Source organism: Pseudopipra pipra, chromosome 9 (assembly GCF_036250125.1).
Source record: "Pseudopipra pipra isolate bDixPip1 chromosome 9, bDixPip1.hap1, whole genome shotgun sequence".
NCBI classification, from domain to species: domain Eukaryota; kingdom Metazoa; phylum Chordata; class Aves; order Passeriformes; family Pipridae; genus Pseudopipra; species Pseudopipra pipra.
In genome coordinates this window covers 13600261-13725363 of record NC_087557.1, presented here as the reverse complement: position 1 = coordinate 13725363, position 125103 = coordinate 13600261, and the positions used below count along the sequence as shown (strand labels likewise).

Genomic DNA, 125103 nt, shown 5'->3' with positions numbered 1-125103 from the left:
CTTTTGCTGCAGTTTGAAACCTCTGGTTCAGACCTGAAGAATGGCTTCTTTGCTTGTGTATTTACCCCCAACTCTAGTAGTTGGTCTCATCGAAGATATTACTTCTCCTAATAAACCTTGACTCTCTTGTGTTCCTTGCAGCAATTGAGATAACCTCCTCAAACCCGGAGTTTCCTTGTAGCAAAAAATTGTAGCCATTGAATTATAGTTTTAATCATTAAACTACTTCTCTGACCCCGTTCCACCCAATTTGTCTTAAGACAAATTGGTCTTAAGAAGGCAAACAGAAGGATTCCCAAAACTTTCCAGCCTGATGCTGGTCTGAGTGACTATGTCCTTCCTATAGATCCAGAAGTCCCAGCAGGAAAGTACTTGAAAGCTTTGGGCATATTTTAGTGAGAGGCTATGAGGGACATAAGAGCCCTCTTCAGAAACAGAGAACCCAACACCAGCTGGGGCAGGGGTCCCGTTGTGGTGGTGCCAGCGATGTCCCATAGAGGCCAAAGGCATACAGGGTGGCCAGGGACAGTCCACGCAGTGCTTGTGCCCAGCCCTTACCTTAGTGTGTCACCTGCAGGCAGATGAGGACAGAAAGGTCACCGTTTATGAGAAGTATGGCTTTGCCTTATATATGTGTTTTTGCATTTGGATGTATTGCAGAGCACAGAGTACCTTCCATATCTGTGTTCGTGGGCATGATTTGCTCATGGGAAATTGACTGTGGGATTATTTCCACAACTTTTAGCCCTTTGGGTGGAAATACTCAGTAGAGTAGATTTCCCATTACATAAGTTGGACAGACCATTTCTAGCTAGTCAACCTTACTAGATGAAAAATCCCTAAGCTGTTTCTTAAACCAGACAATAACACATGATACAGGAAACTACGAGTGGGTCTGACTCCACAATGGGGCAACCTTTTGGGTCATTCAAATCAGTAGGACCTTATCATACTGAAACTGATGGTTTGGAATGTGCTTAATCCATCCATATTTTTTGAAGTGACTTTATCAATTGGTTGCCTTTAACTTCTGACAAGAGATATTGATGTAAGAGATTGGTAAAGTTTATGACTCATGAAGGTACTTGCTTCGCTCACTTGTAATTTCTAGTGCAAATGTGTAGTCAGCCTGCACTCAGCTGAGAAAGAAATGGCAATCTATGGAGTAAGTAGAGCAGATTAATTAAATTGGCTGTTGTTGTTAACTCTTTCTGGTAATATAAAAGCTAGTAACTTTATGTAAGATTAAAAGATGACAAGATAATGCATCATTATCTCTCATTGTCCCCATATGTTATTATGGGACAGTTAACTCAAAATATAATTAAACATTTAGTTACATAAGTGTTCATTATGTTCTTGCAACAAACGTGGGTAGAGCCCTTCCCAAATCTTCGTTCGCGAAGCCTAGCCATGATGATGATGATGACGATGTTCATTATGTTAAGAAGTATTAAAACATGGTTATAAACACTCTTTAAGTAACTGACCAGCCACACAAAAAGTGTTTGGAGTGTTATTCTTTGTTAGACGGTTTTCTTTTTGGGTTTTCTAGCAATATCTTTGGAGTGTGTGGTGCTGTGTGATGTGAGGTGGTGAGCAGAGAACCCCCAGCAGTGCAGCGCAGTCCCCACCTGCCTGTGCAAGGAGCAATCTTGACATCTAGCTCTGCTGATGCTGCTTAACATCTCCCCATATTCATGTTGTTCACGAGTATGTCCCTAATTCCTCAAATTTGCTGATTCACACTTCTCACAGAAATGCTTCTTGTCACCTGAAGCTGGTGAGAAGAGATGATTTAAGGTTCTGGGGAAAACATGTCCTCACTCCTAGCTGCAGTGAGGATGTTTTGCTTTCAGCTGGCACTGTGGAGGGTATGAAAGGGCTGAATTTCACACCTACTGATACCAGGGAAATAGAAAAAAAATGTAAAAGAAGGTGTTATTAGAACAAGGTGACTTCCTGCTTGGAGCTAGGTGGTTTTGCTGTCTCAACCTCTTGCTATGGAGCCCTGAGCTATTTGATGTTTGTAGGGTACCTCTGGGCTACCAGTCCTCTGTGTGTCAATATTAAAACTTGGCATTTTCCAGACTTCTTCCTCCTTCCAGGGTTTGCATGGCAGCTCCCTGTCCCACTTTTGCACTGCTGGGGCCATGAGGGTGGAGTGGGTCCAGTGCCAGATCTGTGTGCCACTGGCAGGGGCAGGGATGCAGGGCCAGGCCCCTGCCCCAGTCCAGCTGAACTGGGGTCTGGGGCCTTGCATCTGGTGTATTGCGATTTTACTGGGCTGCTGGAGTTCCCATTTCTGCTCTGAGAGGCAGCTTGCTCTCCTCCCTGAGCCCTGCCACCCTACCACTGCCCTCCCAGGGACTGCCACAAGATCCTGGTTCCTTCATTGCTTTATTGATGGCTTTGCCCACTTGCAGGAGGTGTTATGATGTAGTACAGGATGTGACTAAAAGCTCAGAAATAAATTTTTTAAAAAGCTGTATTTTCGCCATTGCCCAGGTAGTGGCCACTGTAGCACAGGTGCTGCCACATACGGGCATGTGCTCCTGAGGCGTCATGCTTGTTTTCATCTGCTTGAGGAATGGCCTACCAACCTGAAATACAGGAAACCTCTCCAGTGAAGAAAGACTTTATGATGACAGAAGCCCTAGGAGGGTTGAGGAGGCGAGGGAAGCCGTGCTGCGGGATCAGGCTGGTGTTAATAACTGGTGGCTGGCAGGTGGCAGTCACTGGTAGGGATAGCCACAGAGCCAGGAAGGAGATCATGTATGGAGCAGGAATGGCAACAGGGATCAATACATCACATGTTTTTGTCAGCAGCACCGGCCAAAGGAAGCCAGTGTTTAAGTCATAATGGACAAACAGCAGGGCTGGAGACAAAGGGAGGAGCAGGAAAGCGTGGTGAGGCGGTGAGTGGGAGGCAGCAGCAGAGAGCAGCATGGAGCTGCGCTGGCGTGGCCGTGTGCCTGATGCAGGGCCAGGCCTGCGGTGGCAACTGATCACAGCATGGTTTGTCTGTGCTGGGAGCTCTGCTGAGCGTATGGGCACGTTTCATCGCTTGGCAGTGTGTTAGTGAGGATCCTTGGTTAGACTTGGCATGTGCAAGGTGGCATTTCAGTTCTGTGACGCGCACGTTAGTCGCTGCGCTGTGAACTTGCCATCCCTGCCGTGCAGTGCGAGGGCAGCGCGTGTGCTGCAAGGGCTGTGCTACAGCTGCCTCGTGCCTCTTTGATGTCTGCGTTCATTTAGATGCATCGCGCTTTGCTACTTTGTTGGGTTTTAACCTAACCGAAGAAAAGCCTTCAAGTGCTGCTTAAAAGGAATAAAATTATAGTTGTACTTTAGGGAGCAAAAATGAACTCTTTTGGCATTGTGCTGTTATTGCAAATGTGTGCGTGTGATTTATCCTAATTAAAAAAAATATGACAGACATAAGCCACAGAAATGTCTGTAAATGACACAATCTGGTCCTGTCTTTGTTTATCACTATTATAATGCATTGCTGGCCTCCTAAAATTATTAGCCTCTGTGACTTGCTATCAGCCACTGACTCTTGCTTGTGAAATGAAAAGGTATGCAATAGTAAAGCAGAATGTGAGTATTTCAGTGTGGGATTAGTGTTTCATTGGTTATCTCGATCCTTCTTTGTTGCTTTTTAAAAAAAAATTATTTATTTTCTGCTTGTTCAGTGGGCAGGACACAGTTTTTCTAGCTTTTAATTGAAATACAGAAATCTGGAGTGGTGTTTAGAATTTTCCCTTTCTTGGAGTGAATTGAATGGTTATCAATTACATAAGGCTGCCTCTGTCAAATTAACACCAGTCATTTTCCTATGTGTGTTGAGTGAGTTTTCAGATCAAACCAGACCTCTGAAGGGATACACACTGCTGCATTAAAGAAAGATGCTGTGATATTCTGTATCAAAAAGGTTAAACTCATCGAATTCTATGTAAACACTCATTTTACCCCAGCTAACCTGTAAAGATTTCATTTTGCTTCATTTATCTTCTCCCTTACCCTATGCTAAACCATCCCCAGCTTCGATGAAAGAATCATGTCTCCATTCATTTCCTATCTTGCTGAATTGCCTTCGCATTTCCTATCATCTGCACATAATCCTATTCTCTCCATTATTGTCTTAATACCAAGTACAGCACAAGATAATGGATAGGCACTGTAATAACAGTGTGGCCTGTAGGAGCCCCTCGAGGGAAATATCTTTGACGCCGGTAGAATATTAATGCATCCTAGGTCCCTGATCTTCCTCTTTCACTTCATCTCCTGTTTTCTAAACTACATAATGACTTTCATATACATGACAAAAGCATTAGAACAGAAAAAGACTCATTGATGAGCAGCAGGGCTGTGTGATATTAAGAAGCACTATTCTCAGTTCTTTGTACAATTTTTGACCACCATCAGAGACAGTGTATGCAGGTAATTTCTGATTTGAATAGATACAGGCATAAAGAAGCATTATTGTACTCTCTTAATCCAAATACCCATCACAGGCACTGCGTGAAAATGAATTAAAATGTAATTCTTCAATAATGCATCTGTCTACAGGATGATTTTCAGCAGATTAAAAACAAACAACTTGATATCACTTAGAAAGGCTAGTGGATTGGTTTTGAGAAGCTTAATCATCACCAGATTATGAATGGAACAGTAAATCAAAGCAGGGTATGTTAAACAATGTAGATTGTGTTGTAGCGGCAATTTACTGTACATAATTTTTTAATAAAAGGGAAAAATTGATTTTTGTGAGCATAAACATTGAATCCTGTGAGAATTTAGCTGCTGTTATTGAAAAGGGGAATGTAAAAAATACCATTCTTGTCATGTAGGAGCAATAACCTTTCATTCCTCTTACAAAAAACAGAAGTTTACTCCCTTTAGGTCTGCCTTTAAGCACAACTCCTTTTCTCATTTTTCTTTCTTAATGTGACAAACTCTGTCTTTTGCTATCATATTTTTCAAATGTATTCTGGATTCACACCCCCCTTCCCTGGCCCCTACCAACCAGGGTGTGCACCCTGGTGAAGGAGGGAACCCCTAAACTTTCCTTTTGCCCCAGAGGGAGCTCACCAAACTCACACTGTGGACTTTTGCTTTTAGATGGATATCTGCCAACAGATGGCCCCTGCTGCTTGTCTTCAAGGTCTGGCCTTCACTGCTCCTGGTGCTGGGTTTCAGGTGAAACGTCAGGTTGAGTGCTCTGCAGCAGCCCCGTCTCCCCCTGCTTGCTGCCAGCTGCTGTAGGAGAAAAGCAACTACTGACCATCAATCATTACAGATAATATCTGAGGAGAAAGGGAGAAATTATCTCAAATCAAGGGAACTGAGTTAGGAGCAGGAGCCAAGCAGCAGTTTGGGACAGGCAGTGTGCTGGAGACGAGAAAGATTAAAGTCTGGAAGAATCAAGGGTGAGGACTAATATATAAAAGTCCTGATGGAATGTGGTTTTGAGATTAAAACAATTTGAAAAGTACTTGAAAACTAGTTACATATTAAATTAAAGATTAAGCCAATTCACACAAAAGGTACAGATATCCTGTGCTTTAAAAGGGTTGCTTCCTGCTAAATAAATGCTAAGAAGCATCTTCTAACTTCGGTGCTCAATCCTGACCCAGGCTTGCAAGGGGCTCTGGGGAGTCTGAGGAAATGTCAGGGTGAGTGACTGAAGCCATACTAAAAGAAATCTGTCCCAAGAGGAAAAGAGGAGACAGTCTGTCTGTTCCTGGGCCTACCATTGTTTTATGCTCTAATTTTATTTTCAGATAAATCGTTTGATTGATTTCACTGCTTTTAACATTATTTCTTATGTTTTGAACTCATCTGGTACTGTGAAATAGTCTAATATGGAATTATGCTGCTTCTGCATTTTAAACTGTGCTCAGCAGGGTGGAAAAATACATGCAAATCTAAAAGACATTGCACTGTACATCAGAAACCTGAAGTTGTCCCTTTGAAACCTGGTAAAAACTATGTTAGCAAGTTCTGTTGCTATCATTATAAATGCAATGCCTTTTCTTTCACATGTGTTTACTTGCCAAGAGAAAAAATGACATCCTGTGTGACACTGGTAGTGTGGTATCCCAGTTTATCAGACTGTAAACAAGAAGAGGTGAGAAAGAACTCAGTTAATTTCTCTTAGTATTCACTTAAAAATTGTTGTGGTCTAAATTTAGGTCTGGAATCGAAATATTAAGCTTTTTTTTCACTCGGTCTTCTAAAATGAGTTAGGTATATGGCTTTTGTTACTCTTTCATAGCTGTCCTAAAATGAGGAAAGTACTATAAGATCATACCCTAAAAACAATACCTCTCAAAGTCTTCTGCAGCCTTATCAAGAGCATTTGGGGCACTGCAGCCTTGGGCAACCATACTCTCAATGCTCTGGGAAGGTCCTTGTGAGCCTGATAAAGCAAAGTCCACTTTACATGCGGAGACCCTTTACAGCTTTCCCTGTATTTCTTGCCTTTACTGTGTCTGTCACACTCCTATGGTGTTTGGTGTAGTATAGTAAGGTAGGAATTGTTACTAACGTGATGAATACAGGAAAATCAATGACCCCTAGCAAAGGCTGGAGACGCAGTGTTGTTTTTGCACGGGCTTAGAGAAGGAGGCAAGAAGCTATCCTTCCTCAGAGACAAAAACACGGGCCTGAAAAAAAGGAAATAATGGTTTTGGGTTTGGTTTGTCTTCTTTTTCCCCCCCTCGATCCTGTAAACCTGAGGACATCATGTTCCCAGTCCTCAAAAGAGCTGTACCTTGTAGCTCGGATCGACTTTATCAAATGAAAAAAGACATTGAAGGTATTGAGACTGCTCTGTATGAAAGATAAAAATTGAGCTCTTTGTTTTCAGCCTTAGTTGTAGGTAAAGCCAGGCCAGGCAGGCCAGGAGCCTGCAACAGTCAAGAATTCGTCCAGGTCACGAGAGCTTTTTGGAAGAGAGAGTGGGTCTTCCTAAGGACTTTGAGCTGGCTGGTCATGATTTGGGAGATTGTTGAATTCTGTTTAAAGAAAACTGCATGCTAGCTTCCATATGTGCCTTTCAGATCCCCCCCCATTCACTTAGTGCCTGTTTGTTGTTTCTGACTTCTGGCTTACTAAATGCTGCTAGTTGTGCCTAGTTTTTTCCTCTTACTTATAATCACCTTCAGGATTTTGACCAGTGAAAAAGTGCTGTCTTTGTAGGGTTGAAGTACAACTTCGATGTCTTTCATATACTGTGTTCTTCTCATGACATAAAATAGAGTCGTCCCTGGCATACCACAAAGTTATCTTTGAAATTGACTTCTAACAATTAAGCTCAGGTCTATCATTAAAAATCAGTTTTATGAAACAGGAAAAACTATGTTTATGACCCTTTTAGTCTTCTTTGGGTTTTTTTTGGTTTTTTTTTTTTTTTTTTTGGTTAAAAAAATTCTGAATTCAAAAATTGAACTTTGCGGTTTAATTTAACTATTATACCCAGGCTTATAGCCTGTTATGCCTCTTCTTTTAAAATGTATATTGCTAGCAAGAAATCTAAATAAATTATCATAAACCATTTTCTCTATTCTCTATATCTGTATTTCTCCTTTTAAGAAAAAAATGCCCTCCATTAGAGTGTCTTTGATACTATGAATTTTCATATTTTAAGAGGTACTGCGTGTGCTCTGTGGGAAATACACTTGAAAGGATTTTATTTGTGATAGCAGTCTGTGTTGTTTTTAATCTTAATCCAGGCATCACTAATTTTGTGTTTGCAAGTAAACATGATAATGAATGAGAATCCTCCTAGCATTGTAATTGATGTCACTCTTTTGTATTCTGGGTTTCAAATCTGTGTGTAATTGTCAGTGCCCTATAGAAATGTTAATTATGTTGAATAATCCTGTTTGCCTTGATCAGGCTGGAGCAGTCCTAATCAGTGAGAAGGTATCATCCAAGAAAGTTAAAAAGAAACATGACATTAAAATGATGCAAAAAAATGGAGCTGAATAGTTGCAGCCAGGATAGGGAATGCTATGGGACTGGAGAAAAAATGAGCATAGGCTGGAAAAAGTGGCATGGGATTTGTTTGGTAGAAATGGAGGAGATTACCTAAAAGAGCGTAATTTGAAGCAGCTGCAATACGGAGAGCTGGGGCTGTAGAATAACATCTCCTTCCCACCCTGGGGCTTGAAGGGGTTATTGTCTATTCCTCCACACGTGCACGAGCATTTTGTGATGGTGCAGAAAGGAAGAAATATGACTGACTGTGCTTTTGGCATGATTGCTCCTTGAGCACTGTGTACACTTCTCGGTGCTGCGATAACTAGGAGGCAGTGGTGTGTGGATAAGGAGGGTGCAGCAAGCAGAGACTGGAGGGGTGAGGAGCTACACTGACTCGGGTGGTGCTGCTAGAAAACTGCATTTGCTACCAGGTGCATTGCTGTTTGACTATGTAGCTTCCTTGGGCTTATTCCTGTTGTTTTCAGTAGAAAGAGAAGGTGCTGCAGTATCTCCCGTGGTATTTGTAAATAATAATCAGACTTCTTTTAGAGATGGTGATTGCAAGTAAGAGTAGGGTTGCTGCAGTGCAGTTGAGTCAGCACATTCAGTTTATCTGGAATATGTTGGTTCCCCAAGGTCTGCTACCTGTAGGACATCTGAGCATGTGTTACTGACTAGGATATGCAATCAGGTTTGGTGTAGGCTCCAAATCAAAATGTCAGTTCTTAAATTGCAAATTTGAAGTCAATGTTTAGAAGCCAAAAATTAACCTTGTCATAGCAGTAAAAAAGAGTAGTCTGGATAATCATACTCATGTTTGCAGAGGGATAGGGGGACTAGACAATGTGTTATCTCAATTATAGATTCCTCTAAGCTTCCTCGGTGTGGAGGGGGCAGTCAGTGAATTTGGGGAATAATAAAATCTGAATGTTATAATCCTCTGAAATCGTACAGATCAAGATGCTTGCTTGAAGTTTGAATCAACATTTGTAAAACTTTGAATCAGTGTATTCATGATAACAGACAGCAAACATGCTGTGCTGAGAAAAGAAAAATTACTACTCTAGAGCACAAAAATGGCTCTGGTTTGTAACTACTTGTTTATGTATTTTTTTTGCCAGTGGATGCATTACTAGAATGCTTCAAATTTGGACTGCAAAGGCAAACATTTTTGTAGGAAGACCTTATGTAATTAAATTTAGGAAACTGTTGAATAATTTGTAATGATTACTCTGTGGTTTATCAGGCATGCTTACCAGCTACTATTTTTGCTCTTTGTTATTTGTTGAGCCTAGGTTTCAGAGTTTTGTTTCTTTGGGATTTCTGTGTTATTTTCTATAATATGGTTATCGTTACTATATCCTGTATGGCACAGATTACATACTAGTTTACAACCTCTTTACTGTGGTATCATCTTCTTAATCATCCATGTTACTTTCTGGAGACAGTGTCCTGCATAGCAAAGTGCAGGCAGAGCTGTTTCTGGTGAATGCAAGCAAACTGAAACTCTGCTGTGTAGCAGCTCTGGGCACATTTCAAGGACTTCAGCAGGTATCTGCCAGATGCTCTACTTCACTCGTTTTTGTTGTTGCTCTATCAGCATCCTGTTTTTTCAGAAATGTGGGACTACTGCAAGCTGCCCCTCAGACACTGGTGAAGGAACATTAGTTACTGCGGTGCCTTCTAATTTCAAAACTGGAATACTGTAGTTTTCTCCTTAATGGACTTCTAGACTCTACTTTGTGGAGATTAAAGTGAATTAAAAAAGCTCTGCAAGAAATCTTTTATGGACACCAAATTTTGCACTCGCATTAAACCTGTTCTCAAATCACTCCCCTGACTCCCTGCTGATATTTTTTTCAGAACGATTGATCTTATTAAAAGGCATTAACACTTTTTTAATCCTATCATCAAATTAATCCTGTTGATATCAGTATCTTTGTAATGAAATACTGAAAAAAATAAAACCGTAATTTGGCCTTTTCAGATTTTCAGTGCAGCTAAACTGACATGCTGAATTGTACCAGCCCTCATGCTGTCAAGAGATGCCCTGGAAAAGCTCTTAGCCCTGATTATCCATTGGAACAATGGCTGTGTCTCTAATTTTAGACAGCTGCAAGCAGGGTGACTCTCTGTGAAGAAGCAGGACATTTTGTGCTGCATTCCCTTCTCAGGAACATGAACTCTTCTCCGCCTGCTTAAAGCCCTGCTGTTTACAAGCCTGAGATCTTCCTGTAAACATGTGCTTCTGCATCGTGAATGGCTTCAGCCTGTAGCACTGTCCTATTCACAAGCACCAGTACTGTATCACCTCTCTCAGCACTCAGTGCCCTGCTGTTCGCACCTCTTAAATTCTTTTATGTAAAAGCTGTGGTGTCTGACTGTAAGTCCTGTACTGCTGCCCTCTCCCAGAGAATGCTTCATGCTAGCATATACATTTTTTCTGGATAACATTTTTTTTTTCTCAGAAATTTAGAATATAAATGCTCACTGAGAGCACAACTCCTAAATCAATGGTGTATTATCGATGGGAGTTAAGTATTCATAAAAATACTGTTGTCAGACAAGATTTTGTACAGCAGCTGCTAACTAGATGGGAAAAAATTGAAACTGTGAATAATTTGTTATCTACATATCCCTTATGACTGAACTGCACACCTGTAACTGAGGACACTTCTTGTAATACTGCTTTTAAGTGGAAAAGTTACTGAATATAGGAAAAAAAATCCTGAAGTACCTTAATCATAAAAGAAGCTGAGTATAGTTTGGAAGAGGGGATATGTAAAATACTTATTTAAAAAAAAAAAAAAGAAGAGAAAACTCCTGTGCTGAAGTTTCAAAACCCAAATGAGCATTGTGTGTGGAGGTAAAGCATTCCCAGAGGCAAATGCTGCAAGAATATTATTCTTGTCATTTTCTATTCATTTCCATTACCTTGATTTTAAAATTGGCTCTTGTAAAATCTATACCTTTCAAGCTGTATCTGCAGTGTGCTGCTATGTGTAGTGTTGCATCATACCAGGGCAGGCTGTGCTTTGCTCTCTTCCAGGTGGAAGATAGGCCATTCCTGGCACTGTTTTAAATTGCTCTGTCCACCTAATGGAAGTAGATGTTCGTGTCTCTTAGCGACCCACTCATTGTCTTCTGTTGTGATTCTTCAATTTCTAGAGCATATTTTGGGCATTGCTGTTACGCAACCATCTGGTAGCTCTTGAATTTATGGAATCTGCCAGGGGGACATGTGCTGACATTCAAAAAGAGAGTAAAAGACTGTTAACCAAAATAGTATCCCTCTTGTTTAATAGTTAATAGTTGGCTTGTAGTTCTCGCATCAGGAAGTTCATTTTTAGAAGTAAAAACCAAACTCAAAAATGTCATAAAATCTTCTGTACTTCATCAAGCTTTGCTCCATCTGCTGGTTGACCTGCTTTCCTATGGATATTCCTACCATCAAACAGACACACACTAATCTTTTTATGCAGTAAAACCTCTCTTCTACAAATTGGTGGTGCAAACCCTTGGACTGTGCATAAATGAAGCTACACATATTATCTATTTGCCTTTTGATACAAAGGTTTTAAACATATCCCATTAGGGTTTCCATCAGATGGAGTCTTGCAGCTGGTGCTTCCACCCCCTGTGCCAGATGCAGCATCTCCATCTCCCCACATGCAGGTGTTGTGGCAGATCTTTTCTCTTTCCTTGTTGACAGCAACCCCCAGTCACCACAAAATACTCATCTCACTTATTTCCAGCCTTTGGAAGGAAGGTGAAAAGGAGGGAGAAGAAAGCGGCATTACAGAAAACAGCAGAAGAAATAACTTCATGAAAATGATACCAAGAGATCTATAAAACTGGAAAGACCTAAAGGTCCTGTTCCTAATCAATAACACCCTCAAGATAAATACAATGCAAAAGACAGGGGAATTATACAGCATCTGAGATGGAGAGAAGAATGAGAGCCTGAGGCAAATGCAGAAAAAGTTTAGTATAAATATTAGGCCAAGTTCTCAATAGTATGGTGATTTGTGAAAAATCATTTGTGAAATTGTGTCTGTGATGTGCAATGTTTTGGTAAAAACACAAAATTCACTCTTGAATGCATTTAGAAAAAGGATCATGTCACAGCAAAACGCTGGGGTTCTCCATCATCCTGTGCTCAAACTCATAGCCTTAATATGCAGGATAATGTTTCTCCTTACAGGGTATAGAGGAAAGCTGCTTTTTCCAGCAAAGAGCAGGATAAGTTTTGGGAGATGCAGTTGAATATAGCATATTAAATACACAACTGAAGCTTGGAATAATGTGTTTTTTGATACAAAGTTTGGGAATGCTCCTGCTGCGGTGATGGGCTTTGTGAAGAGTGTGATGCACCTGGTGGAAGCTGCAGTTCTCCTACTGAAATACACTGGAAAGCCACAGTGTTGTGTTAGTCAAACAGGTTAAGTATAGCCTGGAATTTTCAGGCTTAAGAGATAGACAAAATGAAAAAGAAAAATGTTAATTTCAGTGTTTTCAATGAAAACCTTTCCTGTTCTTAGGTCATTCAACCTGTTTCATCCATACAAAAATCACTGTGCATGGTATGCAGAATGGAAGACATATATAAAAATAAAAAAATAATTTTTTTGGCTAATATTAACAGATGTTAGCCCACATCATGTGACTTTCTGTAGCCTGATGTAATGCTCTGTGTTTAGGGTCAAGGAACAATTTGTGGAGGGATTGCTCTTTTTTCCCCAATGAACACAGTGAAGAAGCAGGGAAAATACTGGGGACTACTGGTAGAGTAATTTTCTGTTCCTCTCTTATATATTGTCCATTGAGGATGGAAATCCCTGTGCTGCATTTCTGTGGTGGTATGTGGGGGAGAGCAGGCAGGTGAGAGGGAGGCGTCTGCTGTGCAGAAGGCTTTCATCCCATAGAGTGTCAGCATCTGCAGTGGCTTTACCTGGGCTCTGCTTTCTGTTGCAGTCTAGGGAGTTGCCAGGAGAGGGGGGGAGAATGGGGAAAAACAAAGTTAGGTTTATAAAGCAGATTTGTCTCGTGAGTGAGGAGCAACGGTGATGTATCAGTGAAAGTACCAGGCCTTGGCTATAGGGCTGTACATCCTCAACTGCATGTTAAAGATTAAGGGAAGTCTCCAATAGCCCAAACTGCCAGTCTCCCTGCATGTATTTCTGTGAACACTGGCTTATGCCACAGGTTCGGGTGATGCTGTTTCTTGTTTACACAACCACTGGCTTCTTGGAGCATCTGCCTTTTACTCTCACCATGATTAAATTGTACAGGAAGAACATGTGTTTCTCAAATCTCCCTGCAGCCCTTTGGATATGACTGTTTTGACAGGGGGAGGAGAGGGTGCACATGAAAGTGTGCAGTTCTGAGTTTGTTCTTTTTGGTGCTTTCATATTGCAAAGATCAATAATTTACCTCCTGTCAGGTGAAACCAGTAGATTAGTTGCATTAATTTTTGAATGCTTTCATAGTGTGTGTAAATTGATCTTACCTTGCCGAAGTCATGTTTGCAGCCCTGCCGTACTTTGGTGGCAGGAGAGCTGAGCTGTGCTGGCTAAATGTACGACTTAAAAAGCACTATATGTGAATAAACATAGCTGTTATAACAGGAGGCAGGGAATCATCAACAAACTGGTGGTTTGATGGGGCTGGGCACTGTTTTAGTTTAGGTTGCTTATTGGATTTTTCACCCAAGGTAATGTTTCATAGTCATTTGTTGTTTTCTTCTCAAATAGACCTTCTGCTCTTGGTTTTAGCTCATCATCTATACATACACCACAGAGCTTTAGAATTATTTCCAGTGCTCTCAAAATGGCCAGTCAGCCCTTACCCAGCTTTGTATGATTGCCAGTGCTTCTTGTATATGACAGGGGTGCAGAAATGCTGTGCTAATGTTCGGGGGGGTATGTTTTCAGCTGAACCCAGAGCAAGTGGTGCTGCTTGTCCTGGGCATCTTGGTGCAGTGGCACTGTGGTGGCTGAGGTACTGTGTGTGTTTGACCTGGTGGGCACTCAGTGGGTCTCAGTCTCCTCCTGCTTCTGCCTTGCTGCCCAGTGCAGGGAAATGGTTTCAAGTGCCTCTGACTCCTCCCAGCTGGCTATCTGGCTCTCTGCATGTAGGTTTGGGCTCATCCAGTGGGCTCCTGGCACTGAGGAGCAGTCACTGTAGGAGGGGAGTGATGCCTGCCCAGCAGTATCTTTGTGTGGAGCAGAAGTCCTTCACAAAGGCATTTTTGCTCCATTATCCCTCTGCAAATGCTATGCTTGGTAGATATTATAGTGCCACCTAAAATGTTGCTTACTTACATTACCCTGAAAAAATGCTGGTGATAATCACCTACCAGCAGGCAGTGGTTCCCTCTGTGTTGAGAGGCATCAATTGCCTGCTGCAGCACTGCTCCCCTCGACAGCACAGGAACTGCCCTTGGCCCACGGCACTGCTCTCTGTGCTACTGTGAATAGATGTAATTCTCTGATCACATCTCTCATTTGTGCATTGATTTTGAACTAATGATGTGTTTGTGTGTGCATACCTGGGGGGGTGGGGGGGGGAAAGGAAGTACTAGAACTCCTCCTTCATTTTGGACTGTATAGCTCAGAGCTGCTGTGGAGGTACTGCATGTAGCACTGCTGCTGTGCTTGGGTTTTTATGAAGTCTTTGGAAAGATTTAATTAAAACTGTTTTCTCGATTTCATCTTCTGCAGAAATGGTCTTTTAAAGGTTCTACCCATGGGCTATTGTTTATCCAATTTAAGGTATTTAAATGCAGAATATTATTCTGGTGTATTTATTCTGTAGAAATCTAGGCTTAATTTTTTGCCTAAACAGTTCGGTGTTATGTGGAGGAGATGCAGTCCACGTTCTGCAACTGCTATGAGAGGTGAGATTGAAATGAGTTTGACTGTCTTCTGCATTTTATCTAAAGCCTGCAGGTAACTTGGCCTTGTTGTGTCTGAACATCATAAGTATATATTATTTTTCTATTAAAACATTTTCATACATATCACTGTCATTTATATTGTTCTGTATTTAACTAAAATATGTTTTCCTCCTTGATATTTTCTCTAGTTGTGGTCACTGTGCTTCTATTCAGTTTTTCTATACAAGCTATTCACTCAATCTCTAGTGCTTGCTTTCAGGGTTTGTTTATGAATTGAATATTGTGATGTTTCTAGGTGTTCCCACAAGTGCAACATGAAGGCTTACCTGTTGCATTTCCATTTCACCAGCACTCAGATTCCCCAAGTTTCTCAAATCACAGCTGACGATTCAGCCAAACCATGAAGTTACCTGTGCTGGTGCTGTAATGAAAACACCCACTGCTCTCCTGTGCTGGAAATCCCATTGACAGACTCGGTTACCCACAGCTCTTTTCCCCATACATCATCCTGGTTTCACAGACTCCTCTGCTTCAGGGAATTTCTCACCACAAACACAACTGACTTTCCCTACTGAAAATTGAGCCCCAGCAAATATCTTACATGGTCAATTCTGTTCACCCACAAAATATGACTGGACCTTTTCCTCAGATCCCAGTCAATGCCTTCTCCTTTTAATTTGCTCTACTTTCTACCTTACACTTATTTATTTCTGCAGCCATATTCCCAGGTCATTCCCTAGCCCTGTTTAAAGGGATCGGGTTTGCATCTCCCCTGTGCAGGATGTCTCCAAAGTCAGCAGCTCGTTCTTTGGATAAAATGCAGTCCTTATATCTCTGCAGACCTTTTCCCTTGCCAGAAGATCATCCCGCTCAGACACTGTTGGCCTGGTCCAGCCTGCTCCCATCTCCCTGAGACCCTCTGTTCTTGCCAAACTCCAGCCCTTGGTGGGGTCCATCTCCCCTGAATGCAGCCCTCTCAGCCAGGTGGACAGGTCCCAGGCAGACCCAGCTGCAACACAGCTCCCTGACCAGCTCTGCACACCCTGCAGGGAACTGACCAGAGCAACTCCTGGTATGTATCTGATTTTAAACTTGTATGCTTTTGAGTTACAATGCACAAGACCATACAATAGCTCCTATGCTTACAGTATAATTTCCCCCTATTAGTTTTACTTTCCTCCTATGGCGCCAGTCCTGTATTGTTATTCATTTTATGTATCCTTTATCATATTTGTCAGTAAGTCTCCAGCAGACACAAAGCAGCAGGGTTTGTTTGCAGCAGTACAGCTACCAGGGCTTGGCAAAATAGCAGTGTAAAATCATTTGCATTAGAGCTAATAAAGATAGCTGGAATGGGCCCCAAAATATGTTCAATAAACCAATAAGAGTGACTGCTGTTTATACTCCTACTTTAGTAAAACTAACTGGTTTTCATTCAATGTTTATAGTACTGTAATTGTGTGGTGTAGTATTTTACTGCAATTTAAATCTAATATAATGGTCAATGCCTGCCTTTAAATGCCGACAGTTTGCTAACTATTTCCGGTCTCATGCATCATGCATTTTATTTCCTCCATATAAGGGTAGGGTGAATGTCTCACCATGCAGTTCACTGTACCTCCTGGTAAATGCTGTTTCTTTTATTGTGGCCATTATGACTTTCACTTTGGAGAATAAAAGCATGTTGGGGTTTTTTTTGACCCCAATTATTGTTTTCCAGAAATCTTCTGGAGGATTAGAGAGATCATACTTTAGGAAAAGAAATATATGAATTAACCAATTAGTAGAATTACTTGGAAGTCTAGATGCTAACATGCTGCTGTAGCTTCCCTCTGCATTCCCCTCTAGCAAGTTCAGCTTATCTATCCCATGGAAATGATTTATTTAAAATAGAAGTGTCAGACCTTGAGACAATAATATCCTACCAAATCTAAATGTCTTGAAAATATGTGCTTATTCTGAAACATGCACATATTGGCTTCCATAAAAGAACATGCCTATTTTTTAGCTTGTTTGATGCACGCCAGCAATTTTTTACAAAGAGGATAACTGAGAGACATTCTTAATAATAATGACAAATAAATAACATCCCTTTCCCACAACACTTGACAATGCAAGGATGCTGTACAGTATCATTATAGGCAAAAATAACAGGCAGAATTTGCCTCTACCCTGTGCCATACATGAAACAACAAATCAGTCCATACTAAGTTCATTTAGCCATATTTTACATCTTCTAGAACTGGAATTGTGTAGCCTACAAAACAATTTATATTTTATCTGTACCATCTAATTAATTAAATGGCCCCAGAGTACCAGACTCACAAATCTCGTTAATAGCTGAATACTGAAATAAAGGCTGTTCACCCCTACTAGAATAATATTTGCATATCTCCACCTGCGATGGGTAATAAGTACCTGCCACAAATCAGAATTATGAATTTTGCACGCCTAACAAAACCGCAGGGGAAATTATACCTCAGACATTCCATAATAATTGCAGCTAAGCTGTTTAGTGCCATCCACTTATTCTGCCTGAAGTGTTTAAAGCAGCAACAGTTGTAAATGAATTCAGGCACACATTCAAGAGAAAATGTTTTAAAAAGTTTTTCTGTCTTGCCATATGTAATTATCTTTATAGAAATGTTCATCTACAAGTTATAACATGCTCATATTTAAAATTGCAAATTAAAAAGTAAGCTCCTCCAATTTAAGTACCTTTTATAAAAGCATCTTTTAAAGTTTATTCTGATGATACAGGAAACAGTTTGGGCCGTGTTTATCCTATTGGTCTCCCAGAATTGGTGTTCTGGTCTATAAAGAACCGCAGCGAGGGGCCTGATTTTCCAGTGCTTCTTTCCCCAATAACTAGCAATTCCTGGGGGAGAGTTAACTATTAAAGCTTGGACAGAAATATACAGCAATGGAGATAGTCTTTCACTGGCCAGGGAATTGGGGCATTAAAGCAGGCAGCATGAGTTGCCTGTGATTTCTTTATTTTCATGACAGGAATGGAAACTGCATATGGAGCAGAGCTGGGAAGGAAGAGACGTGAGATGCTGGTGGTCCCAGCTTCTGGATGGGAGTGTAATGGAATGATAATGCCCATAATGTAGTGGTTTGACTTCGTGAGAGGCCAAAAGCTCTTTATAAGCACAGGTACTGCTCAGTTACCCTCACTAGGACAAGTCTAGGAAATGGACCATGCTTTCCTTCGGGAACACAGGTTGGTTTGTGGATATGGTATCAATCCATCCTCTGTGTGTGTATCTGCTACTTGTGGCACTGTGTGACAATTCTCACTTTATCAACAGAAGCACAGAGACCAGGGCACAGGCAGTGTTTTGAACCCTTAGCAGCACATGGTGCATGTTCCACCTGTCTCCAGGTGAAGATACGGAGACACGGGACAGCACCTGTCCCTGGTCCCAGACTGCCTCTCTGCAGGAGCTGACGGGGGACAGGTCTTTGCTACTGCAAACATGAGGGATTAGGCAGCAGACTGGTGGTGACAGCCCTGCTGTCTCTCGTGATATGCATGCATGAATCGTTATATTACAGACTTTAGAGAAGGCAACAGACCAACAAAAATAACTCCTCCTTCACTCTGGTTCTCACTCAACACTTGGTGTTTTATAAAGGGCTACGCTTTCCCTTTCTGCAGCAGAAGTAAACAGAGCCAAAACTGCAGTCTGAACTGTCTTTGTGATCACTGAAATCAGCTTATAATTTTAAAGCTAGTCTTCTGATTTTGGGGTCTTTTCTCTCAGTAATGCACAGCATGGGCAAGCCTGGGTATGCCCAGGCTGAAGGTGGCAGTACCCTGGAGGAAAGGGAGACACAGGGGAACTCCATTTGTATCAGATGAGTAGGGCAGATACAGCCCAAAAGAAGGCACTAGATGGCAGGTGCAGAACAAAATGTCCCTAAGGAAACCATGTCCTGGAAATGGGCTGGCAGTGTGGGTAAGCATTCAAATGCACACATTTGTAAACAACCAAACTCACCTGAAGGTCGGGTTTAAGTTATTTTAATACCAGTCACTGTAGCCTTACAACATGCAAATATAACATCGTTAAAATGCTTGCTGTCCCTCCAGAGGAGGAGCAGGAGAAGCTAGGAGAGTATTGCTCCTGCAGAGGCAATGGTACCCTATGCCAAGACCTGCCAGTGGCACACAGACCCTAGGGCACTGCAGTTCCTGTGCCTATAAACATCCCCATCTGTATGCCACAAGGGTAGCAGTCATTTTGCCAATGTTTTTAGTAAAGGATTAAAAAAAAATTAGGATCTATATATATTCAAAAGGAAGGGGCACAGTGCAGCAAGTCACAAGACGATGATTAAGTCAGGTTGTCTGATTCTGCCTAGAATGACAGCAGTGAGTCTAAGAGTTTAGGAAAATAGCTGAGAGCCTATTACCATGATGAAGTGTAGCTTAAAACTTCATTTCATATTTTAGCGGACTAATAGATGAGGTCACTGTGGATTTTTTTTCATATTACATAAAATGGCTATAGAAACTGAACCATAATCTCTTACTAACTTACACATTAGCCCAGGGCAATAAAGATGTTTTTGTTGGAGGCAGATTTCATGAAAATTTGTTCAGTTTTATCTCTGAATACTGAACTATGCTGAAGGCATTTAAGTATCCTGTTGGGACACTGTCCTGGAAAGCAGTTACTCTCAAAAGGACGGTGAGGTCATTGGAAAAGCTCTATTTTCTGCCAGAGGATCCTGCCCTTTCTCCTCTGTTCATCTGCCATTCTTTTGCCTGAGCTACGAACAGAGGCCAAATCACACTCTCAGACTGCAATCCCTGCTTGCTCTCTGATGGATTCAGATCTGGAACCAGCCAAACATGTCTGAAAGGGAGGCCCTGGTCCTCCTGCCTGTTTTTTTAAGTTTTGCTAAGTCTTTCTTCCTCTCTTTCTGCCAGCAGTGCAGGATCCTCTGTCTCTCCAGCAAGGTTGCAGGTTTGCTCTTCAGTTCACATCTCTTATCTGCACCGTTCCCAAAACCAGCAGGTTGGTCCCCTGCTGTAAATTGCCACTTTTCCCATCTTGTCCGGAAACAATTAAAATGTTTACCCCAACTTCCTCCATCTTATCTTGTCTTTTCACAGAATCCTTTTTTCTAACCCTGACAAATGTAGATCCAGTTCCTGCTATCCATCCAGAGCATTGTGACAGCCATCCCTTCCCCAACAGCTTGTGCTGTCCAGGCTGCCTCCCTCTGTGCAATACCTCCTTGCTAATTCCCTTGATTTCACAGATAACGTAATCTGCTTGTCATCTTCCACCCATCATCCGTCACTTGGTATCAACCTGTGACTGTCTCTTGGCTCTTACTGTCATTACAGGAGGGTTACATTTTCTATCAAGCACTTCATGTCTTTTCCTCCTATTCCTGCACTTTCTGTCCCTTTAGTTGGCAGCAATACCTCATAAGCCTGGCTTCTAGCTGTGATTCATCACTGCGTGTTTGTCTCTGTAGTTTGTATGTTTGGAGGACTGTTGGCAGTTCAGGGGTTCTCTCTTCCCCACAGGTGATCCCTGCTTTCTCACAGACACTCACCTCTCTTCTGGACTTTGTTTTCCTGTTCCATTCTTGTAGAAGCTCAAATACATACAGAAAGTGGAAGAGTATCCCTTCACTAGAGCCAAAGGCTTTATAATCTATGCTAGTAGCTAATAACCTCAGAAAATGCTAATTTACTGCTATGTAAATGCAGCAGTGTATGGTCTTAGCAGCAGTGTTACTTGGGCTTAGCCCCTTTCCAGCTGTATTCGTATCAGCTGGCCTCTGTCTGAAAGGCAGATGAGGAGTTGGCATTAGTGGTTTCTTTCCAGAAACTATTATGCAGAGAATAATCTCTGATTGATGAGGTCGTGCCCCACTACCTTACAAAGAAACACATGTGTCTCTCCTAGATTTAAACCTAAGGCCATACTTGGCAATCAGTCAGCAGTTTCTCATTGATTATGACTGGCAGGGATTTTTATTATGCTTATTTTTTGTTTTATTTCCTTCATTTATCTTAATCTACCAAATATTTCTGTTTAATCTTTCAATCTATAAAAAGTATAGATTTCATCTTATGTGATACTTTAAGTATGTATGATAAAAAAATGGTTTTTTCTTGCATTTTCCATTCATATTGTAATTTTTTGTTCAAGCTTAAGCAGTCCACGTTTCATTAAAAAAACCCACACTATTCATATTTCTTTCATCCCTTATAAGATGGTAAAAGCAATGTTGCTTTGATGAAATTTGGCAGGTAAGAGGATGTAGTTGAATCATCTCAAACCCCTGGAGTTTTGGGCCTCCAGCTATTATGGTAGAGAAGCTATGAGTATTCAAAAATTGGTCCTTTGTTTGCACTGCATTTCCAAGCCATCTGTAGCACACAAAAGCCACAGCTCTCTTTATAGTTCAGAATGAATATTTAAAAGTTCAGTTTTAGATTTTATTTGTAGCACTTCAAATCTCTCTATCCCATCTGTCTTGTGTCTCAGAGCAGTTACATACGACCATACTAGGCAATGTCAGTACTTGGTCTTACAACTGGAAGTAAACCCTAGTTCCCTTCCCTTTGGTATCATAGAGTATGTACATGTATGATCAGGGTCTGCATAGAGGACTGATAGCATATGGTTTTATGCACTAAATTATTATGTAAGTATTAACAAACAGCTGCAAATATCGAGTCGTCCAGTCTGAAACTTGCTGTATGCTTCTGTAGGGTGGCAGAAAATACCAGCAACTGCGTAAGTGCTGCTGGCTCTGGATAGTGTAGCATGGCACCCTGGAGTGGCCAGCAGCATCCATCCCAAACTGGGCTGGCCCTACATTATGAAGCTGTCCTTGGACCCACACGCTGAGCCTCGGCTTTCATAACATGGCTGAGAAGTGACAAACACTCTGAAGAAAAGAAAAGGCACAAGGATATGTTTCAGGATGAGGATACTCATGTCAGCTGGTGTGGAGGAGGCCATAGGGAAAGGGGTTGGAACTGCTCACTTCAACTGGTGTTGGCGTATGCATTCATATAGATTCCTATATATATGCCTCTTTATTTCATGGAAAATTTAGTAAGAAGCACAGAGCTTCCTTAAATTACAGGAAAATAACTCCTCATCGTCTGCTTGTATCAGATTCAGTATTTTGTATCTAAACCTCAGCTGCATCTGACAACAACATGCAATTTTTTTCTCTTCTATGTTTAACCAGATACCTGAAGTCACCTTTTCTGAATCAGTGGTGTGAAAAGAGAAGCAACGTATCTTTCAGAAAAAAGTGAAAATCATCTACCTCTCATTAAGGCATTCTTCAGTTCTGGTAAATTGTTCATTCTTTCTTTTTATTCTGTGCCCTTTCCTGAGTTTTAGTGGGATGTTTGTTAGACTCTTTAGGTGTAAATGAATCATTTCCCTTAATGGAGTTCTTCTCTTTAATATTATATTAGTATAGAACTATATAAGTTTATATATATATATGTATGTATATATTTGTGTATTGCCATCTTTTTCTGGAAAAATGAGCAAAATATGTATGTTAACACGTATCACTATGAAAAACTTCTCTGTCTCAACAAGATCTTAAATACAGCAAGCATGTTGCAATTCACCATGAAAAATCTGTCCTAAGGGTTATGTTGTCTTCATATGAAACGAAATGAGTAAATGAATGAAGACTATGGTATCCTGAAGTGAGGTCCGGGGAATAACTGAAAGAGTGGAGCTTGTAAAGCCAACAGTTTATGTTCTTAAGGGTATATTATATATCATCATCTCATCAAATATACTTAGGGTAAGAATTTTTCAGGTTAGTATATTGTTACTATTTAATAAAATTAAAAATATTTATTTTAGAATACAGGCAATTCTGACATATTTGGTAGCATCACAGAATATTCTGAGTTGGAAGGGACCCACATGAACCATAGATTCTTACAGTTATTTAGATAGATCGTTAAAGAAAGCTGTGTGCAAGTCTAGTAGGCACGTTTTCATTCTTACTCAGGTTGTCCATGAGGCCAGATTCTTGCTTTTCCAAAGATAAGCACTTTGTATAGTATCTTAATTAAATTTCTCACTGATCTGTGAAGATTTATACCACTTTAAAGAACAAATGGAGCAATGAAGAAAGTAATACATTTTTTCTGAACTGAATAAATCAGAGGGAATAAACTGTTGCTTCTGGTAGCACTGCCTCTGACACAGAGCTCTGAACCTCACTGGGAGTTGTAGGTGTGCTTCATGGCTGCATTCACATGAAAATAAGGGGTGTTTTTGCAGTGGTGGGTTGTGTCTTTTCCTAATGAAAGGCAGCCCTACCTTCTGGCTTTGCATTTACTTGAGTTTTTTCTTAGGCTTTAAAATAACGAACTTCTCTTTTGCACAGACCTCTGTCATCTCCTGCTAGTGCTCCCTGGAGAATAGATGGTCACAAAAGTGAACTGTGTTTCTGGCTGCATATAACGTCCGACTCTTGAGTCTGTGAACTGCCCATACAACCATTCCTGTTGCTTCAAACAAGTAGTCCAAAGTAAGTATGAGAATTTGACTTTAAATGTTGTTTTGGATATTTTTTATTTGGGCAGCTTTTGTCTGGTATCGCTTAATGAGAGGCCAAAAAACATAGAGAAGTAAAGTCATATAATGTGCCTAAAGCACTTTTTACTGAGATCAGTTCAGCTTACATGGCTGCAGTAGTGTCATGGGCGTGAGCAGGTGACACATGCTTAGAACTTCTTGGGGCTGGAGAGGATTCTGCTGGAGTTAAGAAAGGCATGATAAAGGCATTTATTGACGGTAAATTCTTTCTTGTCAATAGTTATCTAAATGTTCCACCTCACTGTACTTTTGTACGGAAATGGGAAGTAAGCTTTGATCTTCAGATTTTAAAATCTAAACTATAAAGAATTTTGAGGAAAGGTGAAAAAAAATAATTCATCTGCTAGTTTCCTTTACTTTGGGAAATGAGTGGGAAAAAAGAAAGAATTTATGGAAGATAGGAATCAAGGCTCCTCTGGCTGATGCCCTGAGTTACTTTGCTAAAGACAAAGCTTGCAGAGTGTTGTTTGCTAACACGGGCTACCCACAGTTAACTGGATATCAGGGTTTTGCAAAACTCTTCAAGTGAGGCAAATAGTCAAAAGAAAGAAAAAATGTCACCAATTTCCCTGTAATAAAATCTCTAAGTAGATAACATAATGGAACCTCAGACCATGTCTTATGAAGGAAAAATATTTAAAACCAAAGACAACAAAAAAGTCTTTCTCTGGGGAGCTCTGTACCCTTTAGTCTCCAGCTGACCTATCTTGCCCTGTTGGAAAGGCCCGAGCTCCCCAGCGAGCTGCCAGAGCTCTGGAAGCATCTGGCAGCCTTTGGTCTGACTAATACTTAGAAGTCTCTAGGGCTGTCTATAGTCTCAAGAAATATATAATTTTTTCATTTATTCTTTTATAAAGCCTTTGTTCCTTCTACAGAGATGTGTGGCTGATCCATTGTAAATCTTTGTTCTACATGGTGGTTTTAATCCTTTTGCTTTGTGTATATAAAAAGCTACAACTTTCCTGTGCTTTGCTCATCTTTATCCTCAGCAGTGAAGTTCTTTCCACAACAGAAAGTCAGTAGGGTGGAATGGCTGCTCCTGCCCAGCTGCTGTCTGCCCATTTGTGCAGCTGTCCAGACCTGTTCACCTTTTCTGCTCCATAGTGCATTTAAATATCAAGGTGGGGTTGGTTCTAATCCAGGATTTCTTAAAATGGGAACCTGGAGTTAGTGTGCTGAAGCTTTGACTGGTCTCAAAAAAGCTTCCTCACAGTCTGAATTTCACAAGAGGTTGTTTTTTGGGCATCTCAAGCATTGATTTAGGAAGTTTTAGACATCCAGATTTTGGATCTGGCCCCGCCATCCTGCAGGTACACAGTGGGACTACAAGCTGTAATCTCTCTAAGCAGAAAGATGTTGGAATAGGGTTCATCTCATCCAAGTGTATGTGTGCTCCCCTCTCCTGCCTTGCACACCAGGAACAAGCAGACAATAGCAGTGTTTTGCACTGAGTTCATGCTGTCTGATTGCATAATCCAGCTGCTTCAGTGTAAATCAAAAAAGATTTTGAAAATGTGCAGATGTCAAGTGCTGACAGAAAAGGCATTTAAAAATACAGGAACTCTAAGATTCTAAGAGAACATATAACCTGAATTTTTCAATTAATTCCACCTGTTTTGTCCTCCCCTTCAAAAAGTGAGATCTGGGGCTGCAGTGTGGCTGGGCTAAAAAAGCCAGCACACGTCTCCAAGGGCTTACTGAAGTAATGTTTCTTTTAACATGAACTAGTGTGACCTAGGGACCACTTTCTTTAGGACAACTAATTCTGAAATATTCAGCAAACTTTCGCTGTCAAATATGTTGCATTTAGTGCCATTTAATATCAAGGAGTGAGACCAGTTAGAGTGAGAGGAGAAAGATGGCTGTCTGTTAAATCCCAAACCGTATGAGGCAGCTGCTTTTCCTGCCCAGCCATCAGCACTGCAGTGCTTCAGGGAGGAGGAGAGCTGTGGAGAATGAGGCAGAACATATTTTGGCTCTTCCTCCAGCCTGGCCCAGAGCATCCCTGCTCCCAGCTTGAGAAATGTGCTCCTCAGGAAGAGGATGGGCAGGAGTTTGGGTCTGGCTGGGCCATAGCTACAGAATAGGGTTGAACTCGGCATTCTGTCAGGCTGGCACGTGCTCACTCTGAGTGTGCAATTGCACTTCAAACCTGGTGTGGTTTGTGCTAAAGGCTGGAAGAGGAGAAGCTGAAATAGAGACACCAAGGGCAAGGATGAAAGTCCTCATTCCAGAGTACTTGTGTATTTATTTTTTTACCCACTATAATTTGTGAATGGCCAGGTCAGGTCAGAAATGCCCTTCTGTGCAGCACAGCTGGAGCAACAGTCTGGGTCCAGCCCTCTCTGGTGTTGCCAGCCTACCTCTTATCCTCCATTGGGAAGTTCTATAGGTCATCTCAAAATGAAGAGGATAAAAGAGGTACATTTGAAGTCACAGCATTAAGGTGCAAAATAACTAGAGGATTTTATATATTTTTATTTTTTATTAAATTTTTCCTTTCATAGGATGATGACCATTTGGTGCCCTGTAGCTGAAGTTTAAATAAAGCCAGTGGGGGGTTGGTTGGTAGTGATGATGATGATTAATGCTGAAAACAAGAACATGCGCTCAAACCACATGTGTGATTTTCGTAGGTCAGTTTAGGAAGTTGCAGAGAAGGAGGATATTCAAATATTCACTTGTTTTTGTAAACCCAAAGAGATTTTAGATCACATATTCACTGAACTTCCAGAATTCTATCAGGCTGCATGTATGCACTTGTTAGTCCTTAAACTAGTGAGATGCCATTAAAACATTCATTGACACAGCCACTGTCTACGTTAGCTAGACCTTCAATATTACTAATTCAGGTCTTCCTGCATTTGCATGCAGCACCTCAACTACAAGGCTTTAATGCTGTTCTCTGTTTTGTTCTGCTGTCAGGTATTCAGCTCTAGTGTCTTCTCCACTGAAGAATTTCTGTATTACTGCTCTGAATGCAATCTGTTTTGTATGCTTGTGAACTAGCTCTAGGACTTGAAAAAAACTATTTTATATTCTGCACTGGTTAATTTTTCATTTCTCTGGCACCTTGGTGAAAAGTAGTCAACACAGTTAACAATATACATTGTGCAACAATAAATATTTTATTGGATATATAATCTACACAATTTACAAGTTTGATTTTTCTCTGGGAGTTTGAATAAATCCATAATTTTGAATACTTGGTGGAACCTCATTTTTTATAGTATACTACTCTATAATCACTGTAAAATGTATGATTTGGTTTTTAATGGGAACTATAGACATTACCTTCGTTTTTTCCTAACATTGCTAAACTCTAATAAAGCTATTTTATAGGGAGAGTAGTCTGGAAAAAGAAATATGGAGGTTTCATCCTGGGAACTTTATATAGTTTATATGCTAGTAAATTATAGTGTATTCCTTACACAAGATAACATTAAGGAGTTCCTTTTTAAAATACATCTAAATACTTGTATATCTAGTTAATCTATGAATTTGTTGTGCGGTTGTTTGGTTTTGTTGTGTTTTTTCATTTATTCTGGTGGAATGAACAGATTTCTTTATATATGTCTAGCTTGTGCTTTCTATCCTTGTCTTAAGCCCATTGTAATTAAGGAAAAAATTCTGTTCTTTTCTGCTCTAGCATTTCCACTCTACACTTACAGGTTTATGTTTCTGTTCATGGTTTCATATACAGGAATGCAGCGATGGAGATTATTTGGTTTCTTTATATATTAATAGATTAGGCTTTTACTGTTGCACACACGTGGAAACTATACTTGATCCAGGAGACAAAAAGATAAATTACTCTGTATGCAGGGTATTGAATTCCTATCACTATATTGTGATATATTAATTCTTCTTTAATGCATTTATCCTCACTGTGTGCCTGTGAGATAGGGAGTCTAAGTCATAGTTGTCTCAAAGATTGGGGATTAAGCCACAAAAAGACCCAAAGCAACTCAACTGAGGCTGCACAGGATGTTTGTAGCAGAATAGTGAGAGATCACAGCTCTGAGTGGCAATGTTAAGTACAGGATCACCCCCCCTCTGTTCCAAGGCTTCAGTTCTTGCCTCAGAAGCTATGCTTTCATTTTGTTTAAATAAAATTCCATTTGAAATAAGCCAGCAGTTCTAAATGCAAGTATCATAGTCTGCAAGACAACTAAGGGATTTTAAATATGATGTTATTGAGAATGTGATTCCCCACCGTTTTCCCCTGTTACTTTTATCTTTCTGGAACTATTGACCAAGTCTCTTGATGGAGCACAACAACATTAGTGCCTATTTGAATATAAAAAAGATTATGAAAAGAAGATGTAGCAGCTGATGATTGTGGATGGGTTTCAAGTACATAGGAAGAAAAATATTTTCATGTCCTCCAAAGGAGGACAGCAAAGAAAGGAGAAAATAAACAATGCCTACCAGAGCAAAGTTACCCAGCATAGCTGGCTACATTTAGGATGGTGAATACTTTCCAGAGAGGGAAAATGGAAGCTCAGGTGCTCAAACAGTTTGAAATGAGACTGGCAAATGTGTTCAGAAAACAATTTGTGATTAAAGCGTGTCTGTTCTGATTCTAATGTTTGTTTCTGTGAAAGAAACTCATTTTTGGTAATGCATTTGTTCCAAAACCAGTAGCCTAAATATTGATGCATGTTTGCAAAATTGTGCAGTAGGTGCACAGATTAGCTCAAGGTTCAGAATTCCCTTGGGTAACAGGAACTATCAGTTGTGTCTCCCAGATGAAGATAAATGTGTTTTCTGTTGACAAAACAGTCATCTTTATTCTTGTAATGGAGGACTTTAATATTGCTTTTTTTAAAATGTCATCCACCTTCCCAATATCTTTCTTTTCCACCTTATCTGCTCTCAAAAACTCAAGATGAAGTAACCTTACTGCACATAAACACTTCTTGAAGTTTCATTAACCTCCTCTAGCCTCTTTGTGTGCACTTAGTGACTAGAAGATCTTTACAACCACTTTAAAAGTGATTATTGTTCTGGCAGTACCCTCCACAAGGCTTGCTGTCTTGCCATTGAACTGAATGGGCTGTGCACAGGACAGTATCTTGTGTTTTAGCTGGGGAACAGTAAGCCACAGATAAAGGAATTCAATCATCTTGCTGTGCTAAGTGTAGCAATTTCTTTGATTTTAGACCTATGGATCTTTGTGTAAAACTCCTTCTGTATTTTCTTCTTCCTTTAATATCTACCTTTTTTGTTTCTAATCATCCTTATCCAGTTCTTCCTTTTCCTTGTCAAAGATATAGCTGTCACTGGGCTGCCCCTTGCTTATCATCAGCAAACCCACCTTTCAGAAGGATCTACCTTTTTTCCATGTCTGAAGTCAGTAAGATTTAGCCTTGTCATCCTTTATGAGAGTCCCATCATTGACTATAACCCCGTGGTTGACTGCTGTGTTATGCAGAACTAGGCAGGCTGCAAGGATGTCAGATGTGGTATTGAGTCTGTGCTTTGACAATTGGAAAAGACACTGAGAATGAGATTTCACAATCCCAGAAGACCTTTGAGTGATCAATGAATTCTGAGTAAGTGAACTAGTAAGTGAACTTCTGCTGGTATGAGGGCAAAATCAAATTAGATCCATTAGCTGTTTCTGTCCTGGATAGCCACTGTTGCCTAGAAATTATACAATAAAAAAGTAACTAAATCGGATGTATGAGACAGGGGATCAATGATGTGTTAGAATAAATGAAATGTAGCAGTAAATCAAGCACCTAAAGTATAAACCATATTGTAAAAATCTTGACAATAAAGAGACAGTTTTCTATTTACAATATTCACAAAAATTAGGACTCAGCAGAGTGAGTAATAAATCTTGTTCAAAGTTTGTTTAGTAAACTACTAATGTTATAAGACTGAGCTTTGATACATTCATAAGATACAGGCTCATCATGTTACAAGGCAGCATTCTGATGTGAAAATGCTTGTCTCATTATTAATAATTGACAGAGCACATGATGTTATTCACTACAGGAGCCTATTAACTGAGCACTGGTAGCAGGATATAGTTGCTATATATATTCCTGCTACAGCAGGAATAGTCTGTCCCTAAGCGTAAAATAAAAGGCATTAACTAATCTATGTAGTTTCCATTCAGTTCTTTGGACAGTGTCCACCTGCCACAGAGTAGATTAGTGTGGTCAATGTGGAGAACAACTTCTCAAAGTCTGTACCATACCTTGAAGCTTCTCAACTGTCCAAAATTTTGCATTTAAGAAGGGAATTGCTGCTGAAGTGGGGCCACTGACTACAACTAGTGTTTATTAATTTTTATGAATATTAAAGAGAACATCCACCAGGGATCAAAGCTGCTTGTGATTGGCCATGTGCCTGTGTTCTGTGATGTTCACCACTTTCTTCCCCCTCTGCCTGACATGCCAATGAACATGGGTCATTGAAAGAGGCAGCTGAGTAGGATCTGGTGATAGCTATGACTTGAGAAAGTGGAAGTCATAATTCATCACTCAAATCTGAATTAACAGCTTCACCCACATCCTAAGTTATTATGTAGAGAGGTAAGAACCAGAAAATTCTTTTTTTGTTTGTTTTGTTTTCTTCCTTTAAGAGAAAGAAATTATATTCACAACTTATAACTCTAAGGTCCTTAATGGGTTTGCAATTAGTCTGCAATTGTTCTTGTTTCTGCAGGGACAAGAAAGCCTAAAATATCCTAGTTTGTCATTAAAATTATCAGATTTATAGAACCAGTATTTTGTAGTCAGTATAGCCTGTTCTCCCAAGTGGCAGGCAATATTGATGACATGTCTGGAAAAGGTGGGTTAGATGGTCCAAACTGCTGAACAGTAGCAAGGGTACTGATGTCAGTGAAACGGAGCGTTCTGTGCTAGAGCAGTGCTTGGAAAGGGATGTGATCTTTTCACCTTGGGAGAGGAAGCAGAATGTTGTTTTCTCATTCAGGTTAATCTTATTTATAAAATGTTAACTTTATGTCAGTTAAGTTGTAAGATGAAATTTTTTCCTAATAATAAATCAGCAAGTGACTTGTAGATATACTGAGTTACAGCATCTATGGCATGTCATTAGGATGTAGCAAATGGTCCCTAGATGCTGTATTATATTCAGACCAAACCTATTCTTCTTCTCTTCTTAATTAGCAACTAAAAGATAAATAATTTTGCTGTCATTGCAGCACAGTAACAACCAGGGCAAGGCAATGACCAGTAAGCTTTGCCCTAAATCCTGTAGCAATAAATGTTCAAACAAAAAAAATCTCCCCACCCCCACTTCTTACTTTGATTTATTAACTTCAGATGAATGATTTTGCTGTCAAAGTCTGTCAGTGCCATGCAATGAAAATAAAATCGGTGGCAGTGCCTCGTGTATGAAGCCACTCATAGTATCTAGCCTTAAATATTAGCACTGAAGCTCCAACTCTAGCCTGCTCCCCACCCCCATTCATTAGCTTTCTAAATCCTCCTGTCTTTGTGGAATCACTGCAGCAAGTTGAAAATGATATATGTAATGAAAACCCCTGTCTGCCTAGTGCAGAGAGGGTGGAGAAAAAGACTTTGCTTAGCAGTCACTGCTGTGCTGATTCCAGCAATGATTAGTGCAGACTTTGTTAGAGAAGCTCAAGAGCAGAATATTAAGGCACAAAAGAGAAACTCATTGTTTCTAAAGATTTGTATCTGCCGGGCTGGTTTTGTTTCCTTTTTGGGCACTATGACAAAATGCACTTAGATAATTTAGTGGCAAAGAAATGCATATGTCTTTGAGGCTTTGTTATAATTTGGGTCTATTTTCAATCTCGTGCTATAAATACATTATCTTTTCAGTATGGGTACCTGATGAGCAAGAAACCATACAGTTTCTGCTTCAAGTGCAGACAGAGGCAAAGGGAATGACACTGCATCATATTGCAGTCCAGTTCAACTCAGTAAATTGTGGGTATGGGCGAAAATATCAACAGATAAATATTTCTGAGTTTTTGTTAACTATGTACACACAACAAGATGTTGGCTATTTAAAAAAATATTTCATACTTTTCTGCATGACACACAAAAGATTTGATTTCTCAGAAGCACTGGATTTCACAGTGCTGATGTAAGTCAATGACAGTGTGGGTGTTCGGCATCTCTGATGCCAAGCTATAGTTGTACCTGATAAGTCAGGGTAAGGAACCTGGATATTTAATAATCCTATGCATAATAGAGGACTGAAGCACATTCTGCCTCATAACGTGAAACAAAATCTGTCTCATAACTATACAACAGTGGTTATTTTCTTGATGGGAATGTAAATTTATTATAGTCCAGATGTAGCATAACCTAAAAGACCAGCAATGCAACTTTAGGGCTTGAAGCTCTATGGCCATCCCTTTGCTTTCAATGAATCTATATACAAGCTGTTGTTGCTCAGGCACAGAAGGTTTGAGATGTTTGCATTCATGCATACACCACCACATTCTTCCTTCAGGTGTCTGGACAAAATTTCATCTGTTTCTGGAGCTCTTTTATGTCACTGGACTGTAGAATATGTCTTGGAGACAGATGTTGTTCTTAACTGCTGGACTTTATAGTCAGATTGTGTTGTTAAAGATGCTTTTTAATTGACTTGGTATTTATCCCACGTACAGCATATAATTCAACTGTTGTTTGTATCCTGGTATACCTTGAGGTGCCCATGGAGATAAAAGCTTGTTTAATACCCAACATGCTGGAAATTTGTATTATGAAAAAGTCCTTGCCCTGAAGAGTTCTATAATTTTCGACTAACATGATGTGAAAAACAGGAGGAAGGAAAATGGAAAGCATGGGGAAGTGAAATGAGTTGCCCAAGTTCTTTCAGCTGGTTTCCAGCTTGTAATCCAGTCCCTGAGCAATGAATCACACTGCTTACCAAAGGCCAATTTGTGAAGGAATGAGCTCCTACTGCGAAGCAACAGGCTAGTACATGCCTATTGACTTCCCTGCCAGATCTTCCCAGTCTTGGCTCTATGCTGTGCTTTGCTACTCAGCACAATGTCCAAAAACGTTCACAGCATAGCTCAGAGGCAGCAACAGACTTGGAGAAAGCCACAGATTATGCTTTTGTGTGTGTGTGTGTTCTGGATGCATGTATACAAACTCCTCAGGATGGCAGAATATTACAAACAGCTACAACTACATTTGATTAATGTCTTTCTCAAAATCCACTTCGAAAAACAGCCTCAGGTATTAAAATGATTGACATGTAGTGCTAATCAGAATGATGCATATTTTTAGGATACGAGAACTCTGGGCTAACAGTTCTGAGTCTAGAAGTGCTTACTTTTTCTCATAATCAAAGATACACTTTTCCTTCTGCAATCTTAGCATCAGACTTCCTGAACCCACTGGGCTCCCGTCGGGGTTTATGGTCATATATTACTGAAGAACAGTGGTCTTCTCCTTTTAAATTGAGCAAATATGGAGATATTCTTACTTTCAAGTTCTGTGCCTTTTAAGCTATTGTGATGCTTAGTAGAGATTCCTTTAAAAAGATTCATTCTTGTTGAAGTTTGCTTTCTTTCCTATTATGATTCCTTCATTGCATATATTAGATACTGAATTTGAGTGAAAACATCAAAAATGTGTTTATGCCAAATGCTCTCAAGTTCTGAATCCTATATTCTGTGGATCGTAGGATGTGCTGCTCTGTTGTCTTTTACTTTTCTCCCCTGACAATTTTATTTAAAAATAGCCAGAGAGAAACAGACAGCGTAACAAAAGGTCCACACTGTACCATATCCCCTCCTCCAGCCCTAAGTCCCTTGTTCTAACAGAACTCCTTTCCTTTCCCCTTTGATTTGCACAAATCTACCTTCAGAATTTTTCAAACATTGCAGTGCATTAAACACTACAGCAGATGGTGCTTTTTGACGATGCCTTTCTACATGAAGCAACATTTTGTAGTGTATGCTGCATTATCAAAAAATCAAACATGTAATTATGCAAATATGTATGCCTTTATAATAATCAAGTTTTATTGTAAATGGTTGATGCACATCAATTTGATCCTGTAGTGCTGCTTTAAGTGCAGTTTAAGTGGCTTTTCAGTGTACCCAGAGGCAACACAAATGCATCTCTGGAATATTAATAAAATCCTGAATCTTTGAGACACCAACTGGTACAGCATTGCTTATACTGATTGAAACTAAATGCTAATCCTTTCCTTTATTTAAAAAAAAGTACCCTTTGTTATTTAAAACACTGATATTAGTGCAGTATAAAGGGCCATTTTATTTTAAATTGTATTGTAGTGTAGTTGTTAAAATAATGCCTAATCATACTGTATTCAGATTCTACAATGTAAATTTGATGAGACAAGAATCTAATAATTTTACAGGCATGAATACAGAGATGTAGATTAATATGTCCAGTTTTTATATTTCTGTAAATTTATTAAGGAAATATCTGTTTTTATATTTCAATCCTGAATGTTGCAGCTTCCAAGTAACCAATTCCTGAATGTTGGCTAGAGATGGTTTTGCTTGTGAAATTCAGTGAGCTAGATACTCGTGGGAAAAAAAAAAATCAGCAAGGATTTTGACATCCATAATGAAGTGTAAACTTTATTACTGATCTGATCCTGGCTTTTATACATCGGTTAACTTCATTGGTCTAATGACAGCCGTCTCTCTGAATGCACACATACAAATTCTGCTGTGGTTCGAGTCAGCAGATGGGCTGTGGATACAGATAAACCAAGACTGTAAATTATGTTTTGCCTGTTTGTTCCTCCTGTTCCGAAAGCAGGGCATGAAAGGAGGAGATTGCGCTGCTCACTGAGAGAAAGCAGTAGATATGCCATGTCCCCCTTACCCGTTCCAATAGGCTGGGTGTTTATTTTTGGGGGTTGCTATGAACAGAAGCTCTGTCAACCTGGACTTTCCCCAAAACTAATTTCCTGTAAACTTTGTGAAGCTTTATAAGTTGAGATTTCACTCTGTAAAATTTTTGCCTTCCTTTTGGATCTCTGTTTACAATTTACCTTCCTCACCATCTCTTTGTCTTGCAATTTTTTTTTCAGGGTGCTGGTTGTTGTCTCTCTGCCCTTTGTCCTTCCCCTGCCTCTTTCAAAGCTATTTTTTGATTCCTCTCTGTGCTTGTCTGTTACTCCCCTTTGCTTTTTCCCCCTCACAGATTTTGCCTCCTCTGTCAGCCTTCTGCTCCTCAGATTTTTTTCCAAATGTTTCTCTCAGTTTCCCCATTTGGTTCCTTAGTCCTTCCACACGTGTGTATTTCCTAGCTCCCATTCTGCTTTCCACATTCCCCTTCCAGGTTTTACTCTGTCTGATTTCTGTGTTTATCTTTTTTATTTTCTCCCCGCTTTTCTCAATTGAGATTGGTTTAAAATATTGCAGGAAAAGCTGCTCTTGTGAAATTTCATCCAGATTGCTCTCAGAGCAGCTGCTGTCCTGGCACTTCCAATACCGAATCAAACCTGAGCCTAGGGGATAGGAGGTCCTTAAAGGATCAAAGCTCAGCTTCAGAATACTACCCAAAACATTGGCAAGCAGAATATGAATATAAAACCACAGGTGATAGCAACTGAAACCTCTTCCCACAGTTTTGACATGATCTGGTATTTTAAGAGGGGGTGGATGGTTTGGGGTTTTGGTTGTGTTTTTTTTTCTTTCCTGAAATAAGGGATTTCCGTCTCCTCTCATTTAGCATTCTTGTGACTCCGAAGCAGGGAACAGACATCATGCATTTAGAGAAGGCCCTAGGGCCCCTAAAATTTTCAGTACATTTTCACTTTTTTTCTTAACATATAAGCTCACATAAATACTAAGTTTTGAAAAGCTATCACAAGAAAATTCTGTGTTAATTAACTTTCTGCTCTTACTGAGGCAGCAGATTACTTAAAGTAATCAGAGATGCTGAAAAACAACTGAGGGAATTTTCTAACCTGAAAAAAGCTCTTCAGGATCTTCAAATTAATAGAAACATTTTCATAAAATTATAAAGTTGAAATACTTAAAGGAACAAATTTGTAAAATAAATTACTCCTGCCCTTAACTTAATTCTCATGTATGCAAATGTGAGAGCAAAATTTATTACCAACGCAATGAAAATTGCTGAGTTACCGTTTTTATCAGCTATGAACGCTGAGAACTCTTCTTTTTAGCACTATATTTTTTCTCATTATCTTAAATGACATTTATGGTAAAGCTACTCGCTTTTGAAAAAGTAGGCCTTTATATATAAATCCTGTATGTCTGTAGCACTGAATCAGAGAAGCTGCCTGAGTTAACTTATTTGATTATTCACAGAAGAAACCACCCAGGCTCCTGAAGTTCAATGAGCAAATGGTTTTTCCATAAATCTGTTTGTATGTGAAAAATCTGTAAGTACTATTACCTTTGGATTGCATTTAATATTCAGAAACCTAACAATACCCTGCTCTGCTTCTGATTTTGATTTCAGTTGCATGGCATTTCAATCTTAATTTAAACACAATAATAATGAAATCTACATCCAATATCTTGATTTCATTTGTAAAGCCATCTAGATGGCCACACAATTTGGTAGGTTTTTTTCTTAAAGGTTCTGTATTGGGAATGCTTCAGACATGCTTTGCCTGGGTCTTCTGTGGGGCAAACTCTTAATTAAAAGAGCATAGAATTTGAATGTGATTTTGCACTGCTGAAAAAAAAATAGATAAAACTATAATTTCATAAATGGCAGTTTGAAATATTTTATTAAAGATCTGTGGACTTACCAGACAAATTACAAAAGATCTGAAAAAATATTTTTAATGGAGTAAGGCTTGATATATATACTTTATGAAATGATAGGCAACATTCTGTCTTCAAAGAGAAGTTTGAAACTCATGGTCAGTTAATACAGTATTTCATAAGATATTTGTCTTTCCAGGCTGCATCAGTTACATAACAGTGAATAAACCATGACTAAAATAACAGCTCAGCAATTGCCTGGTGTTTTGTTCTAGATATGCAAACATCTGATTACTGGTGTGGCTAGCAATCCTATAGAAATCCTTATGCAAGCAAAGAAGTTTGGTTCAGGCACAAGGGATTTTACTTCTAGCTTATATCCAGTGGTGTATAGGTTGTCCATATCTCTTGGTTTACTTTCAAATGTGTTTCCAGACTTTATCCTCTATTCTACCTTCTCTGGTGTTCTATATTAGACTGCAATTACATCTTAAGTTACAGATCTTGAAAGGAGTGTGAACAGGGTCTTAATGTGGTTAGAGATTGCAGAACCAAAACACTTAAAGGCTTCAAAACCCTTATGAGCTCCCATTCCCTGCTTTGCACAGTGAAAATCAGCTCATCACTTTGCGGTGAAGGTATTTGGTACCTTCCCAGGAAATACTCCTCAATGTTTCAGTTGCTGAATTCCTCACAAGACCTTCAAATGAACACTCATTCTCATTATGATTTCTTCTGGTTGGCTGAAATGCTTTAGCTGAAATGCTTTAGCTCTGACCATTTATGATTCTGTTTACTCTTTTAGGGATAGCTTATCTGAATGCAAAACCTAAGATGTGTCAGTGCAGGTGTTTTTACATGAAGGTAGCTGGCTTAATGATTGCATTGAAAATAAATATATCATCATGATACTCTGTAGAGAAAAAAAGGTAAATACAGACTGTTTGTGTTTTATTTTTTAATGAATCCTACTAAAAACCCCTGAGATTAGCTCAGTTGGTTAGAGCATGGTGCTAACAACACCGAGGTTGTGGCTTTGATCCCCATATGGACCATTCACTTAAGAGTTGTACTCGATGATCCTTGTGGGTCCCTTCCAACTCAGAATATTCTGTGATATAAATCCCACCCTTTACCATTTCAGTCTTTTAAATTTCTCTGCAGAGAAATCTGTCTTAAATTTAACAGAGATTAAAATTAAGAATTTTTTTTCCCATGGAGAAACTGAAGGGAACTAATATATTGTTTTGTACTGATTAATTTTATTCTAAAATTTTTTATACATTGCTTATAGGTGCAGCAAAAAAAAAGAATTTTGTCAGTAGAATGACAAAATGATTTCATCTCTATGAAATCATGAGTAAAACCATATTTTCCCCAATCAGCTTTCTGGTATACTTGTCTACCAGGGTAAGCCCAGGTGCCATCACTGCAGCACGGTGTAAAGGTTTGGAGCCTTGGTGTAAGTCCCAGGTGTGAAAGCTGTCCCTGCAAGGCAGACACAGGCTCAGTGCGCATCCCTGTCTAATTCCAGAGGCTCCATCTTGGCTCAGCCACCTGCAGTGTGGGCAGAAGGACTTCTCCTTTTCCTGGGCTTTAGAAGACAGTCAGTAACTGTCAGGTGATGCGACAAAGGCAATGGCACTCCATGGGTTGGTAAAAAGGTACAGAGAAAGGCTTTTGTGAACATTTTAACTACGTTGTTGGGTTTTCCCCTCCTTTCCTCCTCTGGAGGTGATAGAGGGCTGTATCTTCTTATGGGTTTAAGAGAGCAGTTTCAGCCATTCCCCATACCTTAACTATCTGAAGAAATAAGTAAACCAAAGTTATAGGAACTAGTTAAATAGTCCTGAAATAACACCTGCTACAGGCTGTGTTCAAGAATAGGTGTGCTTGGTTAGTAGGATATTAATCCTGCAATTCCTTGTCTGAGTGAACTTCTGAGACCTGTGAAATTCTGCTGAGAGCCCTGGAACTTGCCATGACATTCTGCCCACATGGAGGGGGCAAACATTTCCCAGAAATGCCAGCTGCCTGGTGACCTGTGTATTGGCTAATGGTGTAACTCAGACACGGTCACTCCATTCATAGATGGATGTCTCTGCAGTTGGATTCCTGGCTATGAGGGACAGGTCTGTCTCACTTCTGGCGGAAAGCTTCAAAAAGTTGAGTTTTCTTCTCAATATATCTCTGAAAATACTGAAATTCCTTATTGAACTGTATCTCTTGCTGTTTTCAGACTAGTCCTGTGTTTTACATCTAGATTTTCTTTTGAATCTGAAATTCAGATACAATTTCTAAACTTGTTTGTTGCTATGTTCTTAAAAAAACCTGTAGGCTGAATTTCAGGGACATTTCCACTGATACTTTGTTCAAGAACTATTTATAGTTCTGAGAAGTCTTCTTACAACAGTTCTTTGGCAGACTCTCTCTTGGCATCTTTGGGTTTTAACTTTGAAAAGGAGAGGGGTTTTTTGTCCCATTTCCAAGCAAAATGAGACCCCCATAGCTGGGCTGCTTTTCTTTGCTTCCCTTTTTCAGTGCCTTCCCTCAAATAATTGCTGAGCCAGTTGATCAATTTCAATCAAATACGACAGAAAGAGAGAGCTGTGAGACATGAAGTTTAGGAAGAAAACAGGTACTTCAGTATGTCCGAGAGTCCCAGATAAGTGCTTTTATCAGGGAACAGTGATCCAAAAGCCAGGAGCCAGCTCACCAGTCATCTCCTAGACTTTGCACCAGTCTCAGCAGGGGCTGTTACCTGCCCCAGTGGAGAGGTTCATGAGAGGTGCTTTGGGAACTAGCACCTCAAGGACACTGGAGGCCCCAAGGGACAACGGCACAGTGAGGTGTTTGTCAGGGGATGTACAGTGAGATATTGCTCAGGAGCAGCCTGTTACCTTGTGCTTAGGTCTCTGTGGTGTGATGGCAGCCGTGTAATATACTTTACAAGAGGACCAAAGAATATACCTACCTTGGGGTGGCTAAGTTATCCAGAACTGTCAATGAAATGTTAAATAATTAAATTGTTTTAGCTATTACTTGTAAGTGAATGCTGGTTTTAATTGCACTTTAATAATGCCATGCCCTTTATAACCAAAATTAATGTTTTCTGTCTCTCTGTTTTTGAAGTACATGTCAGTTTAATTAAACTATTAATGGTAGACGGATTTTTAAGTACTTTATATTCTTCATTAAATTGTATCTGTTCAACAAGCATAAACAGGAAAATAGACTCAGTTAGAAGCAGATTCACGTTCTGCCTGATAAATCATTCATCATCAGATAAGATGATGAGGCATGCTTGTTTTTTTGTAGGCTCACAATGATAAACAAATCCACTTTTATATTGTAATATTTATTGAGTTCATAGAAAAATAAACAAGACTGTTCACTTTTCATATCAACAACAGCCCTGAAAGCTGCTGTTTGCATTTATGACTGGTCAGTCAAGCAATATCTTGATGCTCTGAGGGTCAATCTTAGTTCATTTTGTCTGAGGTGCTTGTTAGCAGAGCATTTCTCTGGTCTAAGATATAGTTCTTTCAGGGCCATTCAAATACAGTAATAATGAATATTTCTACTGTTCCTGCTGTGTTACCCAATTGTGTCTGGAAAGAATTAAAATATCTTTTGATTTGGCAGAAATGATATATTTATAATGCAAATGTTGAGTAAGTCTCAGTCCTTGTAGGATCCATTGCAGAATCCATTGCAGGAAGGCTGATGAAAACAATTTTTTTAAGATTGTACAAGACAAAATTATGGCAAAGTCATTTCTTGTCCTTTGGTAAAGTCTGCAAGTGCTAGTGGGCTGTTAATGGGCTAACAGGCTGAAATTAGGAAACACTGCAGCAACTGCTTGTGATACATTCCTGTACATATTATACAGGCAGACAAAGATGTAACTGGTTATAATAGAGACAACAAATGTCCTTCCTTTGTGTGGCAGATCAATCAATAGCCAGGCATGTGATCTTGTTCACTATTATGTTAGTAATGAAACCTTCTTGTGATGTGACAACTGTGGAATAACATTTGGTCACAAAGCTGGTGTTAACAAGCACAACTGGCACTCTGGTAATTAGACTGATTTCTGGTCTACTTTCACAGATTGTCGATAAATGCAGTAAACAACAGGCTGCTTTCTTTCAGAAGAAGTTATATGAAGTTGTCATCCATTTGATGGTATGTACTGTACTCTCCATCTTTTATCAGATTCTGGCAAGGTGGAGATGTGCAATATCTTTCTCGATAAAATAATGTTTCACAGCAGAAACTTTATGTGCATTGTTCAACAATCACCTAATTAACCTCAACCTTTTTTTCCCTTGGGAAGGGCGTTTATTTCTCAGTTACAGGTATAGGCAGTTAGATGGAGATGTTCTCCCTCAAATTTTCAATGTTCTCCCCTCTGATAAAGCTGTGTCTGCTGTGTACAGCCATTAATATTGTTTAAGAATAAACTGAAATATTAAAAGCCATTGGCTTGATTTAAAGGCCAAGAATACAGATCTCATACAATTGTAGTATAATTTGTTACATTAAACAAAATAACTAAATTCAGCCACAAATGTGCTAGCCAGCTTTTCCGTCGCCAGTTTAGGACTGTTATGTCAAATCTCAGTTGCTGTGGTTTGCTCTTTCTGTAGACCTGCAGTAGTGGAAAGCTGAACTGTTGTTTGTTATTTTCACCTTCATGGCAGAGTAAGAGGGAGTGAGACCTCCTTCCCTAGACCGTGTACCTCCTCCAAGCCTACAGGCTGGCTCTGCACATAGGAAAATGAGTGAGTGCTGTGATTCTGCCTCCTCTACTTCCAAAGCAGAAGAATTGAGTCAACTGAGATGTGTCTGGGGAGCTGCTCAGCTAATTTTGCATTGGCTGCATGGCAAAGCTTAAGCTGGAGGTACAGTAACATGGGCACTATAAACCAGAAAGAGTTTCTATGCTTGCTCTCCTTTTACAAGGTACATTCAGAAACAGTGGGAAGGGGATGGCCAATAGGGACAGTGCCGTGGCATGACTGGGCACTGGTGCTACCTGGCACTTTGCCCAGATCTGCTAAGACCAGATCCATGCTGATTTCAAGAATCCTTACTGGTATGATTTGACTGAGAAGGGTTTTTTCTTGTGCTGAGCCATGCTTTGACCACTTATTGTAACCAAATTCACTTTGAAAGATTGAGAGAGCAGTGAGCATTTCTTCATGGCCATTATCAATATTTGCCAGATCCTAATACCCTTTACAACCGATGAAAAGCAGTAGGAGCGTTTTACAGTGGGTACCTAATTTTATGCAGGATTAAAGCAGGAAGATGCCTCATTAGTAGTCAGTGAACATAAAAACTAAATTCACACTCATAAACCAGGGAGAGGTTTTGGACAAGTTCACTGAGCCATAGGTATCAAGAAGTTAGAGGATATAAATAGCAGTGAATGCAGAATGCTAATCTGAATTGCTGGAAACAAATATCAGAGGTGTCTGCTGCTACTCCCTTCAGAGCATTCTCTGTTCTGACAGACCTGAGCTCTGCCTACCTGGAAAACCAGTAGAGAGCAATAATCAGTGGGCAACACCAGGCTGGGAATTTTCTTGGTGATGTTTCTTGCACAGGTCCTGGGGAGGCAACACAACTCCTTATGGGTTGGGTCCAGTTGGTGTATCAGACCTTCCATTCCTCTCAAAGGGGAGTTGCCAGTGACCACTACCTTTCTTTTTTTCTTAATTGAGGAGGTTGTGATGTAGGAGGTAGGCTACCTTGCCCTAGGTGATGCCTCCATCTTGGAAGAACCTTCATCTGTATTCTCATTTCACTGGTCCTCAGGTTCCAGGGCCTCATATGTGTTGTATAAGGAGAGGTAAGTCGGGGCTCCAAGCAGAAACCCATTTCCACTCCACACAGTCCTAGCTTGGCTGGGAAGGGACTACAGGAGGGCTAGGTCTGACCTCCTAGTGAAAGCAAGATCAGCCATGAGGCCAGACCAGGTTGCTCAGAATTTCATCTGGTCTGCTCCTGTGAACCTCCAAGAATGGAGATGACACAGCCTGCCTGGGATGCTGCTTCACAGCTCTTCCCCTGCCCAGAAATCACACTGAAAGTATAAATGTGTATTTTCAACAGTTTCTTCAGTTCCAACATGATATAGTTTGGAATCAGTGCTTCTCAGAGCTTCATGTAGATTTCTATGGCTAAGCCTCACATCTATTCATAAAAGACTCAAATCTGCTGCTGAGGCAACACCAAGATTGCATTCACCTGTCAATGGGAGTCCATAAGCAATGAATATTTTTTTGCTGCAGGAAGTGAGAAAATAAAATCTTAGCTGATAGGAGGGATGGGGTTCCAGCACCACTAGCTGCATTAGGTAACAAGAGAGTTAATGTGATTTTAAAAAGAGGTGGTTGGTCGAAGCATGTGTGAAACCATCACGTGTTTGGAGAAAGAACCTCTGCACTTGGAAGGTAAGTGAAGAAAAAAGACAGAGATGTTTTGCCATTTGTATAATTTAAGCTCTGTTGTTTTGAGGAGGTTTTACCACACAGATTACTTTGTCTGAGGATGACAATGCAGAGTGTTTCCAGCACGTGGCTGGAAAATCTTAGCCACAGCTGCATGTATTTAGACCTTTTCAGTGCACTGTCTGTACAAAAGGTTTTTGTCAGGAAGAAGCACAGTGTTCTCCCTTCTTAAGTGTGTATTTCACATTCAAAAGTGATTTCTTTGGTAAGATTAAATAAATTCTAGTTTACTAGCTTTGATTTTAAAGAAATGTAAGGAAGAGAGTACAAGTTGCCTTGGCATTTTGTGTTTATTTGTCATCAGTTACTTCTATATTAAATTGTTCCACTTACAAGCTAGTATAATTTTTTTCCTAAGTGCCTGCTGCTCCGTCTAGTTGTGGAAAATGAAGCTAAGTTGTTTATGACCTGAACTGTACTTCATCACTAACCTTCAGCAAATGTACAAGTTCTGGAATGAGAATAAAGCTTCACTGGTGGTAGCACAGCATGAGGCAAAGTATAATGCATATTACTGTGGTGCACCTGTGCTGGCTTTCCCTTGCTTATTGGGATAAAAAGTGCGCTTTATTAGCAGGCAAATAGGTAAAGCTTAAGAGGCCAATCTTCTCTGCCTGGCATATGGGGTTCCCATTAACATTAGTGAGTAAAATGGATATATTTTGACAAGAGAGCAGACACTTGAGGGAGCAGATAAGTGCAGAAACAAGGTGACATTTTCATAGTCACTTTTCAGACCAAAACTGAACTTTTAGAGTCTCTAAATGTAAAGATTGCATAATGTGTTTGTATTACTTAATAACTGTCAAAATTCTAGTGAGGAAAGCCAGGTCTGGTCTCGACCTTTAAGAGAACAAAGTGCCAGTTTCTCCCCAGCCCATGCTTAGGCCTGTCCTCAGTAAAACACCTCTTTGATACCTTTCCCACACCCTTAATAGTTATCTTCTAGTTTTCATCTTCCCTATGGAAATGACTAATTAAACATTCTTTAAGAAGGAAGCTTTGTCACTATGTAGAGATCTCAAAATTTTTTTTGCACCTTTTCACTCTGGTTTTGAAGGCTGTAGTTGCACGCAAGAAGGTTATAAAAGGATGACCACAGATTTTCTTCTGTCGATGGACGGAGGCTCTTCAACCTCCTTTGGTGTTGCAGCCGATGCAGTCCAGACCTGTCGTCAGGGGAGGTGCACTGTGATGGCCAGAGGGAAAGGATCAGCCTCTCACTGAAATGATACAGATGGCAAGTGTTTTCCCAGTGTTTAGTTTAGGTAAAGACAATTCTCTTCATGTCTTTCTTCACAGGTACAACATATGTGTCTTTCCAATTTCTCACTGAAAGTTAGATCCCGAATTTCTAACTTGACTGGATAAGGCAACTTGCCAGAAGAGATGAGAGATCAGCTGAGCAGGTTTCTAAACTCGGTTTACTGGGGAGCCTCAGGCTTATTCTGGCTTTTCAGGCTGCAACAGTAGCCAAGAACATTTATTCCCATTTCCACTTGGCGAAGAAGATTTTTTTTTTCTTCTCTTTTCTTTCAGCTATGTGCTTCATTTCAGTTACTTCTGTCTTTCCAAAATCCAATTACTGAAGAGCTACTTTTTGGATGCCTTTAGCCAATACCCTGTGTGTCCATTTAAAACAGCTAGACACAGATGATGTATAACAGCTTTTTAGTTAAGTGGCAAAACTGAACCCAACCCAGCTAAATCTGAATCAGATGGTTTAAGAAGTTTTTTACTAAATTAACTAAAAGTTATTTATATTCTACATCCAAAGAAAAAAAGCTCAAATATTTGATGATACCCCCCCATTTTTAGTAGGTATTTTTTTCCAATCATAATGCATTTTCATTTCAGAGTGTAAAGTTATTTTTAGAAAAAAATCACTGTGGAATCTCACTTTCAAAATGCTAAAAACCATTTCAACATTTAAAAAAAAAAATCCCTTCTGCTTTTTCAGCCAAAGCTCTGTCCTGAACTGAGCTCAATAACAGGAATTGTCCCCATTCCCCTTTGCCTCAGTTTGTGAGTGAAGGTAGCCCTGTGGGGTGGAGTGGCTGTGTGGCCCTGCCTGGAGTTGTGGTCAGTGCCAGACACTGCTTAAGTGCTGTCAGTGATCTGCTCTGTCCTACATGTGTTACTGCTGTGCTCTGCAGACTCAGTCAATTGATTCCAATAATTTTCCAGGCTCACCTTGAAGTGCTGCATTTGTACCTATGAAGCTCCTATGATCACAGTGTAGGCAGGGCATGATTAAAGAAGAAGAGCCCACCTTTCTGCTGCCCAGCCAAGTTTCATGAACTTCTTGGTAAATTCAAAACCTGGTTACTTTTACAGTGTTTTGGCTGGGGAGATGGTTTCCTGACACATTTGAGGTCTCTTGTCACTTGGAAACATTGAGCCAATTTAGCTAATGTTTTAATTTTTGTTGGATTTATAATTGTGGTCATGTGTCAAGAGGTCAGTTTAGAAAGCTTGGTAAGCTGGAAAAGCTAGCAACAAATCGAATCAAGTGAATATCCTTTCATTTCAACACCTTTTCCTCTCCTTGTTTCAAGCCCAGAAGGAGGCCTTAAAGTTGATGAGAAGATAAATTCAATTATAGTTAAAGCTAACTTTGGCTCTTAGCTCTCATACTACCTTTCCCCATCTTTGCCATCCATCCTATTGCAATTGTTTAGATTTGCCCCAATAGTAGTTTGCCTATTAGCTTTGCTAATGAATTTACTAGTACAGAAGACCACTTTCAAGACTGTCCTAAACATAATGAATGTAATTATTTAGCACAAAACCAGGGCAGCATCTTTTTCTCTCTTGACAAGAATAATTCTTTATTCTCTCATTAGCTATGTGCCTTGGTCTCAGTAAACTAGTTATTGACCTGCTCATTTAAGGAGCTTCACTCTAAATGCTTCTTCCCTTATTTAACTCAGACAAGTTCCTCTAATTTCCCCTCACCATGCAGTGCTAGCCGGTAAAATGTAACCATTGTTCATTTGTTGTGAAGAGAGCTGGAAGACAGGAAGCTATTCTTAGATGGATGCTCAGCCTCCTGAGCCCTGCTTGCTTGTCCCTGGTTATAATGGATACAAAACTGTATGGGGCTTAGTAGACATCGTGTAAACTCTATAGGAAATCTGAGCCAATGAATCATGGAGACAGACCCCCACTGAGCATTGTGTGTCTGAATAGACTACAAATAGATAGAAAAGCAGCTTAAGCAAGTGGCTTTCATATGACAAGAATGCATAAATTAGAAATGAATTGAGAGTGTCTGTTGTTTTAAAGCAGTTGGATTTTTACTTTCTTTACCATTTCCCTGTTGTAAGAAACCAGTAATTACTCAGACTACACTGCAGGCTGATGCAGAGTTTTTGCATGTGTGTGGTTTTTGTTGCTCTTTAAGCGTTCTCCATTGGACTGTGCTGGCTCAGCCCAGTGGTGCCATCCCACGCTGCCTCCCTACAGCTACCCTGTCCCGTCTGTCGGTGCCTGTTGGGACATCCTTGGAGTCTCCTACCTGGTGCATGACATAGATCCCTGGGGAAAACAGATCTCCAACGGTGCCAGGGCTCTACAGGTGCAGGTCCCCAGCCCCAGCCAGAAGCACAGCACCAGCTGAACTGGGCTTATCCCATGGCAGAAGGGGCAGTCTCTCATCTCACCCTTGCACTACTCAGTGCTGAGCAGCGGTTGGTTGCCTCCTGTTCTCCTTGGGCCATGAAGTGTGTAGGACTGCCATCAGGTAGGGCCTGACCATCAGAGAGTGGAAGGGCATGGCACTTCCAGGCAGCCTTCTCCTGAAATCAGCCATTGCCTGACCAACAGGGACATCACAGGGATACCAAGGAGGAGTGCCTGCTTGGTCTGGATCCAAGCTGTCCTGCATCAAAGGGTGGGATGTGGGTGTAGAAACTCAGATACAAGATGATGGCCATGTGATGATAGCAAGTATGAGGAAAGCGCAAAATCCCAAGATCTAGCCTTTCCCCAGCCTCATGGTAAAAGCATCACTCCAGAAGGAATTTTTTTGCATAGAAATTCAGTAGGCTCCTACAAGAGAGGGATACTCACTCACTACATCTGTGGTCTGGAAGTAGGAAACAGTCCACACTCACAAACCCCATCTCCTGCTGATCATGTTGCCAGTCCCTGCTCAGTGACAGCAAGCCAACCACCTAAGGAGCAGCTGCCATCTACCCAGCTTTCTCTGCAGCAGCACCGCAGATCAAAGGCCAGCAGTGGTAAGGGTATGTCCTTCCCTACTGCCTCTCTGGCTGGGGCCCAGCAGATCATCGGTGCTATGTCTCTGGAGACTCTGCCTCCCGCTGCAGCCTTGTGCAGCCCTGTGCAGCCCCTGCAGGGCGCAGCTGGCTGGGGGTGCAGAGGGTCCTCTTCCAGCAGCAGCTCCAACATGGGAGAGGGGGCTAGAGGATGGTGATGGTGCAGGCAGAGACAGGACAGCCTGAAGAAGGGCTGGCAGTTCTGATGCAAGCTCAGCTGCTGGCTGGGAAGAGGACATTTCCCTTTGAGAGTGCCATGTGTACTATGTCTGCCCTCATGCCTCCTGCACGTGGTGAGCTGGTTTCACAGGCAGGGTTACGGTGCTCTCAGGTCTCAGAGAGCAGTGTCAGGTGCTTGTATTTGCAGAAGAGCTGCTGCTGGCGCCCACCGTGGCCTCAGCAGCAGCAGCAGAAGTCATATCCCCTCTGAAGCAGCTGATGCGGTGGTGGTGGGTCTGGGAGCTGCTGGGTTCAAGGGTTGGCAAGTGGGGCTCTGTGCAGTGGCTGACTGCCATTTTGTTACTTGTTTTTTGGTTGTTTTCTGGCTTTTTTTCTGTGCCTTTTTTGTTAATTTTGCTATTTTCTAAAATGAAATATCCTGTCTCTAATTGTTCACAGATTGCGATAATAGACTGCGGGCAGATGGCCTGTAGTTTGTAGTCCAGCAATCATATGAGAGAGACAGCAGACCTCAGTTGTGTTTATAAATACTGGTGCTGCAGCGTCGCTCTTTCTCATGGCCCATATTCCCTCCTGCTGTAATGATCTGGGTTTCTCACTGTGTCACTTGTGCCAGAGGCCCACATGAAGTCCTTGGCTCTCTATAATCTGTGTGGCCTCTGATGAGTCTCCAGATGGGCCTCGGGGGCAGCATTGCTTCGTCTCTGTCTAGTGAGGCAAAGGGGTCTGTGTCTTTCCAGGTGGGAAGAAGGAGACACCTGAGTGACTCACCTGAAAACAAAGGGCAACAGACAAGACAGCAGAGAGACCCAGCTTGGGGGGCTGATGCCCTACAGTGAGGGCAGGTTGGGAAATGAAGATGCTGTGCCTGTGGAAAACCTCTCAGACTGTGTCCCATGGACACCTCTCCTCATTCAGCTCCTCTGCTGGTGGTATTTCAAAAGCCAGTGCCATGCCTGCCATTGCCCCACCTGAAATGCAGTTCAGCTTCACATGAAGTCCTGCAGTTTCCAGCCCCTGTGGTCTGGGGAGCTGCTCCAGAAGGGCAGTCAGGAACATGAACCACCCTATGTACACATGTCTGCTGGCTGTGGTGTGACTATGTCGTGCCAACTGCAACAAATCTATAGAAATGTGGCTTGCACAGGACAGTGTAAAAACTCATCAGGTTTTGTATTAGAAATGAAAATAAATTCCAAACTTACACACTGCAGAAAGTCGGTGCAAGGTATTTTACATGGGCATGTAATGCTAGGACAAGGGGTAATTGCTTTAAACTGAAAGAGGCTAGGTTTAGATCAGATATTACGAAGAAAGTCTATACTGTGAGGGTGGTGAGAAACTGGAACAGGTTGCCCAGAGAAGCTGTGGATATGCCCTGACTCTGGAAGTGTTCAAGGCCAGGCTGAGCAACCTGGTCTAGTGGAAAGTTCCCTGCCCACGGCAGGGAGGTTGGAACCAAATGATCTTTAAGATTCTTTCCAACCAAAAACATTCAATGAATCTGTGGTTTATATTGAAGAAGGGAAAATTAGGCACTGTAGTTTAGCTGACAGGTTTTCTCAAAATTATTCTTAAAATTAAAATATTTTTAATAGTAAAGCTTTTAGGTTAAGTATTTGATATGAGGCAGCTTACTTTCAAGGTGTTTTTTCCATTTCTCACAGGTAGATTAAAAAAATAAATGCTTTATTTTAAGCTAGCATTTGTCTGTTTGAACGTAACTGTGGCACAAAAACTTAGCAATAAACACGTTCACCTGATAAGGAAAGCTGGTTAACAGTTTTGTTGCATTTTTAAGTCTGAATAATGATGCTTTAATGCATCTTTTTCTTGACTATAATTCCAGCTTTATAAGTGTAACTTGGCTTGTCAGTGCATGAATTCTAAGATAAAAATTAGACAAATTAGGAAGAAATCTACTGGCAGTGGAGAGCAGGCAGCAGGACAAGATGGCATGACTAAAAAGTATTGTTCTGAATAGTCTTCAGCCTGAAATTTGGAAGGTTGTATAACTTAATTCTGTTCAAAACTGTTTAATTACATGTTCTATGGGGCTTATTGGTGTGTGTGACTGCAGGACCAGCTCTTGGTTCCCTAGTCATGACTCACAGAGCTGCCCATCATTGTGTGGCTGTGCAGAAGATGGGAGATGTGCAAATGTAAAAATGGTGTTCGAGGCACTGAACTGGTCCCTGATGCTCTGCAGTGTCTGAAAGAGTTTTCTTTGGGTCTTGCTGAGGACGTTGCAGGGAGTTCTCACTTCTTCTTGACTTCCTGTACTCCGAAAGGCAGAATAGGTTTTGAATGACAGCATTTTTCTATTGGCCACAAGTTTCATTCGTAATGGCAATAGCTGACAGGAAGGTAGTACGTGTGTGATACGAACCCTTCTCAATCCTCAGCAGAGGGAGTATGGTCCTGTGGCATCATGCTTTTCCAACCGGCCAGTACATTTCTTGCTCTGATAGCTCCTCTTTGCAAATCCTCATTAGTTATTTCATGTGAAACATTAGTAAGGAAAGAAAACAGGGTGATTGCAGTCACTTAATTCTACACAGATCTTCCTATTTCTTAACAGTCATCATTTTTCTGTGAAAAATGGTTTGGCACTGAAATATTAGACTGTAAATTGCAAGAGGGAGATTAATATGTCTTCTGTGTTGGCAAGTGTTCCTATTATAGCATTAGTACTGAGACCTTAAGTTTAGCTTGTTTTTAGAGGTTTGATATAACTCATAGAAACTTTGATTTGATGTGCATAATCATATTGTCTCTCTTCTACTATTAGACTGGTCTTTAATGCCAGGTTAGTTAGATTTGTTTATCTGCATTTTAACGGAATCAACTGTGTATCAAGTGATTATAATATACTTACAGCACTCCCACAATTAAGTAATTGCTAAAAGAAGGAGCAGGACAAAACATGATGAGCATGTGTTAGGAAACAGTGCTGAGTTATGAGTTCTGCCTCTACGAGACAGAAATGCATAAAGGCATGGGGAAACTGTATTCCCCAAGATTTATATTTGAAAATGTGAACACAAAAGATGAAGGGTTTAGGATCATTTTTACTTTTAGAGAGAATGTCCTTTTGAGGGTTAAGGTGCAAGCTGTTCCTTCATCTCTAGCAGTGGGCTTTGCCTCCCACCCACTAAGAGAAGAAAGTGCCCTGCGACACTCTGTGGACCTTTGGTGAAGTTACCTTTTTTAGTTGCTCTTCGGGAAGCCTTTTCTTGTTTCAGCTTGTGAGACTCTCAGGTAGTCTTGTCAGAGCTGTTATTTCCAATCTCATTGTCCACTTGTTGTATGGTACCTGAGTCCAGGACTCTCCTGTACAGTGGGGAACACATGTCCCCCATCACAGACATCTTACAGTTTAGCAGAGAGTGGAAAGGGAGACAAAAAGCCCTGTAATCACAAAGGCTTGTGCTGTGTGATAACCTTGAATCTATGGTTTATTTTTCTTCTCTGCAGATACATATTTGTAGCTAAACCCATCCTTTCAAGCTTTCTCTCACGAGACTGATCATTTCTTGGCATGCCAAGAGAAGGGGGTCAGTGATGTTCAGAGGAGCAGCTGAAGTAGCAGCGTTATACAAAGCATAAACACTTTCAGAGTCAGTAAATGAAAGCAATGTACTTTGCTCCAATACTCATCAAACAGAAAGAAGAATCTGTCTCGGCATGCTGTAGGATGATCATTAATTTTTAATAGTGTTAATGTTTATTAGTGACAGATGATTGACTTTAAGTGCCTTATGAATAAAAAATAAATTATGTGGATTTTGGGCATCTGCCTTAGATTTGTATGCAAAGCCAGTGGGACTAACCTTCACAGTTTCAGAGAAGTGTAGCTTTGATTCCTCAATGTATGCCATAACACAAGCTGTAAGACTTCTTGGGTTTTAGCTCTGATAAACCTGGAAGGCCTTTCTGTTCCCTTTCTTAGGGCACACTGACTGCTTGGGGGCTTCAGGGTGAGAGGGGAGCTCACTGCAGCTCTTTTGGCTAAAGCAGAACTGCTGGAAGGTGCATTATTCACTCTGAGACTCTGCTGGATTTCATAACACTTAAACACCTGTGTCCATCAAACAGAACACACAGGATCGCAGCTAGAGCTGCTCTTGACTTTGTAATTTCATTGACTGACAGTTTAATATCTATTTATTTTCACATCTGACTCCAGTAGAGACAGGCTGGCATCCTGAATGTCAGGATATTATGCTGACAACTGTGTTTTTTCATTACTATAGGAAAAAAAAAAAGGATTCTTCATAAGTAAAGAGGTTCTTTTCAAGCACAGCAATTGTAATAAAGACCAAATTATACTTCATATAAATTTGGTAGTAACCAGTGGTAGGTTGTGTGTACATATTTATATAGAACAAGGGCACACAGTTTTCAACTTTCTAGTAATCTGTCTCTTTTATCCTGTGAAATGCCATGTAATCATATTGTTTAAATAGCTGGAACAACTGCCTTTACACGAACTCTCATAAGCAGCACAATCATTGCTTAAATTAAATGTTTAAAATGGCCCTCTTATTTTGATTCAATTTTGTTTGCTTTCTAAACAGAAACAAGTGGCTTATCCCATCTAAATTCTACAATATTTGAAACTACTTAAGGGAACATTTCGAGAAGAGAAAAGAGAAATACATGTGTTTTGATGAGGCTGTGCTGATGTTTAGAGAAAAGAGGGTAAAACTGCTTCCATATTGGGCACTGGCCAAATGACTGATGACTCTGAATAATGTTCTCCAGATGTTAGGCAGTTAAACCAGACCAAAATGCTGTTTCTAACTTACTGTCATTCAGTGTTTACTATATAAACAGAAAATTTGTATTTAATTCCACTTTAGTTCAATGGATTGTGATTAATATTGTAATTACCCCAATTCAGAGAACTTTTTAGACCAGACTCTTCTGGGTTTTCTCAGAGCCTAGCACCATACATCAGCCCTAATTACATGTTGTATCTGACTGGGATCTGCCCTGTAATCACATGCCCTAGTGTTCCCTGAACTACAGGGTGTTGTGTCAGCAAGGAGGAGACACAACTGCACTCTGTAAAACATTTCAAGATGCTGAAATTAAATTGCATCTTATCTGGGGAAAATAAAGAATTGCTCTCAAATTCACCGCTTTTAATTTGTCATCAGGTGACATGAAATCATCTGAGCTTGTCTGATTTCTAAGCAATCACAATGTTAATTACTTTCATTAATGCAACACCTTGCTTACGATTTTTGATTTTTTTTTTTGTTATGCCTAGGTGCCTTATCTCTCTGTCAGGGTGTCGTTGGAGCATCACAGTGTTGCACACATGTGGCCAGGGGACGTGGCACTCTACTGACAGGAATAGGGCAGCCCAGTCCAGTTTTAGGTGGGCAGATACTCCCACAGTAATGCCTCTTACTGCACCACGTCTGGCTCCCCTTGCCCAGCCCTGGCTTGCTCCATGCACCATCTTCAGCCTGTCTGGCTCCTCTTGTGTTCTGAAGTAGAGTTCTGTAGGCTGGGTTTCTTTACAGGTGAAAATATTGGCTCCTCCTGTTCCTGGAGAGGCATGTCAGTGCCCACAGAAGGTTGTTGCTTTGCACTTTAGGAAATAATGGCACAAGTTGCACCCTCAAAGAGCCTGGGGTATCACATATCCCTTCAGGAACCTGATGGAGAGTGACAGCATGCCACGCTTTTCCCCAGTGTGCACCTGGGATTAGACACCTCCCTGCTGTTAGCCACTTAAAACCCCTCAAAAACCAGTCTTCTGCCAGATGTTGGGTGGTTTGCAGTTGCCACACTGTACAAATACAGATGCAGAGAGACCTACCTTGGTGGTAAAAGGTAAAGAGAAACACAGTGTTTGTACCTTTTTGAGTACGTAACCATTGGGGTCAGATTTTGCATGATAAAAGCAAAACCAATTTCCGTGCAGCTAATCAAAGGGGCAGTATTTTAAGCCTGGGTAAGGGCTTGGTGCTCTGCTTCCATTTACAGGAGTGTCAAGAGTATAGCAAGGACAAATGGGAATCATGCATGATCATAATGTTCCTATTTATATACACATAAAATAGAACAGGGTTTTAAAAGCGAATACAATTTTCTATTATAATGATACCCTTAATAACATTATGGTTTCACTGCGAAGATATAAACAAATATAATAGAAAATGAGATAATGCCATAAAATGGATGCATTATTTTTGGAATTTGAAGGACACTTGCCAGAAAACATTTACCAACTAGTGCAATCCACAGCAAATGAAATACAAACTTACCTTCTGCTGTTGTCTGGATATAATGTATTTACTGTGCAGTTTTCTTATCAGTGTGGATTTCTAAGATAATTAGTTCCTGTTGTCAAACGTATAATATCTGATCTAGAATTTACCAAAACTCACTAAACAAATGGTGAATAAGAAAAGAGATAATGCTTTTTTGAAATTCATTGGAAGATGCAAAACTGATAAATAATGTGTTTCCACAGTAGAGCTCTATAGGAGCTAGGTATGCTATGATTATCTCCAGCATTTTAGATGCTTAGATTTTGCATATACTTTGCTGGTAGCTCAATTGAAATTAACTATAATATCAAAGTAAAAATTAGGTTTGTCTCTCTTAAATTATAATATTAAAAATATTGTGCATGAGGTTAAAGCCCACTTGAACCAAAACACATCCTATGAGCATTTTATCTAGAACATTTTTTTAGAAAATATTACAGATTTTATTTATGAAATTAGTCTTATTCCTCTTATTATATAATTTATCCCTTCTATCTTTGTTTCTTCATTTTTTGGCAAAATCATGGAATACTAAAAGTCTCATAAGAGTTTGATTTTCTTTGTATCTTTCACTTCAATTCTTTGCTGATTGTGTATGTATGTGTTTCTTTAAATCATTTAACAGTCTTTTGTCACATAAATGACCAGTCTCCTTTTTCTTGTATTATGAAATAGCATAACTAGGAGTGCCAAAGCAGATTGCTGGATGGTGTTTATTACCATGCATTACTTTACCATGTCTTTACTTATCCACGGTCTTGGTGCATTTGGCAATCTGCTGATTTTCCCTTCTCTTGGAGCTGAAGGATGCCCAGGGAAAGGGACCCATCTCTCACCAGGAGCTGAGGTAGTTGGGCTATAACATAGTAGCCTGGGGCAGGAAGGCCCCTGGAGTGGAAAATGCTGCAGGATAAGAAAATGCAGAATTAAAAAAAATCAAGGATGGCTTGCGCCTTTGCTGTTGCTGGGTGACTTCTCCTGCTTTCTGCCCAGTTTAAGAGTGTCAGAACTTGAACTTCTCCCTCTTATGGAGGACAGAACTAAGAAAGAATAAGAAATGTTTGTTTCTTGTTTTCTCAAGCATGGTTTGTGATGCCCAACACATTTGGAGGTGGGCTTAGAGTATCTGGCAAGGGAGGGAAGACCTGGAGGCTAGAGCTGTCTTGCCAGTGTAGGGAAATTGGGGTGTGCCTCTGCAACGAGCTGGAAGGGGAGGAGTGCTGAGCTGCTGTGTCTGCTGGGGGCTGGGGAAGGGAGTGATGTGTCAGGGCAAAAGGCTACACACCCATCCCCTGGGGCAGCAACTGGGGCTCCAGCACATCAACACACAGTGCTGCCCTAAGCAATCCCCTGCTTGTGCATGGCCATGTCTGAAACGGGCTCTGGGAAATGATTGCACTATAGGCAGAATCACCATGTCTACCTTTAGTCGAGTTCCACTGCCTTTCGCCCCTTAACACAACACATTTTTTTTTCTGGTGCTCCCAGTTGTCTTGATTTCACAGATTATTAAGGCAGTATACCACATATGCTCTGATTATTATAAAAACACAGTTAGGTATCTAGAATGTCACTCTAAATGCTTCCTTTGCTTGTGCGATGTAGGTTTAAATCTTGAGCATGTGATTTCAACTTGCCTTGAGTGTAATAAGGAAGTAATTACTCAGCTATTGAGAAAGGTCCTAATATCATTACAGATAGCCTGGATGTTCAGGCAATATCTGCCTATTATTTGAAATGGTTTCAAAATACTTGAAAAAAACCCAGAAAAACCCCCTCGCATTCAAGTCATATGGGAAGAATATGAGTTATCATAAAAAAAGTGTTATGAGATAATTCTAAATGTCAGTTTAGCATATTTTAGCCTATTGGATCTTTAAACAGAGTTGAATAACATCTTTCATGAAGTAAATGTCTTTTTGGTAAACTGAAAGGGACAATAATATTTAAAGGTCACTTAACATGGAGAGTTGGTTCTAGTTATTATTATTGAAGATCCAGCTGTATTACCTTTACACAACATTACCCTACAAATCCTTATTAAAACTGCAAAAGCAAACCACATCTTTCCTTCTTTTCCTCTGTCCTTTCTGCCATGATCCTGAGATCTTTGATTCTGTCTTCTCTTTATGTGTAACAATTTCTCTAGTGAATAGCACTGGATGATCCTCACTCTGCTTCTGCCACGCTGCATCCGAAAGAGTCATACATTATAGTTGCTGTCAGTGCTGCCAACTAGGAAAAACCCTCTCATTTCTACATTACATTTCAGCCTCCCACGTATGACATGAGCTACCCTGCAAACAGTTGTTTAATAGTTTTCAGCTGCTTAGGAAATGGTAGTTGATTTCAATTTTTTTTTTTTTTTAAAGAAGTTGCAGTAGCATGTTGTATGACTGCTACTGTGTTTAATTGGAAGCAGGCAGGCTGTCTGTCTGCCCATCGCACTGCCCACCCAGCCATGACCAATTGGTATTAATAGTCTGCACAATGCGATGATTCATTTACTCACAGGCACCCTCTACTCAGAGAACTCGCCTGGGAAGGACTCTCTCACAGGGTGCATGTCTCCCCAGGGCTGGGGGGATATATGTGGGGATGTGCTGCAGGCTGCCAGCACAGGGCTGGCAAGGTGAGGGCTCTGTGCCCCTGCACACTGTGGGGTGACAGCCATGGGGGCATGGCTGTGGGGCATGAAGGAGGACTTGTCCCCACAGCCTTCTGCCAGTGCTGTGCTCTGCTTCAGTAGGTTTCCCCTTGTCTTTTAGCCACCTAATCACAAGTGTGAATACGTGGAAAGGAATAGCAATTACAGAGCAGCTTTTGAAGCCTGCAGAAGCCAGTGTGAGCTGTAAGGGAGGTGCATGGGATGGAAGAGTTTGCTCTGCATTTGTGTCTGCATCTGGACACTGTGCTGGGCTGTGCTCATAGCCCTTTCATTACTAAGCCAGCCTTGAAAAAAGAGGCAATTAGTTGGTTTTGCTGAGGATCCCTGAGGGGAATTTGCTGCCGGGGCCTGGTGCTGCTGAGAAGGGTGTTAGCATGGATGAGGTGGCTGGCCAGGGAGTGAAACGGAGGTGGCGAGTGTAGAGAAACCATAGTTATTTGGGAACCCTTTCAGTCAAGGTGAACATAGAGGAGGGCTGTAGCAGGCTGTTACCCTGCTCCTGGGCACCTGGAGGATGAGCAGGGACAGTATGTGCCAGGCCCTGTTCCTGACGGGCAACTCAGGTGTAACCCTCCTATTTCACCATTTAGAGAGAATTTAGGTAAAGAGATGTGAACTGTGCTGTGTTGCTGTGTCTGATGGAGCCAGTGCTGAGGGCAGCCTTGGGATCCTTTCCTTCAGTAGTGGAGATGTATCCTCTGTGCCCAGAAACAGTGCAGTGCTGAATGATGTACTAAATGCAGTGTGTTGTTTGTAAAATGGCTTCTATGGAGAGATTGCAAAAGCTGACTGTCAGATTTTTTTATCCTAAGAAACCTCAAAAAATAAGTCATGGTTTCTATTTTCACAAAAGCATAGGTGATCTTATGCAAACGGAATGGTTTGCTACAAGTTGTGGCTTTCATGAGGTATACCAGCTCCAGTAACAATCTCTGGTAACTGCTAATGTGAACATGAGGATTTGGTGGGTAGTGATCCCCTACCCATGGACTCCAGGGAGAGGTGTTGGTCAAGGCAGAACAGCACTTTGCCTATAAACTGTGTTTGTCCAGAATCAGGACACATCCATGGATGTGACTTAATTACCTGATGATGCCAGTCAGGAAAATCACCCACTTGGAAAAGGACCCTGCATAGACCTATTATGACTGCTTCCATACAAGGTTGTCCAGCAGCAGGTCATGGTTTTGGGGTAGGGAGGAGGGCTTGAGAGTTTCCAGGCATTGCCTCTGCTTCAGCAGGTGCCTTGGTTCCCCAAGATCTGCCTTCACATCTTGGAGCAGTCTGAAAGGTTTGGTCTCCTGGGCATAATAGCTTTTGAATATCAGAAGAGCACAGACAGACCGTGATCTGGGCCACACAAGGGGTTCAGTGCTTGGGTAGCTAATAACTGTGTTGTGCCCTATCTCCAGCCAGCTCTCTGCCTCAGTGCAGCTCAGCAGCTGGTTCTCCTGGCCTAAGCACATGCTGCTATTAAGGTAGTCAGGTTAGCAGCAGGTGTGCAGGTAACAACAGCACAGGTGGCTGGAGAGGGTGGAGGGCAGCTGTGTTGGGAAGTTGTTTGCTCTTGGCTGTTTTTTGCAACCCATTAGGCTTGAGGCTGCAGAGATCCAGAACTAACACTAGTGGGACACTGCAGAAATCTCCCCTTTCCATCGTCGTGGGAAGCTCCAGAGTGCCAAGCCCAGTGATGCTATTCTAGTAAACCATGAAAACATACAGAAGCATTTAGCCTTCTGTTTTTAGTGTTGTAGGCTCCTTCATGAGCTCTATATCTATAGTTACCCTCTCGTCAAAAAATGAGCCTTCCTGTTTGTGTTTTCCAGGGCTGTTTCCAAAGCATCCTAACTTCCTTTCTTTCCTTGTTTCTTTTGTGGATGAAAATCCAAACCCACACAAGCACGTAGACTCAGAACTTTTATTTCCTTGCTTCTGATGTCCTTGGCTCCCTCTAAATGAAAGATTTTAAAAGTGCCACTTTCCCAGCTTAGTGTCCTCTCCCCTCTTGTTCACTGAAGACCTCGCTGGTCTAAATATAGGCTCACCTCCTCCAGGCACAGGAGAGCAGGACTGCACTGCAGCTGTGGAGATGATGGAAGTGTTCCCTTTCCTTTTAGCAGCTATATTGGCTTCCATGATTGAAGCCTTATCTTCTGCAACACTGCTGCAGCCTGGTGCAGCCGGGGGAGGGTGTCTTCAGCAGTGCCCTTGCCCAGCCTTAATGCCCTTGCTCAGGGCTTGCAGAAGGTGTAGTTTTGGACCTGGCCATAAAGGATGGATGGGGTGGGAAGGCAGGGCTGAGGGCTGGGACACCTCCACCTGTTGGGGTGGAAGGCTGACTACTGCACAGCTCCTGCGGGAGGAGGTTTGTGGTGGGGAAGGAAGTGGGGACAGCATCTCTGGGGCCATGGAGGGCTCCTATTCCTGAGGAAACACAGAAAGCTGAAAGATGCTCCATCTGTCCTTTACCCCTCTGATAAATATTCTGCCCTATGCCCTCTAGATGTTAGAAAGAAAACATGATTAGAAAGGTGAAATGCTTTTATTTGTGAAATATTAACTTTATGTAATATATATTCAAAAGCAGATACTCATTTAAAGGTTATATTTAATATAGCTCTGCCCCAGTTTTTCTTTTTTATTATTTTCTTATACATCTTTTCACTTTCTAAGGCAATGCTCCAGTGACTACTGCAATATAATAGCTGCTTTCTCTCTCAGTACACAATTTGACAGCATTTATTCTTTCCTTCAGTGAACATAATTACTTCACATATGGAACCTGTGATAGCCTACAGGCATCTGAGAGAAACCAGAATCATACAATCTGTCCCCTTTGTGAGCTTAATTTACATTCACAAGTGTCATTTTAATAGTGCTGGCAACATGTAGGATAAAAATTACAGGTCAGCTGCAGCATGTCACAGGGAACTGTGCTTAAGTCAATAACATGGTATTATTACATTCTGGATAATTTTACAAGGTAGATCTCACAGAAGGAATTTGACCCCTATTTCTTTAGTTTTCTGCCTTTTGGTTTCCTCCATAAGGTATTTCATTTAGAAATGGATGTTGCAAAACTGCAAATGTGTTGACAAAGAGGTTAGATTGTAGTAGGCATTTCCAAATCTGAAAGCAACACCTTTCCCTTGCTTCAACTTGTAGCAGCATTTAGAATTACTGTGCTTTGGCATATTAAAAATTTGCACTGTTAATTCTTGAAATTTGTTTTCCTGATCCATGTAATCAAAATACTGAGGGGCATGGCCTTATGCCTTCTGATTTCATACAGTTGACAGAAGTTTGAGCTTTCTGCAACTGATTATTTTTTAGCCAGCTAAAGCAGTCTCAGGCCAGGCACTTTACAGACATTTTGTACAAGAAAAATAGTGAATGTCACAGGGACATGTTATATATAGAGCTATGTACAATTCATGATTTAATTTATATATTTATAAGATGATAATAATAATAGCTAATTTCTCATACTGGCATCTGTAATATAGATAATCTAAGAAACATCAGGTGATTGATTTTAGTAAAAATTTGGGTTGGGATAGAGCACTCAGTTCAAATATAAAATCAATCTCAGTTACGATTAACTGATTATTTTCAGTTTTTGCGAAACCCATAATTTACTGCAGTTTAAGTTTTCAAAGTTTGCTTAGGGGAATACACAGGGCTTGTACAGTTTGCCCGTAGTACTATGATATTATGTGCTCAGACAAGGCAAATACACCCCCAGGTGACCCCCTGGTACACACATACCCACACATACCCATTCTCTGAACCACGCATTCATTCCCTCCCCCTGAAATTTGTATCCCTCTCTTGCTGTAAGCACTTTTACACATTCAAGCAACACAAAGGGAAAAAAAAATCTTTAATCTAATGATTCATTTTCATATCACTGACAGTGTTGGAGTTTGAGTGGGTTTTTTTAATTAAAAAAAAAAAGGCATTTTTTTCCTCTGAGGAGGCTAGATAGAACATACTTGAGTCTATAATAAAAAAGTAGCAGCAAGGAATAGTGAAGCTAGGTATAGCGAAGATTCCCACTACCTGAAGACTTGTAAAATGGCTGAGGATGTATCAGAAATACATATAAAACTCCTCAAATAATTGAGGTTAAAGCCAGGAAAACTACAACTTGAGTACATTGCACATTTTTGAGAGTGGAGGTAATTAGACACTGGAAAAGATTTCTGTTGAGACTTGTGGAATAACTACCAAAACTTAGTGGCTTTCTAAAGGATGTGTCCCACTCAACTGATGGTCTGATGCTGGAAGTCAGTTCTATTTCATTGTCCATATTTAACTCCACCCAGGCCTTAACATCCCCTGAAATCACACAGCCAACCTCTAAAGCCCTAGGTAAGCCTTTACTTGGGTCACTGAGAGATTTTTCCATGTCACTAATATGCACACCAGTATATATGCAAATATTAATATTTTATGTGCCTGATGACCTACTGACCAACTCTTTTACCAATAAAATACTTGAAACATGACAATTTTCATTCTTGGTGAGGATCTTGTATGAGATACCATTCAGTTGCAGAAAGAGATATGTTGGAGTGTCTTGTCTGCCTCTCCTCAGCTTCTATCTTCTCCCTCAGCTGACATTAAGTTTATTACTTGCTTGATTAATGGTTGCCATATCTGGTTTTCCTATTTTAGAGAAGAAAAAATAAAAGAAGAAAAAAAGGTTGTACAGGGGAGACTTTACAGACAGGAGCAAGCTGGATACAAGGCCCTGTCTATGAGTGGGGATTAGTTCTGCTTCTTGAAAGGTAAGGGACATGATGAAGTTTTTGGCATGACATCCTCTTTTCACCAGTTGAACACAATTATGCTAATAAGTTTTGTAAGAAGAGGCTGAACATTCAATGGATGAATTATATTATTGGGCCTAGGACTTGAGACTTTGAGCTCTCTCTTTTTGTCAGCTTTTGATCTTGGGCTTTTTAGAGGTCCTTTCTCTGTTACCACCTGTTGAATAGATGTTTATTGGTGGGAGAACTTGAGGTGTTTGAAAAAAAGTTTTGTGTTTCATCAGCAGTGGTTTTGAACAAAAGTAAAGTCTTCGTGGGCTGTTTTCAGGGAAATTGCCAGGCAGCTGTGAGGTTGTGATGGCTTGTGGTCGCACCTGGTGGCCTGTGAACAAAATCAGTTGGTTTTGCTTTAGGAAAGTAAAATAAGGAATTACTGTGGTGAGATTGCCCAAAATGGAGTTTTTCCTATGCTAGGGAGGAGTTTTGCACTTGACCGGGATGATGGTACTTGGCTGTGCTTGGCTGCTGGCACCTGGGGCTACCTTTGTGTGCTGCAGGCAGCACACTGTGCCCCAGTTCAGCCCCTCTACCCCTGTGTGTAGCATTATGATGGATGTAGGAGCCTGGAATAGTGCAGGCAGTCTTTCATACTGTATTTTCCGAGTGATGGATAAAGAAACAAATCTACAGATTGCTTGTGTGCTGTTTTAATTTATCACTTGGAGAATGAAGCTGAACAGAGTCTGTGGTTAATACAAATTTTAAAAAGATAATGAGATGTTTTTTCTCTCAAGCTGGCATACAATCTTATTTCCCTTACTTCTCCTCCACCAAAAAAACCCCCCCACCAAGCTCTTGTCTCCGATTTGTTCATAAATACAATATCAAACACCTCCTCTGTGCCTCTGATGTACGCTTGAATCTGTGTGCCACTGTGTTGATTCATCTGGTGGATAAACCTGCATGTGAGTGGTTTGGCGCAGTGTGGTACAGGAGAGGAATCTGATCGTGAGAAAGGCAGAGGCACTGGCATAATTATGAAGGATTTCTTTCCCTCATATTGCTTCTTGTTATTCAGTCTTCTCTCCATGTTTCCCCTGGTTATTTCTCTTCCTGAAATGAAAATAACCTGGCAAGAAAACAATGTTTCCACTCCCATCATTTTTGGGCAAGGAGCACCACTCATGTTTTTCTTAACGTGCTAACTGACAGATAATTATTCACCAATATTTTTTGTTGAAGCAAGCAGGCTTGTTAACTGTGGTGACATTTTTAGCGATGCTATGATATCCCTGTGTTGTTGTTGCTTGATTTATCAGTGTCTAAAGGATTATTTTGTTGAAAAACTTACCATGGATCTTGTGTTTGAGGCTGACTTTATATGCGTATGAGTTCATGTGTGTGAATTTGTATGAAAATAAGGGACAGAACTGTTAAGATGCTTCTTCTGTTTTGGGCTTTTGGCTCTGTGTTATAAAATACAAACTGGAGCCTTGAATTCCCATGCTTTAAAAGGGTGTACTTAAAAAGAGAAATATCGTAATTGAGAGCAGCTTAGCCACAGCCATCCTATGGTTTTCATCTGTTTACTCCCCCTCTTCTCCAGAATCCTGACTCACCTTCCCTCATTCCTATACTTCTACAGGACCGTTACTTACAACCTCAGCCTCCCCACCTACCCTCTGGGTACAGACATGGGCCATCCTTGCCCTCCCCAGCTTGTTCACCACCAGCTGCTAACCCGGCACCTGTGCCTGGGCAGGCACACTTTGATCCGATGCTGGACCTCTGGCTTTTGCACGTGGCTGTCATGGGTCTTTGAAGGGTTAAAGCCAGTGTGCCAGTGTGTTTGGAGGAATGGGATGGTAGTCGTGTTGAAGAGCCTGTGGGGTCACTTTGGCTATGAAGAGGACATGTAAGGATCACATTCCCTTCAAGAGAGATAACACTTGGTGAGAAATGCCTTTGAGAAAAGCATGGTTGAAATGTTATGGATAAGAAGCCCAGGAACACTGCCCTGTTCCAAGCATTCCTTGCACAACAGTGCAAGGAGTGTCTGCAGGCACCGCTTGGTGCAATTCTGACACCCAGAGACTGAAGCAGTGGGTTGGATAATGTGAATGTGACCACCACCCTTTTTATACTCAGTGAAAGCAAATGTGCTTAGATTTCCTGGAAAAAGGTGCTATTGAAAATTCTGTGTAAATATATGCAAGACAAAGGAGGTGAAGTTTTTTCTTAATTAGGATAAATAAAAAGAAAATCAATCTGTAAATTGACTATAGCCAGACTATAGCTATATTGAATTGAATGCCAGACTATGCTATAGCAGGAGCAGATTTGCTTGTGGGGTGATGTGTCCTGTTCCTTTTCTTTCCTCCAGCACCCGAGTTGCCTTGCCTGGGTTAAACATTTGCACTCCAGGCTGTATGATCAGCTTGGGCTGTGCAGCATTGCTGGTCCAGCCAGTGAGATTTTTCCTCCCTGCCCCCTGTCCCCCAGTTTTAATGTGACAAAGGCATGTAATTCTAGCAGTCTTACAGCGGCTCAGCTCACCCATCATCTCCAATTCCTCCAAAAACTCTGTGGGAAATTCGGATGCTTTCCAGCTCTCTGAATCAGTTCCACAGGGTTTGTTGCATTAAATCCAGACTACAAGGTTAAAGTTACATAGATAGAAGGGACAAAGTGCCTTATTCCGGGTAGGCTCTCAAAATCAGATCAGCTGTCAAAAAACTGTTTTGTCCTGAGGAGAAAGGTGGTGGAAAGGGAAGGCAGAGCACATTTTAGGGCCACTCGGGAGCCCTTTATGTGGGTTGTGGCCATTTAGTCTTCAATAAAACATGAATGCTTACCATAGCAACCATGTCAGCCCCCTTCGAGATAGCCATTGCTTTAATAAAGATGGACATTCACTGAAGGAAGTCTAACAAACACATGTAGACCTTTTAGAGTGCTGTACAAGAAAACAATCTCACTTGAGAAGCAGATGTGTTTTCCCAGGAAGTGTGTAAGACTTAATGCAGTATGCTGCTAGCTTTCCCTACCTCTGCCACGTGCTTGCTCCTGGGAATTGCTGTTATTTGGGTGTTGCAGGCAGGGGACCACAGCAGCGATGGAGTGGGTATTCCACATGGCTCTGCTGAGGGAGCTCGCTGCCCAGGATATTTTGGATCCTTTCCCATTAAAGATTCTCCCAAACTCCCAATATTCACACCAAGTCGCTATTTTCCTGAGATCTTGTGCCTGGTAGGTACTTTCCTGAAATGCATCCTTTTGCTTTAATCCCTACTTAATCTTACAGAAAGATGCAAAAAATTTTGAAACATCTCTTTACCTTGGGAAGTCTCGGGAGTGTTCAACAAACTCTTCTGTGGCTTTTTATTCATGTGCCCCAAAAGCATGCTGTGGTCCCTTCCAGTAAACAGGTTTCGATATGAAATGCTACTGGATCAGCCTCCTGGAAAGAGGATGCTTTGATTATTTGTAAAATGGGAAAGAAAATGTTTATCCAGGAAGTATTAGATTAGTCACAGATTAATTACAGTTGTCAAGTATTATTCATCTATAATAAGAGTGAATTCTTCACTCAAGATTCATAGCAAAATAACATTATTTTTCAAATAGAAGTAATTTAAATTGAAGTAAGACCTTCTAATACCACCATCTGTACAAGTAAATTACTTTCAGAGTAATTAAATATGCATATCTGGGCTGTGTACTGTACTGATGAACCAAGTTTTATGGAAGCAATATGCTTGAAAATCCCTTAGGTATTAAAGATGAAGAATCCATGGCATTTTGCATTCATATAACCATGAATGGGAAAAAAAAAATTTTCTGTTGCATAATTTTGAGGAATATATTTTTATTAACTTTTCCAGGTTAATTAATATTTTTGCCAAATAGCAAATACAATCATCATATTTATTAGTCTGACATTTCACAGGGACTTAAAGCTCTGTAAGAAATTTTAGCATTGTATGTGTCTGAATTTATGACTGTGACACAGTCACTCATCTTCTGCAGGTTCCCAGGAAGCGGAGCAGTGCGGTGAAACTGAAATCATTATGTTGACTGAATTCATTACCGCTGGACTCGCCCCTCCATGAAATAGCACTGCTCAGCCAATTGGGATTCATGGTCACAGCCCTTCATGGGATCATCAGGGTTTATAGTCCATAACAAATACAAATACAGACAGGAACAATAACAGTACAATACATCTGATCTATGATCCTACCTTGTGAGACTGTCGCGAGTAGCAGAACAGTGACTGGCCACGTGTTTCTCTTGTGCGGATGAACGGGACAGTTGCGCAGGAAGGAGAAGCTACGCCTCAGAACACAGTGCTGTCAGCATAGTCTTTGGTGACTAAAAGCCATCTTTGTGCTTGCAGCACATTGTTCATGACTTACATAAAGCATTGGTGTGTGGGGTAGCTTTGGAGGTTTGCTGAAAGAATCTGACCGCTGCAGATTCTTTTTGGTTAAAAGAAATACCTGAAGCCAGTTCTGTGGAGCACTTCAGAAGAAGTCTGAAATTCCAGCAGGTGAGCCCTTTCAAAGCAGCAAATACAATGGCCTACTTGTTACCCAAATGCAAGAGCGAACTCATAGAGACACACAGGCAGCACAATCTTGGTTTGCAAGTCAGCCACTGCATGCTGCATAACATGACTGATCCTTAGATATGTCAATGTAATGTTGCTAATGAAACATGTAGAGGTTCCTTGTCATCAAGAGATTTAGTCTGCCTGCAGCACTTTCACAGTTATCTCCTCAGATTAACTGCAGAAGACTGGCAACACATGTAGGACAATAGATCAATTCTTTCTGCACCCCAAATGTAAAATAAGAAATGGTGACCTGAAACACAGATAAAGAGGAAATGATAAGAGCTTCATTTCTCTCCTCTAAGCCCTGTGCTAAAATGTGTGAACCAGCATGTTGTGTCACCCCTTTGGGACCTGCTTGTATGTATCTTAGATCATACTTTGTGATAGATGGGAAGTGGATGTTTATGTAGCCAAGAGGAAAACCATTAGAAATGTGTGACAATTGACAATCTGGGAGGTATTGAAGTTTGAATGACATAATTTCTGACCTAGTATGAGATAGTAGTTTGGTGACAGGTTCAGCTGCATCTAGTCTAATAATGCACATATATTATGCTGGAGGTAGCCTGCATGAGCTTTCTTTATTTTTCTTCTTTGAGTGTCTCATCACCTTTGTCTCTGTTCTGTTCCTGAACCTCAGTTCATGCCCAGCAAGCAGACCCTGGCATCTGCACATGCTCTGCTTCCAGCAGTTCATTTTCTGGACCTAACACTGGAAGACTTAACACTTTTTTTTATCAGATTTTATGTGAAGCTTCAACGAAAACAAAGGTGGGAATTTGGGTGTGGATGTGCTGAGTGAATCCCTGACAAACATGCTTTGGCAGGTAGCTGTGTGGGATTGCTCCTAAGAGGGCTGTGTATAAAAGACTTCTATAGTAGTCCTGAGGAGACCTGATTTTCAGGTCAAGGTTTGACCTGTAATAGACAATATATACATAATACTTATTGCTTTTGGGCAACGAAGTAGAGGTTGGAATTTAGGACAGCCCTATAGCAACAGCCCAGAGACATATGAAAAAGAAAATCTATGTAGTCAAAAAGCAAAAAGTGAAATGTGACTGTTCAGCTTCTGAACGTTTGCATGTTTGTGACCTCTTTGCCATGTGTAAGTCCGGGTTTATGCTAAAACAGACCAGCATTATTAGCATAATGTAGCGCAATTCCCAATGCTTTGAAAGTGAGTCTTCCATGAGTTTGAAAATGCCAAGGTAGGATAAGGATATTAAAATCCTCCTTTATTCCTGTGTAACAGTGTCTTGTGCTCAGGATGTCTCCAATTCTCACAGAGGCTGGAGCATTATTTTCTATACCCTTTCCCCCCCATTTAGCTTCTAGTTACTTAGACAAAATTGAGGTAACTTTTTTACTTTTTTACTTGCTGTGCTTTTAAAGCTTTAAAAGCTTTTGCTGAAAAGGTACCTATTTTCTTATCACTTTTTTTTTCTCCTTACTCCAGAAAAGGGCTTAATTTGAAGTTCTTTTTTGGCAGCTGTATTTCATTGTGATACATTATGTCAGGGCACATCAGTCACATGAAGATTTTATGGAAAAAACATACCCTTTTTAGATGTCCCTCTCTGCAACCCCCTTCAAAACATGGTGGAGTTTTTTCAAGAAACTCAACTATCAACAGCATCGTGATTCTTGAAACATCGTGGGTGTAATGGCTTCATTTTACTCAATTATATAGATGTTACTTAAAGAAGGACTATAGAATTTAACATGGTGAATTTAGTAATTCTAAAAAAAAATTGACCACTTTCACCTTTTATTGATGTTTACTTTTTAGTCTTGAGCAAGGGCTTATCTTCTTTGTAACCAAGCTAATCCTATGCTGTTCCTTATTTTACCATTAAATGAGATACATTCTGAATTCAGATGAAAATGAGGTACCTTGATGAAAGTGGGCTTCAGGTGTCGCACACTAAGCATTGTACGATTCTCTTTGCTCTGATCCTCCAGCACACATAAGATTTCACCTCTTCACCTTTGAACAAGATCGCACTAACTTTGATCTTTTCTATTTTGTTCAACTCCAGGGAAGGAGCAGCTACTTGAAAAATGTTATCATTTAGACGTTCAGAGGTTCTTTAAAAAAAAAAAAAGGAGGGAAAAGAAAAAAACCTTGAAAGCATGAACTAGAAGCTGTAGATTTTTAACTTGAGTATCAGCTTTTGTAGCTGGTACGTTATGGTTTAACATCAAAAGCTATCACTATGTAGAACAAAACAAAATGTAGATTTTAAAAGCACACAGAATTATTAAATACAAATTTCATTTTAGGTAAGCATTTTTCTGCACTAGTGATATGGCTATGCTTTCCCAGGTCAAAGCATAAGCTTTGTGTTCTTGCTCCTTTGCTTATGGCCTAAGCCTATTACTTGAGCCTCTGTATTTTTGTGATATTAATTCATGATACTGACAGTTAATCTATTTTTATAACTGTTCTTATCTGAGCAAAATAACAAACTAGATTCTCCATTCTCTTCAAGTCTGAGAGTATGTAACAATGGGAGCAAAGGTAAAAGCATGATATTTTCAATATCTTACATGGTTTAGCAATATTCTTATAATGATTATCACCATGTACCAGTATGGTAGTTATTTGCAATTATTTGGATATTATTTGGTTTTGGGTTTGGTGGGTTTTTTTGCTATTACAAGACAGGTTTTCACCCAAATACTTAAGAATTTTAAATCGCAGAGGACTGTTGGGGCTGTACCAGCCCCAGCGTGGCTCTAAAGTCGTAGGAAGCATAATCAAAATTCTTATCTTAATGATTTACATTTTTTTCCATCAGTTCCTTTTTCTTCTTGCCTAGTTTACTTGGGCTTGTGTTGTTTCATCTCTGTCTTCTCTGCTGAGACTGCAGTTGTTCAGGCATGCTCAGGGATGCTTGCGGTAAGCAGCTCTTCCTTTATTTTGAGGTTTGGTTTGCACAACAGTACAAATGGGGACAGTTTCCCCCTTCTCGGATGTGATGCTTATTGCATTCACTTCCATTAACAAGCTGTTGGAAGCAAGTTAATATCACATTAATTTACTCTTACATCTGATATTTCCTGCCTGTTATAAGGGCTGCTTAGAAGAGATCATGTCCTAGATAGTATCTCATAAAAGACCTGAAGTCCCCTCCCCCCAAAAGTGGAATTATAATTATTAATTCAAAAGAATTATTTATATCACAATGAAATATTAGCAACAAATAAATAAACAAGATGTTGGCATACATCTTATTGACTTTTCATAACTGCTTTGGGCCTGATTTTTTGAGGTTAACCAGGTAACTTGTTTTGAGATGTACTTGATTTTCTAGCCTTACCATCTCATACGTCTTCTGCAGGTGAGCCCCACTTACAAGCAACTTCTACAGTAGCCAGTCTCATGTCACCAACTGACAGCCAGCTACTCTAACATCTCTGTGGGAGGCTTGTGATAAAGCCATCTGGACTCTGGTAATACAGGACACTGGCAGCTGTAGCAGAAAACTTCAGGTTCTCTGATGACTGTGGGTTTAGTGCCAGTGTAAAATCAAAGTGGAAATGGCCTAAACCAGAAGTACTGAAAGAAAGATTAGTCACTGACATATGAGGGAGAAAATACAACACCCTGTGAGAGCTGATCCTTGTAGTGTTGCCCAGGCACCCAGTACTGCACTGTGTGGCCAAAAATTACCTGTGAGCAAGACACAGGCTATTGCTTGCAGACTTCAGGGCCAAGAAAATCCTCTCATATCTCGGTGTGTGCTGGCTGTAGTTCCAGGCTCTGTCAGTGCCGTAGGAACAAGCTGTCTGGTTTCCCTCTCCGGAAAGTTTGCAGCTGCTAGGAAGTACCCCCAGGAAGCACTGGCATTCCCAAGGCACTGAGCACTGGTGACAAACTCATAGATTTGTGGGGGTTTGAGGTTGATGTCCCTATCTAGGTTTAATGGCATCATTCCACTCCACTTAACTGCTTCCATTTTACTAATTTTTCCAAATTTTCAGTCTGCAAATCAAAGATTCTCATTGCAGCACAACACAGAATTTTTTAAGTAATACATTATGATTTTTATTTTCCTGAGTATATGCAAAACAGTATGGTTGTAGTATATAGGAACAATACCTATCTTAAAGGAACTGTTGTCTAGATATATTATCTTTTAGAGTAGTTGGTAGTTAAAAGCTGTCCTTATTGCACCGAGGAAGTAAAATCCACACTTGTTAGGCTCTTATTTCATCCTCTTTCCTAGAGCCTCACCTTTTTGGCCCTGCTAACTTCCATGTCCATAATGAACTCCATTTAGCTTCCCTGCAGCAGGACCTTGTCTTTGTAAATCACTGACCCAGCGGCATGAAGCTGCATAGGAGAGCAGGTTATATTTTTTTCTAGATTTTCTCTACTTCCTTCAGCACTTGTAGCTTCTAAGAAACTGCAGAACAAGCAAGTATAAAAGATTAGGAAGATGGCCTGAAAAACTAATGTTTAAAAGAGGTCTCATTGTACTCAGTTCTCCACTAGCTGCCAACTATAGACTGATGGCTGAAATCTTAGAAGGAGTTAATGAGATTAGGTCTTTAGTGACTGATTGCTTAATGCTGTCTTCTCATTCAGTGGCGTAATTTTTTTTTTCTTCTTTTCAGTAACTATAAATAAACTTCTCATGGAGATCAGCTGGGACCTCATAGCAGAAATCTTATTTAAAACAACTGGAAATTACTTCGCCTGGGCTTAAGCCACAGCGTAACAGATACCTTCTCCTCCAGCCCTGCTGTGAGTCAAAGGCATTTTCTGGGCTATTACTTTCCTGTGTCATTACTTTCCTGTGCTGAACGACCTTGAGCCTCTTCCTGTTGCCCCATCTTTGCTTGGCTCAGCGTGCGCATCCCTTGCTCTTTGTAAATACACCTGCGCTTTCGCCTTTGCTGTACTCCTTTTTCTCCGCAGCTGAAGGTATTGGTCCTTTGTCAGGCATTGAGACTCACATGTTTTAGTTCATAGATACCTATAGTAATTTTCCATGCTCTTGATAGTGAAGATTTTCTTTCACCTTATTAAAAAAATGTTGGTATTGTCAGATGCACAGTACTTGGCTACTAGTGTGTTTCTCAGGGCTAATTTCTTTCTGCTTGCAGAGCGAGGGCAAATTAGGTGAAAAGGTAGAGTAGTAGCATTTCATAATTGTTTTGCTGGGACATAAATTTCCAGGTTTCTGAAGCAGGGGAGAATCAGCCCACTGTGACTCACGGCACAGTTGGAAGAGCCCAGCTTGGGTTCTGTGTATCCGTACTAACTGGGGAAGCTGAAGTGCTAATTGATGTTGTGACCTGCTTTAGGTCAGGTAAAGGTCATCAGACCCCTATAAATGCTTAATCCTTCCCACGGAAGCTTTGTGAGATTCCCCAAGATCCTACCAACACAAACTGTATGTTTGGTTACATGGAGAATCTCTGCAGGAAACAGAGAGCTTGCAGAGTGGTGGTAGAGAGGCATGGGGATGGCAGTGGTGTCAGAGGGGAAGTGAGGCTGGGATACCTTCTAGGGCACAGTCATGACCTTTTGCATGTAAATACTCCTGTGAAACAAAGCTGCTACTCTTTGCTACCAATTGTCTTCCCAGTCTTCAGCCTTCTCCTAAAAGGTTGCATCAGCCTTTCCCAGAGCTGACCACTATGAAAGATTTGAGCACAAGCTGAAAGTAACAGGTTATAAGATGGACCAGATACAATACTGAGCACTGTGCAATTTCCAGCTGATGTGGTGAACCTAGTTCATACACTTGACAAGGTGGGCTAGCACATATGTAACCTAAAAGCATGTCTTGCTTTATAGAGGCTATCTGTGTATACAAATGCATGTGAATGCTGAAGTGCTCTGCTGGGTCAAGGCCAGGATGTTCAGCACTGTGCAGGCTTAGCCCTTCCAGATGTCTCCAAAGATAAAATGGAAAGAAAGTGACAGTCAGTCCCAGTTACATGGAACACAATCCAGCTTTTAAAAGGCTACTTTTGATAATTAGGTATTTTGTGTACTGTGGCAAGATGTGAATTACAAAGCTGCTAATAATAATGTAGATCAGTCAGGGTAGCCTTGAAATTAGACCCCTAGCAGTGAGGTTGCGCTGTATAATGATAGTACAGTACCATTTGTTTCAACACATTTAGCACTTCAGAATGGGATTTTTTTGTTAAACACCAGATGTTCTAGTGACCTGAGTGCTGACTTTCAAAGAAGACACAATAGAATAGTGTGTCAAGTTCAACAGCACAAATTAATCTGTATTATCATGCTGTCATATTATACTGTATGTCCCATATGAGAAAGATCTATGGCTAGTGCTTTCCTTACATGCAACTGTATGGGGTGTTTCAGTACACAGATTTTGAGTTTCCCAAGCCCTCAAAGCCACCTGAAAGAAATCTGAGTCTTGCTTTGATAGTTTAAATTGTAAATATAACATTCTTACAGCGGGTGAGGAATGCGTGGGAATGTGACTGTAATCTCACAGAACCAGAGAGACGTGCAACAGCACAGTGAGAATTATGTCTGTTAATTGTAAATTCTGCATTTAAGGATTTTGGAATAATAATCTGGGTAGCTTGGTTGTCTGCATTTTTCTCTTGACTTAAAGATGTGGTAGGGCACAAATGAATTATCATTTACAAACATTTTAAATAATGGTTTGCCTGAAATAAATGCTTTTGTCTCCATGAGTCCCCTCTATCCCTCCTCTTCCCTGCCCTGTGACTTCTAAGCTATTGCTGCAAGATGGCAGGATGTCAATGCCCCCCAAATTGAACCTGTGATTTGTTTTTCTTTGATTTATGGGCTTGTAGTCAATAAACTTTATAAAGGAAAGTATCAGACTGAGCAATCAATCAAAGATAAGCAGATTCTTGTCCTTTAAAAGCATTTCACCCCAGTAAGCAAGGGCCTCATTCATCTTTTACAACCACTCTTGCAGCTTTCAGCTGAGAAAGGACTCGCTGCTGACTACATTCCCTTCTGCTGAAAAGTCCCCTGTTCTTGCATCTGAGCTGAGATTTTTAAAATTCATTGCAGCAGTACGTTTCCCTTCCATGTTATTTGCTATCTCTAAAAGGGCAGATCGTTTGCGTGTTTTCACTAAAGGTAAATCTCCTTACTGTGTAGAGTGGAAAAAGCTTATGTTTTAAAGCGTCAGAGGCATGGACTATTGTTTTGTAGAAACAGTATTCATTTTCTTTGTTGCCTTGCAAAACAAAACATAAGAAAGGGTTCCCATTTGTTTTTTCAGTAGTATCTGAATTTCCTTTGGAGTAAGGCAAATGTTATCCTGCATGTTTTGCTTCTCTGAAGCACAGATGGTGTGCATATGCAGATTGGTGATTTTTTAATCAAAACAGTGACACTTGGGAATATATGTAAGTATTGTAATAATGCATTAGTCAGGAGTGATGTTGTAACACACTGAGATCATACACATAAATCTAAGACACCATGTCTAGACACCCCAGGGAAGATGGCTTGCCATGGGTTAGAGCAAGCATTAAGGAAGTGCAATATTTCAAATATGATGGGAAAATAATGTAATCTGCAGACTTTAATAAAACCATTGGGGAATTAATTTCACTAAGGATACACTCTCTCCCAAAACATCCACGTTTCTACATTTGCTTCGTAGATAATCAGAATGCGAGACGCTGTACCTGCTATCTCAGGCATGAACACAGTACGATATCTATGAATTGTGCTGTATCTTTAATATGCTGAATATGAAAATAATCCCTTTACAGTGCTTTAGTAGTATAAAACTGCATTATGCAAACAATGCACAGACAGCATAAACCTTGGAGATTCAGAATTTGAAGAGCTTATAAATTAATCTCATAAGTGTTGATTTGGGCATGCTCAGGAAGTGCGCTCAGCTGTAAAACTTGACTGACCTAACCCTCCCAGTTTTAATTATTAGCTTTTTGATTATAAAATATTAAATGAAGATGTGCGATTTATGACTTTTGCATGTATAATTTTCCTTTCTCTGAAAAGATTTTTTTCTTTTTTTTTTTAAAGAATCCTTGCTCCCTTTGGCTGCTTTTGGTTATTTTGTTGCTTTCATATAGCTCTTGGTATATAATTTTAATCAGCCAACCTCCCTTTAAATTTTTGCCAGCTGATAACTACTCACAAGCAAGTAACTTGCAGTACCATGCCAGGAGTGTTGTGATAAAAATGTCAATTTAAACCTGGCCAAGGATGACAATCATAACTATTTCAAAGTGAGAAACTTGAACAGAATACATAACACAATAGTAATTTTTTCTTTCTGCCAGTGAAATATGTGCAGGAACCTGAGAGGTTCCCATAACAATAACCCTTGCAGTCAAAACCCCATTTAAAATTTGGCTGCATTGGTAGCTCCATCAACCTCATCATCTCTTGTCATCTAAAAGATTGATGGTAGAAAATCGTCAATACAACTGAACATTTTCAACTAAAGTATCATCAAGTCAAATGCTAGCCATAATCAGTCCTATTAATCCTGCAGCTATAGGAATTAGTGAGGGACCTCAGGTTTTACAAATAGTGACAGTGGTTTATAACCTGACCAACTGAACTCTGTTTCAAAAAATTAGGTGTGTATGTTAGCACAGAGTAAACCAAGGAATTCTGTATTTGCCTCTCTCTGTTCATCTCTGGGTTATAAATACACTGTTCCAGAATTCTCTGTTAGTACAATAATCTAACATGAAGATACTTTGAAACCAAACCTGGAACTTGATGGGTGGAGACGTGATACCGTAAATTCTCAGGAGATTCTTGGACAAGATGGGTTCACAAAGCTGGAACCATGGCGTGGTAGCAGGGCTGTGATGCCACTGCACATACAGATCTGTAAATAGCCCACATCCTCCCTCAGAAAATTGTAAACCACCACTTACATTTAGCTCTTCCCATTTCAAAGTTAGATTTCATGTTCAAGGTTTTTTGGGAAATGTGAATGGGCCTCGGGGCTTGTGCAGGGCTAGAAATATCTCCTCAAAATAATAATAAGGAACAGCTTTCGTGAATCTCCATGGAGATTTCTTCCCTCCGAGCATTTTCCAAGGTCTTTGCCACAATCAGGGCAGAATGTCTCTGTTCTTAGACCAGTCTTCCTGTTGTCCTCTGCCTCTTTGCATCTAGCTGGTGCTACACAACTATTATTAGTATATATAGCATTTATTTTATATTCACTTGCACAGGCCTCACTATAACTGTGGAGCATCAGTAACACATTAATGACCATCCTTTAACCTTAGTTTTGCCCTCAAGAAATATCTTTTAGTGTCCCTCTCTTTCCTTCACTTTCTCTTATTCTGATCTTTGTCAAATTTCTGCTGTGTTTCTATCAGTACTTCATCTGTGTTAATTATTGTCATCCTTCATATTACAGCATTATATCCTTCATCTTTCACATTATGGTATCCAAAGTCTACACACTTTAAACAGTATCACATAAAAATGCACTAATGTTTTAATTTGGAGATTGTTTTGCTAATATCAGTTCCTGTGAATGAAATGTACTACAGTCAGGTTCAATAAATACAATCCTCACCATTCGCTAGAACAGAAACCAAATCCTGGATTCTTCTACTCTGTGGGAGCTATTGTAATTTACTTTTAACATTTTCTCCCTGTTAAATGGAGCTTTGCTCTATTTCCTGGTATGCACAGAGAAGTTCCATGCAGCAGCTCTGGGTTGTATACGTTTTTGATTATAACTCCTGGCTTCATCCCACTCTGTCAGCTCTTCAGCAGCACATTTGCACTCCTCCTTCTCATGGAGATCCACAGCAGAGAGAATGGGGTGAGGAGGGTGGGTTTACCTTGTCTCCTAGTTATGTATCCATGTGTGGTTTAGATCAAAACATCCTATAGATCCGGTTCTCTAGATGTGAGGGTGTAAATGATGGCACTGTCGTTAGACTGGGCTCAGCAGAGGGTCAGCCACGGTTGGGGATAGGGTGTGATGGAGGCTCTTGGTGCCTCCCTGCTGCAGCCCCTCAGCCCAGAGAGCTGACAGTCTTCAGTGGATTGTCGGAGATAGTCATTAAACCTGGTCATAAAGAATAACTTGTCATCCTGCAGGAATATCAGACACTAGACAGAGCCCTTTAACCTTGCTTGACCTTTCACTATGCTTCTTGACTAATGAGATGAATGGGAGTTTTATTGGTGTTTCTTGACCTAGATCTTTTACATGACAGTTCTGTGTATCTGAGCAGCCTAATGCCTTATGTTTTGTAAATCAATATAGCTTTATCTATTTTTTGAAAGCTAGAAATTTTTTTTTCAGGCCTACTATCACATCCTATAAATAATATTGATTTTGTTTAGCCTGAAAAACTATTTAATTTTGAATTGGCTCACCTTGTTAGTCAAATACAGTTCTTGGGTAAGTCCAGGCATGACTCTCATGCATCACATTACATTTATCCCTATGGTATATGCAAACCTGGTGTCAATACTTTGAGAATGGGATTTCCTGTGCATGAACCACATCTAAATTTTCAGTTTATGGAAGTTTTTCAGACTCTGGGATTTAATGGGCATATGCAAGAAAGCAGTTACAGCAGATTGCATAGCCTCATGTTACCTTGGATAATGCAAATGTTATGGGACAGCAATGGGAATGTGCAACATTAAGCAAGCCTTACATACTGTTATATGAATTGCACTGGCTTGGCTAAAAAGAAAAACTTAAAAATTGATTTTATATTTACGTCTTCAGTATACAGTTTTCCTAGTCATTATTTTCTTTCTATCATTCCATTCTTGCCATCCTTCCATTGATGGAAGTACAAATACTCTCATTGCCATTTGTGATGTTCTGAAAGGAAGATTTCAAGACAAGAGAGCAAAATAATAGTATTCAAGGTTTGGGTCATTGCTCCAACTGTTGTCTGCTGTGTTTGACACAACTAATCTTATACTGCAAGTACAACTGGAAAGGACCAGTACAGTGATGCAGGTACTTCAGATGTTTCTAAAGGCACTTTTGAACATAACTTCTGACATTTCCTTGCCATCTGTTCAAGACTTCTGTACCGGTATTTTCTCAGTTTCCATTATGAAATAAAACAAATTCCTATTTACTTACACACATGATGTAAGTAAATCCCATTTTCAAGACCAAGTCGAATGAGACAGTATTTTAAAAGTGCATTTCTCATTGTCCAACTCTGTGATAAGATTCTTATACAAGCCTTTGGATTGTATGGTAAATAGATACCCATTTAATCTGTTCACATATGAGACATAAAATCCTGATTTGATTATCCTCTCATAGCAAATGTTTGACCCTTTAGGTACCAAATGGATTATACAAAGATTGACTCTATGTAAGTACAGAATCAATTCATACACAAATGCAGGTATGATAGTGATTTTCAGCCTCATTTTTTATGTTAACCTCATACAAATGCAACTAAGAAAGTGATTGATATGTTTCTCCATTGAACTTCTGAGATGGTAGTTTGCGTATCATTACATAGCTTTTCAATTCTACTCTTATTTACCATTCTCCATTGGTCAAGCCAAAATATCAGATTGATGAGTTACATCTTACATGGGAGAAAAAAGCAGGAATTGCAAGAAAGTCGGTCTCTGAATTTTTAAAGAAACAACAGAGAAGCCAAACAACTTTATATCTTAGTTCCAGAAATAAATGTATAATATTGTTTTCCAACAACATCATCTCATGGCTTTAAAAATGACTGTGTGAAAAGCACATAAGTCTATTTTGTATAAAAACTAAAGAGAAAGTGTTCATTTCTGCTTGTCAGGGGGATGCCCATAAGAATTTGCGATAGGCGTCTAAATGCGGAGGTAAGTAATAAGCAGGTATTGACTTCTATTGAGATCAGTATCGAGATTTGTTGACCCAAAGAGGTTACAATTGACTGAAGAGTGGGGCAGTAAATCTTGTTATTGAACAAAAAGCTAAAGTCAATATATGTATTATTATAAGCATTTTTCTTTTGGAAGAGATAATAAGGGCGGAGTGGTTTAAGACTTTAGAGTTATATGGCTGTGATAGCATACAGCTTCTATTAGTTAGTCAAAGGATAGAGAATGGCTGTGGTTTTTCTCTGTTTTTTTTTTTTTTTTTAATAATATATTTATTTTTAATACAGCTTCAACAATCATGCCAAAGCAGTAAAGCCTGCATCAACTTTCACATCATAAACCCTTATTCTCATTGTTTTATAACTCAGCTATAAAGGTTATTTTCAGATTGAAATTTCGTCTGCAAGCTCTTTGCCTAAGAATCATTTTTTCCCCAGAAGGGTGAAAGGAATAAAGATGATCTATTGAACTATTTATTGAATTTTAGAGGAGAACAGAAAAAACGTGTTGTGATTTTTATATAATTCAAGATTTAGATTGTATTCCTTATTGAATATTATTTTCTGCATAAAGCTAGGATTTACTTGATCATAAAGGTGGGGGCTGCAAATGTTCTTTCACTGCTTTGAAACACTTGCTAATATTAATCCATACCTTGTATTGTAAACAAGTATTTTTATGATTCTTATATTTTAGTCCACTCCATTACACTCTGGACGGTACATTATATTTTAGGTTATTGCTTGGAAAAATAAAGAGGAGACAGAGCACAGAAGAAAACAGAAATCCATCCAACTGAAGATATTAAGCTTATTAATTAAAATCACATTCATCCCATAGTGAGAGTGACTGAAGAAATAACTGCTGAATTGCTATTTTATAATGTTTATAGCTGTTAGTATCTTGGCTGCCAGTAGAAATGATCCTTCAGTAACTCCAAAATCCTCTAACGAAAATAATTTGCTGTTTTCCATTGCAGAAACTGTCTGCCTCCTTCGTTCCTTCACAAGACCCTCCTGTGTTTCTTTAGGATTCAGGAGCTTGTACTAATTTAGGAGACTCACTGAATCTCTTTAGCAGCACAGGCTATGATAAATGCATCGAACATATTCTCTGCTCTTTGCACTGGCTTGCTGTGAATTTAAAAACAAACTCCAGCTTGCTGTCCTTATCTTGGAGACGCTCTGTGGCCTGGTGTCAGTGCAGAGAAGGCTGCACAAAGCTTGCAGTGGAGCCCCTGCCTGTGCCGTGGTGCCTGCGCAGTGCCCGGCACAGCTCCACTGCCAGCGCGGTGCTGCTGGGGGCAGGAGCAAAGCTTCCTTCTGCAGAGGGCAGAGAGGAATAATCACCCCATCCAAACCCTGGGACCAAGATGTGCTCTGCTTCCTGGTGAGGTGCTCTCTGGTGGTAACATTTGGTTCATTTGCTTTCTGCACTTCCACATTGTTGGCATTGGTTGTGGTGGCGTTCCGAGCTGTGAATTACTGCACTGAGGCCGATGGCCGAAACCTTTGCCCTCCTTGGAGAAGTTCTCCTCCTGTCTCTGTATAACCTCATGGAAATATCATCATGGAAATTATCTACTCTTCTGTCAGGCCTCAGCATGTTGAAAGAGAGCTTGAGACTTGTATCTCCTGCAAGAGCAGTATCTTCAGATTCCCTGCAAAAAAATGACACATGCTATTTCCTCTCTCTGTTTATGCAGTTTCTGTTCTGGAAATGTACAGGAGGGAAGGGCAACTGTCTCATCCCCAGTTTTGCCCAGTTGAAGATATGCATGCAGGTAAACACTTTTTCTCTGACTAAAACTGTATGACCTGGCAGCCTTAGTTTTCCACAAGGCTGACCATTGTTTCCGGTTCTTTGACTTTGGTTCTTTGAACAGCAAAGAGAGAAACCACAGGAAAAAAACTATTTTGTGGTCATTAAAAATGTCATAGCTACATTTTTCTCTTAATACAGAATGATCATTGGTACCTATAGCATATCAATAGTGCATCTGGCTGGGGATGCTGGTATTGGCAGACAGTGCAGTGGCCTCCCTTCAAAACATGAATGAGAAGCACAGCTTGCACTCTTACCCAACGTGGACAAACTGACTGGGACACATTTGCTTATTGCACCACAAATATATAAATTACTCTGTTTGCGTTTGGCCAGAGAAGGGTTCTATGAAGAAGTTTGGCTTAGAGTATCTTGGGCTCCAACCACAGTCAACTAAAGCTATGGAATGTCCCACTATCTCTGAGTCTTTCCATTCACTACAAGATAACATACTTTGACTTTGTCTGCTAAAGCATACGGAGAAATAATTTCTTTTCAAAAGCACACATCTCCCTGGGAGCACACTAGGTTTTCAGAAATCACAGCATCTGGCTGTGTTTTGCCCACCTTATTGCAGTTTCTGTCTGTTGATGCTGATGTGTTTAAATTAGTTGCCGTTTCCAAACTCTTATAAAGGCTGTTGATGAAAATCTTCTGTAGCAACACAGTGCCCACAGATTTATTCAAACGTACTGAAACTTCATTAATTTCCATTCCCAAGACAGTTTCCAGCCTTCCCCTATGGATATGCATGCTGTTTAATGGCACACGAATTAGCATGTCTACTTGTTGGCACCAATGTGATAATGGTGGCAATTGCTGATAAAGTCATTAGATGAAAATAAAGGATCTCAAATAAGTTAATGGTGAAAGATGTCTGAATTTAGTAGGATCAGGTCTGACAATATAAAATGAATCTCTAATTTATTGAGCTTCAGCGTGGTCAGGTTCTGGCTTGTGGCTTCTTTGGGGGGAGATTTTTTAAAAATCTGGTTTTATAGGGGTTTTTTGGAAATTCACCTGCTTTTTGGTGTATGAGCTGTCTAAATGACTTTATGTCTGCTAGTCTCTATTTAAAATGTGCTTATAGCAAGTGAATTATAAACTGGATTTGTGAAGTAGAAGGGAAAAATCTACTTATGATGACATCCTTTTCCTGAAGCTTAAGCAAGCCAACTCTGCTCCTTCTGGAGGAGATACACCTTTTTGAATATATACAATTTAAGCACAGTTTTAACAGAGAATAAAAAAATATTTATTGAACTGATAAATATTGGGCTGAATGTCCCATCTGAAAATGGCAGCTTCTTTTCTAGTTTGAAAACAGTGCTTCTGCACTCATTTTCCTATGAGTACAACATTATATACTTTGGTCATAATGAACTATGTTTTGTTTGCAAGGTAATGTGGTATCAGAGTAGTGCCATACAGATCTATAATGTGGTTTTTAGAAGTAATACTTTAGAATTATTTATGTGGGGTTTATTAGCGTTCACAAAGACAGCCTGATCATGATTGATTTGATCATAATTTGCTGTTCCTGATTTTCCACTCTTCAAAAATTACTGTGTTTAAGCTAGAGATGAGTTGCTCTCCCCATTGTTTGCCAGAGTGAGACTAAGAGTAGAATAATGTCGAGCCAGACAAACTTAAACTGGTAAAGTTACTTACTTTTTTTAAAAGAGATGGGCATAGTGGGTTATGTGGGTGAAAATCTTTCCATCACAAGCCTTGCAAGCCCAAAGAACATTTTTATTATAGTCAGTGGGTGATGTTCAAACAATGAGAAGTTGAAGAGCAAAAATGTGATTCTAGCTGATTCTTGATCTTGCTGGGGGAGGCTGTGCTTTGATTTCTTTCAGGAAAGCACGGTGAACACCTGTGGTATTATATGAAACATTACATAATTATGAGAGTAACATCTTGAATTTTCTTCCTCTAGCTCTGGCCTAGTCCACCTCTAATGATGCAGCAAGTGTGTGGTGAATTTCATTCAGATTTGTCTTTGTGGCTTGGCTTGCAAGTGTGTGAATCTATACTTGTTGCCCTTGGCATATATTTTCTGGCGTTGCTTTTGGTTGTATCAGGGAGAAAGCCTAATAACGTTCCATTAAAATAAGTTTACTATTTAGACCAGATTGTTAACTTTTCTTTCCTTCTACACTTGCAGCCTAATTGTATTTAATATCACAGTTCAGAGCTTTCCTCTCTCTGCTCCTTGTCACTCAAAGGTATTTAAAAGAGGATTTAAACCAGCTATTTTTTGTGCTTAATCCTTGATCCCTTCTGCCCGCCCCCCGCCCAAGCTTGCTTATTCACTGGAAATAGCAACCTATGTCCACATTTTACAGCTCTAGTTTATAGTAATTTTGTCTTCTGCCTTTGGAGTATAAATGATTGTTCAATTCAGACATTCAAAATGAAAGTGAAGTTGCCAGTGGAAACGGGTGGCTCATTATACAATGAGTAAGTACAAATAAAAAGGTGCCTGAGTATAATAATCAGAAGATATTGACTTTTGTTGAGGTCAGGATCACAATTTATTAACCCAAGAGGTAAATATTGACTGAAACTTTGGGCAGCTTTTTTTTCTTCTTTTCTTGTAGCCCAGAGAAGACAGTAGAGGATTTACTAAATAACTCCATCTGCCTGCACAGTGAGATGGAGACTTTTGCATTTTGCCTGCAGTTTTATGCTTGTCTTTTGTTCTGGCTCTCCCAAGGGCGAAACGATTTATAGCGTATTTTAGAGGAATATTTAAAATCATGCTAATTGGTGTTTCTTTGTAATTAATTCTGCTCTTGACAAGCCAGAATCTTCTCCTGAAACAGGTTTTGCTTCTGAGTGCTTCATCAGATGATCCCAGCACCAGACTGGCTGTCTGCATTTTCTCTTCTACCCTGGCCATCACCCTCTCTGTTGTCTCAGGGACCATTTTCTTTCTGTGTGTCTAGAAACACTAGGGTATTGTAGCAGCCATCAGAAAGATGCCCTTGGGAATGATGACTCCTTGTGCTGCTGACATTCTGTTCACTCTCCAGAAAGGGCTTTAGAATCAAATTATTTGCCAGCTGCAAAACCCTTCATTTGGCTAAAATGAGCTCCCCAAAACTGCTATTCTGCTATCTTACTTGGAAAACCAGGCTTTGCCAGATTTCCTCCATCTTTGACTGATCCATCCTTCCAAGGGGCCACTGTGTAGTCTCCATCCTCAGATGCTGATAAATGTGCAATGACATGGGGTGACATGTTCCTTAGTACACTTCCTGATACTCTCCTATGACAGTTTGTGCTAAAAGATATGTTTTGAATTCCTGGGGCAGTTATGAACCTTTTCGGAGCGGGGCACTTGCCTGCTTTAAATTCAGACACGTTTTTTTGTACTTACCTCTCGTCTGTTTTGTTACTAGTAATTTATGGGATGACAGTAATGTGACTGGGATTTTGCAGGAGGGTCTGGTCCCTGCCCCAGGAGCCACATGGGTACAGAGCTACAGCAGAGCTGGCTGGGAACCAAGGGGTGCTGGCTGCCAGATGCCAACTCATAGCCACCACATCCCTGCCACCACATCTGTGTAACATTTGCAGACCGTGACCTTACTGTCTTTCAGGCTAAAAGAGATGGTGCAATGAGAATCAGTGTCACTTTCTACTCTTACAGGCTATTTTCTAGATTTGCTTCTTTCCGGTCTTCCCTTTTCTCCTTCTGCTTCTCCTTCCCCAATTTTCTATTTTGTCAAATATTCTGCTGCTTCTCTCTCAGTGTCCTCGTTGCCCACTGTCTTGTTTCGTTGCTCCTGCATCCTCCTCAGAGTAAGATTTTTTTGTTATTCAGAGTTTGATTTACATGAGGCAATGCCAAGCAGAATTGGGTTTTCACACAATTTTAGACATTACAAAATAACTCCAGGGACTTTTTAGCAGGTGAGGACTGCTTAGTAAGCATTGGAAACGTGTTCTGAACCTGCTGAAAAAAATCCATCTGTGAATAAGGATCTGAAAAGTATTAGTATCAAATTGTTATATATGAGAGCAAAGTCTTAAATCAAGCTCTGTAATCTGTGGATTTTGGTGGAGATGGGGACATCTGCATAGCAAACATAAGCCTGCTGAAACTAAGCTTTTCCTCGCTACCTCTGCAGAGCCTTCAGAATGGATCCACAGATTCCTGAGCATTCATGTACACCAGACTGGAAGCCACAGCCACAAACTGGATTAACGTTCTGTGAGGTCTGGGAAAATCTTTCCTGCTAAAGCCCAGGTTACAGCTTTGCTGTAACCTGCTGAGTAACCTGCCCTGAGTGGTAACACAGGCTGATTTAGACATTGCTCAAATCACTCTGTAGGGTTAGAGAGTTTAGTGAATCTGTTGCATCTCGGAGACTCCAAGTCTGTTCTGCACTGTTTTACATGTCTGACTTGTGTCTGGTGTAATGCAGCCTGCATGACCTGATCCAGAGAAACCCATTACCTCTACCAATGAGGCCCATAAAACACTTTTGGGCTCAGACCAAAGTAAAAGGGCCAGAGGAAATGAGTTTAAAAGCCTGAACACATCTCCCCATGGACATAACAGTCCACATCGCAAAATTTATATACATAATTTGAAATAATTGGCAACTTTAGGAAGTAAAGCGAAGAGCAAAACGGAGTTACTTTAGCCAATTATTTATGATCACCTTTGTCTCAGAGACTTCTGTAAGGAAAATCTTGCCTGTTTGGTAGTTCAAATCATTAATGCTGAAGCTGAAATACTCTGAAAGAGAATCACACATTCACTGTCTATTTAACAAGCACATTTGCTGTATTTTTAAATTTAAATGATTTGTCTCCCTTTATTTCCCTATGCTTAGGTGAAGCATATAGTCTCCCTCCCCAGACTCTGCTACCTCCCACTTGCCCTCTAAGTACTTCGTATGAAAGGTCATGAGCTCACAATACTGACTCCTTGCAAAGTTCAACTGGCTTTCTTTTGTAGGGTAAAGCCATTCCCCATCTCCGTAGCAAGGGAGGTCCCCTGGCAGCAAAACAAATGTGGTTAGTTATGTGTGGCATGAACCTCAGCTGCACTGGGAGCTGAGCTCCGGATAACGTGTAATGGTAATGTATCGAGAATTACAAGGCTAACCCATCAGCCTCTCTTCAGAAATTTAACTCTGAAATGTTTTATTTTGCCTAGGGAAAGTCTATTTGGGTCTATCATCTAGGTTCCAGGAAGGTCCAGCACTCCCCCCTCCCCTGCTCCTTAGCAGGACGGATGGCATATAAAGAGGTCAAAGAGACTACCAGTGTCATGCCATAAATCAGTGGATCAGCTTAGAGGAGAGCCCAAAAGGCTCCTGCTCATCTGGTGTAAACTGACTCATTCTGCTGTAGTCAACAGAGGATCTGACAGCAGCAGATTTGCCCCAAGAGCTTCAGAATTCCCGCTTTAGATTTATCTAACTGGTATTTCAGATACTCTTTCTCTGCTGTCAGTGGCAGAGATTTTATTAAAACCATCCTAATAAATATATTTCAACTACAGCTTCATAGGATATCCATACTTCCCTCCCTGCCCACAAATAATACATTGTGTATATGCAATTATAAAAATACCAGTAGCTAATTTAGTTTAATTTAAATTTAGATTTTGCCCTAAACAAATACTGATGTGCCCTGTATATTTTTACTGCCAGATCATGATTTACTAACTCCATTTTGGGGGTTAAAGAGAGCATGACCTTGCCCCATATTAATATTTAAAGATTACCCTGCACATGAAATCAGATGCTGACACAAGTCTCAAAGGACTAAAAGGTTTTTAATCTTTTGAAGAAGCAGTGCCACATTGAAATATGTATTACTGCATTCAAAACACAGCATGTAACAAATGTCCCACTAGCAGGCATCAGAGACTGCAAATTTCATTCAGTGTAATATGGTCCACAAATATCAACTTTTTTCTAGAAGGGAAATTGCAATGCCATAAAGGCTGAGGCTTGACATCATATCAAAGGCAAGCAGCACATCTCAGACATTGCTGTAAAAAGAGTTTGCCATCCAGTCCTAAATGCAGGAGCCATTTAGTGCCCTTTTCAAGGCAATACATAGATTTTACTCTTTCCAAAAGGTGAAAGTTTACTTACATTTCTGTACAAATGCTATTTAGAACAGTTTAGGAACCATGTGATTCTTTGTTTTTACAACAGCTCAAGCCTAAAATATGAAAATCTCCTGATTTTTCTTTTAATAGAGTTTAAAGGAAAGCCAGAGCTGTTTTAATAGAAAACAGAAACAGCTGATGTTTAACATAAATGAATAATTTTATGACTTTTTTTAGAGCATAGTTATTTTTTAAAAAAAAAATCAAGCTTAGCCTATCAGCATTTTTAACTCGTGTCTTTCCACTACACCTAAGCTTCAAACAAAAATACAAGCTAGCAAGCTGTAGAAAAGACTAATTAGTTTCTCATTGCATTTTGGGTGTACTCAGTTTGTGTGAAAATGCTATAGATGAGGTCTCTAAATACGATAGTTCCTGTGTTTTGATAGCATCATGGAGGTGTTACAGGAAAATGATGACTTTATGGTTTACCCAGTCTCCTTTCAGGTAGGTGACAGAGGTGGCAGCCTACCACTCCTGGTCTCTATTTCTGACAGGCAGTTGCAGACTGGTGCCTCTGGGAGCTAGCTATGGTGCTGCCAGAAAGCTCTGGTATAGTTTGGAGGTAGGTCAGCCAAACTTTAGATTGATGTAGAGGAATTTGGGTATGAGAGGATTCCGGCTTGAGCAATTAGCCTGTGAAGGTGCATGTTCATTTCCAAATCATCAGCTGAGAGTCACCACTTTATTTGCTGATAGATTTATATTCAATTGCAATAGACTTTAAAATGAAAAGGAGCTAGACCGGCTGTTTGGGAGTTATGGAGGTGGTGCTGGAAAATTTGGTGCAAGGAGAATAAGAGCATCCCTTCTTGGAGATGCAGCTCTCCTTGCCATGGGGCACTGAAGGCTCCCACCTGACTGTGCTCTGGGTGCTGGCTGTGCTGTTGCAGGTCTATGTTGCTGTAACCTAACTCTCACCTGGCCATTTTACAAGCAGGGTACGCCTTCTTTGTTCCCTTTACAGCTGTTAAGGACCTTTAATATTCCTTTTCCCTTAGCATGTGTGCCTGAGACCCATCTTTCTTCCATCTGTCCTTTCCTTCAGCAAGGTAATGAGAAATGGGAGCAGATGCCAAAGAAACACATGCACCTTCTAATTGAGTGAGGACATAAAAAGGGACAATAAAAACTGTGGGGAGACTTTTGCTTTCAGTGCCTTCCAAACATTTGGTCTTAGTGCGACACATTTAACAGTCAGCTAATCTATTTCCCTCTAAATGTAGTTGTCTTGTCAGATTTTTGTAGAGGCAACATTTATTAGAAGTTTTTTGGTCACCGTAAAACAATTTGATCTATTTTATCCAAAATGAGTGTTTTTCTCAGCATGACTTACTTAGAACTTCATACTGCTAAGTCTCCAAAAAAGAATTTTAGTGACTCACAAGCAGGATGGCATGATGCCCTTCACAGAAATAACAACTACAGATGCATAAAAAAATTAGAATTTAAGAATCTGAAGTTCTTTGCAAAATCTGCAACACTTTTATTATCAGCATTGCTGATAGTACAAATGGGAATGAAGCAACTGATAAGTGTTCTGGTCCAATGAATTTACCTACTGCTTATGATCCTTCCAGTTGTATTTTTAACTGTTTTGGCATTCCCTATTAAATCTCCCTAAATAGTCTTCTTGCTGGTTCAGTGCTCTCGACCAGGAAGCTTGTGAGTTCGTGAGGATTTGTACTTGATCATGAATGATTCATGAAATGAGCTTAGAAAACTAAGTTTAACATCTTATTCAACGCTGAGGAAAAAAAGAGCATCTTCTCCCATACTTGTAACAACTTGGCTAAAAAGGAAGTCTCAATGTCTCATTTTAAACACTGAAATTCAGAGCATCTGTTGCCTTTCCGGCTAAACATCATATCTACTAAGAAGCAAGAGGAAGCATTTTAATTTACTACTGTAGCCAGTTTTGTTTTTCATTCTGCTAATACATTTGACCACATACCAGCAGCACACCACAGCCAGGCTGTTGGGGCGCAGCTGACAGGTGGTAGCAGCCCGTGTTGCCATTTCTCACTCACATTTAATCAGGTGTTAGATTTTTCTCTAAAAGCTATGTCTGAAGTCAGTTGATCTTGGTTTTATTTGTTTACGGCTGATTCTCTGTCTCTCTTAGGACAACAGAAAGCATATAACCCGGGGTGTTAGATTCTGGTGCCTCTCCTTCCTTCTCCTCTCCCTTGACCTCTCTGTCCGTGGCAGACAGGAATGCTCTATTTCTGATGGATACGTATGGCATTCATAGTCTGGGAACTTACAGCACTATTTCCCTACTGTGCATATTCCATATAGATGATATTTGAGTCTTGGTTTTCGCACCAGTGAAATGGGGATAATTGTGTTGCTTTGATGTACTGATAAGAGTGCTTTGTAAAGCTAAATATTTCTTTGTGGAACACGCCATAGCATGTTTGGAAGCTCTGTATAGCAAGGGGTAAGATGACGACAGAGACATGGATCTGATGCAAAAAAATTAGGACAAAACAGAGAAGGAGGTCCATGGTTATTCCCTTGCTGTTCTTTGTCTCCTATTGTAAGAGGATGAGGATATTGCTATGTAAGAGCATGAGGATTTTTTTTCCTCTTCCTTTGCTGAGTGAAAAGACGACAACACAGAATACATCTAGGGACACCTGCTGAGAGAATAAAACACAATAAACATGAGCATGCTATGGTGAGAGACATGTTTTGCTTGTGCAATAGACATTTTGATCCAGAGTTATAGGAAGTTTAAACATAACCTGTAAATTAAAATCAATTCCAATGCTTTTGTTATTCAACCTCAGGTTTTTTCATTGTGCTTTGCGTTTTTTTAAGCTGGACAAATTTTGATCTCATGGTTAAGAGAATAATGAAAAAAAAGAAAGTACTTCTAAACAAGGTCTTCTAAGGTCTCCCCCGGGACTATGATTTTAAGCTGGACTTGCATTAATTGCAGTTTCTCTGGCTGTTTGTTAGGCCATTGCCATGCTGTGTTAAGGTCTCGATGCTTTTATCTAGCCCTCCCCTATTCTCTGTTTGTTCTTCAGCAAGGATGAGAGGAACCCTTACAGTATGCAAATACATAATGCTTTCTATGCTTCTTTCTTTAGAGACATAAAAGGATTTTTTAAAAAAGGCAAGTTGAATACATAGAAATAAAGATGTAAATCTTCAGAAGCAGGCAAGCTACACTCCCTCTGCACTTCACAAATGAAGCACGGTTTTTGCAAAGAAAGAGTTTGTTAGGAGAACCAGAGGAAGCAGGATTTCCATAATGATTTGCAAGAAAAAATTCTGTAACACATGGCACCATATTTCCTTCAGAACTGTAATCCCCTTGGGACCAAATTCTTTACTACTTAATCACTGCAGTAATTAGAGATGATGTTGGCAAGTGTTCATTGAACGTTGTGTCATTTTACATCTTAAAACCTTTTGGCGTTACTTTCCATTTCCTTTATTTGTTGTGTTCTGGCCCACCCCCGGATGATTAGATACAGCTGGCCTTTGCTTTGGGACCAGGTCAGTTTTGCAATTAAGAGCTATGTTGGTCTGCACTGATAAAAACAGGGACTAAATAATTCTATTTATGGTTTATAAATTACTTTTCCACCAAACATTTTTTATAATGACTTGTACACAAGCGACATGATGTGAAACAAATCTCTGAGTGAAACAGAGGATTCCAGCCACAAAAAATGTCTTTGTCCTGCAATGAGCCTCCAAATGTGGAAATCTGCAATAACAAAGTATGAATAAACATCAGTCTGGATGAAGCAGAACTCTGTAGGTGGAGAATAATGCTGTAGCATCTAACCTATGTGCGGGAGGTGGCCATGATTATGAGGAGTGCCCTGGGGAGCACAAGTGGCAAGTGGGACCACAAGCAGCATCTGCCTAAACCTGTTCTTTCCCCTCTCAGCTGTTCTGTACAGGCCGGCTGATGTGATGTCAGATGAAGAGAAAGGAAAAAATGAAAGGGCTATTCAACACCTTTATCTGTCATTTGAAATATCTGTTGGTAAAGTTGGGTGGACTGCTGTTGTGCTTTTAATAATAGCCTGGCTTCTCTGCATTGCAGGTCTGTGCCTGTAGCTGTTACTTCAGAAAAGCAGAAAAGATTCTTCTCACAAGATATCATAACAGGTGAACACTACATGTCTACTATTCAGTTTCCTAAAATCCAAGTATCATTAACTATGCTGACTGACTTATCAAGACAGCAGCGCACAGTGGAAGATCCCTGAACTACTATTGTAGGCTTCATTTGTCCTTTTACACTCCAGATCTTAATCTTCATTTTTCAAAATGTTCATATGTGTGTGTGTGTGTGTGTTACTTTTTTGAATAGGCTTTGATGAGGCACTGAAATCTTTCAAAGGTCAGATGTGGAGGGTGCAGCTATGGCATGGCTGTGATGCACACTTCTGGCTGACACCACGTGTTTAAGTATCTTTTCAGTGGGGCAGACATTGTGGTGTCCCTCATAATTTGCTTTGGTCTTGGACAAAGCCTGGTTCTAATTTCTGCTTTCAGTCTCATTTCTCACAGGCCGAAACAGAAAATTCATCAAATTTAAAGTTCAACTTAAATGACAATTTGTGCGAATAATGACCTTTTAAAAGACAAGGTGGTATATTATAATGTCTTCTGAAATGCTTTCAGAGGAGAAAAACACACAGTAAAAATTATATGACAAATATAAAAAAAGGGAAAACAAACTTAGTAACATAAGCAGCCATTATGCCTTTAAATTATCTCTCCACAGCCTACAAATCTTTACTTTACTCACACACGCCATACATCTAGCAAAGAGAGAAATAATATTTTTTGTTACCACTCAATTATAATTGATATACTACTCTATCATTTTAAAATGTGTGAAAGCTGAAAAGTACAAAAAAAAATTAAAATGGCAGGCAAGGAACAGCATATAAAAAGTGATAGAACTTTCTAAGCTAGTTTTATATACATCCCCTTGTATGTATGTTCTAGGGACATACAAGAAGTGCTAATGAAAATTGGTAATGCGTAATAGCTCAAAACCAATTAAAGAAAATTACCTCTCCTTTTAATTCTGCTTACAAGCCTTTTCTGCAATATTGATTATTTTTCAGAGGTAAGTGATAGTATCTATTCTTTCTGCAATTAATCCATATGTTCATTTTGCATAGTGGTTTTAGAAATCCACTGAGGTTCGGAATTAACAGCGTACTGGTAACTCTAAAATAAAGCTAGTTCTGTGAAAATTTCTAAGAAAAGAATCTGACCTAAGGCTGACTGCTCTGCTGCTGTGATAAAGACATCTATTAGTGTATTAGTTGTCTGATATACCAGAGGACGGGTTCTGGAATCTTTTGAAACTAGAATTCAGATTGCACCCAGCCAATTGCTTCCTTTCTCCAACACTAGCACTTAAAATTCCAGAGCCGTGGCTAAACAGCAAATGTGCATGACAAACCCACTATTTATGTTTTTGTTTGCTACCCTTAAATAATTTTGATGTTTCTTTTTTCTTTCATTTTAGAGTCTGTCCCTTATGTATATCTTCCAAGAGGTGATGCTAGTTTTGTGCTGCAAGTTGTATCTCTCAGTCTGTGTTACACTTATCACATATGCTATACTGATACCAAAAGGGAGTACATTTTTAAGCATTTTTAGGTAGACAATTCAAGCATTAATTTTTTTCCTATTTTTCCAGTACGAATGCTCCTAAATTACCACAGGGCAGAAGGTATTATGGGATGCACCTTAAACAAAGCGCTGAACACAGACTGAATGGCTGCAAGGCCAGATACCTTGATAGTGTGAATGGGATTATAAGAGTATTAGAAGTTCCCAAATCCTGTTGCAATGGTATATTATAGAAAAGTTTCTATATCTTACTTTCTGTTTCCATTCCTTTTAGTGCCTTTACATCCATTTATATGGGTTAATATCAACAAACAGGATGTGCCAATCCCTGCTGTTCACCCTCTCCAGGATGACCAGCCCTCCTTTTGTTTTAAAAAAGACTTTGAAAAGTGTAAGCATGAATGCTTACAGCTTGGCTCTGTCCTATATCCCATGTTGATGGACAAACCATACATTAGGCAGGATTTTGCAACCTCGGGGGCACAGACTTTGTCTGAAGCTTGCTTCCTTGATCTCACCAGGAGCTGGGATCCAGATGAATCCAGAGGCAGTGTGGGCAACTGCCCAGTCCTTTCCTCTAGGGAGAATGGTAGACTCTACTCTGCCATGGTATGTGCTGTTTATTTATTTATTTATTTGTTTGTTTGTTTGTTTATTTATTTATTTATTTATTTATTTATTTATTTTTGTAACAATAAGAATCTCTTTAACAGTAAGAATCCTCCTCCATTTGAGGGCTGAGTTAAAAGTCAGCCTGGAAAGGCAAATGGCAGAAATACAGCAGACCTCTCTAGGTTTTCTGCTTTTAAACTCTGGGTGCAGTTTGTGGGAAAACAAAACAAGCCAAAATGCATCCTTTTCTCATTGAAGTAGACAACCTATTTTCTCTTTTGAGGCTCACAGACACCTGCTCCAGCCCTCCCCAAAAGAGAATTTGGGTTCTACAGCAAAGAGAATTATATGCTAGCCTCTGCTTTTGGCCGCTTTAAATCCACATGGTATTTTTCACACTATTCTTTGTTCTGTCAGATGGTCAGGAATTCTACTGTGTTGCAAAAAAACCCCTATACACTGTTAAAATGAGCTTTACTTTTTAAGTCATGTCACAGTAAATTGCCTTTGAGTGTATTATAAAAATTGCCGTACTTCCTGTGAGAAAAGTTTCCTATACTATTTTTTAAATTTCTATCTGTTGTTTCAGAAGAAAGAAAATCTGCAAAATTTTAAATTATGTTTACCTACAAAAGCAGTAAATTTGGAAATGTTCTCTCTATTTTAAAATGTATTTTACATGAAATTATAAGTTACAGCAGTGGCACAATTTCCAGATGTGTTTCATATAGATATAGATTAAGACAGGTGTAACAGGTTGAGCTAAAACTACCAACCAAAATCCCAATACTTTTGATTATTCCGTTTCTGAATAACAGCTTAAGTGATGTATGCTTTTAAGAGTTGTACCCTGAAAGGAGGGATACATATGCCTTCCAGCCAGGAGACCAAGCATAGCATGTGTAAAAATCAGTAGCGATTGTGCAGTGAGTTATGTCTATGTAAGAGTTATTTATGTCCCCATCATACGGTCACAAGGAGTGCCCCTCTGGTTGGGAGCCTTAGCAGAGAGGTCACGGGCTCTAGGCGGAGGTAGACTGAGTTTTCTTCTCAGGCTTTGATGGATTTTACCAGGTCTGTCTCTGTTACCATAGTTTCCATTTTGTTCTCTAGATAAGAAATGGAAGTGTGTAGTTCACAGAGGCCTTGATCAGTCGGTTGACATAGGGTCCCTGCCCGCGGTGAGGTTTAAGGGAATGAGAAGTAACTATGCAGAATCCTGTTGTGTGTAGGTAAAAATCAGTCTTTTTTTTCCTTTCCTTTTCTTTTTTTTTTTTTTCTTTCCTTGTTTGCTTGCTTTTAGCCGTATCCCTGTTCTCAGAAGCTTGTGACAACTGAATCACCAGCTAGGTAAAAGGATATCTTCAGCACAGTTTTATAAGAAGTATTGTCTAATGATTGCATATTCCAGAAACTCAGCTGTTGTGAGCCCTTCACTGAACTTGTTGGCCTCCACCCCTTTTGGTTATGAACACTCTTATTGGGTGTCCTGCTCACGTCACTTTTTGTGCTACTGTTCCCTTTCTGTTCTTGGGCCTCCTGCGCTTGCAAGACCACTCTGAAATGTTGGACCAGCGAGGACAGTACCTGTACTGAAGCACTAAGAAGATAAAAAAGCAGCGGCTGCAGTTAATCACCACTAATAATACCTCTTTCACAGAAACAATAATTGCCTTCAAATATCCTCTCCCTCCCTAAAATCACTGTTCCTTTCAGCACAAGAAAGGCTATGAGAAGGCTAGGGACAAGCCTTCACTGCCCATCAGTCCCTCTAATTTCTGATCACTTGATTCCTATGCTAGCATCATTCCCTCTACTTTCTTCATCTCTGGGCACTGGCCAGGACTTTAGAATTAATGCAAGTATTGTGCAGAAGCAGTACTTTCTGTCACTGTTCCTTTTACCTTAATAAATAGATACTATCTGCAAGTGAAGAAAGGCAATATGCATTTTCTTTTAATTTATTTTGCAGGCACTGTTAAAAGGTAGGGAACTCATTATGTTCCAGCCAGACAGGAAGTTTTATTTACAGTTTTTTAACTCAATGCAGCCATGGTAAATTATATCAGCCCCTCAATTTGTGCATTATCATTACTTCCTTACTTTCATACCCTTTCCAGAATTACACTACCACTGACCTGATGAACCCATTTTCTTTTAGAATCACTCCTATTTTATGTTTAGAGATTGCTTGGGAAAACTCAATGGCAGCAGCTAAAAGAGCGGGCAAGTTGGCCATGTATAATCAAAAGGTCAGTCTATTTTCAGATGCTTGTTTGGGGCCACTGCTGAAGAAAGCAGGGAGCCATCTGTACCCATACAGGTGTCAAAAGTTTGTTCTCACATATACTGCAGAGGGCAAAGCCAGGGAAAACAGCCCTGACTCCCCTGATGCCTCCTGTTTGATCATGGAGGCTGGAGAGGGCCTCGGATGACACTCATCCCAGGACACAGCTGATTGACCTCACACCTGCCCCGAAGCAGTGATTCAATTTTTGTGCTGAAGCTTTGAAGGAAGGGGACTCTCACACTTTCCCAAGCACTGACAGCTAGACAGATAGAGCTGAAGTGAATGGGTGACAGTATGATAGGGATCAATGACTCTTTGAGGTTTACTTACTTTTTCTGCAGATATCAAAACTTTCAGTGTGAACTGTGAACACAGCTGTTTGGAGTTTACTCTTCTCTTCAACTGTCCCTGTCAACTACATCATCATCATGGAACAGTAGCCAGCATCCTGCTGGGACTATAACCCCAACCCCCAGTTCTGTATTTGTGGGATACATCTCTAGACTTGAGCTCCAGGAACACAGGATCTCTTCCCTTTTCTTGAGCCTCCTTGCCCTGCTTTTGCCTCTATCTGGAAAAGAAGCTTTAGCACCATAAATACTAAACCTCCAATTATCCAGCTGACCAAGGCAGCATAGCAGGAAAAAATGCTTTGTCTTCTCCTGAGTTTTCAATAGCTTTCACTTTCCAGCCCAAGCCCCTCTCTGGCTCCCTGCATCTCCATCACACATTTTGTGTTCCTATTCATTCTCGTGTCATTTCCCTTACTTCTGCTTCTCCACAGTTCCTTGGCCTTCCCTTCTGCACTACAGCAAACAATATCCCAAAGACTACTCCAACTACATGTTTAACTTTCTCATGCATGGGGACAAGGAGTGGTCACTGCTGCCACCACATTACAGGACATCTTAGCTCTCATCCCTATTACCTGGATTAACAGGGTGGCACTGAAAGCTATTTCATACCTGCCTTTTTTCTCCTAGAAAAATCAGTAGGAACTTGATTAGTTAATCTTAATTTTCTACTACTAACTAAGCATGCTGCCAATAAGGAAATAGGCTGCTATTGCACAGCAACTAATATGGTATAATATTAGAGAATATACTGAAGAAATGTACTCTTTTATTGACTACACTCTGAATTGCTGCTGCTCAATTTGCTATGAGTTGTAAATTTGCTCTGAGTTATTTTCACCACTGAGAATTGCCAGGTTTTATACTATGTTTTGCACAGGAACTCGGCTGCCCTTTCACTGTTTTGTTTGTAGTTCCCTTCTGAGGAAGCTGCCTGCTGTTCCCAGGTTTCTCTTTCTCTCTGCTTCTTAGCATCTTCTTTAGATACAAGAAATGCAAGTAACTGATTTAAATTCTTTATTTTGCAGGGAAACGTCCTTCTGGAACTTGACTCAGGCCAACTATGTCTTCTCCCTGCCTGGAGAAAACCTTTGTCCTCCAGGCTGAAGACAGGCACTTGAAAGTAAACCTACCTGGTCTGTCCCTATGAACCAGCAGTGTTGAAGGTTAATTAGAAGTGCTGAAGGAGAAAATCACTTTTTCCATGTGTGCACCACTTGAGAACCACAGGATCGGGACTATTTATTTGGATCGCTTTATTCTTTGTTGTCATCCAATGGGACAGGCTGAGTCCCATTTCTCTTCCACGTGAAGATTTCAGTTTCCTTGGACTACCATAAATCCTAAGCAGTGATCCTGGTTTTTTTTCCTGACAGCAACTCCCATTGGAGTTTACTTTGGACTTCCTGAAGAGGTGGTCAGAGAGACTATTCTCATGGGCTCCAAAATCCTCCTCTGCTTAGAATGATGGGGGGGAGCATTAGCACAGGCTGGCATACAGCACCACCTGGGAGATCTTATGTTACTCATTGTGCTCCCCTTCTCTCAGCAGGGCATGCCCTCGGTGCAGATAAGGATGTATTAAGTGACTGAAAGACATCAGTTGTTCCCCAAAAGGTGTCAGTTCAGTGTTGCTGTAGATGAGAGAACTGTTCCATTTCTGTCCTTAATCTGAAATAATTTTCAGATTGCTTGCTGATGGTTGTTCTTTGCTGAATGGGACCTCTGCATAACACTAGAAGGAATATTCTGTTTAACGTTCTGTTTCCCAACCTTCTGTCTTTCCTTCACCCATTATGACTGCCAGCACATTTGTGAGTTTTTCATTTGAATGAAATTTTGCTCTAGCTGTGGGCAGAACATAGAAAAAAAATCAATAGCTATTAAGATATGTGATACTGCAGGATATGGGATCCTACTGGTAGAAAATATGAGGACCATTTATTTATTCACATACCCGAGTGCCTGCAATCATAATCTGACCTCACTGCCCAGGTCCTGATCTTCCCCCAGGTTTTCAGTGGGGTTTTTTGTTGCCAAATGCCGAGCAGAGAATATTCTGCCCATTGCATTCTGCTGTGTTCTGTGCTAGTTTCTTGTGAAAGTGCCTTCAGGTGCTTTCCCAGAGCTCACATTTATTTGTTCAAGAACAAGTTAAGAAAAAAGAGTGACTGGAGGTTTTAAAACCCATTTTCTTTTTATCTACTGTTCTGTTAAAGCTTTCCTTCTAAGCAGCTTACAATAATATAAACAACCTGCAGAAAAAACTCCCTGTCAATCTACTGCTATAAATTCCTAGAGGTCCAGGGGCTTCAGGAGCTGGATATTGCACCTACAGGCCCTGGAGTTAGAGATAACTATCAGATAATTCACTCCTCTAAAAAATACTCCCTTATATTCAGAGTGAGTGGAGAGCAGGAAGGGGGAAAAGAAGGTGGGAGGAGGTGTGCTGAGAGCAGAGACAGGAGTGGGGTACCTGGTGTGTGGGATGAGGATGGAGACCATGGGACACCAGTGTGGCAGCTGAGCAAGTGCTCACCTCTCCCTGGTGCCCCAGGCTGTGTGCTTTACTGAGCTCCTCAGCTGCACACCTCCTTCCTCAGGGTAAAACACACCTTTTTTTTTCAGCTTGTGTGGGTGCAAACTAGGATCCCAGCCCCTGGGGCTGCTTTGGCACAGAGAGCAGCCATGTCGGCAGCACACTGTGCTGCTTCGCCTTTTGGAGGTGCTCAGGAATAACGAACAAAATCTAATTAAGAAAAGTGAAATACAGTATGTTAAGTCAGCTGCATCGGGGTGTGAAATGGAGCCATTATAAAACAAAACACTGTAAAGCAGCAACTCAGAAACTCCACAGCCTTACGGGGATGCTGACTGACTTCCCTGGAATCACAGAGGGAACGCACCGGTGAGACCTAATAATGTGTTGGACTGTCACTGGCCATTGCAGGGCTCTGCTGGTCAGCACGGCTCCTACTCAAAATGGGAAGCAGGAGAGGGGAGCATGTAATGGGCATTAGGGCAGCACACCAGCCTGGCCACATTGGGAGGGGAGGAACAGGAAAGGGGGTGATGAGACAGCACAAGTGCAATAGAAAGAGGAGGGAAGGGAAAAAAGCTGGGCAGTGAGGGGTGAACATGAAGGGCAGGTATGGAATAAGGCTGAGCCTTTCTCACCTGAAGATGAAAAACTCTGCAGGTATCAGAGTACGTGTTTACCATCCGAAAGCTGAGCCTGCCCTTGCCCATTGGCTGTGAGAGCTGCTCTGCTCAGGTGGCAGAGGACAAACCAACAAAAACAACAAACCACCACCAAAACAACGCTGCCCCTTCCCCCCCTTTTTAAGATTCTGGTGTTCTGAGATCAACAAGTAGAACTTTAAAATATGGAAGTTATATTTGTTCTTCATGATGCTACATTTTATGAAAGGATAGAATTAATTCTACTATTTGAATTGAATTTTAAAAGAATTGGAAAAAATTATTTAATCTTGCTGGAAAAACATCTTTTGAAACAGGAAGGAATAGTTTCAATATCCTTAAAATATTTTTAATTGTAATTGTTTGCAGTTGCCTCCCTCTAAAAGTAATAGAAAGAGCATCTTGAATGCATTACAGTAAGTTCAGCACAAGTGAATCTGCTTTCAAATATGCTAGAAAGGATATTCACAGTAATAGGATTAGTACAGAAAACATGTTGTCTTTCTATTTAAAATCCTAAGGTTAATACATCTTGGTTCCACCTCTCCAAAAAATTTTATAACTGCTTTTGCCAGTCATTACTTAATGATGTTTCACTGTTAAATGTTCACAAGAAATATCTAACACCTGCTGGGAAAATTATCTGTAAAGGTTATCTCAGTAAGGCTTGGATGTAAAATGTCAAAGGACAACTTCATTTCTTTCCCCTTCTTCACCCTCCCACCCCTACTACAGGCAGGAAAACTGGGCGAACGTTTGCAAAGCTGTCAGAGAGGCAGGAGCCTGCTTCCTTCCAGCATCTCTCTGTTCTCAAGAGGGCCTTGGGATGTACTTTATTTAAGCTAACAGGTTGTCCGAAGGCAGAAAACTGTAACAGAGAAAATTAATAATTTACTAAAGCTTTGCTGGAGAACAGCAGACCTCAACCTCTGCCATTGTCACCCAAAGGAGAAGTGAACAGTGAGGCCAAGGGGCACCTGCTGCCTGTGTGGAGGGGACCCTGCTGCCTCAGGGGCACAGGCACACAGAAGAATTACCCCTGGCTTCAGGATAGCAACATGTCAACTACAGTTCCCTTTGCTTCAGGTGTCAGCATTCTGTTATTCCCTTACTCTGGCAAAAAATGTGGCTAAACATTTCGTGTTGCAACCCCCCCAAAACCCAATGTATTCAATACACCAGCTTTAGTCTTAGTTGTATCTAGTAGGCTTTCTGACCCTGTCCCCCAAAACCAAGACACTGCAAAGCAGCTTTAAGATTCATATTCAAATAATGGTGGTGGGGGCTTTTTTGTTTAGTTTTTTTGGGGTTTGGTTTTTGGTTGGTTGGTTTTTTGTTTTTTTTTTTTTTTTGCTACTCTGAAGATATTTCTTTGGAACAGATGCCACACAGATGTTTTGAGATTATTTTTTTTTTCTGCTTGATAACTGCAAATATTTGTGAATGCAGCTGTTCATATAGGTGAGGGACCTATGCATGAGACCAAAGTTGCTGACAGAAAAGTTTTTGCAGGATCAGGTCTATATTATACCCTACCTCTCTCCAAAGCAGCAAGGAAGAAAGTCTCTTCATGCTTCTGAGATCAGCATTCATTCTCCAGATTAGTCTAGGTGCTCACAACTAGCCATGCATCTTTGTAATGCAAACTGATTAAAACAGAAACATTCTGGAGACCACAGAATCATAGAGTCTGATGAAGGGCTGGGATTTGTGAGAGAAAGGATTTTTCATTTTTAAGTGCAGCCCATGGAGGGAGATATACTGGTCAAGGACAGAACTTTATCTCCTTTCCTGGTGTTTTTCAAATGGGTGAGTCTGGTTTTGGCTTTTCTGTTATTTGGGTTTCGTTTATTTGTTTACTTTGTCTCCTGTAGCCAGGGAACAGTCACAAGTGTCTGATTATCAGAGCTCTGATTGGATTCAGGGGTAAGTGTTACAGTCAATGCTCTCCACTCCTCCTCTTGAGTGTGCTGAGCTCTGTATTGATGCAACTGAGTGAAATACCTCTTGTGTATCTATTGGAATCAGGCCAACACAGTATCTCTCTGTCAGTACCATCTTTCCTATCTTGATGTGTCTGTGACAAAATTTTTTTTTTCCTATGTAGTATCTTGATAATGAGGTTTATTGACTTTACCTGATACAGACATTTTGCACCTATAGTAAAGAATTTTGAAGAAAGAAAGTCTTTATAAGCCCCCAAAAACACTGTCCAGGTAAAGTTTGATGTGTGACACATGTATACATGTTCTTACTCATTGTGGTTTTAGATAACTATGTTCACAATTGGTAACAAAAGCATAGAAATACCTTGGGAGTAAGAAGGGACTGTTTCTGTTCCTTAAGCTTTGATAACATGTTGACATCCTTAGTGAAACTACAGAAAGGGTCAACATCCTTTGCTGTCTTTTCCAGTGACATGTTTTGGAATATTTCTCTTTTTATTCACATGCCCTCTCTGTTCTCAGATGAATACAGTTGTAGCTCTCTCTTGCGGACAGCTCTTTTCTGTTTTGTGCTGTGTCACACAGGTACAGATTTCTGACAGCTGCAAAACATACCTCAGATAATTCACTGAATCCTGGTGGTGTGACAAGCAAAACCCTTGAAAATCCCCACTGCTTTTGTAACAGGAAACCCGTGATGTTGGGTTCATAAAGGATGGCTTTGCAGGACTATGAGAAAATCCTCAATGTGGTTTTGGAGATTTAAAAAAAAACCCAAAACTCTGCTATTATATTTGTGACAAACAAAGTTTGCATCACTTTCCAAGTTTATGACCTTGACAACATAAATGCATACAAAACTTCATCTCTGGGATGATATCTTTTTGCATTTTTTTCTTAAACAGTTGTTTTCCCCTGGAGATATCCTTGTCCCTTATGCCAATCTTTCCTGCTTCTTTTTTGCAACATGTGGAAACATTGGCCCCAGCTGTTCTGTCGTTTGGAAAGACGTCAACACAGCTGGTGATTATAAGGAGAAATGTTGTCTAATGGGCACAAAAGGACGTGATGGCCACTAGCAGATTCCTGGTCTGTGGGTAGCACTGCTGCTAACCTGCAGGGAGAGGCCATGTGCCAGTGTCCTCTCTGGGTCTGCCTAAGAGCACAGCCCTGGCACTGTTGCACTAATGTCTGCCGCCTTCCCTCAGCTCCAAAATACGATCTCTTCCCAGCCTCAGTTGGTCACTTCACTCTTCTATTCCATGTGTTTCTGCAGGGGTGAGGTAAATCTGTTCGTGCTATGTGGTGTTCAGCAGTCAACTCAATGGGCTACGTACAAACCTACCAAGAAAGGCAGATTATTATTCTGGATCCTCTTTATCAGAGTGAGTGTTGAAAAGGGAAAACAAGGTGTAAGCACAGCCTTTCCTCCAGGTGGGATCACAGTGAGCACTGAAGTTTCTGACTTGGCACATTGTTTCCCTTTTCTGGATTAATCCCAAAAATAGAAAAAAGGTTTCTAATAAGGCTGGTTGTGTTATCAGATATCTTGTGATTACAGAAGCATGAGCTGTGGCATGCACATCTGTACACACACCCCCCCCCCCCCCCCCAGAATGGCTCTACTGCAGAGGGAGTTTTTCATTTTATTCTTAAATAATAAACCTTTTGCAACCACCCCCATATTGTCAACACTCATCAGGGAAGGACACTGGCTAGATAGAGAGTCAACGACAGAATCCACAGAAAGATTGTTTACATGGTCACACAAAGCAGAAGGGTTGTCTGTTAAGAGTTGGGGCACTGTGTATGTCCTATAGATGGCTCCTGAATTTGTGCATTGAGGCCCTGAAAGGTAGGGATGTTAATTGTGATTCTTGTGCACCAAACGAACCCAAGCATGGATTCTCTGTTGCTCACCCACAGCTTTCAGGTGGTCATTACCTTTTTTGCTCTTGATCTGCACTGACTTGAAGGGGTGGGATGTGGCTTGCCAAGGAGCCAGCTTCCAGCACGCTCTGGCACTGCAAACAGTTCCTCTTTCTGAGTGTTTTCTGTAAGAGTAACTGAGATAATCAAACCTTCAAAACAAATAGAAGCAAAAAACCAACACTCAAACCGTACCTCAAAATTTTAGGCACGGCTATTTCCAACCTCCCTCGGCAATGCTTAAGTGACCTGGGACTTCTCTGACAGCAGAAGTAGTAGGTGGAAAAATTTCACAAAAAACCCAACAGCTCTCCTCCCCAAAAAAAAAACCCACAAAAAACATTGCTAAAAGACAATTTTTAAAGGTCAGAATTATTATAAGGAATTAATTATCAGACAGAAAATGCTCAAATTGCCTTAGAAAATTTAGACACTGTGTAAGGCCACACGCTGCAAGGGGTGCAGCCACCTGCAAAGAATTTGGACACTTTAACAGAAAATATGCCCTGCTCAGAACAGAGTTAGAAGAACATAATGACAAAAAAACATGACTTCCCTAAAGTAATTAAGAGATGATAGTGAGAGTAAATAAGCTTTTGGAGAACATAGTATTAGTGAACCAAATGAGAGCAAATAAACCATGAGTCAGGTTTTCTTCAAGTGCAGGAAACAGAAGGTAGCTAAATCTGTTTTTTAGCAGGGGTACTTGAGATGTTAGCAAAAAGCAGAAGTGTTTTTGCAAAGAGGAGAAATTACAGAACAGATTTAATATATTTATCAATTCCTGATCCCAAACATTGCAAAACCATCAAAAATCTTTCCAGTGGCATCAGTGACATCTTCACATGGCCCCTAGAGAGCTCAGGTAGGTTACATAGATTTCAGGGACAGGAGATGCCATGCATTTCCATTTCTAAGAGAAATGGGAAAAAAAAGAAATTGTGAAACATTATTTTTTGTCTTGCTCTTAAATTCAAAGTAGATCAAGGCTGGACATGTATTCCTTGCAATTCAGAAGTTATTTTACCACTTCTTTTTTGATAATGTGATATTGGCTAAAGAAATACTTAGATACTGATTTGTGGGAGTTATCTGCTTATCTGGTAATTCTATGCATATTTTAACAAGATAGTAGCTGTTGGAGGAGAGTGATAATCAGATTCTAAGTTTTCTTCCTTTTTATGGGACGCTGAAGTGCAGAATCAAAACTGAATTTTGAAGATGTTTATATTTAGGGAACTGACTTCATTCACTGTAGATAGAGTATTTCTGAAACTTGGAGTAGCATTTGTTTTCCATTTCTAGCCTCTCAGCTTGTGAAAGCACACAATGCAAGGTAGGTGTGTAGATGCTTCTGTACTCAACCTACATATAAATATATAGACTTTATAGGCTTTGTATATAATATACACATATGTAAAGACGTGTATGTTTATCTATATATGCATATATAAATATATTCTTGTAGTATTTGCCAAGAAATGCTTGTAGTATTGCAACATTATCTTAAGCTACCTGTTAAAAGTAGTGCAAACTACGGCTAATTTGTCTTCTCATTTGTGTGAAGAAAATTCTAGTTAATGTTTTACTATGAATTCTGTGATAGAGTATAAAAAGAGTTGGAAAGAGGATACATCTTCTAAAACATGGAACAGGGATTTCGAATTTAACTCTGTCTAATATTTTTCCATTACGAATTTCCACTGAATTGGCTCAAGAGTCTGAGATAGAAACAGCTGAAGATTTCTTTTTTTTTCCTTCATTTTTGATGGGGAGACATAGATTGAGGTTAGAACTCTCCAAAGATTATCCACTGAGTGCCAGCTTTTAATGAATCCCATTTGTTTTCTTGATTAAGTCTGCTATTACCCCTGTTTAGTCTTGTCACGAGCCTATTAGCTAGAATTTTCATATCATGGTTTAGAAGAGAAATTAGCCTAGAAGAGCAGCACTCATCATCAGTCAATTTTTAGTGTATTTAGCATAGTTTACAATTTATGAATTCAGGAACCTGTAGCCTCACACATACCTATATAAAAAAACCCAAACAACTGTTCTTTGTAGTGAAATTCGTAGGCCACTAAGGGTAGCAGTCAAATATCAGTTTGTGGTGATAACATTGTATATCACTAATGTACATACAGTCACAAGGTCTCTTTGGTGAACCTGCATCTGACAGGCTATGTCAGGTCTATGATTTGTGCAGCAGAAGCTTCTTTAGGAAGAATTGACTCTCAAAAGGTTTGACCTCTTATTTTCAAAAGATAAGCATCTAGGAGGCTTACCGAGCCTTGTGGTCACAAAGTATTCAAGAGCTTTGGGAGTGCTTAAAAGCCGTGTGATGGGTACAGTGAAAAGTACACACAGGTGTAGCAGGGTTTTAGAAATTCTTGACTTTCTTGAAAATGTTGTAAGAATAGCCCTTTGGGAATTTAAATATCTCCATCCCTTTTCAGATTCTCTAAATGAAAAGAGCGGTGTAGGGTGAAATGTACTTTTTAAATGACATTTTGCAAATTTCAAGAGATGCCATTTCAGCATCTCTTGGAAGTGAAGACTTGGACAGTGGAATTTGCAGAGCTGCCATAGAAGTATTTCAATGCTGAAAAGAGCCAGAGGGGACTGCAGATGAATCATGGGGTTGTACCTTGGCATTACTCTGTAATGGGAAACATGACTTTACCATGTACATGGAAGCAAAGATTGTAAATATTTAAACATCATGACGTTACTTAATATTACCCATTCAATGCCCTCTTTCTCTTTTCTTGTTTTCTTTGTGCCACTCTAAATGACTAGGCTGGCCTGCTGGCATTTCCATTTTTTTCTTCTGCTTTTCTTCTTTTCTGCCTCCTTTTCTATAATTTCTGAAACAGTGTGGGGTCTTGATCACTCTATTTGCTTAGAGCTCCCACATCACTTTGTATTTGATGAACAGTGCGAGAAGCATCTAGTAATCAAAGTGAAAAAAACTCCAATTATATCACTGTTCCACAGGAGCTCCTGAAGATGCCTGGAAGAATTTGCTGCATTTCTGGGCCCAAAAGCTGTTATGGAGAACACCAGTTGGTAATCACAGCTTTTTTTTTATTATTATTATTATTATTATTATTATTATTCTCATTTTTCTTAGACTAAGTGAATGAAAATCCTTTGCTATATCCTTACCAGAGCTGGATTGAGACCCATTTTATTACTAACCAAGTCTAAGTTGCTTAATTTCTTGCCTGGATGGAAAAGAAACACCATTACAAAATTAGTAAATGACCATGACTACCTCTCTGGAGAATTATCTCCTAAGAATAATTCAGATGCTGTAAGAGAAATGTACTCTCACAAAAAGCAGCTTTTCCAAACCCCTGTAGTTTCCCTGCACAATATTCTTTCTAGCTGCAAGTCTGTCTTCCTTCAGTAAATGTATTATAACCCTTTCAGTCTGTTCTGCTTTACGTACTCGACACCATGAATCTCTAACAAGGTTAGGGGTGAGTAACAATTTAAATTACTTTCAAATACAGCTGAAAAGCCTATTATAGATGCAACCTTGAACTTTAATTGTATAAAGACAGCCAATTCCTTAGCATTCCCACAAGTGATAGAGTTTCTTGCTTGTAAGTCTGCCGAGACTTTCTGGCTGTGTTGGCAGCTATTTATTCTGCCTCTAGATTTTGAAAAAAGAAACGCATAAGTTTAAATACTATAACATTACAATATCTACTGAAAATTGTAATGATGAAGGTTGTAACATATTTGAGTTGGAGAAGTCAATCTGTTTAATTATATGTTATTCTTCCTGCTATTTTACTAGGCTACACAAGAGGTTGCTGAAATCCAGCATTTGTTTTCAGATATACATTCATGCTTTTTAAGGAAATGATTGCAAAGAGTAGGAGAACCTTTGAAATGATGTTGCTCAAAGATTCCCCAGCGTTGGCACAAACAAAGCAAATAAGGGTAAGCTCAAAGGATCCATGAAAGGTAAACAAACACTCTCTTTAAAACTGGCTTATAATGAGTAATGGGAAAATCTGGGAATGCTTTTGTGATCTCGTAGTTTCAAACCTCTCTGGTACTTCTGGTTGAAAAAATCACCACCAAAACAAGGAAAAAACCCAAACAGAAAACACCCCACACCCCATAAAACACCAAAACCCACCAAAGTCAGTGAATCTGGCTGGAAAACTTATGATCTGAAAGCTCTCTTCACAGGAACAATATCTCTGCCATGGCCATAGTCCTGGACTTGATGGGAGGATCACTTCCAGAGCTGAAAGTTTGTGCTTTGTACTCAAGGAATTTCCATTAAACTTTACAATGAGGGGAGCTGAGGCAAAGGTGTTGATGTCCTTATGGAGGTGGAAATGAGGCTGCTGCTTATTCAATGCAAACAGCTTAGAAACACATCTCAATCACTGGTAGCAACTAGGGGTCTGCTCAGTCCTGGAGTAGCTGTGTAAAGGACCAAGTGAAGTTTTCTTTGTTTTGTTTTCACCACCAATGAGCTATGTTATCCCAGGGTTGTTAAGCACAGATATAAAAATTTTGCCTTGAATATATGTGATCATATAATTCACCTCTTGTTTAGATAAGAATATATTTAGCCGTCTCAATCATTTTCATTAAATCAAAGATAATGTCGTATGAGTGGGTCTGTAGCTCCAAGAGAGCTACAAGATGGAAAAGAGAACCCTGTAATCCTTCCACTGCCTGCCATGTCACTTGAACCTCTGAGCCACCGATCCCTCTGTGGGAGCACATTTGCTCCCCCTTAGTTGAAACTTTTAAAGACCTTTGTAGGCTTTAGTTTGATACTAACTGTCAATTTGGGCCAAGATATTCTAATTCAGACTTATTATAACACATAAAGTAACACTTGGAAAAAGAAAATTGGATTCAGAGTTGCACTGAAATTTTGTAGTCCCTAGACAGAGATTTGAGATCTCTGTATTTCCTCTTCATTCAGAAAACAAGACACAAATTTAAAAATGAGGCACATTTTGGAAGATTATTGTCTAATTTTAGAATTCAGCTAATGAAATGCAGCTAAGTAAATACAGCACATGATATTAATTAGTGCTAAGATGTATGTCCTCTTTAGGATACTTATCAACAACATTGGTGAGGAGATGTCGGCAGGAGCACTGTGGTGTTAGCACTGGGAACATGATGTAATGTTGCATGCACCAATCCTGAATAATATTGACTTATGCTAACTCCTAAATTGGCTCAACCCGTTCCTCTTACCCAAAGCCTTCCCATCTGGAAAACAGATTAATTTTTAAGAAGAATGTAAGGAGACAGTCCTCATGCTGTGGGCTTTTGACTGATTAAACAGTCATATGCCAAATCCCTTTATGATGCTACAGAAGGAAGAGAAATTAATAAGAAACTTACAATTAATATACTACATTGAACATAAACAGTGTAGCTTTTCAGCTACATATCAAGCTACTAGAAACTTCTAAAAATGCAAAGAAACATTTTACTTCCTTAAATGTTTTTTCTTTTGAGTGTTGAGCAATTATACATCTTCAGTGGTTAATTTTGCAAGCAGAATATTAATAATTCATAAGTGTGTTAAAGGTATTGATCATACAAGTGTTAGAAGCATTATGCTTGAGTTCCTTCTGTAATCCATTAAAAAAGGAAGGAAATTGTTTCAGTTTTGTATTAAAATATGAGACTAACAGGCTGTAGTTTAAAACATATGTAAAGCTGTTTTCCTGTTTAAACTTCAGTCATCCATTGTTGGTCTGGTGGTAACATACAAGGATTTGCTGGGACTCAGTCACAGGAATTCAAACCAGAGGCTCTTCCTCCTTCTCCCAATGCCAGCCCCATGCCCCCCTCCTGCCCTGCCTGCGTGACCAGCCTGTGTGCCCACTCCCCACTCTGGGTATAGCTCTGCTGAGATCCTCTGGGAACCTTTGGGGGCTGACTTCAGTAGACATGGCAGTAGAGCTCGATTTCTTCTATTTGTGGCTTCTTTCTGCACTTCGGATACTACACTTGGAGGCCAACAGGTGCTGTGTAAATTCTCCTGAGAAAATGGGGGGATATCTGCTGTGGGACCAGATCTATAGCTTGTCTTCACTGTTTTTTACCAGCCCTGATTGTTTTCTCATGGCTGAGCACAGACACCATAAACATTGTATTTATGCAAGGTGAGTACTTGCAGCGAAGTCTGTAAGGCTTCTATGGATCCAGGAATCTACCTGCCTGTGACTTTTTGCAGCATCAGGGACTTAGTGGTTTCTTGACTTTGAATTGTTCCCCCAATTTTTCATGGTTGCATGAATAAAGCTTTAATCCTCAGCTCAGAATTGTAGGATGTTTGTGACAGGAACACAGGCATTGAAACCGATCACTGCAATCCCTCTCTCCTATTCCTGTTCTAAGGCAGAAGGAAGAATGATATAAACCACAGGAAATAAATAATTGGTGAATAGTTTTATTAATCAAATTCCTTCTGGACCACCAATCTCATTATTTGTTTATCAGCTAGGCTTCTACTAAATCTATTCACAATTAAAAAAAAAATTACCAAGTGAACAGTATTGAACCGATCCTTAATTAGGGCAGCTGAAGTGTCTTGTATAATTAACTGGACTTTATTCATAATTATTTCCTGATAGTTGGAATTGTTTTCCACAAGTAACGGAGAAATAGTAATGGTAACACTAAGAAATCTTTGATTTTTCAGAATAGAATAATGGCCAGGCTTACTGTGCTTAAGCTGTGTAAGACCTATTTGTTCCCACTGATAGCTAAAAGTAATCATGTCAGTTTGGCTGTACACATAGGGAAGGGAAGTTTTGCAAAATCAGTAGAAATAAGTATGCATCCAGATTTTTAAAATGTGGCTTTTCTAACGTGTGTTTTACGATGGTCAGTCTGGGGTGACTCCTTGGGCAGCCACACGTGAATCCTGGCACATCAGGAGCTTCCTTAACTCCTGTGAGTTTCCTTAACCAGAAACTGAGAGCTTAAAGCTACTGCCTGCCTATGGCCATGCTGAGTCCTGTTCAGGGAAATAACCAAAATCAGCTATTGCTGATACAACTGGGGTGAAAAAGCTGCAACTCGACAAAGATCTGGAGCTCCTAACCAGCAGAGCCACTGGTGGTGGCCGCAGAGCTGTAGCCCCATGGATAGGGCTGGTTCTCCAGGAGGTGTGCCCCACACCAGTGGCCATGCCATACACTGCCATCAGCACCACACACCCAGAGCCAGCAGACGCAGCACTCTCCGTGGAGCTATAACAGGGAGCACATGTTGGTTGGTAGCTCTAGAAACCTGCCCTGATTTCTTAAGTTTAGCAAGATCTCACTGATATAAGTGATTATTTGAGAGAGGCTGGGAAAGACATAATGCTGGAAACAAGGCTGACAGTTTTTATTTGCAGTTTATCTCTACTCCTTTTGTCCTCCCTTTTGATGCTGGTTTAGGGCACAAAGCTGGAGGAATGCTGCAGGAGTGCCATACATAGCCATTCTTACTCTGGAGTACACCCATCCCTCTGATGGAAAGTTGTAGCAGATTTCAATGTATGGACTCCTTGGAAGGAGGTGTTTGCTACAACACTGCCTCTGATTTCAAAGAATGAGTATCTGCTTTACTCTGGGAAAATAGTAGTCATGTTACAACCCAAGGTTGTTTGGAATTCATTATAAAGCTGCATGAAAGAGCATGTGGGTTAAACAGCTTCACTGCTAATTAATACCTTTACTCCTGACGAAGTAGCTCCTTGCTCCTGGGGTTAGGCAGAATGTGAGAAGAAAAACAAACAGAAAGTTGTCTGCAGGCTCTTTCAGGACTGAAACAGCATGTGAGTATGTGTGAAGTGTAGGGAGACAAGCACCAGCACCAGATGTAACTCACTGCCACCCAATAGCAGTCGAGCACCCGACTCACAACAGCACCAAGGCAGTGGGACTGAACTTGTATGATGAAAATAAGACCTCGTTTCTAAAACTCCAAAGTTCAGAAAACCAACAAGGGTTTTCTTTATGTAGTTTTCTGTGAGATTTGTTTAATGTGAGTAGTCATCCCCCGAGAGATTTTGGACAGCGCTATGTTGGGTTCAGGCTAGAAAACGCAGAATGAAAGTTATGAGAATTACGCATCTGTCTCTACTCTCTCTTCCTGGCAAAGATTCCTCTAATCTGCTCATTTATAAGGAACCTGGTGAATTTGGCTCATTGCTTTTGGATCTTTGCCAACAGTGCATCAAAGTCCATAAGCAGTAGAACCCTTCCAGAGCGTGGAGAGGAGGGTAGAAAGAGAGAGTAAAAAGCATGGTGTTCTGTGGTTCCCTGGCAAACATTCCCCTTCACATCCTGTTCATGAATCAACTGATCCATTACCTATGCATTTTATGTTACTAACTAATGTCTAATTATTTTTTTCACTGTTGAATTCCTTGCAGCTCTCTTTAAAGTTTAGTAGGTAAGAAGATTAAAACATAAATACCATTAAATATGCTTTAAATATCAGTCCTATTGAAATATTTCCAGGTTCTGTATCCTCTTAAAAAATAATCCCCATTCAAAACAGAGAGGAAATGTCATCTGCATGAGCATCTTTTGAGTTTAAGATTGGATTATACAGGGAATTATGTAGAGTAGCTGTGGAAATCTGATAATTAAAAAAACTTTGGACTCTTTTATTTATGACATTTTAAACCCCTGTAACATCTGGGGAAGTTTTCTGTGTTGTACATGTGCTGTTAACCTCACGTGTAAAATTTGCTTGTGTAACTTCATATGAATCAGTGGCTGTAGAACCTGAATTCAGATTCAGTCAAACTGGATTTGCTGGGATTTGAAGGTGATTCCTGGGCCTAAAGCTGGGGTGTGGGCAGATCAGGATGTTGCTCTCAGCCACCTCATGGGATGCACTCTGTCTTCATAGGGCAGCCAGAGGTTAATGTTAGCTCTTATGAAAGTCCTCCCACAATACCTCAAACAGAGATCCTCAACATTTCAGAGCCCATTTATTAACGAGCACAGTGAGTCTTGTGAGTCCCTCTGAAAAGGGCCAAGTGAAGTCCCATTCCAGCCATTCCAGTTCACACATTTGAGTGTTGCAGAAAAAGGCTTGCAAAGGGTCAGGACAGGATTTCTTGGCTGCCCCAAGCCTTGTAGCTTGTGTCCAGCACGGAATGCCAAAGAATCTGCAGGATGCTTTCCACAGGTGTGCTACCAGAGCAGGGTAATAATGGGGTCCTTGCATCAGTGTGATGTGCCAGGGAACAGCGTTCATTTCCAAGAAGAGCAGACAGGATTTCTCTCCAAGGTCAGTAGAAATTCTGCTTTGTGGGGCAGAGAGAGAAACCTTCACACTTTTTGCATCAATGCATACACAGCACAGGCTTTGGCAAAATGTCACAAGACACAGAGGAGAGTACTGAGATTGACCCTGGAGCCTGGGTGTAGGCTCACCATCTAGCCCTTCCCAGCACAGACCAGACCTGGACCACAAAATGCATGGTGACTCTTTCTCTGTGGTCACCTCCATGGCTGATGTTCATCGAGGCTTGCTGAGGTGTGACTCCCCGTGCCTTTCCCCTCACAGCAGCTGAGCTGGAAGACGTCTGCTTATGTAGAAATGCTCCTGAAAAATATTGACCAGAGAATTTAGCATAAATATGCAATGAATCTATGAGCTAGTGGGAAATGTTAAAGCAAACATGTTAAAGACACAGGCTTTCAAAACAGGTCAGGAAAATTCTTATTCCAGCAAGAGAGGACATGCGCCTATTCTTTCTTCAGCTGGCTAAGCAACAGCGGGAGTGTTTCCTACTAAACAGCCTCATTAGCATAAGAATAACTACAGGGTAAATTTTCAAGCTCATTCCAAGTGAATTCAAAGGGAGGGGGAAAATATTCTTTTAATATGTGCAACTCATGCAAACAATGATATGAAACTAATTCATTTCATCATATTATCACCATATCATATTAACTTAAAAGAAATAATAATGCAACATGGAAATGTTTGCATATTAGAGAGAACTCTCATTGTACCCTATTAGCACCATATCGTATTAGTATTAGTATTGCATTAGGCTATTATGCTCCAGTGCTAAAATGATGAAATCCCACTGTGAAAACTGATATTGAATTCTTGTAATGTTTCGGAACCATTTTTAGCACTGCATATAAATAATTCATGGGAGCAGATCTAATGAATTGATGAAAACCCCCCATCCCTTGACATTGTGAGAGTATTTATGAATGTAAAGTCATGAACAGCATTATTTTTTTTTTTTTTAAACAGAGATGGGCTGGGACTGAAATATCTGGCTTATCACTAGACCCAGCTTGCCCATGTCACACAGAGCATGAGGTTGGGTAGCTACATTTCTCTGTTAACGTGGCAAAGGTGGTGTCTAAGAAGTGGCCTGTTCCAGGATCAGAGGTGCACAGGAACTTTTGAAATGTGCTGTCTCAGGGAACCCTCCATGATGTACTGAGACACCTGAGCAGTGAGACCCTGCCCAACACAGGGTCACTACACTAGTACCACTCTGGTCTGCCTGCATTGGCTTCCTGAGTTGGTAAGATCTAAGACTAATGGCTAATTGCTAATGAGAAAATATGTATTTAACTTGAAGGCTTTCATGGAACTAGCCTTTCACTTACCCAGCATTTGGTGCTATGGTGTGATTGTAATGGTAGTTATTAACACAGGCTGTGCTGAACTTTGTTTTATATAGAGGTATTACTGGCAAACTGGATCCCTTGACTCTTTAGGAAAGCAGAGAGCTGTATGTTGAACTAGTGAGAATTAACTCAGCCTGTAAGGGCCCCATGACAAACAGCTGAAGCAGGCGGCATTGCCCATCCCTGTGCCTGGGAAAAGAGGGAGATGTGCTGGCACAGGGAGCAGGTGAACTGTTACTTGAGCTAGTCACTGATTTACGGTCTAAATTACCATCACCTCATTCCTTTCTTGCTGCTCTCCAGCATCTTTTGGCTTATACTGCAGGTCTCTCCTGTCTCTCCTCTGTCAGCCTGCTTTTGTGTCTGTTCCCATGCAGCACTAGGGACTCTTGATCCAAACCATGGTGCTGCACAAGCTATAGGAGAAATGGTAACACAGGACCCCTTCACAAATCAGTTAGCTTCCTTCTCACTGAAACGTAAATTGAGAGTAGGAGATGCAGGGAAAGCAAAGTTGGATTATTGTTTCCTTTGCCTTCCAAAAGGACATGAGGATGCTGGCATGTGGCATACCCCGCCCACCAGGCTCAGAGAGAGGAGCCCTTCTGAGCCTGTGTATGCCATGTCTTGGAATTTTATTGTGCTCTTCAGGCTTGTCCTTTCTTCATCAGTCTGGGATGCATCTGCTATGCTTGCAGCAGGAAACATAAATTAGGTGGGGGGAGTGACTCTGGTTTCAGTGCAAGAGGCAGCGATGTGGGGGAAGTTTCTCTAAAGGTCATCAGGAGTCATGCACTCTCAATACTTTCCCCTGCTCTGGGATTTCAAGGAAAAAAATACAACAGCAAGTTAGGGGATGGTTTTGGTTTGCAGGATACAAGGTCAGTATTATGACCTTGTCCAGAGCAGAGAAGGAGCTGTAGGGAGTGACATCCTAGAAACAGCATTATGCGGAGCAAGAGTAGGTGAAGAAATATGAACTGTATCTTATAACTCTTGAAAGACATGCTATACATACGGCTGTTTGCTTTACAATTGGGCTGAGAAATGGATCCATTCAAGAGAAGTTTGATAGTAGGGTAGTGGGGGAGTGTTTGTTTTCTCTCTGCTCATTTTTTTTCCCCATGCGCTGTTTTAGTTTTCCATTCTTTCCTCCAGAAAATACTACTGTGATCATTGCAGAGATGCTGAAAGAGTTTTGCTTAGCTCCTATTTTTTGTGTTCAAAACTTGAAAAATTACAAGTGCTTGGAGTTTATCCCAACCAGTTGAGCTGCTTCTAGTTTTCACTGGTGATATTAAATTACACATACGTTCCTAGTGAAAATTATTTCAGTTCTTCCTGTAGTCAGTATATAAAGTGGATAAATAACATGCTAGAGGGCTGCTTTTTTTTTTTTTTATGCTGTATTTTTCTGCTAAGTTGAATTCCAGACTTCACATTTATTTGTAAGATAGGTAAAAGAAGGTAGGTAAAAGAGAATTTTCCTCTGGAAGCTGGAGAGTTGCAGAGATGGTTGTATATTCACCTAATTCATACTAAAAGTAATGGATTTTTTTCATGTTGGTGTATGAACCACAGTAGCAGCACATGCCATCTGTACACCAGCAAATAAAAATATGTGCTTGTTTCAACAGAATATTTTTTACACATATATGGATAAATAGATAGATAGGAAATGGATCCTAAGTTAACTAACCAGTCAGTATTTTTTTTCTGTGCTGCCAAAGTAGTATTTTAAATAGATTCAAGCAGCTTGTTGTGGCTTACGGAATTTGTTTATATGGGTCAATATGGTCTAATTTTTCCTGCGGGAGTTCTTCTCCAATTATAATCAAGAATCTTTTAGGTGAATGTGACAATTCATGAATTTTTCCATAGCTATAAATATCAGATATTTAGAAAACACACCTTAATCTCCAAACATTTACTGCTATAACTACCACCAAATGTTGTGGTAAGCTGGGAACAACTGTTGCTAGTGAAGAATGCCATATTTTATTGGAAAAGTGAGTCAGAACGTGGCAGAGATGCTCCCTGTGCCCTGGGAGGACCTTGGAAGAGATGAGATGAGGAAATGTAAATCTGTGCTTTTACACACACAGGAGAGGGACAGGGTTGTGCTCAGTGCTGGCAGTTCCTGGGCTTGGTGAACAAACAACCCCCAGGGATGGAGCCCAGGAGGTGGTTTGCAGTCGCTGTCACTAGGGCTTACTCTGAGCACTGCAGAGGCTACACCCCCAGTTGCTCTCCCACCTGTCCTTGATGGTGGCAGCTACCAGGCTGCAAAGGGGTGAGCTCCAATTCTGGAAAAATGTGATGTCCTCTGCCTACGAGGTAAGCTGCCTCTTGTGAGCTGTTTGCCAGTCAGCAGTTATGGCGTATCCTAAATTTAAGAAATGCTTTTTACATTAGTAAATAAAAATTGCCATATGTTTTATTAAAATTCTGGATGTTGCAGTGAGATATCTAATAGGAAATACTATTGCAGATTGAACTGTTTCAGTGCTGGAATTATTTTTGACATTCATGAACAGCTCTTTCAGTGGCATATTAGATTTCCCACAGAGAGACTGGTATTCGAGCAGCCTACTGTTTTCTGGGCACCAGTGTTCATGTCTATTTGCCACTCTAAAAACCTTCTTTAATCATGAGTTTGGAGCTTAGATTTTGTGTCTGCTCCTTGTGAATGAATAAGACTGGTGCGATTCTGCTTTTGCACTTCCTTGGATTTGGCTGCTGTGGGGATGGTAATGGTTGCCGTGTTAAGTTAGCAGCTCCAAGATGTGTTTGCTATTTCAGTATCACCACAGCTCTATGCTTCCCATCATCCCCCATAAATGAGGACTGCAGAACTCCTCCCTGCTGCTGCAAGTTTTGGTCCCAATGCAGGTGAGGGATACACATCTGCATGGCACATTGCAGTAGGGTATCAAGAATAGCCCAGTGAGGCTCTGAAAGAGCCATCAGATTTACAGATTCCCCTGCTTTTTGGGTAGCCTGAATCTCTGTACATTTCCCTGAAGTGCAGACGCACTCCAGTGATAACTGTGTTGTATTGCTCTAGGAAAAATTCTTCTTGTGTGTGCTGTACTCCTTCATCTTGCCAGGAATCACTGAGAGACCAGGGCAGGGGGCAGTGTCCCAGACTGTTCCCCTGGATATCTGTCCAACCTTTTTTCTTCCTTATCTCTGATACGTCTCTCCCATACATCTCCTATAGTCTTTGTTTCCCTGCTCATTCATGTTTCTGATGCCAAAAATCTAAAGCCGGACCCCCAGTAGTATTGACCTCCTTGTGCCTGTCTCTGTTTCTAAATAGCAGGGGGGAGAATTTCTATCAGAATCAGAAAGTATACAGGTTGAAGATGTCTGTAGCTGTGTGTGAGCTGGATTGAAAACAGCTCAGCTCCTTAAAAATTCAGTTGGGTTTATCATGGTGAACAGAGCAAACTTGTCTTGTTTTCCAGAGCATCTCTCAAACAAGTGTGCACTCAGCCATGAAGACAGGCCTCAATCTGCACTCTCAAGCTGGGCCTGTGAGCTGAGGTCCCCAGGAGCTGGGGAAGCCTGAATCCAGTGTGGCATTGGTGCTTCTGTCTGTCTGTCCAAGGTGCAGCAGGAGGGAGGTGGTGTAGCAATGAGGTGGGAGACAACCTCTCTTCTCAGCACCTGGCAGGACCGTGGCGGTGAGCCCCGCCACCACGCACAGACAAATGTAAAAGTGCCATCGCTGTGTTCTGAGGGGTAAAAACAATGAGTCTGCACAAGCTGCCTTTGGTTTTCGGGAAACAAAAGGCATGGTTTTAAGAGGCTCCGGGAATCTGAGCAGTTCTTCAGAGCATTTGCTTTAAAAGAGGAGGAGTCATCAGCATCATCTGTTTTTTGTTTTAAGTTTTACAAGTGCTTATCTGAAGAAATGCTAAATGAGCTATGCCATGTCAATGCTGGAAAGATTTCATTACATGGAAGAATTTTAAGTGCTCATTTACTGCACATGAAAATGAAAAATTTCTCAGAACAGTGACTCTCTTCAGCATCTTTGTTATTTGAAAGAAACACCAAGAGTGGTGCTGTGATAGGGACAAGCATAAATTTGTCAACTGGTGGTGAATGTCAAGGCTATCCTGGGGAAGGGTAAGGAGAAGGGTGGCAATGTATTGGGTACAAGAAATGCTAGGAAGTGCTGTTTGTGAGGGCGGAAGCAGAAATGCCCTTTATCTGTGGCATGTATTATGGGTTTCTCTTCCTTTAGGCGAGCAACAGTAATGGAAGTGATTGCGAGGGGACAAAATTGTGCATGTGAAATGGGTCTTAGGCAGGTGTTGAGGTGAATCTGAAAACAGAGTCGATAAGCTGAAAGGTTAGACTTTTAGAGGGATGGTATGATTATGTTGGTGCCCAGTTCATTAAAAGAGCAAGGAGGGAGCTGCATCCATGGATCAGTGTGTGTATGGGTGGACTCCGTATTACTGCTGGATTTACATTCAGTTGGGCCTGGACAGAATTTTCTGGCTCTGTGGAAGGAGGCTGATATGTGGAAAGAAAGCAATGGCTTGGGAAAGCAGACCCAAAATTGTCATTGGGAGCATAGCCCAAATCATGGCCTGGCCCTGCTTTTGGTGAATTCTCAGGAAAGGCTTACGCTGTTTTGAGAGCAGGACTCACCTGGTAACGCAGAGGGACAGCCCAAGCCATAGCAGGATCCTGGCAAGCCGAAGATGCTCTACACCTTCTCCAGCACAAGCCTCTGCCAAGTAACACAGCAAAGCCAATGGTAGTACACCTATGGATTTCATATGGATTTCATGCAGCTTTAACAGGCTTCTGCACAGAGGAAACATTTTGCATTTGGCAGAACAATAGCTGAATTGCTCAAAGTCCAATTACAATCAAATCTTGCTAATTTGTGCCCATAACTGGAGATTCAGTGAGAATGACAAAACTTCTGCAATTTACGGAGTAAGTGGTACACACCCTTTAAGAAGTGTGGCTAATGCATTACAGAATTCATTATCACCTTACAAACTTCTTCACACTCTGGAAAAGAATGAATGCTCTTAATTAATTTATTTTGACAAGGTTTGTTTCTTAAACATCTTTTGTTATAGCTGACAAGTTTGTACTGTTAAAAAAAAGAAGTAATGAATTGTAACGAAGGAGACATTATAATAGACCTTTTTAGCAAGCCTGTGCCATTTTTTCGGCTACAGCTTGTGGCAGGCATGGATAGAAGTGATCATGTGGCACTTCACCCTGCTCACAAAAGCTGCTGAGGTAGCTGGTGCCTGGGAAGTCCTTTCTGCAAAACAGCAATAGCAGTGACTCCATTTGTCTTTCTACTGGGGAACTGCTGCTTTAAAAAAAACCAAAAAACCCCACACCAACAGACAACAAAGTAGACAAACAAAATAGCTCTCATTTGGCATAATATCTTTGGGAGGAAAAAGAGTAAGTTAAAAAGGGATCATTTCTATAATGAGGAGGGTATCTCTGCCGCTCTGAGAATGTGCACATGGAAGAAGTTATGTTACTACTCTTAAAATCCTAACGTTTTGTTCACTGCTAACGTATCTCATTGAATAAGAAATAGAGTTTGGAGGAAAATAGATCAAATTTGCAGGTCAGAGGCTCTGCAAAAATGGGATTTGAACCTAAGCGCAGCAACCTTGAGGCAAGGCTGCCCTTCCTTGAATGCCAGATGTGCAGTGAGGGTAATTACCATGGCCCGCGCCAGTGCTCTGATTCGGGTGGTGAGTGAGGCAAAGGTCAGCTCCTGGCATGAATCTTCATGCGGATACCTGGGCTGCCCCGGGCTGCAGACTGGCGTCTGTCTTTCTTGCCAGCAGCACTGTGGTCTCAGGTACCTGTATCTGCCTGTGTACTGCTTGTAAATCTATAATTAATTACCGTAGGTTAAACAGACTGAGGAAATAACCAGAGCCTTTTTGAGGAAATGTAATTGTCAATATAGCAAGACCCCTGAATTACAGATTCAGCAATGATTGCTATTACAGAGATGGCATTAGATGAGTATCATTTTGTCAATTAACCTTTTACAATTCATAGTTTATTATAGCCTAGAACAATCCATTTTTAAATACTTTTTTTTTAAACATGACTCTTGCTGCTTTAAACACTTACTACCTGCTCTTTAGCCTTTGAACATAGACTGCTATACTTGCTCAGCATAATGTATAACCCTAGGTCACAAAGCTAAAGCAAACCCTTTTAATTTATGGAGGATTTCATTTTAGGAGAATATTTTTAAGAATTTCCTAACCTTCTGATGGCACATCAGGCTGGCCAAGGATACAAATGTATCTGTGTTCCTCGGTCCAAACACTTTACCCTACTATAATTTAAGCTTTTAATTTCATAACCTACAGTGCCATGGCTACTTAGCAAAAGAAAAAAGCATTCTTAGTCTAGACTGTGTGTGTAATAGAGAATTCTGCTACAGCTGATAAAATGACAATGACAAAGTAATTATCATAAAAATTATTCTTTTCTAAAAATACTCTACTTTTAAAATAAAATTTCTATTGTAGGAAAGGGAACAGACAGTAGTTTTGATGAAAAACACTTGAACAAATGGTGATATGGTTTCTTTGCTACATAAATACAATTATTTTTCTGATAGAAATAGTGCTGCTGTAGCTGCAATGGTAAAAGGATAGGAGAGAGGAAAGGTTTGCAGAGAGAGGTAATATTTTTTATTAGAACAATTGATATAGTTGAAAAAAAAAGCAGAAACGCTTTCAGAGAGCTTGTGTGTCTGAGAGCTTGTCTGTTTTTTTTTCTTCCCCAGCTATATCAGCTGGTCTAATAAAAGATATTCTCTCTGCCTGCAAACCTTGCTGGTTTTGTATATTGCTGTTTCTGTGCATGTGATTTGTCCACTCAGAGGACAAAGAATTCTACAATTCTTAAAACTGGTATAATTCAGTAAAAATGGATTATGAAATACTAAAAAAATTAAAATGCTTCCTTCAAATGCTGAGAACTTGGGATTGGCTTTGTGTTTGAAAGAGAATAATTGCAACCCATGAAGGAACTACACACATACGATAAAATGTGGTCAACTCTTCCTTTCAGCAGCTTTGAAGCAGCAGTAATCTAACAAAGCACCTTGCTCTTGCTGTGCTGACAATGAGTCCAGTGTACAAAAAAAAGAAATTAAACAAAAAAAGACATTTTAATTTCAAGGTTCACTGGAAAAAACATGAAAAAAAAAAAATCAATGTTTGCCAAAGAGAAAGACAAACTCTGAAGGGAAATGAAAAAATGTATTTACAAGATTCAAAGAGAACTTTATAAATAATGGGACAATAAAAAAAAAGGAAATAAAATATTTGTTCCTCTTAACTCTAAATATGCAGGTAATATTCTCAATAAATCTAGCACACAAAATGGATTTAAGGAATCATCCAATTATATTGTTATAAAGAAATTATTATGAAAAGCAAAATAACCTTCAAATCAAAGGAGTGTTTGGAGCAGTTACATCTCCACTGCATGGCTGTATCACCTCAGGTCTTGAAGGAGGCTTGGAAACGTCCTCAGGTTGCCCTCAGGACAGGCAGGGCTCCTGCACAGCTCCATGCCCCGGTTGCAGTGGCCCTGGACTCATGGAGCATGTGTGCACAGGTAGGTGCTTCTGACTTTAGGACATGCTCAAGCCATTCTGCTTGGGGCTCCCAGGGCTTGTGCTGTGCCCTTGGCCACGTCTGAGCTCTGTGGTACCTCAAGTCTGGCTGTGGGGGCTGCAGCCACCCCCGTTGCAGCAAGAATGAGGTCCTCCACAGTGGGCAGCCCCATGCATGCTCACCCACCTGCCCCCGGGTCCTGGCGTGGTGCCTGTGCACACCCAGCCATGGCACAGAGTGCTGCCTGATGGGTGCCTGCCCAGGGCAGGCTGTGCTGTCAGGCCGGGCTGGCTGCCACTGCACAGCTACTGTACACGGAGCCTGTAGAGAGAGCTACAGCTTCAGCTATGCAGCAGCACAGCCCCACTGCTCCTCGGCTTCCAACTAACAACAGCTGGTAGAACTGAACATTTTAGCATTTAATGTTTTATCTAAATTAACGCCCTTGTTGCCATTGCGTGTTCCTGGAGCTGGGATGAGAGTGGTGAGAGGGCTGCAGCCGATGGAGAGGAGCAGAGGTGGGGCAGCAGCATCTCCTCACCACTCTAGATGGAGGCATTTGTGGCTGGCTGTGAAACACCTGCATCCCTGATGCTGTACTGTGCCCCAACAATGCCTGTGAACACAGGCCAGGCCTGCATGCTACACAGGACTGACTAATTAACTGCAAATGGGTTTTGATTAGATCCCCCCAACATATGGCCTTCTCCAGTGGGTAATTCAGGAATGAGTAGGGTCAGCCTTGGGACTGTGGCAAGGGGCATCAGGGTAACACCTTCCCTGCCTGCACCTCCCAAGGCTGCTTTCCTCTGAGATTAAATTGATTTTCCACAAGCACTAGCAACCAGGATCAGACCCGATCTCTATACCAGGTCTGTAATGTCTTTCTCCCTATTAGTTTTCTGATACTCAGCTATCAGAGCTCTCAGTAAGAATGTTTGTGTCTTATATATACTTTGTCTGATATACAAAATATTTTATAAACTTTATCCATTTAATTCTCCTATGGTGTACAGTGTGCTGCAGTGGCATTATCTTCACTTCACTTCACTGATAAGAAGATTTACATTCACACAAAGTCAGACTGGAAGTGAGGTGAGGACTGATCTCAAAGCTCCAGATGTGATGATAACCAGCTGTCTGCTTATCGTGGTAGGTTGAACAGATCTGTCTTGCCCCAGAGTGACACTGCAGGTCAGGCTGTGGATTTCCTTCTTACAGGCACTTTTTTCTTTCAGCTTTGGCTAAACCTCACTGAATGTGTGGGGTTTTACTTACTCAATCACAGAATATTCTGAGTTGCAAGGGACCCACAAGGATCATCAAAGTCCAGCTCTTAAATGAATGGCTCATAGAGGGATTGAAACCACAACCTTGGTGTTATTAGCACCAGGCTCAAGTATGGGCCCTTGCTAAAGGCTACCCTTCACTTCAGAAATTAGAGCAGGTAATCTTCTTCAGGAAACCAAAGGGGCTCCAAACTCAAAAGGAGGCACATATCACCAGCTGAAACAACTGCATCTGTAAAATTATTAAGAAATTAACTGCCAGGTACATGTACATAGTGATGCATCTGTATGTGAGACAGAGAAAGGAAAGAGAAGGGGGAAGCACAAGGGCTCAGGGAGGGAACAGTGCAAAGTGCTGTCCAATAAATGTTCCCGTGGCTATGGCCCTGAGGAACGTGACAGGGACAGGATTTTTTTGCTAACTGCTGACTTGTGGTAAAGACCTGTAGGAAAGACCTCATTTTGGATGCTTAGGGACTGCCTGATCAGCATCAAAACAATTTACAAACTGGGGGTTCACCTAAGCACATTAACTATGCTGTGCTATCCTCAGCCCTCCAGAGCATGCATTGATGGTCTTGGGTTTGGAAATGGTGCCAGTGCTGCGTGGCTGGTTTGTGTCTTACTCCAAGAAGGTTTTAAAGAACTCAGAAGTTTAATGATTTAAGTGAAGCAATGTCTTGTCAGCTGAAGAACTGGTTCAGGGTCTGTAAATATAAATGCACTGAATACAGTTAAGGCTGGATTCAAAACTCTGGGAGGAGAAATCTGCTCTTACTGGACAAGGGGATTTTATACCAAATAATTAGGCTAAATGAAGCTGTTACACAGAATGGTGGCAAAGAGCCTCATTTTGTTGGCATGATAGAATATCACATAATACATGAACGTGTAGCGATAGGTGCTGCTTTCTCCTTCCAAAATTTTTATTGCAGCTCTAACTACTGACACTTTATTCCCTGCCAATTCCTCTACTCCCTTCTCTCATGCTGGCAAAAATATAGCAGGAGACCTAAAGCTGTAGGCCTTGGCAGGATCATGTGAATCTGCTGAACACTACATGCTGATTAATTCACTGCCTTAGCAACTGGAAAGTCTCAGATTATTCTCCCTTGTTTATTGGCCCTTTCAGAGCTAATGTGAGCACTAAAGATCATGCATGGGTGAAATACAGCATCCACTAACTGACAGCACCTGCAAGGGCCAAAAAACTCCTTTAATCTCTAAAGGAGATTTACCTGTTTCACACAAGCCAGACAGGTGTTCTTTGAAATGCCAGCCCAGCAGCCACACCTACACATACCAACTATTCATACCACCCAGCTAAATTTTCCATGAAGCACCAGTGTCCATGTACAACAGTTTGCCTTTGCTTTGTGGGCACACAGATGACTGTTCAATGTGCAAGGGAGGAGGGAATCTGGCTTTTGGAAACCAGTGTGCAGATGAAGCCCTTGATCGTGCAATGTTACCTTGTTTTCTTCTCAGAAAGCTCATAGATCTATAGAGAAAGAGATGTTCAGGGTGTTACTGTAAGCAGGGTGCTTAGGTGCCTCTCTGGGTTTATTCAACATTAGCAGCAGCCTCACAAATCCCATACCATTTGTAACAGGGCAGCTGGAGCTTGGTGATGCACAGCTCTGTACAGCGTGAGCCCCGTGGCCGGCCAGCACATGGCACCTGTGCAGTCTTGGCTGCAGTGCTGCTGAGAGAAGGCTGTGCTGAGCAGCACTGTGCTCACGTGGAAATGGGTACTGAGGAAGTGCAAATGGGTTAGCTGGGTGTTGAGCAAAGAGCCCAAAAGGAGCTGGTTCAATGAATGGGGATGTTTTATTCAAGAGAAAACATTATGTTCATGTTTCATTCTTTTGATTTAGCTTTTGTAGTTCTTTAAAAAAATCCCCTTGTTGGCTGAATCCTTGCTGCCCAGTGAGTGTGTTCCTTGACTCAAAGTTTAAGAATTACAATCTCTCCAGCTCTGCCATAATGGACCATGGCAGCTATAGACCACTTTTCGTAGTCTTTTGGAACTTCTGCATGGTTTTCACTCTAGAATGACCCACTGTCCCTCATTCAGGTCCTTTTGTTCCCTGAGGGCATCTAGGAGAAGAAACAGGACTGCCTGCTTCTCCAGTCTGTCCTCCATCTTGATGCAAAGGTTGTCACGCAAGCATCTACACATGCATCAGTCCTAACAAAAGCCCTGTCTGTTTCTTCTGGAAGACTTTCCAGAAGGTCTCGTTTTCTCTTACAATCCACAGTCGTGGGCTCCCCATGCAGCTGTCCTCAGACATTGCATAGTGCCTTAAGACCCTGAAAATGCACAGGAAAAAAAGCACTCCTTGCTTTTTGCTCCAGCATCTTTCAAAGTCTGCCAGTCCTGTGGAAAGTCCTGCAACCTTTTTGGGGGAGCCCACACCAGCAAAGGGTCCTGTCTCTCCCAGAAAGGACAGGAAGGTCCCAGTGGTTATGTTGCTTTCTCTATGAGACCTACAACAATTTCACCACCTCTAAAGTAGCTGCTTTTCTATTTTTCTATTTCTGTGCAAACACAAGCTGCCCATTGATAAACTCTGATCTTAAACATCTTAGTGCTGTCAGGAGGAATCTACATTTGCTTGGAGGCAATTAGGTGACTCATCCGTGTGTCCCTTTGGCTACATGGAGCAAAGTCGAATTCCCCCCATGGCTAGGATGAAGCCAGTTCCCAGCCACCCTTCTATGAATAAGCCCTTCTGTGAATACAAACACCTATAGTCGTTTCACAGACTGAACTCAGAAATGTTCTCCTTGACACAGAGCCACCGTATTAAAGGTGTTGAAGTGCAAGTTGTGTAAGCCTGAGGGAATGTACAGAATTAATGAAAGGAATGCTGCATATTCCAGGTTTTTTAGACCACAACATGAAATAACATCTGGATTTCTTTACAGACTTTTTTTTTCTGTGAAAACCCTGATTCCATATATACTAATAAATAACTAAGGAACAGCCTTCTGACTATGGTGAGACAATTCCATACTGGAAGATTTTCTTTAGATTTGCAGCTGTTGGCTATTAGAAATGGTTTGAGGGTATCAGCTTTGAAAGCAGGTATTTTTCCCTACATACTACTTCTACTTCCCTTCTAAAAAACCACACTGTTTCATGTGAGTTTTTGAAAAAAAAAAAAAGGAGAAAAAAAGAAAAAACAAAGAATATTTGAGTTTTGAGCTATGGCTTTTTATGAAAAGAATGTAATGCATCCTAAAGCTCAGGGACCACTGGGGTTGTTTTAATTGATATCCAGAGATGAGCAAGTCTTAAATAAGTCGTTCTTCTGCAAGAAGCATGGAATTATAAGAGGAGCTGTCAGCAGAGTACCCGGTAAATGTTGCCATGGGCCAAAGCTGTCTCCCTTTCCCTAGAGCTCTTTTTGGAAACAAGCAAGTGACTATCAAATAAAAACATATTTACTTGATGCAAGCAGTAATGAAAAGACTGATATTTGTAAATGCCACAGTACGAAAAACAAATTTTGCCTCCGATAGACTGGTTTCCACCAAATATATTTTAACCTTTTTCAATGGTTAGCTTATGGGGAGGGAAAAAAGCCAATGTTTTAGAAACTCTCCTCATCCAGAAAAAGCTGAAGAATTAACGCTACTTCAAGTCAATGCTCTTTAAATAGAACTCTGATAATAGTAGTTAGTTAATCTTTTTGTATCTGCATGTTTGTGGGAGGTCATGTTGGATTTGTCTTTGGCCTGGTTTGCTTGAACAGTACAGAAAATCCAGCTGAAATACTTATTTTGGTCAAGCAGTACTTCAGAAAATTACCGATGCTGCCTTTAAAAGCCCTGCCTATCTTACAAAAGGGGAAGAGGGTGGGTACTTAAAACTCAATGATATGAAACTAACTAGATATATTTGAAATATTGATTACATATATCTTCTGAAATAGGGTAATGGGATATTCCTGGATGCTATATGCATGTTTATACGTCTCTGAAATGTTTGATTAATGTACACCTAATCTTTCTTTCTGTTAATAGACCATCGTATTTCTTACTAAGAAATGAATTATTCGACCACTGGTACAAGTGGCTGAGAGAAGACCATTTATAATGCTGCATCTTCAGTTAGTGTTTCTTCAGCAAGTAATCCTTGACCTGGAAAGCTGTTTCACTGAAAATGACTAA

The 125103-nt window shown here is 40.5% G+C and overlaps 2 long non-coding RNA genes across 5 annotated transcripts; both read left to right on the top strand.

Annotated features, from left to right (window-relative positions):
* The first annotated feature begins 9329 nt into the window (after positions 1 to 9329).
* LOC135418895 (uncharacterized) lies at positions 9330 to 43988 on the top strand. Its single transcript, XR_010432727.1, has 5 exons — positions 9330 to 15962; positions 22137 to 22234; positions 23300 to 23443; positions 40319 to 40393; positions 43787 to 43988. It is a non-coding gene; the product is annotated as an uncharacterized LOC135418895 (long non-coding RNA).
* Positions 43989 to 44918: 930 nt separating this feature from the next.
* On the top strand, positions 44919 to 120639 carry LOC135418893 (uncharacterized). Of its 4 annotated transcripts, none has more exons than XR_010432726.1 (7): positions 44919 to 45034; positions 60828 to 60940; positions 68366 to 68445; positions 70167 to 70296; positions 79100 to 79177; positions 89436 to 89500; positions 95272 to 120639. It is a non-coding gene; the product is annotated as an uncharacterized LOC135418893 (long non-coding RNA). The 4 variants fall into 4 exon arrangements; XR_010432724.1 differs by having other exon boundaries at positions 68888 to 70296; XR_010432725.1 differs by having other exon boundaries at positions 68366 to 68999.
* The last annotated feature ends 4464 nt before the right edge of the window (positions 120640 to 125103 follow it).